The sequence below is a fragment of the Engystomops pustulosus genome, chromosome 6 (assembly GCF_040894005.1).
Source record: "Engystomops pustulosus chromosome 6, aEngPut4.maternal, whole genome shotgun sequence".
In the NCBI taxonomy this organism is placed as follows: domain Eukaryota; kingdom Metazoa; phylum Chordata; class Amphibia; order Anura; family Leptodactylidae; genus Engystomops; species Engystomops pustulosus.
The window spans coordinates 78369869-78514047 of record NC_092416.1 but is presented as its reverse complement, the minus strand read 5'-3'; the positions used below and the strand labels follow the sequence as shown (position 1 = coordinate 78514047).

Sequence of the window (144179 nt, the reverse complement as noted above, 5' to 3'; positions counted from 1 at the left end):
TCAGTATAAACTTTTTGTAATATACAAAATCCGGGGAACAGTCAAGGTAATCCCAACAGATGGCATCTCCTTATTCATTTGAGAAAACAGTCTACATATAACACGATTAGGACTGAGTGTAGTGCAAAGAAGCTGAATAAGCTGTAAAATGCTAGATTGCCGCCGCAGTTAACATGCAAAAAAATACAAAATCAGAATCTCACGTTTGTTACCATAACCGCTTGTAGAATTTTTGTTCTTTACTGCTCCTAGAGCAATAGTAAACAAAAACCTTTAAAGCTTTAAAATGTTAACTGCAAAGAAGAAGAGCATGTGCTCACCTGTGCCCACCAAACACAATAAAACACAATAAAAAGTCAATGCTCGACTTCTTTTTCAGAAATGGAAGACTTCCGGAGTCGCCTCGTGCATTAGTCCCAATATACAGTATGATCCTTAAAGTCAGGCATCAAACCACCGTCTTGTCCGAAACCTGTCATGTATCCTATCAAATCAAAAGATCAAATATATTGTGCAGATCGCCCAAGTATAAAGATAAAAATGTTTATTCTTGTTTGGCATTTAAATACAGACCACTTTACTATTCCATTTGTAACATACTACTAATATACACTCAATGTCTTGCATCTTCATAGTTATAAAGCCGCATTCCAATTATATAACTTTATTTTACTTCAAAATGCCAATCTCTATATCAAGGTAATATAGTAATCCTTCTTAGTCAGACCGAACCTACACTTGATGTTCCTTACATAGAATAAAGAAACAAGTCATTAAATCGTTCTTTGTAGAATATTGTTACTAGAGATGAGCGAACATACTCGTCCGAGCTTGATGCTCGTTCGAGCATTAGCGTACTCGAAACTGCTCGTTGCTCGGACGAATACTTCGCCCGCTCGAGAAAATGGCATCTCCCGCCGTTTTGCTTTTTGGCGGCCAGAAACAGAGCCAATCACAAGCCAGGAGACTCTGCACTCCACCCAGCATGACGTGGTACCCTTACACGTCGATAGCAGTGGTTGGCTGGCCAGATCAGGTGACCCTGGGATAGACTAGCCCCTGCCTGCGCTGCTCGGATCATTCTGTGTCTGGATGCCGCTAGGGAGAGAGCTGCTGCTGGTCAGGGAAAGCGTTAGGCTGTTCTATTAGAATAGTGTTAGGCAGGAGTGATTCTACAAGAACCCAACAGCCCTTCTTAGGGCTACAATAAAGTTATACATTTTTTTTTTTTTATTTGCAGCTAGTACCATATTGTGAGGAATTTGCAGGGGGACTTGCTATTGTTGTGTTTAGCTCTTAGTGACACACATATCCACCTCAAACACCAAAGTGGGAAAATTTATTAGGGGTTTGATTTCAATTAGGCACAGTCTGCCATTTACTTTTTATTTTACGTTTATTTTTTCATAACTCAGCGTCATCTCATCTGGCATAGCAGTGTGCTTTCATACTTGGCTAGAAAATAGCCATAGGAGAATCCAAACGGCTTACTTAGGCCTACAATAGCGTTATATATTTTATTTCTGGTTGATCTGCTGGTGGCTGTCCTTGCTGTAGTGCATCTACTACCATATTGTGAGGAATTTGTAGTGAGACTTGCGACCGTTGTGTTTAGCGCTTACTGACGCACATATCCATCGCAAAGACCGAAGTGGGAAAATTTATTAGGGGTTTGATTTCAATTAGGCACAGTCTGCCATTTACTTTTTATTTTATGTTTATTTTTTCATAACTCAGCGTCATCTCATCTGGCATAGCAGTGTGCTTTCCACCCGCACGCCCAAGCCACCCGCACGCCCAAGCCACCCGCACGCCCAAGCCCTTAATGTCCACATCTCCAGATTGCTTAGCCTGGAGATGCTGCCCTATAGGCTAGTAGAGACTGAGGCCTTTCGCAACCTCATGGCGGTGGCCGCCCCTCGGTATTCGGTCCCCAGCCGCCACTATTTTTCCCGATGTGCCGTCCCAGCCCTGCACCAGCACGTCAGACAACATCATCCGTGCCCTGACCAACGCCGTTTCTGACAAGGTCCACCTGACCACGGACACGTGGACGAGTGCTGCCAGGCAGGGCCACTATATATCGCTGACGGCACATAGGGTTAACTTGGTGGAGGCTGGGACCGAGTCTGACCCTGCGGCTGGTCATATACTGCCGACGCCGAGGATTGCGGGGCCTACCTCGGTCCAGGTCTTTCAGGCCTACTATGCCGCCTCCTCCTCCCACCCCTCCTCCACCTCCTCCTCCGAACTACCATCCGTGGGCATGGCGCCATCAGTCGCTAGCTCTAGGCACAGCAGCAGTGCCATCGCTAAGCGACAGCAGGCGGTGCTCAAACTGCTGAGCCTAGGCGATAAAAGGCACACCGCCCAAGAACTATTACAGGGCATCACGGCGCAGACTGATCTGTGGCTGGCACCGCTGAACCTGAAGCCAGGCATGGTTGTGTGTGACAACGGCCGTAACCTGGTGGCGGCTCTGCAACTCGGCAGACTGACACATGTGCCGTGCCTGGCCCATGTGTTAAATCTGATAGATCAGCGTTTCCTCAAGACATACCCCAATCTGTCCGATTTGCTCACGAAGGTGCGCCGCATCTGTGCACTTTTCAGGAAGTCCAGCACAGATGCTGCCACTCTCAGGGCAGCGCAGCGCCGCCTCCAACTGCCCGCTCACCGACTGTTGTGCGACGTGCTCACGAGGTGGAATTCAACATTAACTATGTTATCCAGAGTTTACCAGCAGCGCAGAGCGATTGTAGACTGCCAGATGTCAACTTCCACCAGAACTGGTAGTCAGGTCAGTCAGCTTCCTCAAGTCTACAATGAGGAGTGGACGTGGATGTCTGATATCTGTCAGGTGCTGAGTAACTTCGAGGAGTCAACACAGATGGTCAGTGGCGATGCCGCCATCATCAGCCTCACCATCCCGCTGCTTGGCCTGTTGAAAAACTCTCTGATCAGCATGAAGTCGGAAGCTTTGCGCTCGTCACAAGAGACGGGGGAAGAAGATTCCCTTGTTGATAGCCAAAGCACCCTCAGGTCTGTTTCTCAGCGCATATCGGAGGAGGTGGAGGTGGAGGAGGAAGAGGAGGAGAATGTTGGCGAGACACAAGAGGGGACCATTGTTCAGTCCTTCACTGTTCAGCATGTATGGGCAGAAGAAGAGGAGTTGGAGGAGTTGGAGGAGGAGGAAATGGACAGTCAGGCCAGTGAGGGGAGTGAATTCTTGCGCGTTGGGACTCTGGCGCATATGGCAGATTTCATGCTAGGCTGCCTATCCCGTGACCCTCGCGTTCAAAGAATTTATTCCAGCACCGATTACTGGGTATTCACTCTCCTGGACCCACGGTACAAGCAAAATCTTTCCACTCTCATCCCTGGAGAGGAAAGGAGTGTGAGAATGCATGAATACCAGCAGGCCCTGGTGCACAAGCTGAAACAGTATTTCCCTTCTGACAGCGCTAGCGGCAGAGTGCGTAGTTCTGCGGGACAAGTAGCGAGGGAGAGTAGGCGAGCAGGCAGCTTGTCCAGCACTGGCAAGGGTACGCTTTACAAGGCTTTTGCCAGCTTTATGTCACCCCAGCAAGACACTGTCACCTGTCCCCAGTCTCGGCAGAGTAGGGCTGATCTTTACAGAAAGATGGTGAGGGAGTACGTAGCTGACCATACCATCGTCCTAAATGATCACACAGCTCCCTACAACTACTGGGTTTCAAAGCTGGACATGTGGCACGAACTGGCGCTGTACGCCTTGGAGGTTCTTGCCTGCCCTGCCGCTAGCGTGTTGTCCGAGCGGGTTTTCAGTGCAGCTGGTGGCATCATCACCGATAAGCGTAAACGCCTGTCGACTGACAGCGCTGACAGGCTGACGCTTATTAAGATAAATAAAGCCTGGATTTCTCATAATTTCCAATCTCCACCAGGTGAAGGAAGCTCAACCTGAATAATTTATGCACTCCTCCTCCTCATTTTCCTCCTTCTCCTCCTCTTTGTACACTAAAGCAGAGGAAACTGGCTATTTTTTGACAGGGCCCACTGGCTCTAGCTATAGTACTTTATGCATTTAATTTTTCTGGAGGGCCACCTACCCGGTCCTCTGTTTTAAACAATTTTTGGGAGTGCCACATACAGGCACTCAATCTATTAAATTTTTCTGGAGGGCCACCTACCTGCTCCTCTGGTTTGAAAACTTTTTTGGACTGCCACATACAGGCACTCAATCTATTTCATTTTTCTGGAGGGCCACCTACCTGCTCCTCTGGTTTGAAAACTTTTTTGGACTGCCACATACAGGCACTCAATCAATTTCATTTTTCTGGAGGGCCACCTACCTGCTCCTCTGGTTTGAAAACTTTTTTGGACTGCCACATACAGACACTCAATCTATTTCATTTTTCTGGAGGGCCACCTACCTGCTCCTCTGGTTTGAAAACTTTTTTGGACTGCCACATACAGGCACTATCCAAATTAAATTGTCTCCATAGCAGCCTCCACACGTTGTCTCCATTGCTACCTCCAAAAGTCGTCCATATAGCTGCCTCCACACATCGTCCCCTTATCAAACGAGGTGTGTCAGGCGGAAATTTGGGTTGTTTTCATGGATTCCACATCAAAGTTGTTAACTTGTCGCCACCCTGCTGTGTAATCCACAAAATATACTGGCAAACTTTTACCATTTACGGATATTATTTCAGCGCTTCTTGCGCATCTGTTTACATTCCCCTCACCCACCATATCCCAAACTTATAAGAACGCTACTACACTTAACTTGGTGGAGGCTGGGACCGAGTCTGACCCTGCGGCTGGTCATATACTGCCGACGCCGAGGATTGCGGGGCCTACCTCGGTCCAGGTCTTTCAGGCCTACTATACCTCCTCCTCCTCCCACCCCTCCTCCACCTCCTCCTCCTCCGAATTACCATCCATGGGCATGGCGCCATCAGTCGGTAGCTCTAGGCACAGCAGCAGTGCCGTCGCTAAGCGACAGCAGGCGGTGCTCAAACTGCTGAGCCTAGGCGATAAAAGGCACACCGCCCAAGAGCTATTACAGGGCATTCCACATCAAACTTGTTAACTTTGTCGCCACCCTGCTGTGTAATCCACAAAATATACTGGCAAACTTTTATCATTTACCGATATTATTTCAGCGCTTCTTGCGCATCTGTTTACATTCCCCTCACCCGCCATATCCTAAACTTATAAGAACGCTACTACACTTGATCTTATACAAACGGTTCTTAGAAGTGCTGTTTGGGGAGTAGCCTAGAGACAGGGGCTTGGATTGGCGAAAGCTCGCCTGGCAGCGGAGCGCCAGCTCCATCCCAAGATCCAACTAACATAGTTTTTACTGCAGCACCTTTAATCTACTACTAGTTCACTGCCTCCATACATGGTCCCTTTATCAAATGAGCTGTGTCAGGCAGAATTTTGGGTTGTTTTCATGGCTTCCACATCAAACTTGTTAACTTTGTCGCCACCCTGCTGTGTAATCCACAAAATATACTGGCAAACTTTTATCATTTACCGATATTATTTGAGCGCTTCTTGCTCACCTCCTTTGGTTCTTCTCTGCCATCCATTGGTTTAAAGCCTGAGTCCATTTGGGGTATGTTGCCAAGACACTCTCTAGCCTGCCGCTGCTGCCGCTGCCTCTGCATGCCGTCCCCTATAGTGTCAGGGTCAATTATTGGATGTTTTAGATGCTATCTAGCTTCATTCTGTCACTCTGTCATGGCCATGCTGTTGCCCATAATTTTGGCATAATGGTGCGTTTAAGCAGCCTCAGAGGCATCCATGCATGCTGCCCCTGCTGTTTCCTGTCCATTTCCGTGGTGTTTCCATCCTTTTCTGAGGTTCCCAGGTGTTTGGCCAAGCTTCCCTGTGCAGAGCCTTGGTCCCCTTGAAAAATGCTCGAGTCTCCCATTGATTTCAATGGGACTCGTTATTCGAGACGAGCACTCGAGCATCGGGAAAAGTTCGTCTCGAATAACGAGTACCCGAGCATTTTAGTGCTCGCTCATCTCTAATTGTTACACATAATGAATGGCTTATTCTGTTGTTAAAACTTAATGGGAAGTATTCATGCCAATCAGGATTATAAAGTCATTCTACTAAATAATACCTGTCTACAATATACAGGCCAATCCTAGTCAATGAATAAAACCCACCCACATTTTAGCCAATCAGCTTTCAGAACAAGGTAACGCACCAAATCGCAATAGTTTTCTTACCATTTCCCTTTCTGATCTGTTTACCTCACAAAAGCCACTATGGCTTATGAACCAATTGTAGGCATCAAAGGAAAACGCAAAACCACATATCAACCCCTAAACTTTGTTACTGTCTACATAGTTCCCTTTTTGGTTCCCTCTATATTTAATGATCTAATCAGAGGCAGAGAAGGTCTGCACTTTAGTTAATACAGTTCTCTTTCAGGTCCTCTTTCTTAGTCCATCAATAAAAATCCTTCTCACCAATTCAATGTACATTAGAACGTAGAGCGTACATTTGACTTAATACTAATAATACTAATAATTTCTTTTATTCCCTATAGGGAACATCAAGTGCAGGTTCAAGGTGCAAAATTCTGGCACACAGCTTAAACCACCTAAAAGTAGGAAATGACAGTCTTATGCTGCAGCAGAATTCATCATGACAGTGACAATGTCTGCTAACGTCTGATGTAGTTTGTGCACCACAGATCGCATAGAAATGTATATGCCGATGCTGCTGGGGACCTGAAGACTTGCTGCAGGGAGAAGTGGATGAGGGTGATTGGCATGGGGTGAGTACTATGTTTATTTTTTTTTAAGGGGGCTCTGCTCTGGAAATTTTATTAATGGGGGCTCTGCCACGGATATTTTATTGATGGGCTTTGCCATTAGCATTTTATTTATTGGGGCTCTGCTATGGGAATTTTATTAATGGAGGGCTCTGCTATGGACATTTTATTTAGAGAGTACCAGCTGCATTTCCCACCCTAGGCTTAGACTTGAGTCAATAAGTTTTCCCAGTTTTTTTGTGGTAAAATAAAGGTACCTCGGCTTATACTCGAGAATATATGGAATACTTTTTTTGCAGTTTATTTAATATTAATGATAATTAAAAGGAAACCTACCATCAGAAATCAACCTATAAAGGTATATCTGATGGTAGGTTCCTACTAACCAACTAAACCCGAATTTATCTTTACCTATTCCTATAATGCTATCTAAACTAAGCTAAACTTTTTAAACCAAAAACTTTACCTAGCATTTCTGGAGAGGCTACTGGAGTGTGAAGTAGCCTCACAGGGCAGTGGGAGCAAAGGCTTCCTCACACCTCACACATCTGTGATTTTTTCCTACTTGTGCATTAAAGGCACCCTCTTCACAGTGATACTGCTCTGCACTGCTCCTTCAGAGCTCTGCGCACCAGAGCTACTGTGCATGCAGTGCAGAGCAGGCAGGGAACACGCAGGTAGTAAGGATTTCAGAGGCCACTGGGGCGTAGATAAAGTTTAGCTTGGTTTAGAAAGCATTATAGGATTAGGTAAAGATAGATTAGGGTTTATTGAGTTAATAGGAACATACAATCAGATCTACCTTAACCCCATTTTAGTTTTTTCACTTCCATTTTTAACTCCCCACCTTCAGAAAATCGATAACTTTTTTATTTTTCCATGTACAGAGCTGTGTTATGGCTTTTTTTTTGCGTAACAATTTGCACTTCAAAGTGACGGTATTTAATATTCCATGCCATGTACTGGGAAGCAGGAAAAAAATTCCAAATGTAGTGAAAATGGTGAAAAAATGCATTTGCAACGTTTTCTTGTGGGTTTGAATTTTATAGCTTTCACTGTGTGCCCCAAATGACAGGTCTTCTTTATTCTTTGGGTCAGTACGATCATGGGGATAACAAATTTGTATTGGTTTTATAATGTTTAAAAAAATTTTTTAAAGCCGTCGGCACCATTGCCAGTCACGATCGTTGGGAAAACACTTGCGAGTCCTCTCCATGCACTGGAACCCGGCTTGCGCCATGCTAGTATGGTGCAAGTCAGGAAGGGGTTAATAGTTAGATTTCTGATGGTAGGTTTCCTTTAAATACCAGCTCATTCACCGAAAGTAAACAGAGATCTTAAAAATGGCAAGGCATGGCAACATGTACCACAATGGAGGTGTAGGGCTACTACAGGCTCTGGTCTGCAGTATCTCTGAACCACCACTACACAATAGGCAGTGTTCTCTGCTTCCCTCTCTGTCCTGTGTGGAGTAAAGCAGTTGCCATTCCGGTTCTCAGCTGATCAGTAGTGGTGCCAGGTGTAACCTTCCCACCCATTTCTTAATTATATTCTATACTGCAGAAAGACTAGCAAAGAAAGTTGATATTTTGGGGCTATAAAACTTTACTCGATTTTAAAGTTTTGCAGGAACTTGTCAGGTATAGGGGGTAAGAAGACTAGCAACTCAGCAGGTACACATTTAACAAATATAGCTATGCTTAAAAAAGGGTATTCCCACAAAACAAGTTTCTTAAATGTACTCAGGATAACAAAATAACGTAATTTTCTAATTCACTGTTATTAATAAAAAAAATACAGCATTTCACAGATACGAGTCCAACCTGTCTATCAGTCCTGGTGTTCACAATTTAAATTGACCCTGGTTTCCAACCCCATATCTTCTGACTTTAGTGTCGGCAGCCATCTTGGTTTTCTGTCTGATGGCTATGGAGCAGAGATATTCTCTATGCCTCTAACCCCTTCCATTCCAGGACAAAGCTCACACTGATACACAGACACTGACGTCCTGTCAGCATGTACTCAGCGTGAGGAGAACTAGAAGCCTCAGGCAGATACGTTCTTTATTCAGGGAGGAGGCGGCAGGCACATCAGATCTGGTAGTGTCTGTGTGGAGCTCTTGGAACTCTCCAGTTCTTGCTACATGTCCGCTACACAGAGTGGTGACCAGAGCCGGATCATCATTGGCACTATTGGAGTGCTAGCGCCGGGCCCCCGGATCCGAATTTATTGGTTGGGGGCCCCCGGGTTGGCGCTCCAATAGCGCCAATGCTCAGTCTCCTGCTGGGCCCACCGACGGGCCCCGACCCTCTCTTCGGCCGTTGGGCAGGGGCCTCCGTCCGTCCAGACCGAAAGCTCCTGCCCGTCCCTGTATAGTGCTCGATGCGGCCGTTTCCGGCCGGTCGAGCACTATTACTGGAGCGATGTGGCCGGAAGACAACCCCGGCGGACATCGCTCCATGAACTGGGATGCGCGGCCGTGTGATGACGTCATCACGCTGCCACGCACCCCTTCCTGCCCAGACGCGGCAAGAAGATAGAAGCTGCGGAGCCAGAGGTTAGTATGAGTTTTTTTTTTTTTTTTAAATCAAACAGCAGTAAAAACATGGTGGGGGCTTATTATATAAAATCACTCATTGGTGGGGAGGGGTAGTCAGCGGACAGAACATTAAATAATTTATTGTGGTGGGCAGCATATAATGTAATATATAATTCATTCTGAGGGGCAGCATATCAAATATTCATTGTGGTGGTGGTGGGGCAGAATATAAAATAATTTACCGGGGGGGGGGGGGCGAGCATATCCTATAATTCATTGTGGGGGGGGGGCAGCATATCATATAATTCATTGTGGGGGGGGGGGCAGCATATCCTATAATTCATTGTGGGGGGCAGCATATCCTATAATTCATTGTGTGGGGGCAGCATAACATATAGTTCATTGTGGGGGGGCAGCATATCCTATAATTCATTGTGGGGGGGGGGGCAGCATATCCTATAATTAATTGTGGGGGGGGGCAGCATATCATATAATTCATTGTAGGGGGGGCAGCATATCATATAATTCATTGTAGGGGGGGCAGCATATCCTATAATTCATTGTAGGGGGGGCAGCATAACATATAGTTCATTGTGGGGGGGCAGCATATCATATAAATCATTGTGGGGGGGCAGCATATCATATAATTAATTGTGTGGGGGGGCAGCATATCATATAATTCATTGTAGGGGGGGCAGCATATCATATAATTCATTGTGGGGAGTAGCATCTCATATAATTCATTGTGGGAGGGGGGCAGCATATTATATATTTCATTGTGGGGGAGGGAGCATATCATGTAATTCATTGTGGGGGGCAGCATATCATATAATTCATTGTGGGGGGGAACATATCATATAATTCATTGTGGGGGGCAGCATATCATATAATTCATTGTGGTGGTGGTGGGGCAGAATATAAAATAATTTACCTGGGGGGGGGGGGCAGCATATCATATAATTCATTGTGGGGGGGGCAGCATATCCTATAATTCATTGTGGGGGGGGGAGCAGCATATCATATAATTCATTGGGGGGGGGGGCAGCATTTCATATAATTCATTGTGGGGGGGCAGCATATCATATAATTCATTGTGTGTGGGGGGCAGCATATCATATAATTCATTGTGGGGGGGCAGCATATAATATAATTCATTGTGGGGGGGCAGCGTATCATATAATTCATTGTGGGGAGTAGCATATCATATAATTCATTGTGGGAGGGGGGCAGCATATGATATAATTCATTGTGGGGGGGAGCATATCATATAATTCATTGTGGGGGGCAGCATATCATATAATTCATTGTGGGGGGGAACACATCATATAATTCAGTGTGGGGGGGCAGCATATCATATAATTCATTGTGGGGGGAAGCATATCATATAATTCATTGTGGGGGGAAGCATATCATATAATTCATTGTGGGGGGGGGGAGCATATCATATAATTCATTGTGGGGGGGGGCAGCATATCATATAATTCATTGTGGGGGGGCAGCATATCATATACCTTATATACTCGAGTATAAGCCTAGTTTTTCAACACAAAATTTGTGCTCAAAAACCCTAATTCGGCTTATACTCGAGTCAACTAAAAAATAGTCAAAACTCACCTTTCTGACATCAACTGTAGGTCCTCTTCTGTCTGAGACAGTCTGAGACAGAAGAGGACCTATGGAGGACGTCGGAAAGATGAGTACAGTATTATTTTTTTTCCTACTACAGGGGCTGGGCAGGCTGTATGCTACAGGGGCTGGGCAGGCTGTATACTACAGGGGCTGGCAGACTATATACTGGGAGGCTGTAACCAATGCATTTCCCACCCTCGGCTTATACTCGAGTCAAAAGTTTTCCCCAGTTTTTTGTGTTGAAATTAGGGGTTTCGGCTTATACTCGGGTCGGCTTATACTCGAGTATATACGGTAATTCATTGTGGGGGGCAGCATATCATATAATTCATTGTGGGTGGCAGCATATCATATAATTCATTGTGGGGGGGGCAGCATATCATATAATTCATTGTAGGGGGGCAGCATATCATATAATTCATTGTAGGGGGGCAGCATAACATATAATTCATTGTGGGGGGGGGGGGAAATATCAAATAATTTAGTATTAGTATTCCAGTATTCATTCTAGTATATTAAATTCTTAACGCCCCGCGCTGTACCATTATGGCATGGAGTTGTTAAGCATTTATGAAGAGGGATCACAAATAGTTCACAAGGTGAGGGGGCGGCAGTATATTAGATAATTAATTGATTAGGGCAGTACATTACGTAAATGGGTGGCCATATTTTAATTAATTACTTGAGGTGACCAGCATCTAAAATTCATGGGACACCACCATATATTAGAGAGGGCTATAAATAGGTAAATTAATTAATTAAAGGGGGCAATAAAAATTAAGTCATTAATTGGGGGGGGCAACATATATACCGCATATACTCATGTATAAGCCGAGTTTTTCCAGCACAAATAATGTGCTGAAAAACCTCACCTCGGCTTATACACAAGTCAATGAAAAAAAAAAAAAAAACTTAATACTCACCTTACAGTACCCAGATCCTTGGCGCGGCTCCTGATCCTCATCGCAGCTCCTCTTCTTCTCTATTTCTTCTCTAGACATCAGAGTCACGTCCATGTGACCTGCCGGCCCGCGCACACTATGATACGGCAGTGTTGTCGCTGATGACATCATCAGTGGTGACACTGCCACATCATAGTGTGCGCCGGCCAGCAGATCACATGGACCCGACTCTGCTGGCTGTTACAGCAAATAGAAGAAAGAAGAGGAGCCGCCCTGAGGATTGGGAGTGAGTATCACCGGACGGTGAGCATTACGTTTTTTTTTTTTTTAATGTGCTTGGCATACAGGGGGCTGGCTGTATACTATATGGGGCTGGCTGTATACTACAGGGGGCTGGCTGGATGTATACTACATGGGGACTGGCTGCATACTACATGGGGGCTGGCTGTATACTACATGGGGGCAGGCTGGCTGTATACTACATGGGGGCAGGCTGGCTTTATACTACATGGGGGCAGGCTGGCTTTATACTACATGGGGGAAGGCTGGCTTTATACTACATGGGGGAAGGCTGGCTTTATAGTACATGGGGGCAGGATGGCTGTATACTACATGGGGGAAGGCTGGCTTTATACTACATGGGGGAAGGCTGGCTTTATAGTACATGGGGGAAGGCTGGCTGTATACTACATGGGGGAAGGCTGGCTGTATACTACAGGGGGAAGGCTGGCTGTATACTACATGGGGCAGGCTGGCTTTATACTACATGGGGGCTGGCTGGCTGTATACTACACCCTCGACTTATACTCAGGTCAATAGGTTTTCCCATTTTTTGGTGGTAAAATTAGGAGTCTCGGCTTATACTCGGGTTGAGTTATACTTGCGTATATACAGTAATTAGGGGCACAGTATTATTTATTCAAGGGCTGTAGTATAGTAATATATTGGGGGTTGCAATGTGTTCTTTGATATATGCAGGAGCCACAGATTGGTTTTATTATGGGGTATATTTGGGGGGCATATTTCTGTTATCCATGTGACATTATACTGTGAGTAACTGTGGTATTTTTAGGTGCACAGTGTGGGGCATGTGCTGCCGGGAGCTGGAGACATCTGGTGGAAGATTCTTCAGCCAAAGGTTACGTTGATTCTGGCCCTGAAGGAGAAGACATGTCACCTGTGAGGTACTAGATGCCACTTCTGCAGTATTGTACTCACAGATTAATCTTCTAGTGTTAGACAGCTCCCAGACAGTACTGTACATGTCCTGTTATATTCATAGTGTCCATAGTGAACCAGCAATGGGATGTGGGGTTATTGTCATGAGTTATTGTTATGCATTCTCTTATTGATAACCTTGGTGCTGTGAACACACTTTGTGTATTTGCCACCTGTTCTGTGACATCACTGTGTGTTAACCCCCTGTGCTGTGACATCACTGTGTGTGTTAACCCCCTGTGCTGCGACATCACTGTGTGTGTTAACCCCCTGTGCTGCGACATCACTGTGTGTGTTAACCCCCTGTGCTGCGACATCACTGTGTGTGTTAACCCCCTGTGCTGTGACATCACTGTGTTAGTGTATCACCCCCCTGTGCTGTGACATCACTGTGTGTGTATTAACCCCCGTGCTGTGATATCACTGTGTGTGTATTAACCCCCTGTGCTGTGACATAACTGTGTTAGTGTATCAACCCCCTGTGCTATCACTGTGTGTGTATCAGCCCCCTGTGCTGGGACATCACTATTTGTGTATATTAAGCCCCTGTTCTATCACTGTGTGTGTATGTGTGTATTAACTCCCTGTGCTATGACATCACTGTGCTGTGTGTGTAGTAACCATGTGCCTAATAAATTCCTAAGGGGGGCTTACCTAATGATTTTTTAAAGGAGAGCCCTGCCTAATAAATTACTAAGGGAGAGACCTATCTAATGAAGTACTATGATGGACACTTCGTATAGCATTACAGGTGCACCGTGTGGTCAGTTGTGTTGTGAGCAGTATATATGTGGGAACACAGTGTGGACAGTTGTGATGTGAGGATTATATAGGTGAGAGCACATTGTGGTCAGTTGTGGTGTGAGGGGTATATATGATATATGTGGGGAGCACAGTGTGGTCAGTTGTGGTGTGAGGGGTATATATGATATATGTGGGGAGCACAGTGTGGTCAGTTGTGGTGTGAGGGGTATATATGATATATGTGGGGAGCACAGTGTGGTCAGTTGTGGTGTGAGGGGTATATATGATATATGTGGGGAGCACAGTGTGGTCAGTTGTGGTGTGAGGGGTATATATGATATATGAGGGGGGCACAGTGTGGTCAGTTGTGGTGTGAGGGGTATATATGATCTATGTGGAGGTACAGTGTGGTCAGTTGTGGTGTGAGGGGTATATATGATATATGAGGGGGGCACAGTGTGGTCAGTTGTGGTGTGAGGGGTATATATGATATATGTGGGGGCACAGTGTGGTCAGTTGTGGTGTGAGGGGTATATATGATATATGTGGTGGCACAATGTGGTCAGTTGTGGTGTGAGGGGTATATATGATATATGAGGGGGGCACAGTGTGGTCAGTTGTGGTGTGAGGGGTATATATGATATAGGTGGGAGCACAGTGTGGTCAGTTGTGGTGTGAGGGGTATATATGATATATGTGGGAGCACAGTGTGGTCAGTTGTGGTGTGAGGGGTATATATGATATGTGTGGGGGCACAGTGTGGTCAGTTGTGGTGTGAGGGGTATATATTATATATGTGGGGGCACAGTGTGGTCAGTTGTGGTGTGAGGGGTATATATGATATATGTGGGGGCACAGTGTGGTCAGTTTTGCATGTGAGGGTCAGGTGTGAGGATTATATAGGGTTATGTCAACCATGTCCGTTTTATAAACCTGCAGAGATGAGTCATGACGGGAAGAAATCTCCTGGAAGATCAGACAGAAGGGAAGAGACAACATGAGGGACGTCACCTGTAAGTGATTGGATGACACTGCAGCCTCTGTGCAGGACTGGTATCTACTACTACACTCACCGGCCACTTTATTAGGTACACCATGCTAGTAACGGGTTGGACCCCCCTTTGCCTTCAGAACTGCCTCAATTCTTCGTGGCATAGATTCAACAAGGTGCTGGAAGCATTCCTCAGAGATTTTGGTCCATATTGACATGATGGCATCACACAGTTGCCGCAGATTTGTCGGCTGCACATCCATGATGCGAATCTCCCGTTCCACCACATCCCAAAGATGCTCTATTGGATTGAGATCTGGTGACTGTGGAGGCCATTTGAGTACAGTGAACTCATTGTCATGTTCAAGAAACTAGTCTGAGATGATTCCAGCTTTATGACATGGCGCATTATCCTGCTGAAAGTAGCCATCAGATGTTGGGTACATTGTGGTCATAAAGGGATGGACATGGTCAGCAACAATACTCAGGTAGGCTGTGGCGTTGCAACAATGCTCAATTGGTACCAAGGGGCCCAAAGAGTGCCAAGAAAATATTCCCCACACCATAACACTACCACCACCAGCCTGAACCGTTGATACAAGGCAGGATGGATCCATGCTTTCATGTTGTTGACACCAAATTCTGACCCTACCATCCAAATGTCGCAGCAGAAATCGAGACTCATCAGACCAGGCAACGTTTTTCCAATCTTCTACTGTCCAATTTCGATTGGCTTGTGCAAATTGTAGCCTCAGTTTCCTGTTCTTTGCCGAAAGGAGTGGCACCCGGTGTGGTCTTCTGCTGCTGTAGCCCATCTGCCTCAAAGTTCGACGTACTGTGCCTTCAGAGATGCTCTTCTGCCTACCTTGGTTGTAACGGGTGGCAATTTGAGTCGCTGTTGCCTTTCTATCAGCTCAAACCAGTATACCCATTCTCCTCTGACCTCTGGCATCAACAAGGCATTTCCGCCCACAGAACTGCCGCTCACTGGATGTTTTTTCTTTTTCGGACCATTCTCTGTAAACCCTAGAGATGGTTGTGCGTGAAAATCCCAGTAGATCAGCAGTTTCTGAAATACTCAGACCAGCCCTTCTGGCACCAACAACCATGCCACATTCAAAGGCACTCAAATCACCTTTCTTCCCCATACTGATGCTCGGTTTGAACTGCAAGAGATTGTCTTGACCATATCTACATGCCTAAATGCACTGAGTAGCTGCCATGTGATTGGCTGATTAAAAATTAAGTGTTAACGAGCAGTTGGACAGGTGTACCTAATAAAGTGGCCGGTGAGTGTATATGGTCACTATAGGGTGGTAAATACTGGTCTGTGTGAGGTTTTCATAGTATTGCAGTATTATTCAGTTATTATGTAGTGGTAATAATCCTGATGTAATTATATTATTTGGGCTTGTACAGAGGTGTCATTAGTGATATTGTCCCTTGCAGGGTGGTGTTTATATAATAACAATATGGCGGTAAAGATCATCAGTAAATGGAGTTTATATGTGGTAAATTATTGATAATACTGGTCTGTGTATAGAGTCTTGTTCTCATTATCAGGATGTTAGTATTTTCTTTATGTTGTGGTGATGCTGTGTGCTGCATTTTGGAGGGATCATTTATAAATAGTTGCGCTATGGTAGTTTTAATTGGTTACAGTATTGTGGTATCATTATTTTATAATAGTATGGCGGGAGTATTTTTTGGTTTCTAATATCTCTAGAGCTTTGAAACAGTATAACTATGTGGTATCTTTTTACGTATATTGTTGTGGGAGGGGGCCCCATCCTAAATGAGGTGCTCCATACCGCTGGGACCCTTAATCTGGCCCTGGTGGTGACCTTCGTGTGACTCGTCTACTGCTCTGCCACATTAATGAATATGGATATTGTGGGAGATTTGGCCCAGTAGAGACCTTGGTAGCGGGGTGCTGTGATGCAGTTCAAGACAGTGACACCAAAGTACAGTCCAAAACAGGTCTCGCCTGCGTTTATTGCAGCAGCAAAATAAAACAGCCTTTACATTCAGGCATTAAATAAACAAAAAATCCTACCCGTCAGGGTGCTAACTATACAGGTGTTCACTAACTCACCACTATACAAAATCACTTGGCTGCTCCAGGCACAGAGGTCAGGGCTGTGTGCTCTCCAGCCTCCTTCCAGAGAGAGACAACACTTCCAGCTCTGCTGAGCGGTTTAAAAAAAAAGACTGATTGGGCTGCTCCCATCACCTGTGTCCAAGGTGCTGGACACCCAACCTCAGCACTAAGGCCTTGCATAATAGCAAAACCTAGGGGAAACATACCGCCCATCCAGAGTTAACCCCTTCAGTGTCTCACATACCCTCCCCCACTGTTTGACCCTGTGGGGGCGAACACTTTTGGCCATCAGACAGTGGGTACGAGACAGGGCATCGGCATTCCCATGCAGCTTTCCTGCTCGATGTTCTACCGTGAATTTGAAATTCTGCAACATTAGGAACCACCTTGTGACCCTGGCGTTCCTCTCTTTGGCCTGACTCATCCAGGTGAGGGGAGAGTGATCGGTCACTAGTGTAAACTGCCGCCCTATCAAGTAATACCTCAGGGATTCCAGAGCCCATTTTATCGCCAAGCACTCCCTCTCAACTATACTGTAGTTCTTCTCAGGAGGTGTGAGCTTGCGGCTCAGGAATGTCACGGGATGTTCCTCACCCTCCACTACTTGGGACAGGACAGCCCCTAAGCCCATGTCAGAAGCGTCAGTCTGCACAATAAAGGTCTTGGTGAAGTCAGGGGTGATCAGTACCAGTCCCTCGCACAAAACCGTCTTAAGTCGCTGAAACGCCCCCTCAGCCTCTTCACTCCACTTTACCATCACCGCCCTGCTACCCTTGGTCAGGTCAGTCAGGGGTGCCGCTATGGTAGCAAAATCGGGGATAAATCGGCGATAATAGCCCACTATGCCTAGGAAAGCCCTCACTTGCTTCTTGCTCATAGGTCGTGGCCACTGCTGGATCGCCTCCACTTTATTTACTTGGGGTTTGATGACACCTCGCCCAATACGGTACCCCAGGTAACGGGCCTCTTCCAGACCCACAGCACATTTTTGGGGGTTCGCTGTCAACCCTGCTGCCCTCAGGGAGTCTACCACTGCTTGCACCTTGGCCAGGCAACTCTCCCAATCGTTACTATAAACTATGATGTCATCCAGATAGGCCGAGGCATATCTCCGGTGAGGTTTTAGCACGAGATCCATTAACCTCTGGAATGTGGCGGGAGCCCCATGTAGCCCAAAGGGGAGTACCACGTACTGAAAAAGCCCATCAGGAGTAACAAAAGCGGTCTTCTCTTTGGCCCTGTCAGTAAGGGGTACCTGCCAATACCCTTTCGTCAGGTCAAGGGTGGAGAAGAATCTAGCCTGTCCAAGTCGTTCTATCAACTCGTCAACCCTGGGCATGGGATAAGAGTCAAATTTGGACACCTCGTTCAATTTCCTAAAGTCATTGCAGAACCGTAGGGAACCAACAGGTTTGGGAATCAACACAATAGGACTCGACCAGTCACTTTTAGACTCCTCGATAACCCCCAGGTCTAACATCTGCCTGACTTCTTCGGATATGGCAAGCCGGCGCGCTTCAGGGACCCGTTAGGGTTTTTGGTGTACCCGGATGTGGGGTTCGGTTATGATATCATGCTTGATGACTGAAGTACGTCCCGGTAACTTAGAAAACACATCCACATTTCGGAGCACAAACTCCTTCGCTTCCTGAATCTGGGCCCTGGAGAGGGACTCCGAGATCCGTACTTCAGGCACCTTGGCATCGGGTACACCTACCTCCGGTGTCCCCTTCTTGGGGACAGACGCTTTTTCTACTCCCACGGCCATCAGGGACTCCCTTTCCCTCCATGGCTTTAGGAGGTTCACGTGGTATATCTGTTCGGGTTTCCTCCTCCCCGGCTGAGATACCTTGTAGGTTACCTCCCCTACTTTCTCCATGACCTCATATGGTCCTTGCCATTTTGCCAAGAACTTGCTCTCAACGGTGGGCACCAGAACTAGCACTCTGTCGCCTGGGTTAAAGGTCCCGAGTCTGGCTGACCTATTGTAGACCCTAGACTGGGCCTCTTGTGCCCTTGTCATGTGCTCCTTTACAAGGGGCATTACCGCCGCTATGCGGTCCTGCATAAGGGAGACGTGTTCTATCACACTACGGTGGGGGGTCCTCTCCTGTTCCCAGGTCTCCTTGGCTATATCCAAAAGCCCACGTGGGGAACGGCCATATAACAGCTCAAAGGGTGAGAAACCCGTGGAGGACTGGGGAACTTCACGTATGGCAAACATCAAATAGGGCAACAAACAATCCCAGTCCTTCCCATCCTTGCTGACCACCCTCTTTAGCATCCCCTTCAAGGTCTTGTTAAACCTCTCGACTAGGCCATCTGTCTGAGGATGATACACAGAGGTGCGGAGCTGTTTAACCTTCAGTAACTTACACATCTCCTTCATTACCCTAGACATGAATGGGGTACCCTGGTCAGTCAAGATTTCCTTGGGGAGGCCTGTGCGTGAGAATACCTGGAACAGCTCCCTAGCAATATTTTTGGAGGAGGTGTTCCTTAATGGAATCGCCTCGGGATACCGCGTAGCATAGTCCAGGATAACCAGGATGTATTGGTGCCCCCTTGAGGATTTGACTATGGGGCCAACCAGATCCATTGCAATCCGTTCAAATGGCACCTCTATGATTGGTAGCGGGACCAAAGGACTCCTGAAGTGGGACACCGGGGCAGTAAGTTGACACTCAGGGCAGGATATTCTCTATGCCTCTAACCCCTTCCATTCCAGGACAAAGCTCACACTGATACACAGACACTGACGTCCTGTCAGCATGTACTCAGCGTGAGGAGAACTAGAAGCCTCAGGCAGATACGTTCTTTATTCAGGGAGGAGGCGGCAGGCACATCAGATCTGGTAGTGTCTGTGTGGAGCTCTTGGAACTCTCCAGTTCTTGCTACATGTCCGCTACACAGAGTGGTGACCAGAGCCGGATCATCATTGGCACTATTGGAGTGCTAGCGCCGGGCCCCCGGATCCGAATTTATTGGTTGGGGGCCCCCGGGTTGGCGCTCCAATAGCGCCAATGCTCAGTCTCCTGCTGGGCCCACCGACGGGCCCCGACCCTCTCTTCGGCCGTTGGGCAGGGGCCTCCGTCCATCCAGACCGGAAGCTCCTGCCCGTCCCTGTATAGTGCTCGATGCGGCCGTTTCCGGCCGGTCGAGCACTATTACTGGAGCGATGTGGCCGGAAGACAACCCCGGCGGACATCGCTCCATGAACTGGGATGCGCGGCCGTGTGATGACGTCATCACGCTGCCACGCACCCCTTCCTGCCCAGACGCGGCAAGAAGATAGAAGCTGCGGAGCCAGAGGTTAGTATGAGTTTTTTTTTTTTTTTTAAATCAAACAGCAGTAAAAACATGGTGGGGGCTTATTATATAAAATCACTCATTGGTGGGGAGGGGTAGTCAGCGGACAGAACATTAAATAATTTATTGTGGTGGGCAGCATATAATGTAATATATAATTCATTCTGAGGGGCAGCATATCAAATATTCATTGTGGTGGTGGTGGGGCAGAATATAAAATAATTTACCGGGGGGGGGGGGGCAGCATATCCTATAATTCATTGTGGGGGGGGGCAGCATATCATATAATTCATTGTGGGGGGGGGGGCAGCATATCCTATAATTCATTGTGGGGGGCAGCATATCCTATAATTCATTGTGTGGGGGCAGCATAACATATAGTTCATTGTGGGGGGGCAGCATATCCTATAATTCATTGTGGGGGGGGCAGCATATCCTATAATTAATTGTGGGGGGGGCAGCATATCATATAATTCATTGTAGGGGGGGCAGCATATCATATAATTCATTGTAGGGGGGGCAGCATATCCTATAATTCATTGTAGGGGGGGCAGCATATCCTATAATTCATTGTGGGGGGGGGCAGCATATCATATAATTCATTGTAGGGGGGGCAGCATATCATATAATTCATTGTAGGGGGGGCAGCATATCATATAATTCATTGTAGGGGGGGCAGCATATCCTATAATTCATTGTAGGGGGGGCAGCATAACATATAGTTCATTGTGGGGGGGCAGCATATCATATAATTCATTGTGGGGGGGCAGCATATCATATAATTAATTGTGTGGGGGGGCAGCATATCATATAATTCATTGTAGGGGGGGCAGCATATCATATAATTCATTGTGGGGAGTAGCATCTCATATAATTCATTGTGGGAGGGGGGCAGCATATTATATATTTCATTGTGGGGGAGGGAGCATATCATGTAATTCATTGTGGGGGGCAGCATATCATATAATTCATTGTGGGGGGGAACATATCATATAATTCATTGTGGGGGGCAGCATATCATATAATTCATTGTGGGGGGGAACATATCATATAATTCATTGTGGGGGGCAGCATATCATATAATTCATTGTGGTGGTGGTGGGGCAGAATATAAAATAATTGACCTGGGGGGGGGGGGCAGCATATCATATAAATCATTGTGGGGGGGGGGCAGCATATCCTATAATTCATTGTGGGGGGGGGAGCAGCATATCATATAATTCATTGTGGGGGGGGCAGCATATCCTATAATTCATTGTGGGGGGGCAGCATATCATATAATTCATTGTGTGTGGGGGGCAGCATATCATATAATTCATTGTGTGTGGGGGGCAGCATATCATATAATTCATTGTGGGGGGGCAGCATATAATATAATTCATTGTGGGGGGGGCAGCGTATCATATAATTCATTGTGGGGAGTAGCATATGATATAATTCATTGTGGGAGGGGGGCAGCATATGATATAATTCATTGTGGGGGGGAGCATATCATATAATTCATTGTGGGGGGAAGCATATCATATAATTCATTGTGGGGGGAAGCATATCATATAATTCATTGTGGGGGGGGGCAGCATATCATATAATTCATTGTGGGGGGGCAGCATATCATATACCTTATATACTCGAGTATAAGCCTAGTTTTTCAACACAAAATTTGTGCTCAAAAACCCTAATTCGGCTTATACTCGAGTCAACTAAAAAAAATAGTCAAAACTCACCTTTCTGACATCAACTGTAGGTCCTCTTCTGTCTGAGACAGTCTGAGACAGAAGAGGACCTATGGAGGACGTCGGAAAGATGAGTACAGTATTATTTTTTTTCCTACTACAGGGGCTGGGCAGGCTGTATGCTACAGGGGCTGGGCAGGCTGTATACTACAGGGGCTGGCAGACTATATACTGGGAGGCTGTAACCAATGCATTTCCCACCCTCGGCTTATACTCGAGTCAAAAGTTTTCCCCAGTTTTTTGTGTTGAAATTAGGGGTTTCGGCTTATACTCGGGTCGGCTTATACTCGAGTATATACGGTAATTCATTGTGGGGGGGCAGCATATCATATAATTCATTGTGGGTGGCAGCATATCATATAATTCATTGTGGGGGGGGGCAGCATATCATATAATTCATTGTAGGGGGGCAGCATATCATATAATTCATTGTAGGGGGGCAGCATAACATATAATTCATTGTGGGGGGGGGGGGGGAAATATCAAATAATTTAGTATTAGTATTCCAGTATTCATTCTAGTATATTAAATTCTTAACGCCCCGCGCTGTACCATTATGGCATGGAGTTGTTAAGCATTTATGAAGAGGGATCACAAATAGTTCACAAGATGAGGGGGCGGCAGTATATTAGATAATTAATTGATTAGGGCAGTACATTACGTAAATGGGTGGCCATATTTTAATTAATTACTTGAGGTGACCAGCATCTAAAATTCATGGGACACCACCATATATTAGAGAGGGCTATAAATAGGTAAATTAATTAATTAAAGGGGGCAATAAAAATTAAGTCATTAATTGGGGGGGGCAACATATATACCGCATATACTCATGTATAAGCCGAGTTTTTCCAGCACAAATAATGTGCTGAAAAACCTCACCTCGGCTTATACACAAGTCAATGAAAAAAAAAAAAAAAACTTAATACTCACCTTACAGTACCCAGATCCTTGGCGCGGCTCCTGATCCTCATCGCAGCTCCTCTTCTTCTCTATTTCTTCTCTAGACATCAGAGTCACGTCCATGTGACCTGCCGGCCCGCGCACACTATGATACGGCAGTGTTGTCGCTGATGACATCATCAGTGGTGACACTGCCACATCATAGTGTGCGCCGGCCAGCAGATCACATGGACCCGACTCTGCTGGCTGTTACAGCAAATAGAAGAAAGAGGAGCCGCCCTGAGGATTGGGAGTGAGTATCACCGGACGGTGAGCATTACGTTTTTTTTTTTTTTAATGTGCTTGGCATACAGGGGGCTGGCTGTATACTATATGGGGCTGGCTGTATACTACAGGGGGCTGGCTGGATGTATACTACATGGGGGCTGGCTGTATACTACATGGGGGCAGGCTGGCTGTATACTACATGGGGCAGGCTGGCTGTATACTACATGGGGGCAGGCTGGCTTTATACTACATGGGGGCAGGCTGGCTTTATACTACATGGGGGAAGGCTGGCTTTATACTACATGGGGGAAGGCTGGCTTTATAGTACATGGGGGCAGGCTGGCTGTATACTACATGGGGGAAGGCTGGCTTTATAGTACATGGGGGAAGGCTGGCTTTATAGTACATGGGGGAAGGCTGGCTGTATACTACATGGGGGAAGGCTGGCTGTATACTACAGGGGGAAGGCTGGCTGTATACTACATGGGGCAGGCTGGCTTTATACTACATGGGGGCTGGCTGGCTGTATACTACACCCTCGACTTATACTCGGGTCAATAGGTTTTCCCATTTTTTGGTGGTAAAATTAGGAGTCTCGGCTTATACTCGGGTTGAGTTATACTTGCGTATATACAGTAATTAGGGGCACAGTATTATTTATTCAAGGGCTGTAGTATAGTAATATATTGGGGGTTGCAATGTGTTCTTTGATATATGCAGGAGCCACAGATTGGTTTTATTATGGGGTATATTTGGGGGGCATATTTCTGTTATCCATGTGACATTATACTGTGAGTAACTGTGGTATTTTTAGGTGCACAGTGTGGGGCATGTGCTGCCGGGAGCTGGAGACATCTGGTGGAAGATTCTTCAGCCAAAGGTTACGTTGATTCTGGCCCTGAAGGAGAAGACATGTCACCTGTGAGGTACTAGATGCCACTTCTGCAGTATTGTACTCACAGATTAATCTTCTAGTGTTAGACAGCTCCCAGACAGTACTGTACATGTCCTGTTATATTCATAGTGTCCATAGTGAACCAGCAATGGGATGTGGGGTTATTGTCATGAGTTATTGTTATGCATTCTCTTATTGATAACCTTGGTGCTGTGAACACACTTTGTGTATTTGCCACCTGTTCTGTGACATCACTGTGTGTTAACCCCCTGTGCTGTGACATCACTGTGTGTGTTAACCCCCTGTGCTGCGACATCACTGTGTGTGTTAACCCCCTGTGCTGCGACATCACTGTGTGTGTTAACCCCCTGTGCTGTGACATCACTGTGTTAGTGTATCACCCCCCTGTGCTGTGACATCACTGTGTGTGTATTAACCCCCGTGCTGTGATATCACTGTGTGTGTATTAACCCCCTGTGCTGTGACATAACTGTGTTAGTGTATCAACCCCCTGTGCTATCACTGTGTGTGTATCAGCCCCCTGTGCTGGGACATCACTATTTGTGTATATTAAGCCCCTGTTCTATCACTGTGTGTGTATGTGTGTATTAACTCCCTGTGCTATGACATCACTGTGCTGTGTGTGTAGTAACCATGTGCCTAATAAATTCCTAAGGGGGGCTTACCTAATGATTTTTTAAAGGAGAGCCCTGCCTAATAAATTACTAAGGGAGAGACCTATCTAATGAAGTACTATGATGGACACTTCGTATAGCATTACAGGTGCACCGTGTGGTCAGTTGTGTTGTGAGCAGTATATATGTGGGAACACAGTGTGGACAGTTGTGATGTGAGGATTATATAGGTGAGAGCACATTGTGGTCAGTTGTGGTGTGAGGGGTATATATGATATATGTGGGGAGCACAGTGTGGTCAGTTGTGGTGTGAGGGGTATATATGATATATGTGGGGAGCACAGTGTGGTCAGTTGTGGTGTGAGGGGTATATATGATATATGTGGGGAGCACAGTGTGGTCAGTTGTGGTGTGAGGGGTATATATGATATATGTGGGGAGCACAGTGTGGTCAGTTGTGGTGTGAGGGGTATATATGATATATGAGGGGGGCACAGTGTGGTCAGTTGTGGTGTGAGGGGTATATATGATCTATGTGGAGGTACAGTGTGGTCAGTTGTGGTGTGAGGGGTATATATGATATATGTGGGGGCACAGTGTGGTCAGTTGTGGTGTGAGGGGTATATATGATATATGTGGTGGCACAATGTGGTCAGTTGTGGTGTGAGGGGTATATATGATATATGAGGGGGGCACAGTGTGGTCAGTTGTGGTGTGAGGGGTATATATGATATAGGTGGGAGCACAGTGTGGTCAGTTGTGGTGTGAGGGGTATATATGATATATGTGGGAGCACAGTGTGGTCAGTTGTGGTGTGAGGGGTATATATGATATGTGTGGGGGCACAGTGTGGTCAGTTGTGGTGTGAGGGGTATATATTATATATGTGGGGGCACAGTGTGGTCAGTTGTGGTGTGAGGGGTATATATGATATATGTGGGGGCACAGTGTGGTCAGTTTTGCATGTGAGGGTCAGGTGTGAGGATTATATAGGGTGATGTCAACCATGTCCGTTTTATAAACCTGCAGAGATGAGTCATGACGGGAAGAAATCTCCTGGAAGATCAGACAGAAGGGAAGAGACAACATGAGGGACGTCACCTGTAAGTGATTGGATGACACTGCAGCCTCTGTGCAGGACTGGTATCTACTACTACACTCACCGGCCACTTTATTAGGTACACCATGCTAGTAACGGGTTGGACCCCCCTTTGCCTTCAGAACTGCCTCAATTCTTCGTGGCATAGATTCAACAAGGTGCTGGAAGCATTCCTCAGAGATTTTGGTCCATATTGACATGATGGCATCTCACAGTTGCCGCAGATTTGTCGGCTGCACATCCATGATGCGAATCTCCCGTTCCACCACATCCCAAAGATGCTCTATTGGATTGAGATCTGGTGACTGTGGAGGCCATTTGAGTACAGTGAACTCATTGTCATGTTCAAGAAACTAGTCTGAGATGATTCCAGCTTTATGACATGGCGCATTATCCTGCTGAAAGTAGCCATCAGATGTTGGGTACATTGTGGTCATAAAGGGATGGACATGGTCAGCAACAATACTCAGGTAGGCTGTGGCGTTGCAACAATGCTCAATTGGTACCAAGGGGCCCAAAGAGTGCCAAGAAAATATTCCCCACACCATAACACTACCACCACCAGCCTGAACCGTTGATACAAGGCAGGATGGATCCATGCTTTCATGTTGTTGACACCAAATTCTGACCCTACCATCCAAATGTCGCAGCAGAAATCGAGACTCATCAGACCAGGCAACGTTTTTCCAATCTTCTACTGTCCAATTTCGATTGGCTTGTGCAAATTGTAGCCTCAGTTTCCTGTTCTTTGCCGAAAGGAGTGGCACCCGGTGTGGTCTTCTGCTGCTGTAGCCCATCTGCCTCAAAGTTCGACGTACTGTGCCTTCAGAGATGCTCTTCTGCCTACCTTGGTTGTAACGGGTGGCAATTTGAGTCGCTGTTGCCTTTCTATCAGCTCAAACCAGTATACCCATTCTCCTCTGACCTCTGGCATCAACAAGGCATTTCCGCCCACAGAACTGCCGCTCACTGGATGTTTTTTCTTTTTCGGACCATTCTCTGTAAACCCTAGAGATGGTTGTGCGTGAAAATCCCAGTAGATCAGCAGTTTCTGAAATACTCAGACCAGCCCTTCTGGCACCAACAACCATGCCACATTCAAAGGCACTCAAATCACCTTTCTTCCCCATACTGATGCTCGGTTTGAACTGCAAGAGATTGTCTTGACCATATCTACATGCCTAAATGCACTGAGTAGCTGCCATGTGATTGGCTGATTAAAAATTAAGTGTTAACGAGCAGTTGGACAGGTGTACCTAATAAAGTGGCCGGTGAGTGTATATGGTCACTATAGGGTGGTAAATACTGGTCTGTGTGAGGTTTTCATAGTATTGCAGTATTATTCAGTTATTATGTAGTGGTAATAATCCTGATGTAATTATATTATTTGGGCTTGTACAGAGGTGTCATTAGTGATATTGTCCCTTGCAGGGTGGTGTTTATATAATAACAATATGGCGGTAAAGATCATCAGTAAATGGAGTTTATATGTGGTAAATTATTGATAATACTGGTCTGTGTATAGAGTCTTGTTCTCATTATCAGGATGTTAGTATTTTCTTTATGTTGTGGTGATGCTGTGTGCTGCATTTTGGAGGGATCATTTATAAATAGTTGCGCTATGGTAGTTTTAATTGGTTACAGTATTGTGGTATCATTATTTTATAATAGTATGGCGGGAGTATTTTTTGGTTTCTAATATCTCTAGAGCTTTGAAACAGTATAACTATGTGGTATCTTTTTACGTATATTGTTGTGGGAGGGGGCCCCATCCTAAATGAGGTGCTCCATACCGCTGGGACCCTTAATCTGGCCCTGGTGGTGACCTTCGTGTGACTCGTCTACTGCTCTGCCACATTAATGAATATGGATATTGTGGGAGATTTGGCCCAGTAGAGACCTTGGTAGCGGGGTGCTGTGATGCAGTTCAAGACAGTGACACCAAAGTACAGTCCAAAACAGGTCTCGCCTGCGTTTATTGCAGCAGCAAAATAAAACAGCCTTTACATTCAGGCATTAAATAAACAAAAAATCCTACCCGTCAGGGTGCTAACTATACAGGTGTTCACTAACTCACCACTATACAAAATCACTTGGCTGCTCCAGGCACAGAGGTCAGGGCTGTGTGCTCTCCAGCCTCCTTCCAGAGAGAGACAACACTTCCAGCTCTGCTGAGCGGTTTAAAAAAAAAGACTGATTGGGCTGCTCCCATCACCTGTGTCCAAGGTGCTGGACACCCAACCTCAGCACTAAGGCCTTGCATAATAGCAAAACCTAGGGGAAACATACCGCCCATCCAGAGTTAACCCCTTCAGTGTCTCACATACCCTCCCCCACTGTTTGACCCTGTGGGGGCGAACACTTTTGGCCATCAGACAGTGGGTACGAGACAGGGCATCGGCATTCCCATGCAGCTTTCCTGCTCGATGTTCTACCGTGAATTTGAAATTCTGCAACATTAGGAACCACCTTGTGACCCTGGCGTTCCTCTCTTTGGCCTGACTCATCCAGGTGAGGGGAGAGTGATCGGTCACTAGTGTAAACTGCCGCCCTATCAAGTAATACCTCAGGGATTCCAGAGCCCATTTTATCGCCAAGCACTCCCTCTCAACTATACTGTAGTTCTTCTCAGGAGGTGTGAGCTTGCGGCTCAGGAATGTCACGGGATGTTCCTCACCCTCCACTACTTGGGACAGGACAGCCCCTAAGCCCATGTCAGAAGCGTCAGTCTGCACAATAAAGGTCTTGGTGAAGTCAGGGGTGATCAGTACCAGTCCCTCGCACAAAACCGTCTTAAGTCGCTGAAACGCCCCCTCAGCCTCTTCACTCCACTTTACCATCACCGCCCTGCTACCCTTGGTCAGGTCAGTCAGGGGTGCCGCTATGGTAGCAAAATCGGGGATAAATCGGCGATAATAGCCCACTATGCCTAGGAAAGCCCTCACTTGCTTCTTGCTCATAGGTCGTGGCCACTGCTGGATCGCCTCCACTTTATTTACTTGGGGTTTGATGACACCTCGCCCAATACGGTACCCCAGGTAACGGGCCTCTTCCAGACCCACAGCACATTTTTGGGGGTTCGCTGTCAACCCTGCTGCCCTCAGGGAGTCTACCACTGCTTGCACCTTGGCCAGGCAACTCTCCCAATCGTTACTATAAACTATGATGTCATCCAGATAGGCCGAGGCATATCTCCGGTGAGGTTTTAGCACGAGATCCATTAACCTCTGGAATGTGGCGGGAGCCCCATGTAGCCCAAAGGGGAGTACCACGTACTGAAAAAGCCCATCAGGAGTAACAAAAGCGGTCTTCTCTTTGGCCCTGTCAGTAAGGGGTACCTGCCAATACCCTTTCGTCAGGTCAAGGGTGGAGAAGAATCTAGCCTGTCCAAGTCGTTCTATCAACTCGTCAACCCTGGGCATGGGATAAGAGTCAAATTTGGACACCTCGTTCAATTTCCTAAAGTCATTGCAGAACCGTAGGGAACCATCAGGTTTGGGAATCAACACAATAGGACTCGACCAGTCACTTTTAGACTCCTCGATAACCCCCAGGTCTAACATCTGCCTGACTTCTTCGGATATGGCAAGCCGGCGCGCTTCAGGGACCCGTTAGGGTTTTTGGTGTACCCGGATGTGGGGTTCGGTTATGATATCATGCTTGATGACTGAAGTACGTCCCGGTAACTTAGAAAACACATCCACATTTCGGAGCACAAACTCCTTCGCTTCCTGTATCTGGGCCCTGGAGAGGGACTCCGAGATCCGTACTTCAGGCACCTTGGCATCGGGTACACCTACCTCCGGTGTCCCCTTCTTGGGGACAGACGCTTTTTTCTACTCCCACGGCCATCAGGGACTCCCTTTCCCTCCATGGCTTTAGGAGGTTCACGTGGTATATCTGTTCGGGTTTCCTCCTCCCCGGCTGAGATACCTTGTAGGTTACCTCCCCTACTTTCTCCATGACCTCATATGGTCCTTGCCATTTTGCCAAGAACTTGCTCTCAACGGTGGGCACCAGAACTAGCACTCTGTCGCCTGGGTTAAAGGTCCCGAGTCTGGCTGACCTATTGTAGACCCTAGACTGGGCCTCTTGTGCCCTTGTCATGTGCTCCTTTACAAGGGGCATTACCGCCGCTATGCGGTCCTGCATAAGGGAGACGTGTTCTATCACACTACGGTGGGGGGTCCTCTCCTGTTCCCAGGTCTCCTTGGCTATATCCAAAAGCCCACGTGGGGAACGGCCATATAACAGCTCAAAGGGTGAGAAACCCGTGGAGGACTGGGGAACTTCACGTATGGCAAACATCAAATAGGGCAACAAACAATCCCAGTCCTTCCCATCCTTGCTGACCACCCTCTTTAGCATCCCCTTCAAGGTCTTGTTAAACCTCTCGACTAGGCCATCTGTCTGAGGATGATACACAGAGGTGCGGAGCTGTTTAACCTTCAGTAACTTACACATCTCCTTCATTACCCTAGACATGAATGGGGTACCCTGGTCAGTCAAGATTTCCTTGGGGAGGCCTGTGCGTGAGAATACCTGGAACAGCTCCCTAGCAATATTTTTGGAGGAGGTGTTCCTTAATGGAATCGCCTCGGGATACCGCGTAGCATTATCCAGGATAACCAGGATGTATTGGTGCCCCCTTGAGGATTTGACTATGGGGCCAACCAGATCCATTGCAATCCGTTCAAATGGCACCTCTATGATTGGTAGCGGGACCAAAGGACTCCTGAAGTGGGACACCGGGGCAGTAAGTTGACACTCAGGGCAGGAGCTACAATACCGGTTTACCTCCTCCCACACCCCGGGCCAGAAAAATCTCTGCAGGATCCTCTCCCGGGTCTTCTCAGCACCTAAGTGCCCTCCCAGCACATGTTTGTGTGCCAACTCTAGCACCAGCCTACGGTGAGATTGGGGTACTACAAGTTGCTCAACCTCCTCACCCCGTATCTGGTCGGCCCTGTACAACAGCTCCCCAACAATCACCATTCATGGGGTATATTTTGTCAGCCCCTGGTATTTGGAGTACCCCATTTATCACCTTAACATTCTCCCGTGCTTTAAACAAGGTAGGGTCCTGTAGCTGTGCAGCCCCAAAATTCTCACGGGAAAACTCAAGGTCCGGCATGTCGGCCACCTCCTCGTGGCCCTCGACCTCACCAGCTAGGACCTCTAGGGGAGAGAATTCATCACATGGGGTCACCCCTACTGCTGGTGTGGGCACATCGGCCTCAAAGGGTTCAGGGGCCAAGGCCGGACATACCTGACGTCCATTATCTGCAACAGCACCTGAGGTGGGTCTTCGTCTCCAGAGGTCCCAAAACACCGGTAAGTCTCTGCCGATAATAGCCTCATGAAACAGGGTCCCCACCACCCCCACTTCATGGGTAATAGTACCACAAGGTGTATGTAGGTTCATGACAGCAGTGGGATATTCGCGAGTGTCCCCATGTATACACAACACTCCCACTTTACGCCCACTGTACAGTCCAGGATCAACCAAAGTTCCCCGCACCAGGGTAACCAGACTCCCTGAGTCTAGCAAGGCTTCCACCGTGTGACCACCGATTGTGACCATACACACTTGGGGTTCTGCACACGTGACTGACTCGGCAGCCAGAACCGGCCGGGCAAACAGTGACATTCGCCGGGTCTGGTTGCAGTCAATTGGCTCCACTGACAGGGGACAGTTGGCAGCAATATGGCCCATTTCATGGCATCGCCAGCACTGGATACGGCTATGACCTCTGTCACGAGCCTCACTGGGTTTCTGTGTATCCAAGCCCCCCAGTGTACCCCCTCCCAACCTGACCTGTTTCCCTTTTTCTGCAGTAGCAGTCTTACCAGATGGTTTGGTGACCTTGTCACTGGCACTGCTTCGTGTGGGAGGGATAAGTAGAAGATCCTCTGTAGCCCGATCTCTCTCTACTAGGGACACGAGTTCCTCAGCATTTGTGGGACCGGCCTGTCCAACCCACCGCTGGAGCCGAGAGGGCAGAGAACGGGTGAACTTGTCAAGAACCACTCTCTCGACCATCTGTGCTGGGGTGCAGTCATCGGGTTGTAGCCACTTCCGGACAAGATGGATCAGGTCATGCATTTGGGAGCGCGGGGGTAGTTTTTCAGAGTATGCCCACTGGTGGACCCGGCTGGAACGAACTTGAACGGTGACCCCAAGACGAGCCAGAATCTCCGCCTTTAGCTGGGGGTACTCACGGGCCTCCGTTTCACTCAGGTCGTAGTAGGCCTTCTGCGATTCGCCTGTCAGGAACGGCGCCAGGACATCTGCCCACTGCTCAGCTGGTAACTCCTCTCGCTCAGCTACTCGCTCGAACACAGTGAGATAAGCCTCCACGTCGTCGGTCGCCGTCATCTTTTGTAAAGCCTTCTGCATTGCAGCCCGTGCGGAATGCTGGACAACCGGGTACCCTTGCAAACCAGTATGGGACCCCTCAGTAGTCGTCGCTTGCGGTGCTGCCATAACGCCAGAAAACTTTTCCATCATCAGCTGGAACATGGCTCGGGACTCTTCCTACTGCTGGCGGGACCTCTCCTCCTGCAGCTGGAACATGGCTCGGGACTCTGCCTGCTGTTGCTGGAGCATGGCTTGCTGCTGTCGGGACCTCTCCTCCTGCTGCTGGAGCATGGCTTGCTGCAGCTGTCGATTAGCCTGGGACTCTTCCTGCTGCTGCTGCCGATTAGCTCTGGCCTCCTCCTGCTGCTGGCGGGACCTCTCCTCCTGCTGCTGGAACATGGCTTGCTGCTGGCGGGACCTCTCCTCCTGCTGCTGGAGCATGGCCTGCTGCTGCTGCCGATTAGCTCTGGCCTCCTCTTGCAGGTATTTAATAAAGTCCTCCATCTTGGCTTTATCCTGCAATTTGCCTGCTGCTTTCACCCAGGCCATGCAATGTTGCAGGATGTAGTGAGCCTTTCAGGTGTGTGTCTTTTGAACTGCCCGCAATCCGAAGCACCATATGTGGGAGATTTGGCCCAGTAGAGACCGTGGTAGCGGGGTGCTGTGATGCAGTTCAAGACAGTGACACCAAAGTACAGTCCAAAACAGGTCTCGCCTGCATTTATTGCAGCAGCAAAATAAAACAGCCTTTACATTCAGGCATTAAATAAACAAAAATCCTACCCGTCAGGGCACTAACTATACAGGTGTTCACTAACTCACCACTATACAAAATCACTTGGCTGCTCCAGGCACAGAGGTCAGGGCTGTGTGCTCTCCAGCCTCCTTCCAGAGAGAGACAACACTTCCAGCTCTGCTGAGCGGTTTAAAAAAAAAGACTGATTGGGCTGCTCCCATCACCTGTGTCCAAGGTGCTGGACACCCAACCTCAGCACTAAGGCCTTGCATAATAGCAAAACCTAGGGGAAACATACCGCCCATCCACAGTTAACCCCTTCAGTGTCTCACAATATTGATAAATCTGCATCCTGTATTTTGGTTAATTGATTAACTTCTAAACTAAATTTATTACAAGTGATAATGGAGAGATGAGATGATGAGGATTTCTTATTGACACATTTAGCTATGTTGTGCTCAAAGCATCTCGACCTTCCAGTCAAGTGTGTATAGTAGGGTTCTATAGAAAAGGTTGTATGCAGTCATAGAAGCGCTGTTATTTCTGCACCTCACATTGACCCAGGATCACCACAGAACACAATGCTCCCTCCACAGTGACGAGGAGGCCTTCATAATTCCTCACTTAGAGCTTCCATTAACACAATAGGTATTATAGAGAGATTGAATTGGTAGTTTTGAGAGTTGAACACTCAGGTGGGCGAGACAAACAATAAAAGATATTGAGCGCTTTGGGTCGATAAATTGCACAAAAAGGTGTCGACATCTGTCAGTATATAGGAAATATCCTAGCTTAGAAATAGGATTGTATTCAGCAGAACATTTCCTCTTGTACAGTACATGATGTAGTTCTCTGAATGTAAAGTGGGAGCAGTGCAGTGACCAGCCGTGACTGCTGAAAAGCTCTGCTCATCCTCAGCTGGCAGAAAGTATAAATCCACGAGACTACGGCAAACAGTAACACCATCTAGTATAACACCAATGATCCTGTATACAAGAAACACTCAGCACATTCTACAATTTGCTTGATTTAGATTCAAAAACACTTTGTGAAGGAAACTTTATTACCAAAATGTATTTTTTTACCAAACAACCCTGTAGAGGAGCTGCAGAGGAGCACATGGTGTTCGTGTCCCCAGAAGCAGGTGGTCAGAAACCATTATTGCGCATCTTATTCTTTACAGACGGTCCCCTACTTAGGGACACCCCAACTTACAGACGACCTCTAGTTACAGATGGTGCTCTCTGCCCAGTGTGACCTCTGGTGTAGATCTCTGGATGCTTTATTTTAATCCCAGGCTGCAATGATAAGCTGTAAGGGGTCTGTAATTACATTTATTTGATAATCCTTGTTCCCATTACAGCAAAAAATTTTGAAAATCCTATTGTCACTGGGACAAAAAAAAAAAAAAAAAATTGCCTGGAGCTACAATTCTAAACTATACAGTTCCGACTTGCATACAAATTCAACTTAAGAACCAACCTAAAGAACCTATCTACCTGTATTGCTTTCCCTGTAAATATAAAGTTTTTAAAACTATGGGGCTCATTTACTTACCCGGTCCTGTCGCAATCCAGTGGCGCATTCAACGACTAGGATTTGGGTCTTCCGGCGATTCACTAAGGTCGTGCGCCCGATGTCCACCAGGTGTCGCTGACGGAGTTCCCCATCCTATTCCTGGTGCAAGTGAGTGATTGATTTTGCGACACAATTCGTTTTTTAAATTCCACAGTTTTTCCGAATCCGTTGGGTTTTCCAACGGCCACTCCCCCAATTTCTGTCGCGTGAAAGCCGGCGCCGAAATCCGATCGTGTGCGCCAAAATCCCATCTCAAAATTAGCCTCAAAACGGAAAAAGTCGGGAAACCTGATGAAAATGCGGCCGCGGAGCCCTTAGTAAATGAGCCCCTGTATCTTTTTAGTTTGCCCCTTTTCACCCCTTTACGAATCCAAATCCAACAGTATTACATATTGTTTGATTACTATATGAATTCAGGATGGAATATTACAGATCCAATATTCATCAGTCCTGGGTAGTCTTTTTGGCCATCTTTTCTTCTCACACATCTAGTTTTGCTTTAGCAGCAGTATATTGTTTGTAATAAAAAGTGAAATAAAGAATATGTTTTAGAGGCTATAGTTCAGTGATTAGAATTATATTGCTTAGGGGTGGCCTAGGATAGGTACCTACGCAAGCCATAAACAAGGTGTATTAGAGAACTGGCTTGCCTAGTAATTGTTGTCCATCCAGATCACTGCCATCATTTTCCTACACACTAGCCCAAAGTAGAGATTGTGCTATATACACTGGAGATCAAAATGAGAGGACAATGTATGATCACTTGATTTTTTTCAGTAATAATGTATTCTCCATTGATCAACATATGATGCATTTTTTTAAGGGGTGCACCATGCCACTAGAACAGTGTTTTACAAAATTACCAAAGTGTATCAAAGTACAACTTTTTTGCAAAAATGTGATGATCAGCAATGTCTGTACCACAGAGAAAGATTATAAAACATTTTCTGAAGGTTACACCAGTCACCAATCTGTAGGAAGTGTCTACAGCCACAGGGCATCACTAGTCTCTCACACTGCTCTGGTGTGATTTGCTGTGTGATCTGGTGTGTTTTGTTTTGATGTGATTTGTTGTGTGATTTCTGGTTTCTTCTATAGTTTTTTGACTGGTTTGGGCTTTTTGGTCATAACTTTATCACCAAGGATTTTCCAGAAGTTTTCTATTGGGTTTAGATCAAAACTCTGGGCTGACAGTTTCATTGTTTCAATGTTTTCTGTTTTAAGGAACTGCTTTACCCAATTTTCTGTGTGACAGGGGGCATTGTCCCGCATGAAAATTGCTGGCTGATTGAATGAACACCATAAAGGAAGGAACCATAACATATTTCACTTGATATAGTGATGGTATTTATAATACAAAATTTATATAGGTTTTATAATGTTTCCATACGTTTATAAAAATTAAAACCTCTTCATTTTGCCATCTTCTGGTGCGAATAACTTTTTCATACTTCAGTGTACGGAGCGGTGTGTGGTGTAATTTTTTGCGACATGAGATGACATTTTCAATGCTACCATTTTTATACACTTATATGTTGCAAAATGGCAAAAAAGTTGCTTTTACAACTTTGGGAGCTATACACAACACATTTAGGATTTTCACTGTTTATTTTCATATCAGTTCATGGGAAAGGAGGGAGAGGGGGGGGGGTTTGAATTTTTTAAATTCAAAGACCAAAGGCTGTCATGGAGACAGATCATTGCTCTCCGATGACACCACGTGGAGTGACGATCTAAGCGAATTTAGCGGCGCCCATCTGCTTATTTTTTGCTGGCTGCATAAAAAGGGTTACAGCCACCGCAATCAGTGCCAGCACCAATGGCAGGTGTTACTGGTGGGTGTTTGCTGCAATATGCACCCACCTTGTATGGCGAGGGCTTAGCCGTGAGCCCCCTCCATACACATGCAGCCGACATATGACGCACCAATACGTCACACATTGGCAAGGGGTTAAAGTTAAGTATGATGAGACAGATCCTTACCCTGTCCAGTGCTGAACTGGTGAGTAATTTCAGCTGCAGTGGTTAAAATCATTACCCTAGAGATTATCCGCATTATCCTGTCCAGGGGCTTAACAAGTAGAGGCAAGGCCCCGTAGCAGACTTGTGAATGGGGCCCCCTACAGCTTTAGAAAATATAAATATTTGTATACTCACACATTTATAAGCTCATGCGCAGACATGCGTACATTTATACCCTTCTACACATCTGTCCCAGTAGCTGCTGACCACATGGGGGAAGTACACAGCAGGATTACAGTTGAGAGATCCCTATTCCTGTCGTTCTGCTGTCCCCTCCCTTTTTCCCCAACATTTGTTATTTCAGCTGCCCATTTATGCTGGGTACTGTGGAACATGTGAACCGTTATTTAAATATTATGCTGAACAATGTACAGCATAATATGTATATAATGGCGCACATCCTGCATTCTTTAGTGTGTCAGGTTGAATGCTCGGGCCCCTGACAGCCGCTATGGCTGCTACCACTGTAGTTACGCCCCTGATCCTGTCCTCTCTTGCACTTGTCTTTTTAGGGTGACCCGTCTTCTTGGGAGTCTTCTTGATGTGGTTAAGATGCAATGTTCTAGAAATCACAGACTGGTAACAACCAACTTCTCTTCCTACAGCTGATAGGGTCACCCATTTGGCTTTCAACATGACAACCTACTGCTGTAGGCAAAGGTAGTGCAAACTGGAATGTTAGGCTGCCAGTTAAATAGGATTTTTTTTGCTAATTAATGAAATTATTAACAATAACTTGCAGGTATCATGACAGTGTTCCCTAATTTTGACCAGTGTTCTTTTACATTTTTATTCTGTGCTTTAGAATATATACAATTTATGAAATAAGCTTAAATACTGCTAAGTTATCCATGCTTATTAGAACATTTTAAAAAACCTGTAACTTTTTTAATACCTCGGCACATGTAGATGGTTAAGGTGTCATTTTATTCTTGGGACAAGCCGACATTTTCAATAATATACCGTAATTTTGAGTATTGTGCTGCATTGTAATACACTGAATACAAAACGTTAAAAAGATATTGGTCCGGTTTTGGTATCACACGGAAGTCCAATATACAGTGCAAAAACAGTGCAAAATAAGAGAAATGAAAAGCATGTGCTAGGCAATGCTCGCCGTTTACTGCCTCGTCTCCTGGATATAGAAATAACACAATGAACATTCTGCCTTTACAGAGCACAGGAAACACCTAACAATAGAAATATGTTTTTATTTTTAATGTTTTGATAACAGAAGTGAAAGTTACCCCATACACACATCCCACTATTCCTGCACAATGAAAAATATCTGGACTCAAATACTGGATGTCTGAGTTGCAAAATGAATATTCCTTTTGCTGCAAAGAAATGAGCAGCAGTCAAAGGTCAGCACAAAATACACGGTGGCTACTTAACAAGTGTTCTTATCCATATTGTGGATCTGATACAAGAGTCCTGCTGGATGTAACCTACTTGCCGTGACTTAGAGGAGCCAAAACTCATCAGTCTTCTACAGAGATACCTTACCATTGAAACTGCAAGTCTTCTTCAGAATCTCTGCCAGGATCTAAGCCTAAAAATCCAAATCTGTCACATCTCTTCTAACTGGAGACATGTAGATTCATGCAGAACAAGTCTTCCCTCTTCTCTCAGCTTAATCTGGTTGTGCTCCAATGTTCTCTGACCTGGGGGCTCCATTCTGCGTTCCTTCGTTCCTCTGTGGTGTGTGGAGTTGATGGAAGAGCCGATCCCCTCTATGTAATTCCACCAGCTCTTTGGCACTAATAGAGGGAGTGGTGGTCTCGTAGGTATCATGAAAGGTTGTATAATCCACTTCATAAAAACCCTTCTCCAGAGTAAGGACAGGGGTAAATCGGTGACCCCATAAAACTTCTGTAGCCACATAAGAACAGCGTGCTTGGCAAGTCATCCCTGCAAGAATCATATAAAAAGGGAAAAAAAAACAACTAAGACAGTGACATTGAAGAAAAATCTCTATATGGATCACCTATGGCTGCGGAGAAACATTATTAGTTACCAGGTTTACTTTTCTGCCTGTAAACATAGAGTTAAGTATTCAGGCTACTGCTCCTTTGCTACCAAGCAGCTTGTGTTATTTATTGCCCTGCTTAATGTCCCTTGAAACAGGGAACAAAGTTAGTTTTAGAGCTAACCTAAGAGTCACAGGGGTCAAATAATGATTTATAGGTTCTTGTGCCCAAACAACATTATATGAAAATTACCGTAGACTTGCTCTCTGGTTCACATTAGTGTCTATGTGACAAACATCACAGAAACAATAATGGAAAAGTACAAACTGAGAATAGTACAGACAACCGGTCCACAATGACATCAGACAGCGAGAACTGGCCTGGATGATAACGGTTTAATTAGCACTAAGTGGACCCCTCCAATAGACAGATCCAAGGGATATTGTTTTCTTATCGTTCCTTTTTATATATTAGTTTGGCCCATTTTGATCAGAAAAAAATTTGTTTTTAGTATGATTTCACATATTAAAAGGTCTCTTGGCACCATGGGGAACATGCATCTTTTTTTCTATTGAGACTTTTGGCATTTTTTTTTGTGCCTTATGTATGATCATGTCTTTTACTTGTGATACACGTTTAGTTTCTCCTGTCCTGGTAGGTGTAACGTTTGGCTTTTTTTAAAAAGATTTTTTGTTTCAAATGTCTCAAATCCACATGGACACAAGCCATGTGAGGGGGTTATATACAGGAGTGGGCACAGCCACATGAGGGGGTTATATACAGGAGAGGACACAAGCCACGTGAGGGGGTTATATACAGGAGAGGACACAAGCCACGTGAGGGGGTTATATACAGGAGAGGATACAAGCCATGTGAGGGGGTTATATACAGGAGTGGGCACAGCCACATGAGGGGGTTATATACAGGAGAGGACACAAGCCACGTGAGGGGGTTATATACAGGAGAGGACACAAGCCACGTGAGGGGGTTATATACAGGAGAGGATACAAGCCACGTGAGGGGGTTATATACAGGAGTGGGCACAGCCACATGAGGGGGTTATATACAGGAGAGGACACAAGCCACGTGAGGGGGTTATATACAGGAGAGGACACAAGCCACGTGAGGGGGTTATATACAGGAGAGGATACAAGCCATGTGAGGGGGTTATATACAGGAGTGGGCACAGCCACATGAGGGGGTTATATACAGGAGAGGACACAAGCCACGTGAGGGGGTTATATACAGGAGAGGACACAAGCCACGTGAGGGGGTTATATACAGGAGAGGATACAAGCCATGTGAGGGGGTTATATACAGGAGTGGGCACTGCCACATGAGGGGGTTATATACAGGAGAGGACACAAGCCACGTGAGGGGGTTATATACAGGAGTGGACACAAGCCACGTGAGGGGGTTATATACAGGAGTGGACACAAGCCACGTAAGGGGGTTATATACAGGAGTGGACACAAGCCACGTGAGGGGGTTATATACAGGAGTGGACACAAGCCACATGAGGGGGTTATATACAGGAGTGGACACAAGCCACATGAGGGGGTTATATACAGGAGTGGACACAAGCCACGTGAGAGGGTTATATACAGGAGTGGACACAAGCCACGTGAGGGGGTTATATACAGGAGTGGCCATGGCCTGCATTTTTAAGCACTGTAGTCACTGTAGGAGATGACGACATATGAGGCTGGGGTCACACGTGGCTTTGTGATCCTTTTTTAAAAGCATCACAGAAACGCATGTGTTTTAAATTTTACCATGAGTTTAGTTGGTTTAAAAGTGTTTCTCTTCATTGTTGGAAGTGTAACCAGCAAAAGAAAAAACTGTTTTAAAAGCAGCCAAAGCATGGTAAAACTTATGTGTTTCTGCATTGCGTTTAAAAACCAAAGGCAAATGCCACATGTGACCCTGAAATTTATTATATCTGGAAATTAAAACTTACATAAACACATGTAATTGGGCAACAAAACAAATAATCGAAAGCAAGCTTCGTTAGAAGTAACTAATACATTTCAATAAGCTGTGAATGCAAAAATCTATGGAAATTTGGGCTTTTTGTAAATTTAATGTCCTACAGGTCCTACATGTGCAAATTTTAATAATTGAAAGTATCTGAACTAATTACAATTTACAACATGGCAAGTAGCTGTACTTCAATAGTGGACACAATACTTCCTCTGAAGTTGCAGATTTGTAACCCAAAAGTCTCAAAAAAATAGAGAAAAAATAATTATACATAAAGCAAACGTCGCAGAGAAAAACAAAAGATAGACAGCAAAAAGCTCATTGAAAAGCCACAAAACAATGAAAAATCTTAAAAATAAAAGAAATAAAAATGCAGAAATAAAAATACATGTTCCCCCATTTCTATTTTTAGCAATGATAGAGGTTTGCTCTTAAAGTCAGGTTTTGTCACTACGGCCGATCTGTGAAACACTGACTGTGTGCCAGATTCCTAGGACCATCCACAGTGCAGAGGACAGGACTCAGATCATCATAACGACATCATGATTACATGATATCGTATCACCAGAACCACATTCTTTGTGCTGTGGTTGGTCCTAGGAGTTAGGGATTCACATAGCAGCCATGGCTGTGTGCGGCCGGCCTCACTCTGTCCAATCAGTATTGACAGTTCTAGACAATGTAATCCGGTTGCTGTTATTTTAAGGTTTTGTTGGATTAAAAGAACACGGTTACAATGTAGATCTATAGTAAAAAAAGATCCGGGATTGTTATAAGAAAAGTAATTATCTACTAAAACAAGACATTTCACAGGAGATGGCAGTTCTTTTAATGTCAAATTTGGTTGCACACTAAAGATGGAGGAACTGTTACTCATTCATGCGAAGAAGAGTGAAGAAATCAGGCGATACCTTTTTGAGGCTAACTGAGTATATTACTCAGTTAGCCTCAAAAAGGTATCGCCTGATTTCTTCACTCTTCTTCTGCTCTCCATGGCTAACACGGTACAAATCTACACTACTAGCCACTCATTCATGCAGCAGTTAATGAGAAAACAGCAGAACTAAAAGCATGAACTTAAGTGACTATTTCACAGATGATTAATTAGTATTAACATAATCATCTTAGGAAATGCTAATGATGACTAATAAAGTGATTTACACCATTGCACAGGCATCGCTAACAAAATATTGAGAGGGGCAAAGTGATTACAGAAAATACAGTGCATCAATGAAATACTAGATACGAATAAATAATATAAACTCATTATAGAATTGGAAAGCAACTGCATGCGACACATGCATCTCTCCTATTGCTTTTTCTTTTTTTGTGTGACTTTATGTGAGACTTTTCACAGTTTGAGACTTTTTAGGTGCAGAATCTAGCAGTGTACCAAAGTTATCTGCCTCAAGGACTTAGTGCAGTGTACCAGATTTATCTTTGTAGCCCAGATGTTTGTTTAACTTGTGTGACTTTTGGGCTTGGAATGGTCTCATTCTTATACCTAATTAGTCCCAAAACAGAGCATGCTAGATCCAGTCTTACTCTTGGTAAACTACTGTCTGGGACTAGAAAGTCGCACACCACAAAAAATTGCAAAAGTAAGATTAAAGAAGCAACTCATCAAATGTATCACAAAGGGAAAAAACTTGAGACACATTGCAATGATTAAGTAGGCCAACTTCAGGAAACTAGAAAAAGTGGCAGCCAAAAACTATGATACATGTGCCCCCATGAAAGGCGTAAACATAAAAAATTACAGAGGGCTACACATTTATATCCTTGCTCGTGTCCTGCTCTATCCAGAGAACCTCTAATATTTATTATTGTTCCAAAAAAAGTTAAAATCATTTAATTGCCCACAAGGTCTTGGCAAGCATTAAGATTCTGGCAAGGGTCTACCCTGGTTAAAAAAAAAACCCTGTAAAGACTTGTACTATAGGGTAACACAATGCTGTCAGGTTGGTATTATGCAATCCCAGACTCCTCCATGAGATTCCCAGATACAGATGTGTGGTTCATGACTCTAGAGAACACAGTGACCCCATTGTGCTCTACACCACTCCAATGCTTGACATTGTGTGTGTTGAAGTAAGGTTTGGCTGTGTAAAGCCAAGCTATGAAGCCACCGTGCACAGTTTTTGTGCCAAGAAGAGGTTTGAGACTAAATGAACGTATATAATCATTGAGAACTATTATGCAACAGCACTTGGGGACCTTTCTGTTGGATTAGTGATTATGCTACTTAATGGCCTTCTCCTTTCAACACTACCACACAAAGTTGATTACAGAATACCTACAGAAGAAATTAAATAAACTGCAATTGCAATTGTGGCATATTCTTACAAGGATGCTGTCACGGTAGGCTGTGACGTATACTTGATGTGCTGTGACGTATGCTTGAGATGTGTCACTATATGGGGTTTGTATTGTGTTACATGTGTATTTGTATATAATCATGTGTGTAACATGGACCTCTGGAAGTTTGTAGTCCTGGAATGTTCTACCCTCCTCCAGAGGTCTCAGTGACCCCACAGCTCCAGTGGGGGATGCTGTACTAGGGTAATAAATTCCCACCATCCCTAGTAGGTGATAACCAGATAGCAGAGGAGGTGGGGGTGGATTTGGGTGTGGGGATATTGTTTTGTAACTGTTTTTGAGAGGCAGTTGTTGATGAACCTTTGTCTGGAGAGCAAGCTGCGGCGCTCTACCTGAGGACATAGCTGATATGTAACTTGTGATTATACTGGAATAAAACCTGAAGAAATACCGCTCAGTGCTTGTCTTCTCTGATCACGAGGGCCTTTCGTAACAGATGGATTAACCCTTACAGAACTCCGCCCTTTTTCATTTTTTGCGTTTCAGTTCTTTACCTTCCTAATTCCAAAACCGATACATATTTTTACATTTACAAAAAGATGTTAGGGGGCTTGTTATTTGCGGGACAAATTATTCTTTTTAGTGGCACCATTTATTAACCGATGCAATGTACTGGAAAGCTGGAAAAAAATTCCAAAAGTGTTGAAATTGACAAAAAAAATACATTTGCTGCGTGTTCTTGTGGGCTCTGTTCTTACAGCTTTTATTCTGCACCCCATATCACAATTCCTCTATTCTTTGGGTTGATACAATCACAGAGATATCAAGTTTATATGGGTTTTATTAGGTTTTAGTAGAATTAAAAATTAAAATCTTCTGTACAAAAAAAAAAAAAATAAAATATTCGCCATTTTTGCCAAATTCAATGCAAGGTATAATTTTTTTTGCGGTACGTGGTGGCATTTTAATTTATATAAATTTGGGACCTAAATGACCGCTTGATCATTTTTTATTCAAATATTCATGGATGGAAAAATGGCAAAAAAGTGGCGATTCTGACATTTGGGAATTATTTTCCTTTATGGTGTTCAGGGCCAGGAATAATCTTTTTATATTTTAATAGAGAGGGCATTTTGGGGTGCGGGGATAGTTCACATGTATATGATTTTTTACAGTTTATTTATTTTTATGTGTGTTCTAGGCTTTAAACATTTTTTCCTTTTAACATTTTTTAAATAAGTTTTTTATAATTTCAGACTCCCTAGGGCACTTTATCCTGGAGGCAGGTGTTACTGGGGGCGAGGCGGCTGTAAGTAGCCGTGTTACTGGGGGCGAGGCGGCTGTAAGTAGCCGTGTTACTGGGGGCGAGGCGGCTGTAAGTAGCCGTGTTACTGGGGGCGAGGCGGCTGTAAGTAGCCGTGTTACTGGGGGCGAGGCGGCTGTAAGTAGCCGTGTTACTGGGGGCGAGGCGGCTGTAAGTAGCCGTGTTACTGGGGGCGAGGCGGCTGTAAGTAGCCGTGTTACTGGGGGCGAGGCGGCTGTAAGTAGCCGTGTTACTGGGGGCGAGGCGGCTGTAAGTAGCCGTGTTACTGGGGGCGAGGCGGCTGTAAGTAGCCGTGTTACTGGGGGCGAGGCGGCTGTAAGTAGCCGTGTTACTGGGGGCGAGGCGGCTGTAAGTAGCCGTGTTACTGGGGGCGAGGCGGCTGTAAGTAGCCGTGTTACTGGGGGCGAGGCGGCTGTAAGTAGCCGTGTTACTGGGGGCGAGGCGGCTGTAAGTAGCCGTGTTACTGGGGGCGAGGCGGCTGTAAGTAGCCGTGTTACTGGGGGCGAGGCGGCTGTAAGTAGCCGTGTTACTGGGGGCGAGGCGGCTGTAAGTAGCCGTGTTACTGGGGGCGAGGCGGCTGTAAGTAGCCGTGTTACTGGGGGCGAGGCGGCTGTAAGTAGCCGTGTTACTGGGGGCGAGGCGGCTGTAAGTAGCCGTGTTACTGGGGGCGAGGCGGCTGTAAGTAGCCGTGTTACTGGGGGCGAGGCGGCTGTAAGTAGCCGTGTTACTGGGGGCGAGGCGGCTGTAAGTAGCCGTGTTACTGGGGGCGAGGCGGCTGTAAGTAGCCGTGTTACTGGGGGCGAGGCGGCTGTAAGTAGCCGTGTTACTGGGGGCGAGGCGGCTGTAAGTAGCCGTGTTACTGGGGGCGAGGCGGCTGTAAGTAGCCGTGTTACTGGGGGCGAGGCGGCTGTAAGTAGCCGTGTTACTGGGGGCGAGGCGGCTGTAAGTAGCCGTGTTACTGGGGGCGAGGCGGCTGTATGTAGCCGTGTTACTGGGGGCGAGGCGGCTGTATGTAGCCGTGTTACTGGGGGCGTGGCGGCTGTATGTAGCCGTGTTACTGGGGGCGTGGCGGCTGTAAGTAGCCGTGTTACTGGGGGCGAGGCGGCTGTAAGTAGCCGTGTTACTGGGGGCGAGGCGGCTGTATGTAGCCGTGTTACTGGGGGCGAGGCGGCTGTATGTAGCCATGTTACTGGGGGTGAGGCGGCTGTATGTAGCCATGTTACTGGGGCCGAGGCGGCTGTATGTAGTGATGTTACTGGAGGCAATGCAGGTATATGTAGATATATTACTGGGGATGAGCTGGCTGTATGTAGCTGTGCTACCAGGGGTGAGGCGGCTGTATGCAGCTGTGTTACTGCTGGGATAGTGGATAGTAAGCAGGAGGACGTGTATGCATGCTACACTCAGTGGGGGCCTCCACCAACCTTGATCAGGCCCCTTTTCCAAGTGGCTGGACGTTTAAACAGTTATTTATTAAAATGACAAAATAATAAAATTCAAAAATAAATTAATCCGATGCACCCAACACAAATATAGTGGGAATCAAAGTGCCCTACACCATGTTATTTCTACTTTTGGAGTCAAAATGGAGCTAGTAGAACCAGGCAGCACATTATAAAACCTTTCCCTACCACCTCAACTTAGTTGCAGCCTATTATATTTTCTCAATTTTTTACCTATTTGCCAATTATATGTATTTTCAACATTATATAATATTCCACACTAATGTACAGGAACATACAGTATACTCTAAAATTAGCCTTTAAATCTAATACATACAGGTATAGCCAAAGAAAATGCTATAAAAAGGTTCTCATCCATTCCACCAGGAAAAGACCTGAACCCTGTTGCTTTTGTCCCACAAGTTCACATCTAGATACTCATAGCAATTTGTTGACTTTTTGTTTTTAGCTGTGACTGACGACTACTATAGTATATGTGACTCAATAACAAAGTAGCAACTTCGACCTAGAAGCTGATAAATCCTACTACAGTGGGGGTATAATACAGCTATAATATTCAGACAGAATTGAGTAAAAATTAGCACACTAAAGGAAATCAATTAACAAAATAAAATAATGTTATGATTATTTTAAGTTAAGGTATATACATATACAGTGAATTAGTGAATTAAAGGACTCACCTGTAGCTTCCACCATGCCCTCTAAAATGACAACAATCTCAAAGTCTTCAGTTTCTAGCTGAACACGAGACATTTCCCAAAATGGACTCTTCTCATTGATTTCATGTGAAATGATCAGAGGAGAGACCAGGAAAAGACGGTCATCCCCAGTGTCAAAACCAACATTGATGTCCGTTTGATTTAGAGGAATAAACTCGCCTTCCTTTGTCTGCTTTGATTTGATAAGTTTGGCTCTGATTGAGGCTTCCACAATATGGGAACTTCGAAGATCTCCCACACGAAACATTAGACACAGTTTCCCATCCCTAAGGGAAATGACTGCGTTATTAGAGAACATAAGGGTCTCTGCTCGTTTCTTGGGTTGGCTAATCTTTACGAACATGCAACCAACCATCAAAGCATTGACAATTGAGCCCAGAATTGCTTGTATTAAAAGCAGGACAATTCCTTCTGGACACTTCTCAGTTATCACCCGATATCCATAGCCAATGGTGGTTTCTGTTTCAATTGAAAAGAGAAATGCAGATACAAATCCATTGAGATTTTCTACACAAGGGACCCAACTTTTGTCCCCTATATGCTCAAGATCTCCTCTAATGTATGCAATAAACCACCAAATAAGTCCAAAAAATAGCCATGTGATGGTGTATGCAAGTGTAAAAATTAACAGACTGAAGTGCCACTTGAGATCCACTAGTGTGGTGAAGAGGTCACTGAAGTATCGGTAGGTCTCTTTGACATTGCCATGGTGAACATTGCACTTTCCATCTTTTTCCATGTACCTCTGACGTGGCTTCTTGCTTTCTGAGAACATATTGGAGCGGTCAACCATCAAGGATGGATCTTCTCGAGCCTGTTTGGGTAACTTCTTGGGCTCCCTGGGAATTATGTCAACTGTAAGGTTTTGATCCATGGAAACTCTTAAGTCTCTAGCCATGAGGGGTGAGTAGCTGCTGGATTAGAAAAGAAAAACACTCATTAAAATCAGTGTGTGAAGATGCATTCTGTCATCTATTCTGGAGTATTTTGCCTATAGCAGAGACAAATCTGGAATTGAATCAGAAGTGAATCAATGTTCATAAAATATTACATCTATGAGAAATGTAATTACTGTGCAGCAGCTGTAGAATAATAGAGGCAAATATTACATTCCTACATGTATAATGCATATAAGATTTTTTTTTTAATGTAGCTTTCTTGGGTGGACATATACCATGTACTATGTACATTGAAGATTAATTTGGCAGGCCCAAAAAAGGGAGTTTATGCAAATTATTAGTTTCAGACAAGTAAGTACAGATAAAACATATGATCTCAATGGAAAAAAGAACAAAAAGGATTGAGCACCTGAATTACGACTTGTACTATCTGCATCTTTTTTGACATCTGTGTTGAAAGATAGTCAAGAAGACAAACATTGATGGCAAGCATATTATCATTCATCTAATGTGTATGGAGGACTTAACAAAGCTACCTGACGCTTTAGTGACCAGCAATATATTTTTTCACGCCACTCTTAACATCCTGATACATGGCACGGTTTTACAAGTTCTATGCACATGACTCATGATGGATAAACTCGTTTGCATAGCAATGGAGATCACCACTGGCATGAAAATTAGTTAATGTGACAAATTAATCATCAACACTTTAAACACTCTACCTAAATAAGAGATCACATGTTCAAGTCCCCTACTAGAATAAAATATCAAGGAAATAAAATAGAGTAGACTTCTTGGATATATATGTTATATTCTATTACATTATATAAGCACAATCAATACTTTTTGAAAATTAAAAAACACACACCATTTGTATTGCTCCATCTGTAACAGTGCCAAGTATAAAAGTATTTTATGTTCCAAAACTACAGCTTGTCTCACAAAAAAGGAAATCTCCCACTGCTCTTCTAACATATTTTTGATTAAGGGTTTTGATTAAGATGATGCAGAAACCTTGCGTCCTTGTTGTGCAAAAGTAATAATGCAGACAAAAATTTGTTATCATTTTGAATCCCTGTTATGATGATTCAAAGAATAAAATTGATCATGTCATCTATTCCTCTCTGAAAATTACTTCCCCTCCCCCGTTTTGTTACTGTCTATTTACTCCCCTCACAAAACTAGCTAATATGGACATTGAAATGCAAGGTCGGAAAAACATGAAACAAATATTTCTTATTCATCCATTGACAGCAGCAAACATTTGAGAAGACTCAAAGACGACTGGCTTTGTGAAGAGAGTGTAGAAATTGCTCCCATCTAGGTCCTTATATCACAACAAGTACTAGCGTTAAATTCACAGAAAGCCAATAAACTTCTCAATATCTTCTGGTAGAGGAGGTTAAAACAGAAGACCTTCTCATTCGCTCAATGAAAACGCAGATCTCTAATATGTCAAACACAAAAGTAGACTATAAAGCTGTACAAATGTTAGAATTAAACATTTTTAGTTACATAACAGTGAAGCCCTATGAACCATTAGTAAAGTAATCATACAAGCACATGTGTAGGCTCTCAAGTAGGCATCAACAAAAGGTCATACTAAATATATTGGACAAGCCCATAAAAAGCAGCTTGAACACTTGGACATACATAAGTCTTCCTGGTGATGTGATTGTTCAGTGTAATTGATGTAAGGGCAAAGCAACACATTATGGAGTAGAAATTACAGATTCCCTGCTTTTCCATCAATTAGTGCGGTTGAAATTCTGAAATCCTGCCATATACAGCCAATCCATGTATAACATGTGGACAGAATTTTATAATATTAGGATTTAGGATGGAGTAAAAGCTAATGTAGATTGCACAATTGATGGATGGTTACAGGACTGCAGAGAACAGCCTCTCAATCACTGAGCAATAGATTCATCTTTGTTATTACTTTTTAACCTCCTCTTTCCATTTATATTCTGGCTGAAGATGAAAAAAACCTGGAAATGTTGGAAATTGGAAAATATCATTCTGTACTAAGTATTAAGAAATAAGTCATGCTTGGTTAATGTGCCAAAACCTTACAGTCAGCAGAGGTCCACTGTGTTACAAATGTATCTCATAAAATGATGGCACATACAAAATACATACAAAAATACTGTATATTCAGTACAATAACCAGCAGTTAAATCAGTAATGCAATGTAGAATATGGAGCTTATTTAATTGATAATGGAAAATAAGTTATGAAACTGACAGTCAATAAAATGGGAACTGTCATTTTATCTGATTATAAAAGGAGCATTTTGTCCCAACTAGCCAAGTCTACCAGGGAAAGGCCATACGAGCCCCTAATTCTCAAGGAAAGCAAACAGCTTGAACTCTGGGAAATATTAGATAGGTGCTTCTATTTAATTTTTAATGTCAGCTGATTCAAGAAATTCTGTTTTTGCATGTTGCTTTTTTTTGGTCTAATATGCAGATCAGGGGCAAATCTTTATAAATTAACCTTAGCTTTGTGAGCTAACATTAACTTTGATACAGCAGTTCTTTGTATAATCCTCATTTACACTGGTTTATTTCTCTTGTACATTCACATGAATCAGTTGATCAGGGTGTCTTATAGATCTAATTGAAAACATTTCCTTATAGCAAAAATCCCTATAACATTCACAACTGTAAAAATAGACAACTGTACATGAGACCATAAAAATATAATTCTATATAAACCCATGTGTCACAATTTTCCTAGAACAATCAGGAAATGCGCTGGTGTCACAGACACTGCCTTGGGATACAATCAGGATTCCCCCAGCTATTATGCAATAGTATTAGAAGGAATGAGAGTAGTTTTAATTAGTCAACGGACTATTGAATTAATAAAAACTATTTTTGCAATTCAAAGAAGTCACCAGCATAACCTCTAGGACACCAACTTCGCTCTGTTGACAGGTAAAACAACTCTTCCCCTGTATCCAACTGGACCTCAGAGGCCACTGTTACTTGGGCAGAATGGCAATAGCTACTTTCACGGATCTATAAGGCTCTGACGGGGTGGGTCATGCAATGGTCCTTAGGGCTCTTGCACACTTGCGTGAGTCATGTCCGTATGCCATCCTTGCTTATAACAGCTAGCATACTGACAATGTTTCCAAAGGGTTTATTTTCTTTGGCTTTATTTTTCCGATTTATGGTCTTTGCTTTAAATAATCACAGCATGCACTAAATTTTTTTTCAAATGCACACAACAAACTTCTATAGAAATCAATAGGACTGTAAAAAAAACTGATTTCGACAATTATTCTTTTTTGGTGGTCATGAAAACAACGGAAGACACATGGATGAGAAAAAAGTTATGCGCATACAATATGGACAACACACCGATAACACGCAAACTGCCAACAGATGAGATTTTGTGGACTTGTGAGAGTCCTTACTCTACTGCTAGTAGCAGGGAAACAATGAAAATGTGAACAGAGCTTAATGCAAATAATCAACTATCCTATTGTTTTTCAACATATCCCTCATTTACCTCCACAGAAATATTTACTGAGGTAAGCACAGGGTCCACACATCCATCACAACCTCTCATGTAAATGGATGAGCATCTTTCAATTCTCTGGCATTGCCACAGCAGCAGTAACATAATCAGAGTTTATCAGTAAAGATGTGTGAATCCAGAATAAAAAGTTTTTACCTTCAATTACAAAAGTGATTTACAGACATAAGGCAATTTAATTAACACTAGTAATTTACACTAAAACTGAATCAAATTCTTGAAGTAAACAACAGTGACAATTGTACCTAGATATGAAGATGAAAGAACAAAAAGAATTCTAACTCTGAGGTTTACAAGTCAAATATTTAGTGACAAATGGAATAAAATTATTTGATATGTACATAATGTAATCTATTAATATTACTGATGCCATAAGCATCAGGTAACAAGCAACCCAATCAACATTACATTCAGACTGTGAATAAGACATCAAGGTTGTGTTTCCAAATTACATCACATACTGGCTTATGCTTACGGTCATTGAGTAGAGCTGCTAAAGCAGTGGCCTCACATTATCAGGCGCATGTCAATAATGATAATAACACAAGAAAAAGAAGTTACTGGAAACAATAACATACATGCAAGATGCAGATGTGTCACAGGTGTAAGGGTGACAGCGAGCCTCTTCCTCCCGCTGATTCCAGTCTCTACTGCTCTGACAGTCCTCATCCTCTGCCTCTAGCAGTGTGATTAACCCATTCACTCACTACTCCCCCCCAGTAGTCTCCATAGAATGCAGGGAGGAGAACAATAAAAAAAATAGGAGCAACGAATTAGGATTTTTCTAAAAAATAAATTAGAGATTCAATGGCCCCCAGTGTTGGACTTTTATATATAAAGATTTCACAGTATATTTCCTCAGTACACAGATTTATATTAAATAAAGGTTTTACATGCAATTAAATCAGGATGGGATGGGGGGCAAATGTTATCACCCAAGTAACAGAAGTTGATCATTTGATAAATCTACAAAACAGATCATATAGCAGTGTACATTAATCCCACAATGTCTACAAAACATCCATTTTTTATGTCAATTGGTGGAAGATTTAGTTCTTAATATGATTTACTACAAGAAAACTGCTAAGAGCAAGACACTGCCAACTAATGATACCTACAGGATAAAAGACCAGAAGTTACGGCAAGATCCCTGAGGTGAAAGGGTTAGCCTGAGGCCGCTTCTCCCTGCTACCAGGACAGTGTCACCGCAGAACATTCCTGACCAGGCTCCACAGATAAACGTCACCCTGATAGTATGAACATGAGCGCAGTGCGCGTCTCATCACTTCCTTCCTTATAACATGGCCTATCACTATCCAACAAAACACTAAATGTCGTCAAGAAAGATTTCTAAGCATGTACTTGCCTGTAACATGCAATTCTCCATGCTCCAGATATTTAGATTTCATTTACAAAATGTCACAAGACTCACTTCTTCTATTTTACACTTAACAAAAATGCTGTACGAGAGCAACACTCTTGGTTTTGTTTCCAATTTTCAGGAGATGAACTCAATGATCTAAGACTTTTCCTATGTGCACAAAAGGCCATTTTCTCCAATATTGTTGACAAATTTGCCCAAGTCTTTGCTAGTGAGCACTACTCAATTTCTGAGATAATCCATTGACCTCCCATATGTAGCATATAGAGATGTTGATTAGACACATGATTATTGCACAGGTGTGCTTAGGCTGGCCACAATAAAAAGCCACTTCAAAATGTGCTCAATGCCACAGATGTTGCAAGTTTGAGGGACTGGGAAATTGGCATGCTGACTGCAGGAACCCCCACCAGAACTGCCTGTGAATTGACGTTTATTTCTCCATCATAAGACATTAACAAAAAGTGATTCAGACTGCATATCCAATGGCCTCACAACTGTAGTTCACATGTTACCACTCCAACATCTTTGCCTCCAAGATTGTCTGAGGCAAGACACCCAGACAGCTTCTGACACAACATCATCTATGGGAAGCTCATCTGCGTGCTTGCCGTCCTCACAAAACTCCACCTGACCCACAGTTTGTCCTCAGAATCAACTTGAGTGGATAAACGTTGACATTTAATTTAGTGATAATTCCAAAATTAGCATGTTGGAATGGTATTCTCTACATGGTTGAATCTTCATTTTCAATGTACAGGGCAGTTGCACATGTCAACATTGTTAATCAAATGGCCCATGATGGCAGTGAGATTATGGTATGGACAAATGTATATTATGGACAGCAAATTGAAAAAAAGATTGGTCCCAGCTGTACGATTAAAAATAGTAACTTCCTTTATTATGATATATGAAAATACAGCTAAAGGACTATTCAAACAAAGCAGGTAACGCATTTCGGGCAAAAGAGAAATCACATTCCCAGAGTTATAGCTAGTCTGTTAATGAATTTTTGTATACACACACGGGTAATGCTAACCAGAAACTTCAGCCTGGGCGTTTCCCCAAAACAAAGGGAGCTTATGCTCCTCCCTTTGTTTGGAGAGCGATTGAAGAGCAGACCACCATTCAATAGGCCACAAATCAACAACATGACGAGTTTGAAGGAGATGTATTAAACAGTGTCAAGCAAATGGAGCTTGCATCTGATACTGATCCTTAGGCACCCGCATGCAATAATTATACTATCTAATCATCATCTTGGTATGCTACACCTGGAAGGTGGATGGATTATCTCAAAGAAAGTGAAGTGCTTACTAATATACATTTATACAAATTTGTGAACAATATTTGAATTATAAAGGTCTTTTAGATAGAAACAGTCTTAAGTTCTTGTTCCTAGGGATAGGTCATCAATTTTAGAACAAAGAGTCTCAAAAACGCTTCTGCATCACTGACCATGGACATCATACTTACTTCCCACATGGCCTGTTTGTAGCTCAGTCCCATTCAAGTGAACAGGGCTGAACTGTAATACCAAGCACAACAACTGGTGTACCATGCATGATGGTGCTCTAGGTAGTAAGTGCAGAGAGCACAGTGCTCAAATTATTATATATATTTGTTATATATAATATATATAATATATATTTGTTGTGTTCCCTTTTTCCCCTCCTAGAAAAAAGTTCATCAAAAATAATCAATAAGCATGAATTAACCCAAAAATGGTGCATTTAAACACTAACTTATTCTACAAAGAAACAAGTCCTCTTATAGCAACATTTATGAAAAATAGAAAAAAAACAGAAATTTAAAAAAAATGGCTGTCACAAAAGGGTTAAAGTGTATATAGTCTTTCAAATAACTTTGCAGAAAACGGTTGTCCAATGTGTGTGCATAAGGAGTACATGACAGAATTGCTCTGTTCTGTCTGAATTTGCAGTGCTCTCTTAGCTGGTTGGATGGAGACCTGGATGTTGTGACTCACTCCATCTGTAAACTTATAACTATACTGTATATAGCAAACCTGTTACTAGCTTATAGAATATACTTCAGTGACTTTGCATTGTATAATAGATACCAATCTCATCTGAGGAGACTATTATTCCGATCCAAACCTCATATGACTCCCACCAATATTATGTTATATAAAGAAGCCGATTCTCTTTGGAATAGGTTAATTCAGGATTACTCAATTTAAGAACATATCAGACATGAATCACAGACAGTGTGCATGAAGACTTTACAGACAAAATCATACGATAAGGAGCAATAAAGACATGAAATAAATCCCTATATGACATCACAACCATCCATTTTATTATTTTATACTGTAAGACATGTGAGACAGGAGATACTTTATCATCAGTAAAAAAGTAGCTATAACATTTATGAGACCTTTGCTCGGGTGTAAATTCACACACAGTATAATCCTAAAGTTTGGATTTTGTAGTTTACATGTGTGATAAAATCAAAAGAAAAAGAGAAAAAAAAAAGAAATAGGTCACTTGATGTTCATTTGTAGGATTAATTTACAGTTAAGAGTCTGTGAGTTGAGAGTTCACTTTGGAAGACACTTGCTGGTTTGGTCATAATCCTACCTCATGTCAATAGGCTTCTTGAAAGTCAGATATTGATGTAGAGGGAGCCGTCTTCATTTAAACATAGCACAGAGCCATTGTTTTTTATTACACATTCATTAAAATTTTTATTTCCCAGAATCCTCAGTGCATGCTTGGCTTTCAAGATGCCATACACCAACAAAAGGCAAAAATTTCCATACATTTATTTTATAGAAAAAAGGAAGGAGAAAACAAAACAAAAAACTAAAACAAAACACATTAATTACATATTATACCATTAGTCTAATTGCAGGAATCTATTCGCCCAATTTTGCCAACATTGACTAAAGCAGGCTTTATTCTTTTTTGCATTACATTTCTGCATCACTGCTCTTACAACAGGAAAGTAGCTGCTACATAAATTTTAGCTGTAAGATAAAAATGGCAGCATTATCTCTATGGGGAGAAAATGAGCATGGATAGGAATTCTGCACCTTGCATTTTACAAATGTATTAATTGGTTGGTCCACAGTGGTAATCCATCTTTTTACACAAGCATCCCCCGCTACTAACATCTATGATACACCTCAGTGTTTTGAATTCTGCCATGTTCTCACTGTAGATTTAACCCTTGCACACAAACCCCTTTACAAAAGTACCATATAGATTAATAGACTGGAAAACTGGTCACCGTGCCTGCAGCCTGTTAATCCTGGTGATGTATCTGATGGCACTGCGTGATCGTGCCTACAAAACATAATCCTGCCAATAGAGTGTGCAGAGGGGCACAGTGTGTGAGTGCTACTTGGTGATGCATGTGATGGCAGAGAGCCAAAAATTCATTTGTGTTAAATAATAATCAGTCCCTTATTGCAGAAGAGATGCTTCCAGAGCTGTCCAAATGCTAGGGGATCCAGTGGAGTCAGAATTACTTGTGCCATGTCACATCACTAGTAACAGTGACCTATTAGTCAAAGGCACAGGTGCAAATCCTTGTATTAAGCCTCATCTCTGTATTGTCTTCATTCCTCATCTTAGCTGACAATAAGGCTACCTGTACATTCTAAATCTTGGCTGTGGAAAGGATCTTTTCAATTTTTACAAATACTCACAAGCTATAGTAAAAAAACATCCATTCAAAAAATCTGTTGAAAATGGACACACTCTACTTTTTAACGGTGCGGTCACACGTTCTGTGACTTGCTAACAAGGGTCAGAAAGTAAGCGCTCTCCTTATGGAGAGTTTGCCAATTAAGACTGCATTATAGACGTGTGGAGACTTAAAGGGGTTATCCGGGTATAAAAAGTGGCTTATGGTTGGGCTGAGCTATGGTCGGGCTATTTAAAAATAATAAATGTTTACTTACCTCCTCCGGCGCCGCTGATGTCCCGCGCCACAGCAAGTTTGATCCGTGCCCCTGTTTACAGGGGCACAGAAACCACGCACAGGGAACTTCCGGTCCGCGATATGGCCGGCTCCTCCCATCCGTCCCACAGTTTTAAACCACATTTATCACACGTTTTAGACAGTTTTACAACTAGTACAACATGTATGGTGGTCTAGGGGCTTGACCCTTTTTCTTTGAAGAAGGACGTGTGCCAACAATACAAGCTATTGATGTAAACCATAGAAGAACTTTCATGCTGAAATAAACTGTAGCAGAATGTTGATATTTGTAAAATCATATACACTTTTCTACTACTGTATTCCCCTGTTTATTCAAGCTACACTTCTCTACACAGGTGACTTCTGCAGCAATTCCATCCTGTGTGCATTTAACCTTACTTTGCACAGTGTGCATTTCACATAACTTGTTCCATGGGAAGTGGATTTCATGTAAATACAATTTAATCAACCAATATGTTGCTTAATAACACATTTTGTTTTGTTTAACTTTAATACACATAAGCTTATATAAGACAATAATTTTTTACATATGCACATTTACATCATTTAAACACAATGTTGGATTTATAGCATTTTCTGATGTCAAGACCTTCTATATGTTACGTTTTACAAGTGTGTTTGCTGGTTTCTTGTTAACCATTGTTCCTTTAAAATGAAAGAAAAAAACCCTCAAAACATCTGTTGACAGTTCAAATCTCTTCATAATGCGCTTACAAAAAGGACAGTGTGTGTGTGGGGTTTAACGGCAGGATAAATTGTGAAATTAGGGTTTGAAACCAAGGAGGTTATTCATCATTAGTCCGGTTCCTTGGGACAGTTTTGTCTATTTTTTCGGAGCTCCGCTGCCCATCAGATTAATTAAAGGCTTTTGCCTTTTAATAAATGTTTTTATGGTCTACTTTCTGTCTGGGATTTTTTTTCCAAAAATTCCACCCCAAAAAATCTCAGCATAAAACATCCCAGCACATACACCAGCAGTCGACTGGAGTAACTATGGAGACTTAATGCAAAAGTCCCAAGTAATGAATCTGGCTTTTTATGGTGTTGCCCTAGCAGTAGTTCTACTTTTACACCAGATTAATGAAGTGATGGAAATGTGAAACTTTTTAACAGTAAAAAGTCCCTAAAAAAACCTCAATCCCACTTTGAGACATTTTTATGCCAAAATCTTTATATGTCCAGCCAATTTATGACCTAATACGCTCCAAATGTATGTACCTCTATCTGCCCTGTAATTCATTTTAAAGTATGATTTTAGCTTTTAGCAATATATGACCTATATCAAAAGCAATATCTATATAGGTCCTACATCGAAAACACATTTTTTGCTCAGATGCTGGGTATATAGAAAATAAGCCAGTGTGTTTCCCAGAAATGATTAGCTTCCTTATACAGCACTGGAAAAGGCCATCAGCCATGGTGGAATCTTTCCTAGTGAAGGTTGACAACCATATATCAGTGACAAGTCTGCCTACACAAAATCACATACAGCAGAACTCAGGACCTTTGGCCTTGGAACATATCAGGTGTAAAAGGTAAAAAGGAAAAGGATGTAGCCATCTGGTAAGCCCCATGTGCAGGAATAATGGGTTATAACTATGGACACAACTATGAAAATAAATGGTGTATTAGAGGGAAAATATACATTGGATGATTATATAAATACTTAGATTTCATTGCAAAGCATTTCAATATTTAAATGTTCCGTAACTGCTCAACAAACTTTGAACAATTTAAGTACAAGGCAATAGAAGAAATTTTTATTATGTCTTCGTGCCTTCTTCTTTATCTCTTCTTTATCTGTTAAACCACAGAAACGTACTGATAGATACAGACACTGTGACTGTGCTAATCTATGTGCTACAGAACATAGGGGCTTATTTACCAAGGGTGCGGATCGCACTTTTGTCGGACTGTTCACGGTTTTTCGGGATTTGCGCAGCTTTGACAGGTATTTAACAGGGGTTTGCGCTGGGATCATGTTGCACACAATCGGATAGTGACGCAGCTGCGCTGGGTTTTACGTGACAGAAATTGGTGGTGCGTGCGATTTAACTTTCACATTGTATCTCAAGACAATGCACTTACATGCAATACGAATAACAAGGTGAACTCCAGCGGACCTGAGTGGGGAAGCGACACATACAGGATATCGGGCGCACAATCTTAGTGAATCGCAGCGAAAGTTTGCGGCCATACATATGTCCCCCATAGTGCGGCACCGTACTGCTCGATGCATGGGAAAAAGATAGAACATGTCCCACGTTGTGCATTTCAATAGCGAGGGGTCACCCCTCCTCCTCTCCATCACGGCGGACATGTGTCCACCTGGCATAACACTGAGCTAACAGAGTTCAAGTACAAATCAGTACAGTTATTTTGCAGTTAAAAGCCCCTTGAAAAAAAACTGGTTCAATGCTGCAGAAACAGACCAAAACAGGGACAAACTTCAAAATTCTGCAAAGCTGGCATCTCATGTAGGCAATAAAAGATTAAGTCATTCCCAATTTTACAATCATGTCTTGTTACAACATCTTCCAGAAAAAGCAAGATCAATGTTTTATAACAGTCATAAGATCCATTTTTGAGTAAAAAGTCACTGCACACACTGCAATAATTGTCTTTGTGTTACAAGGTTGTATATTTCTTCCAGTAAAATTTCTATCATATGGCTGAAGTTATTGAGTAGATGATTGCATTTTTTACAAAGTGTATACGTGGCTAGATACAATCTGCCATTAAACAGCAGCAAGTAGACATTAAAATGCTGTGTTCCACCATCAGGTGACTCTACATTACCTGCTTATACCCACCATTCTACAACTTACGAAATACATTCCGTTCTCAGTACTAGATTGTTGTCTGTGGGGAGGAGGAGAGGGGGGGGGAGGTGTTTGCAGTACTTTGCTTATTGGTCTATCCCAGGGAATAAATCACAGAAAGCTCTACCAAAAGGACACACAGGAAAGAATAAACAGAAAGACATACAAGAAGTGCAGAGGTAATGCAAGGAATAAATCACAAGAGAAGAACGCTACTATGCGAACAAACGTTTTAGAACGTGTGCCATCCGTTTTTAATAACTGACAGGACACTGACAGATTCATTGTAATGTAGCCAAGAGCATGATAGTGTTTTTGACAGATCCGTGAGGAGTCTGTAGAAAACGAAGAGTAGTTGGATAATATAGATGCCACATAGATGTCATGGGCTTTGATATTTTATTTAGTAGATTGCTAAAACAGAAGCCATACAGATAAACTACAGACCATTTTGGGGGACATATGGCTTTGGAATGTATTACATTGACACATGGGCCAAAAAACAGACCACAGATCCATTGTTTGGACCATCAAAAGTTCCTGTGCATCCAGTACTTTTTTTAAGAGTCAAAGATGAGTATGTTCCATTAGTAACGATTGGGAGTATCTATTAAGACTGAAGTTTTGAAAGACAGTCTTAATAATCTACCCACTGGTGCTCTGCAGATGGATCTACTTTGAGGCTCCAAGCTCTTAGTAGATCGAGAAGCAACCTCTGCCAGGTCAGACCTGTTTAAACCAGCTCTGACCTAGCAGAGATCTCAGCTATAGTTTGCAACGGTTTTCTGGTGGATACTATAGCAAATATGGTTGGGCCAGGGATTTCACTCCCTCCCCACTCCACTCCCCACCCCAAAGTGCTGTGTGGGACAGAATTTCCACCAAACTGTCGGAAATGGGGTTCATTACATGCCACCAGAAAACAAAACTGACAGTACTTAGACTCCATTTAAGCCCAGTCCATTTTTCATGTTTTCAATAAACATTTTTCAATAAACATTTCGCATTTCCACATATTTTTTTCATTCCAGATGGCAAGTAAAGTGAAGGGATGTGGTATGCAAACTGAGGTGATGGCAAGTCTGAAAAGATGGATACAGGTAAGGCAATATTTTTATTGGGTCAAAAAAAGGTGCAGTTTCAGATATAGTAATGTAGAGTACTCCACCAAATGTATTTCTCTTTCTGTCCTCAAAGGACATCCATCACCAGACCACGGATTACAAACAAAGCACACTGACATGGGGCTCCAAGCTCCATTAACTCCTATAGAGCCTGTGGCCCCTCAGACTCATTTGCATAATCTTAAAAGTCCTTTTTTTTCTAAAAAAAAAAAATGGCATAAGATGCTAAAATGTCAGTGTGCTTGGTGTACAATCCTTGATCTGGTGATAGATGTCCTTTATCAAGTTAGGAGGTATGAAATTCCTTAATTCTCCCATGTAACATGTGGATATGGATGAGCTCAACTGAATTAGTTGAAAGTACTTGTACTCTTAATATCTTCTCAGCATTTCAGTAGTTAGAGCATGTGAATACATGACACTGTGTTTTGGGTTTTAGCATTTTAAGTGCATAGTGATCATGGTTAAAGACACATTAAAAAAGAAAAAAGCATAAACATCTTTAGAATAAAATCAAAGTAATATTTTTTATAGAAAATTTGTCAAAGTCAAAACTCCTATAATACCTGGGCTATTTCTTAGAATACTTCTCCAACTAAGCCATCATCATTCCTCAATCCTCAGGTCTTCAGCTGCCAGAAAATTCAATGATCAACAGTAGAGGGCCATGAAAGGGTTAATGTCATGGCCATAACATTTATTACTGCCCTTCACCTCCACCCTCTCTTGTAGAGCCAGTCACACTAAGCATGGGCCAGCATATAAAGCAGCCAGACTTCACCAACACCTCTATATAAAAGGACAGACATAGGAATGTAAAAAAAGTTTTCATCGGGTAAAGGATCAAAAAAAAAAGAAACCATCACATCTGTAAAGACTAAGCATCCAGGTGAGTATAGACATGTCATTCATTGTCATCATAATAGAACATATAACAAATGTATATAAGTTTTGAACTGGAAGAGTTTCCGACCTGATTTTTCTTCTGGACAAATTTAAAAACTAAAAAAGTATGGAAAACCAAGATTAGTCAAAGAATATTATACGTAGTATTGGTATACATAGTAACTAGTAATGCTGATATAAATGCATTAGTAAAATTATTGTAAAATATTCTCTGTAAAAAGCTGATAATAATCTGTCCAAACTTTTTCAGCTAAAAATGTCACAGCAATATGTAAATTAGTACTAAAATGGAGACCTGAATTCTCTTATTTTTAGGGATTGTTCCATATTTTGGGAAGATTGTCAATGCTGCTTGTGTCTGCAGACTTAGACCTTGTAAATTAATTTCACTTCAATATTTGTAAACCAAAATCAAGTCTGGAGATATATGGATATACAGTGATTTATACTCCTTCTTACCATGCACTCTGCATTTTGGCTTTAAAATAAGTGTCCTGCTCGCCGTGCTTGTCACCAGCTGTTGAATCAATGATATGACCGGAAGACATTCCCAGAGTACTGACCTGTCCTCATGTAAATGTTTTATTGGATGGGGAAGTACGATTACAAGGTTATAAGCAAATGAATTATATTATACTTGATGATTATGATTGTGTAGAAGGTCAATTGATAATAGCACATTTCGTTACAACAGACGACATTGGAGCACATTGATCATTGTTTCATCTCAATTGTCCTGTACGAAGACTATAGGATCTATTATTATTACCTTTATACACAGACACCTACAATAGGATGCATCCCATCAGCATCTATTACTGATGTTTAGGTGTGTATAGATTAATTTATGTACTACATCAGTGGTGGGGAACCTATGGCACTGGTGCCAGAGGCGGCACTCGGAGCCCTCTCTGTGGGCACTCAGGCCATTGCATCAGCATGAAGTTCACCAGACAGGACTCAAAGAATCTTCCTAAAGAATCTTCCTAAAGAATCTTCCTACAATGATGGGGGAATTTGTCCTCCTCCTTTCAACTACGTTGGTGTCTTTAGGAGGCTGAACGACTAAAAGTTGTCAAAGAACAAGGAGAAATAAATTACTGCTTAAATTGCTGCCCTGGCACTTTGCTATAAATAAGTGGCTTTTGGTTGAAGTTTGGGCACTCAGGCTCTAAAAGGTTCGCCATCACTGTACTACATCATCTGAATAGACAATAGGCTTTCTTGTCTTACATTTTTAACATTATTATAATACAGCAGATTTATGAAATGTCAATTGGTTGCTGTTGAAACTAACAATTTGTTTTCGTAAAGCCATAGAAATATACATTAAAGTAGTTATTTAAATCCTTGACTCATGATTTTAAAATGAAATCTGTGAGCGGCTGAGCGGCATATTCATTTTATATTCTTATTTTAAATGTGTTAGCAACTTTACTTCATTTCTTTTGTAATACATGAGTAGCATCATCTCTACGCTTTGACAGAATAGCAATTTTTTGTAATAGCAGTTTTTGGGGCTCCCTCTATGTTCACTGCACGAGATTAGGGCTGGGTTAGTATTAGTATAATACATTAATGATGCAGTTTCTTTACATTTTTAAAAATTTTGAGGCTAAAAACACAGCCAAATTAAGGACATCTATTTTTTCCCACAAAAATGGGACTTTTTCTCATATATTCTGAAAAAGTCCTGTGAGAAAAACATACCTTATGGGAAAAAGCATAAGAGGAACAAGAAAAAGCCTATGTGGCTAACTAGTCTTTTAAGGAAAGCAATAAGCGAGAAAGATAAGGCGTTTAAGGTGCTAAAACGTGAAGGTAGCGATGAGGCATTACAGGATTATAGAGAAAAATAAATCCTGTAAAAAGCAGATAAAGGCTGCAAAAATAGAGACTGAGAGAAATATTGCCAGGGAGAGCAAAAATAATCCCAAATTATTTTTCAAGTATATGAATGATAAGAAACTAAAAACAGAGTGTGGGTCCCCTTAGAAATAACATGGGGGTCATGGTGGAAGGAGATGAGGAAAGGGCCAATCTACTGAATGTCGCCTTCTCAACTGTCTTTACCCAGGAAAATCCCCTGGTGGAAGACACAATGAGGAATAATGTAAATTCTTTTTGGAATGTCAACAGCGCAGCCTCCTAACCACTAAGATAGATAAATCACGGGGGCCAGATGGCATACACCCCCGGGTTCTGCATGAACTATGTACGGTGATAGACAGACCGTTATTTTTAATATTTGAAGATTCACTGAGGACTAGTTATGTTCCACAGGACTGGCGCATAGCAAATGTGGTACCAATATACAAAAAAGGATCAAAAAGCGATCCTGGAAACTACAGACCCGTGAGTCTAACTGCTGTGGTGGGGAAAATATTTGAGGGGTTTGTTAGAGATGCTATCCTGGAGTATCTCACTGTGCACAACCTTATAACCCAGCGTCAGCATGGGTTTATGAGAGATCGGTCCGGTCAGACTAATCCGATTGGTTTCTACGAGGAGGTAAGTTCAAGACTGGATCTGGGGGACGCTGTGGATGTTGTATATTTGTATTTTTCAAAGACATTTGACACCGTGCCACATAAAAGGTTGGTTTATAAAATGAGACTGCTGGGAATAGGAGAAAATCTGTATTTGGGTAAGTAATTGGCTTACTGATAGAAAACAGAGGGTGGTCATTAATGGCACATTCTCAGATTGGGTTGACGTTACCAGTGGAGTGCCACAGGGGTCAGTATTGGGGCCACTTTTTAATATTTGTATTAATGACCTTGTAGTGGGTTTACACAGTCAAGTTTCAATATTTGCAGATGATACTAAGCTGTGTAAAGTAATAAATACTGAGGTTGATAGTTTAGCATTACAGAGGGATTTGTGGAAGCTTGAGGAGTGGGCAGAGAAATGGTTGATGAGGTTCAATGTAGATAAATGTAAAAGTTATGCACTTGGGCCATGGAAACAAAAAGTATAATTATGTTCTAAACGGTCAATTACTTAGTAAAACTGGAGCTGAAAAGGACTTGGGGTATTGGTGGATGGTAAACTTAATTTTAGTGACCAGAGCCAGGCGGCTGCTGCTAAAGCAAATAAAATTATGGGATGTATCAAGAGAGGAATAGATTCTCATGATAAAGACATAGTTTTGCCCTTATACAAATCCCTGGTCAGACCACACATGGAATATTGTGTACAGTTTTGGGCACCAGTGTATAAAAAGAATATAGTAGAGCTGGAACGGGTGCAGAGGAGAGCAACCAGGATTATTAGGGGAAAGGGGGGATTAGAATACAATGACAGATTACAAAATTTGGGATTATTCAGTTTAGAAAAAAAGACGACTGAGGGGAGACCTCATTACAATGTACAAATACCTGAAAGGACAGTACAAGGATCTCTCCAAAGATCTTTTATACCTAGGCCTGTGACCAGGACAAGGGGGCATCCTCTACGCCTAGAGGAGAGGCGATTTTACCATCAACATAGACAAAGGTTCTTTACTGTACGAGCAGTGAGACTTTGGAACTCTCTGCCGCAGGAGGTTGTTATGGCGGACTCTACATGTTCAAGAGAGGCCTGGATGCCTTTCTGGAGAGGAAAAAATATCACGGGTTATGGGGATAAAACATTTATTTAATTATTAAAGGTTGGACTTGATGGACTTGCGTCTTTTTCCAGCCTTATATATTATGATACTATGATATGGGTTATGCATTGTAGGTATGTAGCTTCTTTGTGGAAATATATGAACTTCTCAATAGGACATATTTGGCAATCTGTATAGAGCAAGCTGTCTAAAACAACTTGTGCCACAGTAACCCAGGGCTTTAGATGCTTCAGTCATATGTATGAGCAAAGAGACATGACTAGACAATCTTAAACCATGCCAGAATTATCAGCCACTGCTAGACACCTTCATAAATCTGGCAAATTTAGCATGTATAACTGTGGCAATTTCTAGCACATTCTTAACACATTAAACGAAAATGCTGGAAAATGGTACATATCTGAATATATATTTCCCATTATAATTTGCAATGGCACATTGCTCAGATATCTTACCACTGGTCAGGATACAACTTCCAGGATACCAACAATTCACAAAACACAACGGTGCATGAATATTACTGGGGGTCTCAAATTTAAGCTAGAGGCTACTCTAATTAGCATGGGAAGGGTCCCCACAAATATTTTCCTACACCTACCTATTTTACAGCACTAGAGGTCAGGTTAATAGACATGAAGTGGTAAGGGAACAATTGGGAACAGTTTGTAAATTTGGGAGTGATAATGATAGCTTAAATACTGAAATCGGGTTCTCTGGCTACAAAATAAGATCATTACCCCTACAACATGATGGCTGTTAAGGAAACCTACCAAATGCAATCTACCTGTTAAGGTAGATCCATTTGTAGGTCCCTCCTATCATCCCAAGCCACAAACTTTCTTTCTGTCCGCTTCTTCAAACTACTGTGGCGTGAAGAAGCCTCTCCAGGCTGTGGCAACAAAGGCTACTCCACACCTAAGTATCCTATTCTGTCTCACCTCCTTCCACTTTCATTGCTTGCCCCACTGCCAGTACTGAGCTGGAGCTACTATGCATCCCTCAAAGAAGCCGGAACCGGGAAGGTGATGGGGAGCCTTTGCTCACACAGGTAGGAGAGGCTACTCTAGGCCCCAGTAGCTGATGAAAATTGGTATATTAGCAAGATAAAGTTTAGATAAGGTTAGGGCTTAAAAATGGCTTAGGACCTACCATTGTATCTACCTTAGTAGGTTGATTCCTAATAATAGGTTTCCGCCTATTAGGAATGGTTGCACTGCTTCAGAATTTGGCCAACTGTAATTTCTGTTAATGACACTTTGTAATTTGTCATATGTTAAATCTGTGGTTATATTTACATTTTTTTAGGCCTTCTAAATAAACAATGTACTTTGGTTTTGTCATAATTGTATGTGCATCATGACAAACAGTAGAGGGTGCCAAAATATAATAAGAGTTTTATTTTTATTTGCATGAGGATTAATAATTAGAGATGAGCGAGCACTAAAATGCTCGGGTACTCGTTATTCGAGACGAACTTTTCCCGATGCTCGAGTGCTTGTCTCGAATAACGAGCCCCATTGAAGTCAATGGGAGACTCGAGCATTTTTCAAGGGGACCAAGGCTCTGCACAGGGAAGCTTGGCCAAACACCTGGAAACCTCAGAAAAGGATGGAAACACCACGGAAATGGACAGGAAACAGCAGGGGCAGCATGCATGGATGCCTCTGAGGCTGCTTAATCGCACCATTATGCCAAAATTATGGGCAACAGCATGGCCATGACAGAGTGACCGAATGAGGCTAGATAGCATCTAAAACATCCAATAATTGACCCTGACACTATAGGGGAGTATGCAGAGGCAGCGGCAGCAGCGGCAGGCTAGAGAGTGGCATGGCGACATACCCTAAATGGACTCAGGCTTCAAACCAATGGGTGGCAGAGAGGAACCAAAGGAGGTGAGCAAGAAGCGCTGAAATTATTTCCTCTGTGAACAAAAGGTTGACGGTATATTTAGTCGATAACACAGCATGGTGGCGACATAGTGACCAAGTTCCATAACGTATCTGGTGAAACACCCGAAAAATGAGCCTGACACAGCTCGTTTGATAAGGGGACGACATTTGGAGGCAGCCATGGAGAGGACTTCCATGATTAAGAGCGACAGTATGGGGCATCCATATTGCGCTTCTATGATTGCAACTGCAGGTCTCCAGCATGGCGGCGACAGACGCGCCGAGTTCCAATATGTATGTGGTGAAACACCTGAAAATTCTGCCTGACACAGCTCGTTTGATAAGGGGACCATGTATGGAGGCAGTGAACTAGTAGTAGATTAAAGGTGCTGCAGTTAAAACTACGTTAGTTGGATCTTGGGATGGAGCTGGCGCTCCGCTGCCAGGCGAGCTTTCGCCAATCCAAGCCCCTGTCTCTAGGCTACTCCCCAAACAGCACTTCTAAGAACCTTTTGTATAAGATCAAGTGTAGTAGCGTTCTTATAAGTTTGGGATATGGCGGGTGAGGGGAATGTAAACAGATGCGCAAGAAGCGCTGAAATAATATCGGTAAATGATAAAAGTTTGCCAGTATATTTTGTGGATTACACAGCAGGGTGGCGACAAAGTTAACAAGTTTGATGTGGAATGCCCTGTAATAGCTCTTGGGCGGTGTGCCTTTTATCGCCTAGGCTCAGCAGTTTGAGCACCGCCTGCTGTCGCTTAGCGACGGCACTGCTGCTGTGCCTAGAGCTGCCGACTGATGGCGCCATGCCCACGGATGGTAATTCGGAGGAGGAGGAGGTGGAGGAGGGGTGGGAGGAGGAGGAGGAGGTATAGTAGGCCTTTGAGACCTGGACCGAGGTAGGCCCCGCAATCCTCGGCGTCGGCAGTATATGACCAGCCCCAGGGTCAGACTCGGGCCCAGCCTCCACCAAGTTAACCCAATGTGCCGTCAGCGATATATAGTGGCCCTGCCCGGCAGCACTCGTCCATGTGTCCGTGGCAAGGTGGACCTCGTCAGAAACTGCGTTGGTCAGGGCACGGATGATGTTGTCTGACACGTGCTGGTGCAGGGCTGGGACCGCACATCGGGAAAAAGTAGTGGCGGCTGGGGACCGAATACCGAGGAGCGGCCGCCGCCATGAGGTTGCGAAAGGCCTCGGTCTCTACTAGCCTATAGGGCAGCATCTCCAGGCTAAGCAATCTGGAGATGTGGACATTAAGGGCTTGGGCGTGCGGGTTGCACTATATTTCCTTTTCCGCTCCAGCGTCTGGGGTATGGAGAGCTGAACACTAGTGGATGCTGTGGAGGATCGTGGAGGCGATGATGGGGTTTTTGTGCCAGGGTCCTGGGCAGGGGGCTGACTATCCGCTGACACAGGGGAAGGAGCAGTGGTGTGCACGGCCGGAGGTGAACGGGCTTGGTGCCACTGAGTGGGGTGTTTAGCATTCATATGCCTGCGCATACTGGTGGTAGTTAAGCTAGTAGTGGTGGAACCCCTGCTGATCCTGGTTTGGCAAAGGTTGCACACCAGTCATCCGGTGTTTCCTTAAAGAACCTCCAGACTTCGGAAAATCTAGCCCTCGCCGCGGGAGCCCTCGCCACGGGAGCTTCACTACGTGACACATTTGGCGCTGATGCACCAGCTCTGGCCCTGCCTCTCCGTCTGGCCCCACCACTGCCTCTTCCAACCTGTTCTGGTCGAGGACTCTTCTCCGTCTCAGAAGCACTGTGTTCACCCGGCCTCTCAACCCAGCTTGGGTCTGTCACCTCATCATCCTTCGATCCCTCAGTTGCTCCCCCCTCGGACTTCCTGCCCTGACAACAACTTCACCACTGTCTGACAACCGTGTCTCCTCATCGTCGGACACCTCTTTACACACTTCTTCCACTACGTCAACAAGGTCATCATCACCCACAGACTGCGACTGGTGGAAAACCTGGGCATCGGAAAATTGCTCAGCAGCAACCGGACAAGTGGTTTATGACTGTGGGTAGTGTCCAGAAAAAAGTTCCTCAGAGTATGCCGGTTCAAATGCCAAATTTTCCTGGGAGGGGGCAGACTGGGGGGGAGGAGGCTGAGGTGCAGGAGCTGGAGGAGTGCAGATTTCGGTGACATGGGTGGACTGCGTGGAAGACTGACTGGTGGACAAATTGCTCGAAGCATTGTCGGCAATCCACGACATCACCTGTTCGCACTGTTCTGGCCTCAACAGTGCTCTACCACGAGTCCCAGTAACTTCAGACATGAACCTAGGGAGTGTAGCTCTGCGGCGTTCCCCTGCTCCCTCATCAGCAGGTGGTGTCTCACCCCGCCCAGGACCACGGCCTCTGACCCCTGCAGTAGTTGGACGCCCACGTCCCCGCCCTCGTCCTCTACCCCTAGCCCTCGGGTTAAACATTTTGAAAATGAAAGTTATAACTTTAATTTTTTTTAAACTTTTTTTTGTGTTTTTTAGTTTTTAATACCAAACGATGCTATCCTATTGCTATGGCTATTTTCTAGCCAACTATGAAAGCACACTGCTATGCCAGATGAGATGACGCTGAGTTATGAAAAAATAAACGTAAAATAAAAAGTAAATGGCAGACTGTGCCTAATTGAAATCCAACCCCTAATAAATTGTCCCACTTCGGTCTTTGCGATGGATATGTGCGTCACTAAGAGCTAAACACAACGGTAGCAAGTCCCCCTGCAAATTCCTCACAATATGGTACTAGCTGCAAATAAAAAAAATGTATAACGTTATTGTAGCCCTAAGAAGGGCTGTTGGGTTCTTGTTGAATCACTCCTGCCTAACACTATTCTAATAGAACAGCCTAACGCTTTCCCTGACTAGCAGCAGCTCTCTCCCTAGCGGCATCGAGACACAGAATGATCCGAGCAGCGCAGGCAGGGGCTAGTCTATTCCAATGTCACCTGATCTGGCCAGCCAACCACTGTTATTGACGTGTAAGGGTACCACGTCATGCTGGGTGGAGTGCAGAGTCTCCTGGCTTGTGATTGGCTCTGTTTCTGGCCGCCAAAAAGCAAAACGGCGGGAGATGCCATTTTCTCGCGCGGGCGAAGTATTCGTCCGAGCAACGAGCAGTTTCGAGTACGCTAATGCTCGAACGAGCATCAAGCTCGGACGAGTATGTTCGCTCATCTCTATTAATAATGCAGCATTAAAGAGGACCTGTCACCCTTAAAAACGGCACTAGGAGCTGCTTACTAAAGTAAGCAGCTCCTAGTGCTACAACAGTTCCAGCATGAATACGTCCCCTCATGAATACGCTTTGAGAGTAGTCCGGCGTTTCTAGTGCATTGTCTGTTAGAATTATCGGAGCTTTCCGATAACGCTAGCAGTAGAACACTGCTGGGACTGTTGTAGCATTAGGAGCTGCTTACCTTAGTAAGCAGCTCCTAGTGCTGTTTTTAAGGGTGACAGGTCCTCTTTAAAGATTTGCAGTACCACCATTCCAATATGCAAATTCTTATCCAATAAGCATGAGAAGTTGAAATATGCTCCTCAGTATCGATTTTAAAATGAGCACAAGGTTCTAAATATACATTTAATCAAACTGTCCAGCAGCCACTTTATGGCTCCATGTATACCCAGTGTGCCATAAAATGGCTGCTGGACAGTTAGGGTCTCTATTTTATGCCACTGTACAGTGCACACAGAGTAAGGGATCCAGCAGCTCAACAGAATCCCGCTTTCCAGGCTAGTGTAATTCTGGGTCTCGCCACTCTTTATTTATAGGAAGGTTAACTTTTGAGATAAGCTTTAGAATCTGACAGATGTTGGTCCTTGCCAAATTTAAAATATGATCAGCATCTACTTGGTCCACATATACAAACATCTGAAACTAGAGTCCTAAGGTCCCTTTCACACAAGTGTTTCAGAGTTTAAAATCAGTGAAAAACTGACATTTTCCATCAGACATTAATTCATGGTTTCTGCTTTTCACAAGTATTTGAGGACTTGCATGAAAAAAAGTATGTTGGATAAAAACCCATTTAACACAATGGTTCAGAGTCCAATGCAAGTACCACACGTCAGAAACGCATGCAGAACAAACCCCTTTAAAGCTCTTACCTTTACAGGCATAGAAATTATAATCTCCGCATAAGGCCCCATGCACGTGGATATCAGGCTGCAAAATTTGTGGCCAGATTTCGGTCCCCATAGATGCCCCATAGATCCCACCTGCCCATGGTATGGTGAGCACACACATGGTTTCTGTACTGTATTGTTGACAGGGAAAAAGATAAAAGCATGCTCTTTCTTTTCCCATGTGTCTGGCCGGGCATCATGCATCCCTATGGAGAGGCTCCTGGCCGGGGTGTAGCATACATTGTGTGCATGAGGTATTATAGCCATAAAGCATATGCAAGCATCCAGAGAAAACACTATCCACTTTGTTAACCATAGCCATTAGGCTCCCCACATATGTATTACAGTCTGCTTCTTTTCCCGGTTTTTGACTACATAATATTTCCATCCAGAATTCACATTCCTTCACAAATGTAATAATACCAAGTGAATTTTAGATATTATCGTCTGATATGACAAATTAAATATTTCAAAAATTTACAAACTTTACAATCTTATTTCTGGCGTGCAACTCGTGAAACATTGAAATTGTTCATCATAAAATCCCCAAACATTTGTCAGAAACCACACACAAAGCTTTGCAGGTTTAAACTTGTTGGTGTTGTTCTCATTTGACTCATTTAAATCGAGTGGCGTTTTAAAACCTAGATAAAATCATTGGATAAGAAGATCAAAGATAAAAATAACTGAATTTTAAAGTTTGTCCTTCAACTACTCTATTTATTCTATAAATGCCTGCAGAAGTCCAGCAAACAGAATGCAGACCAGACAAAACTACAGAAATTTTCCATACAAGAGTGGAACTTGGAAAAAAAAAAAAAGATCACCTATACAATTAACTGGGTTAATAAGTATCTTGCTAAAGTAATTTTCATGAAGGGGTTAAAAGTTAAAATATTTCCATTTGACTTTTACAATTTAAAGGCTTTGGCAATAACGCAATGATTAAATATCCAAGGAAGGGACATCAAAAAAGTGGAAAGGAATCCTTGATAAAGTTTTTATTTATTGAAATTATGCAGAGAGAATTAAAGAGGTTTTTCCCACGAACTAAAGTGAGGCCCTATCCACAGCATAGGGCCTAACTCGCTGATCAGTGGGGGTCTCAGTGCTGAGACCTCCACAGAACGCGAAAACGCGGGGTCTGATGAACCCCTCGCTGCTATTCAGACTAATGGAGCAGACGGTCACGCATGACTGTTCTGCTCCATTAATCTTTATGCAGCTGACGGAGATTGCCGAGTGCCGCGCTTTAGCACGGAGACCCCCACTGATCAACAAGTTAGGCCCTATCCACCTTGCTTCGTGGAAAAACCCCTTTAAGGATCTTATACATTAAAATTATGCACACATTTCACATACACATTTATATATTCCGCTACTCCCTAAAATGTTAATCCTTGGAGTAGTTTTTCCACATTCCTATCTTTTCTCTTAAACCTTTAATGATTCAAGGTAAACATTGGAGATTTGCAGAGACATCAATTCATTAGCGATTCTAATTATCAAAATAGCTGCCAGAATGAAAAAGGTCATAGGGCAAGGAGTAAATACAGCAAACGTAGCTTGCCAGTCTGTGGAGCCCAGAGAGGACTTGGTGTTATGGTACAAGGGCTTGCTGAAGCTTATAGTACACAATCACAGTCCCTCACAACCTCTTGATATGATGCAAGTCCTTAATGACCAACTCAGACACAGGTTATAACTGGAATAAACTGGAATCTTTACTGTAGGATAAAAGACTATAATTCACCAGCTTTTATATTGACTTTGGGGACATAATTTGTTGGGGTTTGTTTTCAGTAGGTTGCTACTGGAAACGGGTTCAGTCCAATCCTACATTACACTGGCATGGATGGGCCTAAACAGTTTGGCTGACAGTGGGAAATCATTTTAGGACATTCCTACTCATTGAGATTACTGGCACTTCATGCAGGGCTTACAGTGATAGATGTAGGTTTCCTTAGGCGTATGGTATGCACGCCGGCTGGACCATTAAAGGCATTATGTGGAGCAGAAGAGACTTGTACAACGTTCTCTCTTCTGGCTATATGATATTATAGATGAGGACACCTTCCTGGCATGGGCAGCTTGGCACGTTCTCAGGTAAATCTCTCACCGTGCCCTGACCACCGTGGCGCTCCAATTCTGGGAATGGATGTTGGTTGTTTAATACAGCTCTACGACTTGATTAGGGAATAGGAAGATGGGACCTAGGCTGAATGTGAAGAGACATGTTTTCTGTAGAATAAAAAAGTTTGAAATTTTCGGGTAAATCTGACTATTTGGCACTAAGGTGGCAAAAGTTTATTTTCATTTTTTATGCCCTTCCCAGTACAGTTTAATAACCTAATATCCTCTTAGTCAATGTTGTTACCTACTTGGCAATACACGTTTTTTGCTTTATTTTTTTCAGTATTCAGCATGTTTCTTAACCATTATATTATTACTTATGGGGAAAAGGACAACTGCTCCATAAATTGCCTGCTAAGTTTCCTGGTTCACCTAGGATTAGTATTTAAACCTCTTTATGCTGTTTATATTTTGACTATAGCAAGAAGATACGTAATAATTAATCAACAGTAACTCTTCAATGTGAGAATGCAGTATGTTAACAAATGAAAGTGGCCACTAAGCTAAGAACTGCAGGGGCATAATTAGAACTGACTAGGTCCCGGCGCAAACTTTTGTCCCCCGGTAAGTCGAGCGACTAACACCAGCAGGTAGTGAAGCTCCTGATGTTCAGAGTGTCTACTTGTGCTAATATATGGACAGGCACATGACTTTGGTGTACCCATAGTGTATGTTCAGTGATCCCTGACAACTATCCTTTATAAGTGCAACACCTCTGCCAATGTGTAGGCAGGTGGGAAGTTGCGAATAGCCCCCTCTCTCTTGGTTAGGATCGGTTATGGAGATTCATCACCTTTTTTTGGTAGGTTCTGGAATCCAGACATTGTATAAATGCAGCTGTGGGTTCTGCCTGGAAAAGCAACAGTAATACTTATTTGTATCGTCTAATGGTGTGGTTGTAAAGCAAGCTGGAAGCTGGTTGGAAGAGTGCTACCATCTGACCAGGGGAGTATAAAAACCTCTGCTGGGTGGAAGCACATGGTCTTGGAATTCAGTCAGTAGAAAGAGAAGCAGGTCCAGTGTGCAGCTCCCTATAGAGCTGCCCGCCAGACCCACTACCAGGAAGAAGAGGTATCTAAGGCCACTGCCTGATACCGGAGGGGGAGTAAGGAGTCTCAACCAGAACTGCTGTTTCCACTATTGGACACAGTTCCCCCTACATCAACCCAGCCTACCTCTTCTACCAGGCTGAGAGTAACATTCCTGAGGACCAGCTACCTTCCACCAGCTCATCAGATTGCGGAATCTACTGCTGTTACATTTGGTCGTTGTCTGCTGTTCAATAAAGGACTGTAAGTTGATTTGCACAACGTTGCCTCTGTCTGATCCAACCACGGGCTTCCACATACATTACCCAGGGACTCATCCTACAGACACTCAGGGGTTGCCCCAGGGAGAAACCACTAAATTACACCTCTCCCTCCTTATTTCTTGCACACACCACCGGCGGGAGACCTGCCAGGCTGTAGGCGAGTCCATCGGCTCCCATACCAAGCACCGTGGCATCAGCGCGCCCTACGCCGCAATCACCAGCCACTTTAGTATTCTGGGCCCCAGCTGCCTCCAGGCCCACAAGAAAGGGCTAGGTCCCGGTGGGGGATGTTGCATAAGCTATTATGTCCTAAGTTAAACATATAATTTTTTCCCCAAGCAGCATGAAATAGTGCAGTCCTCTTCACTGTTCCACTCTGTTTCCTGCTGGATGCAATGGGCCACATTTATGAAGTGCTTCATGAAGACTGGATCTTGGTCTTCATGAATGAGATACACGCTGCACACAGCCAAAGTGCATGAACTGTGTGCACCACATTTCTGTTGGACTTGTTGCACCAGTATGCCCCTTTCTGTGCACAGTATGTACACCGTGACACAATACTAGCCAAACACTTCAAAAATAAATGTGCAACCCGTTATGAGCAGCTTACGCCTGAATTATGGCACAGACTGCATAGTAAATCTTGGCCTATTGGTTTGAGAAAGTGCTCCTTAATGGACTGTTACCTGTGCCTTGTCTGGCATCCCCTCCAAACTTCACTGCGATGAAGTAACATTTTTGGAAAATCTTAGAGCAAGGGCTGTTACTTTTTCTTCATTCATGCATGGAACATGGAGCACCGAGCAGCTCCGTTTGCCCCTCAGACCCGCTGTCTCATATGTTGGACTATAGTTTCGGCTTGCTCGAGCACAACTTAATCCAGCACAACTACAATAATATACATCCAGTTCCATTCAGGTTCCATTCACATGTTTGGTTGAACTGTGCCTTGAAATGCACTTGCATTTTAACCCCTTAATGCCGAGCCCCTTTTTATTGAATTTTTCAAAATGGAAAAAAAGTGCAAAAAAAAGTGGGTGCTATATTCTGTTACAGGGTTAAACACCAGGAAAAACTATTATATTTTGATAGATCAGGCATTTTATTTATATGACTTCTAGGGAATATATATTTATATGATTTATGACTTCTAGGGAAAGATTTGAATCTTTAGTTTTTTTTTTTTTAATACAATTTTTTTTAAACGTTTATTTATTAATTTTTTTACTATTTTTCAGACCCCTAGGGTACTTTAACCCTAGGTTGTCGGATTGATCCTACCTTTTACTGCCATACTACAATATGGCAGTATATGGGGATTTTCCTCCTCATTCATTACAATGTGTGAATGGCACATTGAAATGAATAGGTTAAAACCAGACGGCCTCGGGTCTCCGTAAAACCCGAGGCTGTCATGTGGACTGATCGCCGCCCCCCGACGACATCACAGGGAACAGGGATCTTCACCAAGCTCTGCCGGCGACTACAGATGGGTTAACACCTGCGATCAGTGCTAGCAAGTGTTACTGGTAAGTGTTTGTTGCAATATGCAGCAAGGACTTACATCACGCGTCGGCTGCGGGTGAGGGCTGAGCCCTCTCCATAGCCAGTATTACTATGTCATGTGTTGGTAAGGGGTTACGCACATTGGGAGAAACTGCGTTTAGCCCTACATGCTTGCATTGAGGAAGCAATACGTTTTTGGCCATTTTAAAAAGGCAAAGTCCATGTTGCTGCTTCCTGAAGGCAAGCAGAGGTGCACAACCTGTTTGGACTTCAAAACAGTACAGACAATAATAATGATTATAATAATTGTCTGAACCCACGCAGCAGTTAATAATTGTGAACAACCGGCTGCACACAGAGGCTTTGATAGACCTCAGTACTGTGCCCTGCCTGCATCCAGCTATTCTTATCTTCTAGACAGGGCCGATGCTTGCCTTTTTATTGCTTGAGGTAACAATTGAAATGCAGCCCCCTTACTATTATACTGCCGATATGTACAGAATATAACTACTATAATACCGCCCATAAGTACAAGAGTAGATCTACAATAATACTGCCCCCTATGAACAAGAATATAACTACTATAATACTGCTCCCTATGTACAAGAATATATTATTATAATACTGCCCCATATGTGCATGAATATAGCTACTACAATACTGCTCCTAGGTACAAGAATGTGTCTATAATACTGCAAACTCCTTCAGGTCTCACAAAGCAAGATCTAGTCCTTGATCAGAATCCCCCCCCCCACCCTCCGCAAAAAGAATCCCACCCCAGGTCTGCCCCCCCTCATCCTAATGCAGAATCAATCTCCCCCAGGTTTGTGTCTCAGGACATGCCCAGCAGTATATAGGTAACCCCTACACATGCCCCAGCAGTATATAGGCCACCCCTACACATGCCCAACAGTATATAGGTAGTCCTTAACATCCTTTGGCCATATCACTTCATTGTGAACTTTTTTGTGAACAATCGTCAAACCGGATGATGAATGCCACACTGGAACATTTAAGGGAGGCGAGAAGAGTGTTCTACATGCTAGACAATCTGCAAAGGTACCTGACCACACCGCTATGATCTTGCAAAGGCCAATGAGCATCTTTGTAGGACAACGGGCTGGTAGGCCTCAGGACTGCTCACTAATAAAAGTTGATTCCCTCAGAGCAGAAATAAAGGTCACCAACAACGTTGGGAATGCAAAGGAGAGCACCATGTATCAAGCATTGTTGTCACCAGATGTGGTGGTGGTGTATGGGCAGGTGTGCCTAGTCAATTTGGAGCTGCCCTGCTCTCTGTGAATGTTACAGTATTAAGACCATACTACTTGAATAAGATTATTCAAAGGTACAATGGCTGGATGAATTAACAACACAGGCTTAATTTCATCTTCATGGACAACAAGGCACCAGCTCATTGAGTTTGCATCATTAGGGAATTGCTGCCGGAGTTTGTGGTTTGGCCTGCCCATTCTCCAGACCTCAATCACATTGGAAACTTAAAGGGGTATTCCAGGAATAAGCATAATTCATATACAAATGGGCACTCAAAATATAAGCTAATGTGTAATTAGTTGTTATTTAAAATTTTGCTCACCTTAGCAGAAAATGCTGGTGACATAGACTGTAAAGAAGAATTAAAATGCTACTGGCCCTTTAATCAGTCCGTTAATTTCCTCCGCGCGGTCCGCTGCAAGACAGAAGATGGCTGCTGGTCACATGTCCCCATCACATGTCCTGTACCTGCCTGGGCAGGTTCTGTGATCACCACTACGTTTGGCTGTAGTGGGTTGGTTGCAGTGCATCCAGTATGGTCAGTGTTGAGGTGATGGCAGTTACACATCATTACTATGGTAACAGAGCAAGAAAGTCTGTTATATCATCACCGGGAGCAGAGCATAAGTGGTAGGAGGAGTTACTGAGAACTAAAGGATCATGGAACTTGTAGTTTCCAGTGGTGGCCATCTTAGTGATAACTCCACCTACTTTAGGGAGGCCATAAACTTTGTAAATCATAAAAATCAAATTATTTAAGCTTAGTTTTGTGACTAATGACATTGAGTATTGTTGTATTCATTTAGTTATATCATCCAGGGGTTTTGTGTCAGACGTTCATATTCCCGGAATACCCCTTTAAGTTATCATCCTAGTACTGTATAGAGGTATTTACCACTGTATGCTATAACCTCAAAGGCCTGCCATGTCTTACAAGGCATTTAGTCGATTTGCCAAAAGCATAAGACATTGGGGCTCATTTACTAAGGGTAAATGGGTAAAAAGGGGAAATCCGATGATTTCTGATGTGCACCTAAATTTTAGATGATACATACAATTGAAGGAATTGTGGTGGATCGAAACTTGGCACACCCTGACCTTTTTTTTTCATTTTACAATAATTTCAAATAATATTTGGACAAGGAGCTGATCATTTAAGTTCCCTGCTCCTCAGAGTTGATTTGACAATATGCCCACCATGGCCATTTAATTGCACATTGTTATGCAGTGTACTCTGCTGATAAAATAACTTAGAATTACTCCCTGGCTTCATGGGGAAAAGTTAATTAGGGCATAGATCTAGTAATGGGATCTTAAAATTAATTGATTTATGTTCCTGCTTCAACCAGTTTACAAGTCTAATTGATGGTCCTACTTGGTAATTGAAAGCTAGCTATTCATGATCAGACTAAGAAAAGAAATAAGTATGAAGTGGATCGTCAATTGTCTTGCTCCTCCTCCTTTATAGCACAGAGCCCAAATATAGCAGTGCATGTAATGTAATACACTTTCTTTACACTTGAAAATCAAAGCTCAAAATCTGATAAAATTTTCAACACTCAATACAGTTATGCAACCTGCAACATTTTTTATTAGATCACCCCAAGCTAATTCTAATATTGATACTCTACCTTAAGGATAGGTCATTAACATCAATAAAAAGATTTTACATCAATCTAGAAAATCTAAATAAAATTAGTCGTCTTGTATGCTTTTTCCCTCTACACAATTTTAGTCTGGACAGTTTCATATTAGATACAGTATAACTGTGGCATAATAAAGACATTGGGTATGTTGAGACACCAGTCCACAGACATGCACTCATTTTCAGAAATAAGGATTAACATACAGTAAATGTTCATCGAAAAGGGGTTACCAGATCCTCCCCTGTCTCCAGTTCACATGGAGAAGTAAAAATATAACTTTGGGAATGATCTTAGAACTCAGTGAGTCATTAAATTCAAAACTGCCTATTTTACAAGAAACCTGCTACTCAACAACACACTGTAAGAAAAGAAAATTAATAAAGACCTAACTGTTAAGAAACTACTAAGATTGAGTGAGGTCAGATAATGTCCTAACAAGGAGATATTACTGGGGTTTATTAAGTTCTCTGGATAAACAGGAAGAGCAGCAATACCAAACATCTTTTTTTACCTCTGGCACCTATCCCAGAGGTTTATATATTGCATATAATCACTGATCCATCATCAGACACTTGACTCAGATACTGTCCTTTTCATTGCAGGTGGTTTAACTCCACACTAAGATGCTGTCTTACCTAAGAAAGAAACTGAACATTCACCTCAAAGAAAGTAAACGTCGCCGAGCACGACTGGTGTCCAAAGATGGAAGATGCAATATTGAATTTGGAAACGTGGAAGAACAATCTAGGGTTGCTTTCTTGGCCGACATCTGGACCACTATTCTGGATTTGAAATGGAGGTACAAGATGACCATTTTTATTTCGGCCTTTCTGGGGAGTTGGTTTTTGTTTGGTTTGCTGTGGTATGCAGTTGCCTACTTACATAAAGACCTCCCAGAGTTTGACCCCCCTTTTAATCATACCCCATGTGTTGAAAACATCAATGGACTGACTTCTTCATTTCTCTTCTCTTTGGAAACCCAAGTAACCATCGGCTATGGCTTTCGTTGTGTGACTGAGCAGTGCGGTACAGCTATATTCCTATTGGTTGCCCAGTCAATTTTGGGAGTCATTATTAACTCTTTTATGTGTGGTGCCATTCTTGCCAAAATCTCAAGACCCAAAAAAAGAGGGAAGACTATCACTTTCAGCAAGAATGCAGTAATTAGTAAGAGAGGAGGAAAACTGTGTCTGCTTATTCGAGTGGCAAATCTAAGGAAAAGTTTGCTCATAGGGAGCCATATTTATGGAAAACTGCTAAAAACGACCCTCACACCAGAAGGGGAGACAATCATTCTGGATCAAGTAAATATTGAGTTTATTGTAGATGCTGGAAATGAAAACCTCTTTTTTGTGTCTCCACTCACAATCTACCACGTTATTGATAAATCCAGCCCTTTCTTTGAGATGTCAGCAGAGACTTTACTACAACATGATTTTGAGCTTGTGGTATTTTTAGATGGCACAGTTGAGGCAACAAGTGCTACCTGTCAGGTCCGCACTTCTTACATCCCGGAGGAAGTACTCTGGGGATTTCGATTTGCCCCAATTGTGTCAAAAACCAAAGAGGGAAAGTATCGGGTAGACTTCAGCAACTTTAGCAAAACTGTAGAGGTGGAAACTCCACATTGTGCATTTTGTCTCTACAATGAGAAAGACACCAAAGCCAAGCTTAAGAAGGGCTTTGACAACCCTGCCTTTACTGTCACAGAGATTCCAGAGTTGGCTGAACCCAATGTAACTAAAATGTAGTTATTTGGAATTTGTTTCAGTTTTTTAGGGGGGAGGGGGTAAAAGAAATCAGAGTCCACAAGGACTGATTATTTATATAACTTCTCTGTGAGAAAGCAAAAATATTATGGTCTAAAACCCCTTTTTTAATCTCTGCCCCTTACATAAACAAGCATATGGAGTAACCTGCCTTTTCAATATATATTTATATTCAGTGTAAAAAGCTGTTACATGTAATTTTATAGTAGTACAGTACAATTTTCATTTCTATCCCATAGTGCAGTGATGGTGAACCTTAAGACCTAGTGCCCCAGCTACTCAACTAAAACTCAATTATTTATCAAAAAGGGGCAATTTAAGCAGTTAACTTATTCCTCACTGCTCTGTCACAGAATTCAATTATGTTGATGGCCTGCGGACACCAACACAGTAGAAATCTGTATTATTGTAGCTTCCCTCCAGGGTCCCCTGAACGGGAAGAATTGGGCCAAATGAAGGAGCTCCAATGTAAATCCTGCTCTGTCCACACCAACTTGCTCCTTCAGCAGACCTAGGCAGTCAAGAATCTGTCGCTTTAAAATAGCACTGATAATGCCATGTTCTAGCTGGCCTGCGACTCCAGGAGGATACCTTGAGTCCTGTCTGGTGAACTCTGTACTGGGGCAACTGTCGGAGTGCCCACAGAGGAGGACTCTCAGTGCTGCCTCTGGCACCCATGCCATAGGTTTGCCATTTTTTAGTCTTTTACTAACAGAACTCACTCGATAAAATGTGGTGCAAGAATTATTTTGATGCACATTTCAAAGTCTTTTAGACATTTTTTAAACTAGTACAACAAAAGGAATGGCTTTTTCACGGCGAGATACATCAAGAGGCTGAAGCCTCTTGATGTATATGGCAGGGTACTGTGCAGCAATTATTTCTATGCCAGGTCCTGCCTTACCACATGTGAAAAGTCGCCGGCTGGAGTGAGTCCACAGGCACGGGGACAGTAACGCTGGCCCACTCCCAGAACAGTCACCTATGGATCATCTTTTTTATGAAGTAGTAGTACAAAATCAAAAATAATTATTCCTATGCTGGATCTACTCTGTTCAATGTTACACAAATCTACACTTAAAATACATTTATTGCATACAGCAGATAGTCTTCTTATGTTGGAATTTAAAGGATTTTGCTATATGTTTTACACTTACATTGGACTAATACAGAATTGCAGCACTAGAAAATAATTTGCATATAAATAAAAAAGATTGTATAAACACATATCCTGTATATGGTTAATAGCCCACACGAGGAAGAAACTACAGGGAAGGGTTAAAACATGTTACAGAGCATGATGGCTTCTGGTAACAAATCATTTTTTAAAGTTAAAGGCAATTAATAAAACCAAATACTTTCCTGTCTAAGGGTAGTAGTAGCGTATAGGTATCGTTAGCAACATGAATCATCAGGAATGTCATTAATGCATAAAGATGAATACCAAAGATATAAAAATGAAATAAAACTTCCTAAATATATATGATGCTGATTGCACACATAATTTAGGACACAGCAACATTTTTTTAATTAAAAGTTTTCTTACCCTCTTGTACAAACTTTGACATGTATTGTTTATGCCTTTGTATTACTAATGTTAACTGGTTTTAAAGTTGTATTAAAAGGTTATGTTTCAAAATAATCTAAATTTCTATGTAATACCATGTTTTAATTTAAGTCTCCAAAACATTTATTGCTTTTATTCGAACAGTGCCATTCTAAATCTGGTATAAATCTAGTAAATTATGGAAACAATTAATTGCATTACTTTTGAGGCCACTTTAAGTGTTAAAGATGCTTGCGTCTTATCCTTGCAAGTTTAGTGGGGTATTGAGACCTCAAAACATGATAGAAAATCCCATGGAACAGTTTTTCACTGCTAATACTTCACATGTCCACATTTGTCTGACAAAAGACATCTTTGGCGCATTTACATGATCCCATAGGTAGCACCCATATCTATTATATATAAAGAAGTCCTGGATGGTAAAACCCTTTCAAAGGGAGTCGACTAGTTACAAAATCGCTCTGTAGGTAAAAACATACGTTGTTTATGGTACTTTACTGTATAAGTACGCCCCCTGCATGCATCTCCTGCTCAGCTGCAGCACAGAAAGGGTTATGAATTATAGGTTTACAGAGGAGGAAGGGGGTGCTGAAGCTTAACTCACGAGAGCTAAGGAAAACCCAACTGACTCAATTCACAGGATTACAATCACAGGATTACAATGCGGAGTGGGGGGGGGGGGTCATTTTATAACTCACAGGAACCAGGGACTCATTTCAATATTATGCCCAGCAACCGAGTACAGGAATCCTCTTCCACTTCTCCATGAGAAGATCAGGGAGCTGCATGATCCTGCACTCCTCCATCTTCTGTTGAGGATGCCCCATAGGTGCTCAATAGGTTGTAGGTCTAGTGAAGGGTTGAGCTGACCTGAACCGCAATGAGTTAAGTTTCAGCATGGGTTTATGAGGGATTGGCCCTGTCGAACGGATCTGATCAGCTTCTATGAGGAGGTAAGTTCTAGACTGGACCTGGTAGAGGTGGTGGATGTTGTGTATCTCGACTTTTGTGGAAACTGGAGGCCTGGGCTGACGGATGGCAGATGAGGTTTAATGTAGATAAATGTAAGGTTAAGCACTTGGATTGAGGAAATGACAATTATAATTATGTGTTAAATCATACATTTCTGATGGTCTGCTGCTAACGCATATAAAATTATGGGATGCATCAAGAGAGAGGGATGCATCATAGATTCCCTTTATAAGGACATAGGTTTGCCCTTATACAACTCACTGGTTAGACCGTACATGGAATATTGTGTACAGTTTTGGGCATCAGTGTTTAAAATGGACATAGTAGAACTGGAAAAGGTGCAGAGGAGAGCAACCAAGATTATTAGGGGAATGGGGACTAGAATACAATGACAGATTACTAAACTTGGGGTTATTCACCTTAGAAAAAAAAAAGCACCCAAGGTGAGACCTCAGAATGTACAAATATCCTAATAGTCAATACCGAGATCTTCCCAAAGATCTTTTTATACCTAGGCATGTGGCAAAGACAAGAGGCGGTTCTACTGTGCTAGAGAATTCTTTACTCTGTGAGCAGTGAGACTATGGAACTCTCTGACACAGGATGTTGTAATGGCTGATAATTTGAGCATGTTCAAGAGAGGCCTGAATGCCTTTCAGGAGAGCAATAATATTACATTGTATGGAAATAAAAATTTTGTAAGTATTTTCTTTTGATCCAGGGAGTTATTCAAAATGCGATTTTTCCTGACTTTCAGCAAATTGCCATCAGTCTTGCAGGGTTTGTGCCTTCTTCTGGATCAACACGTTAGAATTTAAAAGTTGGACTTGATGGACTGATGTCTTTTCCCCATGATAAAGGGGAGAGAAATTCTGTTGCTAATCGGTTTTCCCATTAATGGCTGTGTGTTTATCTATTGAGGACACACCAAGTTAATACAATGTTATACAAGCCGTACATTGACTCGCTTTTGTGAGATAGTTAACACTGTAGTTGTGCAGTGCTGGGGTTCTCTGTTTAAATTTGACAAAGTTAAACATCAGGAAAGACTGTTGGTCCCTCACATACTGGTATGGGGAAAGTAAGTGTCGACTGTGTCCACTGGCAATATAAAAGAGAAATGCATATACAAGCGGTACTCGACCTAAGGACACCCTGGATGGTGTCTGACAAGAGAAAAAATATGCATCTAAAGGGGCATGTTACTGCTTAGTCGGCATTTGTGCCCAATTCTGCAGAATGAACAAAATGCACCAAAAAATATCTATGCAGAAAGTAATCCAAGCACTCCAGCATGCTGAAAAGGGTTTGATTTTATTAGGCCAAAAAAATTTTTCGGGAATGTTTTCAGCTGATGCAACAGCCTTTATCAAACACGTAGGCCAGTGAGATAGCGGGAGACAAAGCAACTGAGTGGCGCTTGGGAATAGTATTGCTGCACCAAATAAATAAATAAAAAATGGTGGACACCTCCAGAGTAGTGCATGGTGCACATGTACTGGAGTTTAAGCCTAGTTTTTCAGCACAAAAAAAAAATGTGCTGAGAACCCAAACTCGGCTTATACTCGAGTAAAAAAAAATAGGTTTTACCAGGATTTTGTGGTAAAATTAGGGGCCTCGACTAATACTTGGGTCGGCTTATACTCGATTATAAACGGCAATTCTGCAGACTGCAGTTTGCACTTATTTTGATAAAACATGGCCCATAGTATGTAAAATGCATGGTTAACAGATAATAGCTTTTAGCAACACATTTCTGTTCATCATAAATACTTGTAAGATTAGTTAATTAGAATAAGCTTCATTATATTATGGGCAACGGCTAAGAGTCAGCACGTGTCTGTCATTAAAAATGGTGTGTGCAGGAGAAGCAAAAATCTAATATATTGCTCACACACTGGAGCATCCAATGATGGGCCTCTAGGCTAGCAATGGTCAAGGTGTAGATACATTTCAGCATACCACATGAAATTCGACAGGTACCACCTACTGACATGTCTAGCGGACCTTCAGTGATTAAAATAAAGAGAGAGATTCTAGAGTAACTTCTTACCATGTAGAGTCACTATTTAACCCCTTAACGCTCTGCGCCGTAGCTCTACGGCGCAGAGGTATAGGGAGTGTATGAAGAAGGCTCACGGGCTGAGTCCTCTTCATACAGAGGTGGGGGTTGTTGCATATTGCAGCAAACCCCCACCGCTAATAACCACAGTCTGTGCTTGCGCCGATCGTGGCTATTAACCCTTTCGTTGCCGGCCGCAATTAATAAAGACGGCGGCTATCCGATCGCCGCGCCCCCGAACGTCATTGGGGGCGGCTATCGGTTGCCATGGTAGCCTCGGGTCTTCGTTTGACCCGAGGCCATCTGGCATCTGCAGATTCGTTACAATGAGCCAGTGGCAAATATGCCACATATTGCAATACAGAATTATTGCAGTATACGGTAGGAGCGATCTGACCATCTAGGGTTAATGTACCCTAGATGGTCTAAGAAATAGTGGAAAAAAAAAATTAATAAAATATTAAAACTTCAAATCACCCCCCTTTCCCTAGAACTGATATAAAACATAATAAACAGTAAAAATCACAGACACATTAGGTATCGCCGCATCCCAAAATGCCCGATCTATCAATATAAAAACGGTTACGGCCGGCGGTAACCCCCGAGACGGGGAAATGGCGCCCAAATGTCCGAAATGCGACTTTTACATCACATAAAAAAATGGAATAAAAAATGATCAAAATGTTGCACAGACCTAAGAATGGTAGCAATGTAAAGGTCGGATCATTTCGCAAAAAAATGACACCTCACACAGCTCCGTGCGCCAAAGTATGAAAAAGTTATTAGCTTCAGAAGATGGCAATTTTTTTTTTCCTTTTTTGTACACATTCGTTTAATATTTGAAAATGTATTAAAACACAATAAAACCTATATAAATTTGGTTTCACCGCGATCGCACCGAGCCAAAGAATAAAGCTGAGGTGTTATTTTGAGTGCACAGTCAAAGTCGTAAAAACTGAGTCCACAAGAATTTTCCACATTTGGCATTTTTTTTCAGCTTCGCAGTACATGGTCTGTACACGTAAAAATGAAAAAGTTATAGAATTTTGAAGGTGGAGAGCGAGAAATGAGCGAAAAAACCCTGCGTCCTTAAGGGGTTAAAGTATAAATATCTGTAGATATTTTCAAGTACTGCATTGGCATCAGAGGATACATAATAAATGGTTCAAAAATGTATAAAACTACAATATGAAAAAAACCACGTACAGCTTTAATTTTATAAGTGCTGCCTTGTGTCAGTAAACTTAGTCCGCTACTCAGTGGATTGGATGTAGCAGCAGTCTCATACAGCCTTGCATCATGACTGTTGTGTTTTAATATACGTGATTTTATGCAAGATGACGCCACTAGGAATGTCCAGCACGCTCAGCATGGCCACCAATAAAAAGGGCTTTCTGTATAGAGATCGTCTACAGCACATAAGACACCTTTCCGGATTCCAATGTTATTAGACAGCAGGACAATTAAGAACTCAACATCATTAACTGACACTGCATGAAAGTAAAACAAGACACAACTGGATCCTACCAGAATATATAGTCCACTCTGTACACAGTAATTACATTTATGAGATGGGAAGTTACCTTTTTATGACTTACAGATAAAGAGCAATGAGCAAACAGCACGGCAGATTCTGACAAAATAATGATATCATCATAGAATATAATTCCTTTTATTTATATAGTGCACACTGCACAGCGCTTGCCAAATCAGTTCATCTTCAAAAACATACTGGTAGGTAGATTAGATTGTGAAGTGTGGGAGGAAACCCACGCAAATACAGAGAGAACATACAAACTCTTTGCATATGTTGACCTGGATGGGACTGATCAATTGGTTAAAATGATAACATTGTGGAGAACAAAAAAAAATATACTGAATAGCAATATTGTGTTAAAAGGTGTCCTGGTGGTTTAGGCAGCCACTGCAACCTTTATATTACCAGCCACACTGCTGTCCATTCTGTTATACCTACTATGCCCAATTCACTTAAATGTGAAAGTATTGATTCCTTCTAACATCTAATGTAGAGAGTTGATGAGAGTCAACTTCCACTCTGATACAGGGTTCCTTAAAAAATACAAAAGAAATAGCTCCATAGAAGAGTAAATTTAATGGGAAAAAAACTCACCTAATAAAATGTCCATTAGGTCCAGGAATTTTAAGATTTACATGTGACTCATCATAAACCTGTAGCATATCAAATTATTACAACCTTTGTAATGTAAAGGATTTAACCTGTGGCAAGAGGGGAGGAATGTGCAACATCCCCCACCGGGGCCTAGCCTTTTCTTGGGGCCTAGAGACAGCCAGGGCCCAGAATACCGGAGTGGCTGGATGTTGCGTCCTAGGCACGCTAGTGTCACGGTGCTTGGTATGGGGACCGGAGGGCTGTCTTACAGCCTGGCAGGTCTCCGGCAGGTGGAGTTGGCAAGAAATGATATAGAGGGAGAAGCTGATGGGACTATTTTTGCTTTATTGGTGTCCTCAGGGTGCTGGTATCAATGAAAACTAACAGAGAAGGGAGTATAAATCACAAATTAAATTTCTGTCTTGGCACTTTGCGATAAATAAGCGGGTCTTTGTTGTAGTTTGGGCACTGTAGTTTTGGGCAATAAAAGGTTTGCCATCACTGCCTTAGAGTCTGTAGTATGTATCCCTGGTAGATGGATGGGGCCAGACGGAGGCGATGTTGTGCATAAAAGTAACTTAAAGTTCTTTATTCAAACCAACGGTAACAACATGGCAAACGATTCTGTACAAGTGCAGTACTGGAGTGATCTTGTATAGGAACCTCAGGAGTTGTCTCACCAGCCTGGATGCAGGGGCAGGGTGAGATGTAGCTGTGTCCAATGCTGGAAGCTGCAGCTTTGTCCTGTTTGTCTTGTGTCACTCTGTGTGTAGTTGCTGAGGCCGAAATGCTACTTTTACACCTTTCTACATCACATAAAAAATGGAATAAAAAAACGATCAAAATGTTGCACAGACCTGAGAATGGTAGCAATGTAAAGGTCGGATCATTTCGCAAAAAAATGACACCTCACACATTTCCGTGCACCAAAGTATGAAAAAGTTATTAGCTTCAGAAGATGGCAAAAAATTTTTTTTCTTTTTTGTACACATTCGTTTAATATTTGAAAATGTATTAAAACACAATAAGAACCTATATAAATTTGGTATCACCGCGATCGCACCGAGCCAAAGAATAAAGCTGAGGTGTTATTTTGAGTGCACAGTCACAGAAGGCCTGTAATCAGAGCTTGTACTCTGAGAGGAAGTCTCTGGTAGGAGAGCTGGATTCCAAGAGATCTAACTCCTCCCCTGACTAAGGGTTTAGCTAATCCCTCCTCAGGCGATCTCCTCCACCAATCACACTCCAGTTACAATAGTGGAACATCATTGGATGATAACATTAACATTCCTTTAACCCTTGCCTATCCAGGCAGAATCTACCGCTGCTCAATTACCTCTATATGTATTGGGTAGTAAAAGGGCTTATTCGCAACTACTCCTCTGCCATGCGCATTGGCAGGGACATTGCAAATGCTACAAGCTAGCTCTGTGTGTCCTTAGCCTTAGGCAGTACATCTGTCATTTTGTTATATTCAGTAATGAAACAAATCTATCCAATTCCTTTTCGATGCTTGAGTTTCTGTATTTTACATAATTTTAAGGCCATTTTTTAATTTTTAGACTCAAACTACTTACCAAAGGGTATGGATATTTGTCTTTTGGGTGAAAGCTTTGAAAATCATAGAGAGTTAACTCATGAAAGCAAAGGCATTTAAAGAGAATCTACAACAGGATCAAGGATTGTAAAGCATGCATACTTACATAGTGGTGTGCGAACCATCAGGCAGGATCAACTCTTATCTATCCATCTGCTTTTGTCGCTCCGTTCTATGCAGCGACAAAGGCGGCATCACTGAGCGGAGCCGCGGCTCACAGAAGTATTGTGAGAAGACCAGAGCTGCGCGCCGTCGAAGCACCCTGCCTCTAGGAGAGTACACGTTTTAGTATTTTGAATGTACAATTATTTATTAAATTTGGCTAATAAGGGGTAAATACTGATATAACGGGGTAGGGGGTTTCTGTATATATTTATTTGCGATTCGTTTTATACTGGGGAGGGGGGGCTGTATATATTATATGGGTCCGGAATCATTTTAAACGGGGGGGGGGGGGGGGGCTGTATAAATAATATGGGTCCAGAATCATTTTAAACTGGGGGGGGGGGGCTGTACATATTATATGGGGCCAGGATCATTTTATAGTGGGGGGGGGGGCTGTATATATTATATGGGGCCAGATTTCAGCTGGGAGGTCTGTATATGGGATACAGTATATTACTAAGCTGGGGGGCTGTATATGGGATACAGTATATTACTAAGCTGGGAGGGCTGAATATGTCGGGCCAGATTTTATTTAAGCTGGAGGGGATCTGTATATGGGAGCTTTGTATAATTTAATTGGCGCTTGAATAATGAGGCCTCTAAATATATGAGAGCAGGGCTTTTAAAAATAATAATATATATACACATACACACACAGTATATATTCATTAGGGGGTGCTATATATTAAACTGGTCAGGGGAGCACTGTATATAAAATCATATGCAACATATCGTTAGTTACACAATACAATAGATTACTTTGCATCATGTAAACCAAATGTTGTGGGGTCTGTATTAATAAACTGCGGGTGTTGTATATTGATTGGTGTGCTGTGCATGCTATTATTCCAGTAGAATACATATATTTAATAAAGGGATATTTTATAGGTGTAGAGAGTGTGGTCAGTTGTGTTGTGAGGGGTATATATTATTTAGGAGCACAGTGTTGTTATCCAGATGATTTTATACTGTAAGCGACTGTGGTATTTTTAGGGACGCCGGGTGGAGATGTGCTGCATGGAGCTGAAGACATCTGGCCGTGAAGTCAGCAGTGATAAATCATGGATTGAAGAACCTGGAATAAAGTCCTCCTGATGGAAGAGATTGTCATCTATAAAAAGGTACTAGATACCACCAATGACTCTCATAACCTGTAGTCACTCACACAGTGTCAGTGAGCTGCCTGTGGGGATGTTAATTGTTAGTAAAGTTTTCAGCATTTACTGAACAGGGTGTGGGCTATGGAACGAGATTGGAGGGGTGGGCAGCAATTTAATATTCGCCTTAGGCAGCAATTATGCTAGAATTGGGCCTACTCTGAGGCATATCATCCCACTCTTCTTGAAAGGTGGCACTGAGGCCAGTAAAGCATACAGAGTTACGAGCCACCATACAGCTGACCCTATAGGTTTTCAATGGAATTCAGGTGCGTAGAAAGGGCAAGCCAATTTATTTGTGATACCTCAATCTCCAGCAGCCATTGACATGATCTCGAGCATGTATAAGGTCATCCATGAAGATGAATTTGGCCTTTGTTCTTTCAGAGGCACAATGAGTACAAGCAGGGCCGCACCTGCCATGAGGCGAGATGAAAATCTCGCCTCCGGCGGCAGATTTCCGGGCCCTGATGACAGCGGCATCTTGGGTGAATAAAATGAGGGTGATTCGGGCGGCAATGGGCCATCATTAAATTAATCGCGTCTGTTTCTTTAAGAACACAGACGCGATTAATAGACAGAGCCGCGCGGGCCTGTTTGGCTGCGCCACTCTGTTGTGATGTCACGCCGCCTGCGTCCCCGCACAGATCGTTCGGGGGAAGCAGAGAAAATGGCAGCGGCTGCGTGCAGTTTCGGGTCTCCACACTGCCCGGCAGCATCAGATAACGATCCCCTCCAGACTCACAGGGAGCACCGGAGGAGGCTCAGATCATGCACCGGGTAGCACAGCAGCTGCCCGGGGCTGTAGATGTTGATGGCGGTCTGTGTCAGCCCCGAACTCTCACAGCTGCAGCTCCTCCTGCTCAGGGTACCGGCACCATTGGATCCCCATGATGCTCACACAGAAGCAGCCCGCATCGGGTCCTCCGCACAATCTGGAACAGCAGCAGCCCGAGCCACACAGTTATCTAGGGGACATAAGAGGAGGAACTGATGTATGTATATAATGAGTCTATATATATGTGTGTGTGTTTATGTGTGTGTGTATGTGTATATGCTGTATGTGGGTGTATATGCTGTGCGAGTGTGTGTGTGTGTATGCTGTATATAAACTGTGTGTATATGATGCATGGTATGTATATACTGTATGTATGATGTCTATATACTGCGTGGGAACGTAAATGGAGGTTATTTCGGGGGGGGGGGGCAGCATTTTCAAGTTTCGCCTCAGGCAGCAAAGAGGCTAGAATCGGCCCTGAGTACAAGTATTATGGGATTGTCACTGTACTGTTCAAAAAGTGTAGGGCATTTCTGTATTGAACAGACACAATTGTCCACAATGTAACCACTTTAAGAGGCTCCCCTAGTGACAATATTGGCTGATGTATAGCCACTCCTTTCAAATTCATTGGCTGTCATCATTTCTGCACAGCACAAATTAACTTTCTTCAGCTAAAAGCACTAAGGCCCACTGATCCTTCATTCAGTGCAGATGCTCCCTGATCAACATTTTTATATTTCGGAAGATTTGGGTATACATTACATAAGATTGTATATATGCGTTCTAGTGAATGGTGGGCAATTAAAATTTTATTATATTTTTTAAGATTTTAAAATGTCTTCTTTACCATCTTTGTTTGGTCCCTTTTATGGCTAATGCAAATACAGTGGGCGTGGAAAGTATTCAAACCCATTAAAATTTTTCACTCTTTGTTCCATTGCAGCCAATTGGTAAGATAAAAAAAAAAAAAAAAAAAAAAAAAGGAAATCAAACTCTTTAAATGGAATCAACCACTGCTCACTTACATACTTCTGCATTGCTGCTGGTGAAGAATCTGTAAAGCTGAAGCCAGGAAAAGGAGTTTTAATATCCTCGTACATGGCAGTCCTGGCATGCCTGAGGGAAGCGGAGAACAGCTTGGGCACTCCCTAAATGCATAAGTATGCACGCCTTTTTGCAGCTGGAGCTGGCTCTTCTGGCTTTAGCTTTACAGATTCCTGACCGGCAGCACCACAGCAATATGTAAGTGATTGGTGCTCAGAACCACTGTATAGCAATGGTTGGTTTCCTTTAATGTACACTCTGCATCCCATCTTGACAAAAAACTGAAATGTAGATATTTTTGCTAATTTATTATACTGAAAAATCACAAGGATTTTCACACCTAGATTTGGGGATCCTCTGCCATTGTTCCTTGCAGATCCTCTCCATTTCCCTCAGGTTGTATGGTGAACGTTGGTAGACAGAAATTTTCAAGTCTCTCCAGAGATGCTCATTAGGGTTTAGGTCAGGGCTCTGGCTGAGTCAGTCAAGAATGGTCACAGAGTTCTTCTGATGCCACTGCTTTGTCATTGTAGCTGTGTGCTTAGTGTCGTTGTCTTGTTGGAAGGTGAACCTTCATCCAGGACACAAATATACTGCATGACCAACGCATAAACATGGTTTCTTAATTTCTTTGTAAGGATGACGAAATGTTGCCGTTACAAAGCATTTTTCCACTCAAATCCTTCAAATTCATATTAGAACATAACTATATTACTTTTCAAGACTACATGTACCTACAACAAAGGGGTACAGCAATGGGGAACATCATATCTACAAATAGGACCTATAAAAGAATTGTATCTTTTACAAATGATACACAGATGATATCTTCATTATCTGGGAAGGTACCAGAGAAGAGGCAAATAAATTTGTCACAGATCTGAATATTAATTCGTTGGGTTTAGATTTCACCAGTTGTGTCACGACTAACAATATGGAGTTTCCTTATGTGGAAGTCTTCCATACTAATGAAGACACTATCAAAACAAGAACATAATTTTTTTTAAAAAGTAGACAGTAAAAGCCACTTGGATTTCACAAACAGTCATTTCAAAAAGTGGCTCCTTTACATACCTTTTGGTCAATATAAGAGGGTCAGCGGGAATAGTACCTACATCTCTGAATACAACAAAGCAAGATTCTTACAAGTAGGTTTAAAGCCATAGGGTACCACAAGTTCCTGGTCACCAATGCCTTCATGAAAGCAGGAGAATTCGATCAGGCCACCTGCCTAAACCCCTCTATTAAACCGTCCTAAGACACATACAGAACCAAACAACCTCTATCAAATATGGAACACAGTCTCAATTTTATCTTGGCATTCACTAGTGATAGCGTGGCCATCAGAAAAATAAATGTGGACATAGCCTGCGCAAGTGCTGCAAGTCAGCCACAGAAGTACCTCCTTTTATTCCACCTTTGACATTAAAACCTTTATAAACTGCATCTCTAATTACATTGTATATGTGATTGAATGTACATGCAAGCTACAATATTTGGGCCGAACCAATTGTCCCCCTAAAGGCTTAAAGGGAACCTACCACCACGAATCTACCTATAAAGGTAGATCGGGTGGTAGGTGGATGTAAGGGACGTGAGGATAGCTCTTTTTAGAGCTAATCCTCACGTCCCTGCTAACTTTAGGTACACTTTATTCCCCTGATATGTAAATTTCGTTATGCGGCTACTGGGGCGTGGAGTAGCCGGCACGAGGCTACACAGCGCGGCTACTCCACGCCCCAGTAGCCACATTACTCCTCCTACCCGGTTGCGTGCGGCGCGCAGCTCCTCGTAGCTGCGCGCCCTCGTCCGTCATGATGGCGTTCTGCGCATGCGCAGAACGCCGGCCGACGGCTGAGCAGTCCCATCTCCGAGGCCGGAGCTACTGCGCATGCGCAGTAGCCGGCTTGTCGGACGAGGGCGCGCAGCTACGAGGAGCTGCGCGCCGCAAGCAACCGGGTAGGAGGAGTAATGTGGCTACTGGGGCGTGGAGTAGCCGCGCTGTGTAGCCTCGTGCCAGCTACTCCACGCCCCAGTAGCCGCATAACGAAATTTACATATTAGGGGAATAAAGTGTACCTAAAGTTAGCGGGGATGTGAGGATTAGCTCTAAAAAGAGCTATCCTCACGTCCCTTACATCCACATACCACCCGATCTACCTTTATAGGTAGATTCGTGGTGGTAGGTTCTCTTTAACAAACATAGAAATGCAACATCCTCCACTGGGACCTAGCTTTTTCTTTACTCTGGAGGCAGCCGGGGCCCAGAATACCGGAGTGGCTGGTGGTTGCGGCCTAGACACGCTGATGTCACGGTGCTTGGTATGTGGACCAGAGGGCTGTCCTACAAGCCTGGCAGGTCTCCAGCAGGTGGTGTGTGCAAGAAATATGGAGGGAGAGGCTGATGTACTGGATCTCCCTGGGGCAACACCTTAATGTCTGTGATATATATCCCTGGGTGATGGATGGGGAGCCCATGGGGGTACAGCCTTATCCAGGGAACAGACAGAGGCAATGCAGTGCAAAATAACTCACTGTTCTTTATTAGAACAACTGCAGGCAAATGGACAAAACAATCTTGGTACAGATTCCGGATTACTGGAGAGGTCATGGAGAGTGGTCCTCAGGAATTGGTTCACTTGCCTGGTAGTAGATGCAGGCTGGGATGGAGCCGGTCTGTGACAGAATGTGCTGTCTAGTGAGAGCTGGGGCATAAGAGGCCTAAGAGCTTGTGCAGGCTCCTGAGAAGGAGCAGGGGGTCCAAGAGGCCTGTGCTCTCACTGCACAGGGGATTTATCACTCCCCCTGGTCAGGTGGTAGCACCTCTCCAATCACACTCCAGGTTACAATACAGCCAAACTCATTGGTTAATAACTTACACATTGTTAACTGTTGCCTTTCCAGGCAGCATTTCCAGGCTGTAATGACTAAATCTCTCCTGTCAGAGCTTCTGACATGGAGAGGGACACTTTCGCAACACCTACTTAACCCTTTGCATTAACAGTGGTATTGCAGACGGAATATCGAAAAAGGCTTCTCTAGGCATGCCTAGTGTGTCTAGGCATGCGGCCATATGCCATGACTGCAATTATAGGCATTTTACCGTCACTCCTATTGAGTATATTAGTCATTCCAATCCACAACATTATAGGATCCCACAAAAAAGGGAAATGTTTTGATTTTCAAATTACAGACTGGTTCCATCCAGGCTTAATGAGAGCCGTAAAATTGTTTCAATACGTTGTTTATGCACATCATATACCATTTATGTTCATACCAGTAATTTAGGTGGTACTGAAGAGTTTTAAATCCTTTTAATCCATTTATGTTATTACTTCCCTTCTTCTCACCAGTTACTATTTATATTCATATATTCTACAATTATGTATTCATAATTCATATACTCTTCAATTATGTAAATATATATTTACTCCAATTGGTTTTTCCATGATATGTGTATCCAGAGTTTATACATAATTAATCCACAAGTATCCTAATCCGATACTCCCACCCAGTTCCATATCAGTTCCAAGAACGGATGCTTGTCCGCTGGTTTACTGGGTCGACCTTGGGCATGCGCTAGCTTCCTCCTGCACTTCCCTTAGTTTGAATAAATTTGGTGCACATACTCACGCGCCCAGCAGTCCATACCTTCACTCCTTCTCTGGAATTGAGGATTGAGAATAAAACCTCAGCTTTTTAGACCCATACTGCCCTAGCATACGAATTGTAACATACTTTATGTAATCAGCTGAACTATGTATTTATGAATTGTCTATATTAAGTTGTCCTATATACACTACCAGTTTATCCTATTAACTATATTTGTTTTTATGCTTATGCTTATATGATCTAGTATTTAATTATCTATTTATTATTCTGCCAATGTAGGCAGGGTGTTCCTAATGCTTATGAATGTGTATACAGGTCATTATTTTAGTTATTTACTATGGCTATTTTTCATTGTTGTACAGAGTTCTCCTTATTGTTTGTCCTATATTTGAGAATGGGTCCCAGAGATCCAAAACACATTATAAGGACTGTTAAATTTAATTTTACTTCTTCACCTAGTAAATATCAAATTTATTTTTTCTGAGTAGGAGTGGAGTGTCATTTCATTTGATGTTGATACCTACCAGTACTCATTGAGTATAGTGCCCCATATGCTTTTTTCCTCCACATCTCTCTGTACATTTCTCCACATTCATCTTTTCTTTAATTACAACCCGTTGTCCTATCCCTATAGCTGAAAAACAAAGCCATAGCATGATACTGCCAGCACCATGTGTCACTGTAGGGATTGTATTTGACAAGCGATGAGCAACGCCTGGTTTTCTCCACACATACCATTTACAAATAACACCGAAAAGTTCAATCTTCATCTCATCAGACCAGAGAATCTTATTTCTCATAGTCTGGGAGGCCTCCATATTGATTTTTGCAAAGTGTTTGCAGGCTTTTACGTGTTTTGCACTGAGATGCACAATCTGCCATAAAGCCCTGGCTGCATCACTGGAGCTCAGCTACAGTGATCTTGAGGGTTCTTCTATACCTCTCTCACCAGGGCTTTTCTCCCACGATTGCTTGGTATAGCTGGACAGCCAGGTCAAGGAAGAGTTGTGCACAATGAAACGAAGGTATTCCAGCACTCAGAATCTTCTTTAAAAAAATATTTAAATTTTTATTTTGTCAATATTAAAATTGCAAGGTCACATCCTGGCATATCATCCAAAAAAAAAGAGAAAAGATCTACGCGTTTCGGACTAGTGTGCTTGCGTCCTTATTCATGATCTAGAAGGAAGAGTTGTGGTTGTCCCAAACTTGAGAGTTTGAAACTTTAGAGGTTGGATTTTAGTCTGATAACCAGCTGAATGGCATTCCTGAGAATTGGGGCAGCTCGGGAGAAGTCCAGGACGAGACGTGCCTGAGAGGTTCCAATTAAGATAGAGGGCACGGTTTGGGTGATAGACTGAGATGAAAGAAGAGAAGTAGGCAGGTGCAGCATTATGCAGAGCATTGTTTATGAGGGTTTTTATTTTAAACTGGTTTGAATGGAGATGGAAAACCAGTGCAATGCCTGGCACACACTGGAGGCATCTGCAACATCCCCCACCGGGGCCTAGCCTTAAAGGGGAGGCCTGGAGACAGCCGGGGCCCGCGGTACCGGAGTGGCTGGCGGTTGCGGCCTAAGCACGCTATTGTCACGGTGCTTGGTACGGGGGAACCGGAGGGCTGTCCTACAGCCTGGCAGGTCTCCAGCAGGGTGGTGTTGGCAAGAAATGATGAGGGAGAGGCTGCTATAGCGGATCTCCCTGGGGCAACCCCTTAATGTCCCGAGTGTGGGTCTCTGGGTGATGGACAGGGTGCCGGTGATGAAGGCAGCCGTATTAGCAGGGACCAGACGGAGACAGAAGTTGAAGAAAACAACTTACAGTTCTTTATTTGAACCGCAGGAACCGCAGCAAACGTGCCTTTAACAGGTAGGTAGGGTGCCGAGATGTGAGTTGGAGGGAGCCTCAGGAGATAGTTCACCAGCCTGGATGTAGAGGGCAGGCTGGGAGGCAGCTGTGTCCTGGTAGGAAGCTTCAGCTTGTCCTGTAGGGCTTCAGGTATCACCTTCAAAGGTAAGATGATACCCCTTTTCCTCACTACACTAACTCTAGTCTAATGCTCCACTCTTCAGAGGCAGGGGCTAAGCTCTTCCTGCTCTGGTGTGGGCTAGACAGAGATTTCTCACTCACTCACTGATTCTCCTAGGATTCCACACTAGAATAATCATCTAAAGTTCTGATCTGAGCTGAGCTCAGACTAAACTGTTCTCCAGAACATTCCTGGCCAGAGGTTTAATTACCTCCCCTTGGTCAGGTGGTGGCTGCTCCTCCAATCACATCTCAGCTTACAGAGCACAGGATGTAACACATATCATTGGATGACAGCATCCTGCATTATACAAAATACTTAACCTCTGCCTTGCCAGGCAGGATTCACCACTGCAATATCCCTATGTCCTATCAGAACCATGTTGTGTAATGGGATTACATGCAGGTGGGACGTATTCGCAAACCCTACCTCGCCATTGCATCGGCGAGGGTGTTGCATACCCCGGGGCAATTGAAAGAGCCGCCCTCGGCTCGACTACAGATGGTTTGGGGCACAGAGGGGGCTAAGGGCACTTCTAGGAAGTGCAGGCTATGTGAGGTGTAGGGACAAACCGCCCATGGTCCTGGAGACAGGCACCTGGGTTGGTGTCGGACTAAGACAAACATGTAGCTGTATGACAGTTGGTCGCTGACGCCATTAGACCGAACTGTACAGTAGGAAAGGTGTGGTGTCATGTCCTGTAATCCACTCCTTGCACCAAGGCCTGTATATTTGTTTTATCAACACTTCTTCCCTGGCGGCAATTATATAGTGTATATATGCATACATTGGCATATGTGACACAATAAAACATTGTACTACATAGAGACGGTCCGACACAGCCACTCTACAACCTGAAAAGCCTATGAAAGGGTTAATGCAGACTACTGGCATATATGACAGTGTGCAACAGGTAAATTCACATTGGCTTAGGAGCCCAATGGGTACACATCTTGAACGTTACAAACGTTACAGAGGTGGATAGGCTACTCAGGGTAGCATGATAGTAAATGTCTCTTTCCTGCAAAGAAAAGGCATAAAAAGTGCAAACAGAATGTCCATACCTAAAAAGGAAGGCATTAAGTGCAAAATAATAGTCAATAGCAACTTTTCCCTGGAGTATCTGGCAAAAGTCTCTCAGAAGGTCTATTCTGACAAAGTCCATCTTCTGGGTACAGCCCTTGATGTGGGGGGAAAAGTGCAGTAGAAGCAAAGGGTCTCCTCTATGTGTAGAGGGACAGAGTCCTTTGAAGAAATCTCTGCTGTGGCAGAGGAAGGGTGCTATCATAGCACATGACAATAATCAGTTCAAGGTATGTCTCTTGACTGAGATAAATAGGGATAAGAGTCTCAGGAAAGTCTCTGGCTCTTTTGGGGTAAGGAGAGAAGGGAATATACAATATGTACACAGTACCTGAAGTGGGCTACAGCCCTTCAGGGGTTACTCTGCATCTTCTTCGGTGGTAAGTACTTCGGTGTCAGAAAAGCGTACCTGCCTCCTGCTTCTGCGTGTCACCAGCTGGTACTCCTGCAGGTACGCAGGAGCTTTACCTTTTGTCTCCCTTTGAGACCTTCGAAGTTCCGGCCTGGAGAAGATAACAATCTCCTCATCGTCGTCCTCTGATTCAGGCGCTGGAGTCGAAGTCTCAGCTGCCTCTGATGCTTCAGGGGTTGCAGACACTGGAGCCGGATCATCCTCCACAGGCAGCAGTATTGGAGACTGCGGTGGGGATGATGGTCTCTCTGGGGTACCTCTTACTGGAGTGGAAACAAAACAGAATTGAGGCACAGTCACAAGTTCCAAGAAACTGGGGGTAGGTGAACACAAGGAGGTCTGTAAGTTGGGGGTCGAGGTGAGAGGTGTGGACATAGGGGCAAAAGGACGAAGACATCTCTTCAGCCGGTTCCTATGTACCCGGAGTGGTGGACGGTCTCCTCTTGAAATCTCGTAGACTTCAGGGGAGAGACTGTCCCTAACTAGGTATGGCTCACGCTCCCAACGCCCATCTAGCTTACTGGTAGGATGGTTGTTGCGCAGCCACACTCGATCTCCTGGGGCAAAAGGCTCAGCACAGGCATTACGATCGAAGTCCCTTTTTTGTTTCTCTCGGGCCTCTTCCAACCGCAGATCCACAACTTCTCTGGCATCCGCCAGGCGCCTCTGGTGTTCGTGAACCCAGTCAGTCTGGGGGAGTAAAGACTGGGAATCAGGGGACTCCATGTCCCAGGTCATATCCGCAGGGAGATGGCCGTGTCTCCCGAACATCAGATAATACGGGGTGTATCCTGTGGAGCAATGAGTGGTATTGTTGTACAGGTACACTAATTCGGGCAATAGTTTTGGCCAGTCAGCCCTTTTTGCAGGGGTCAGAGTCCTCAGCATATTGATTAGAGTCTGGTTCATCTTTTCACAAAGCCCGTTGCCTTGGGGATGATAGGCTGTGGTCCTCAGCTTCTTGCAGCCATAAAGAGTGCACAGCTCCTGGAAGACTTGGGACTCAAATGCTGTTCCTTGGTCTGTAAGGATCTGGTCCGGACAGCCATAGGGGAGGATGAAGCTCTTCCACAGGGCCGCTGCGGTGGTCCTTGCAGACAGATCTCTGACGGGTACTGCAACCACAAATTTGGTATAGTGGTCGATGATCGTAAGAGCATAACTGTGACCGGATCTGCTGGGCTCCAACTTCACGTGGTCCAATGCCAGGATCTCCAAGGGCCGTTGGCTCACAATGGGACGTAGAGGGGCCCTTTGATTGTGTCGCTCTCCTCGAGCGATGGCGCAGGCTGGGCATTCTCGACACCAGGCTTCAATGTCGGACTTCATGTTGACCCAGAAGAATCGCCTTCGGAGGGTGGCTTCAGTCTTCTGAGCGCCAAAGTGTCCGGACTGGTCATGGTACATTTCCAGTACTATCTTGGCGTCCCTCCTGGGAATCACAATCTGGTATAGCCGGTCATAAGTGATAGGGTCCAGAGTTCTTCTCTTTAGCAGACCCTGGTGCATGCTCAGAGTCTTTCTCTGGCGCCACAATTGAGACAGTTCTCCATCAGCTCTTCTGCGCCGGATTCTTTCAGGCACTCGCCCACTAGAGAGATAGTCCATTACTTCTCCTATGGCACGGCTATCAGCCTGAAGACTCATCCAGAGGTCCTTTTCCGCAGGGGGCTCTGACTCTTCTTGAGGAGTAGCTGGCGCTGCCTCTGTCGGTAGGGAGTAAACTCTCTGGGCATCTTGACGCACAAACCGGGCATAGAACGCTGGCATCTCCACATCTTCCCACTGAGCATCCGTGGAGGGTCCCTCCCACTGGTCAGGGAGACGGGACAGAGCGTCGGCGTTGTCATTGGTCTTACCAGCCCGGTACTTGATGGTAAAGCTGAAATTGGCAAGTCTGGAGGCCCACCGTTGTTCCAGTGCTCCAAGACGTGCGGTGTTCAGATGCCCAAAGGATTATTGTCTGTGAAGACAGTGAAAGATGATGCAGCTAGGTAGTCCTTGAACTTTTCGGTCACAGCCCAGACTAACGCCAGAAACTCCAACTTGAAGGAACTATAGTTCTGGTCGTTTTGCTCCGGTTCTCGGAGGGAACGGCTGGCGTAGGCTATGACCCTTTCAGTTCCGTTTTGGAGCTGGGATAATACCGCCCCTAGACCTTGCTTGCTGGCATCAGTGTATAGGGTGAAAGGCAGACTATAGTCTGGATATCCCAACACCGGAGGTTCAGTCAGCCGTTGCTTGAGCATCTGGAAGGCAGCTTCTCGTTCGGCCGTCCACTCAATGGATACTCGGGAACGTTGGCTCTCTTTTGGCAGGCCCCTTAGGAGCTCTTGCAGGGGAGCCGCCAGCTGGGCAAACTTCGGGATGAAACGCCTGTAATAACTGGCAAATCCCAGGAAGCTTTTGATGTCCCGTACGGTTGATGGGGTAGGCCAGTCGTAGACAGCTGCAATCTTCTCTGGATCTGGCTCAATTCCATGAGCGCTCACCACATGTCCCAGGTACTTGACGCTAGGCTGTAGCAGGTGGCACTTGGATGGCTTGACCTTCAACCCATGTTGGGTCAGGATTTGGAAGACTTCAGCCAGATGGTGGAGGTGGTCTTCATAAGTCTTGGAGTAGATGATGATGTCGTCCAAATATAGCAGGACGGTCTCGAAGTTGCGATGACCCAAACATCTCTCCATCAGCCGCTGAAATGTGCCCGGGGCGTTGCATAGCCCAAACGGCATGTTGTTGAACTCGAACAAGCCCATTGGGGTGGTGAAAGCCGTCTTCTCTCTGTCTTCCGGCGCCAAGGCCACTTGCCAGTAGCCACTGGTCAGGTCCAGGGTAGAGAAGTAGGCAGCTGACCCTAGGGCTGCGAGGGATTCCTCGATTCGAGGCAGAGGATAGGCGTCCTTGTGGGTGATATTGTTGATCTTCCTATAGTCAACACAGAATCGAAGGGTTCCATCCTTCTTCTTCACAAGGACCAGCGGGGCAGCCCATGGGCTGTGACTCTCCCGGATAACGTTGGCTGTCTTCATCTCTTGTACCAGCTTTTTCACCTCTTGGTAGCGGGCTGGAGGTATGGGCCGGTATCGTTCCTTGATAGGAGGATGAGAGCCAGTAGGGATGGTATGTTGGATCAGAGTAGTCTGCCCAAAATCCAGTGGGTGTTTGCTGAAGGCCTGGTGGTGCTTCATAACGACATCCAGGACACCTTGTACTTGGTCTGCAGGAGTAAAATCGTCGTCTCCAATATTGAGCTCAAGCCACCAGGATTGCTCGGCAGGCTCACCTTCAGCACTTGGCTTCACTTCCAACTGTTGGGAGGCAGACAGAGCGGTTTCCACCAAGTCTTCAGGATGGACACTGAAGAGAGTGGCTACGGCTTGGTACTTTCTCAGATCCACTGGGGAGTCTCCCACATTTAGTAATCGAATGGGTACTTGTCCTCGGGATACGGTGACTAGGCTCCTGGCGGCTAGAATGGGCAGGTCTTCATCAGCTGGTAGAGGTTCTACTATCGCCTGGTAGTCTTGACCTTGGACGCCCATGCAGGCTCGACACCATACTAACGTCTCAGTCCCAGGTTGAAGGCGGACAGGTTGGGGATCCTTGATCCGGGCTCTGCAGATTTCCCCATTAGGGCCAGCAAACTTCTGTTGCGCCGCTAGAACCTGCATAGTCTCTTGAATTACCTTCCGGGAACCGTTGGGCACTGTTGGCAGGGAGTCGTGGAGAGCCTTCAGCACTTCAGGGTAGCAATTGCCGTTTTCGGGCACACGTGTCACCACTACGCCCTGTCTGGTTAACTCAGTGTCTCCAATGGTTAGCGTGGGCTCCCAGTAGCCGCGGATGGGTACGGATTTTCCGTTCGTAGCAATAATGTTCAAGTAAGCCTTTGGAGGCTGGACTAGGGATGCTTTTCCTCGGCATTTCTCGAAGGCAGCACTCCGCAGGGTGGTCACTTGAGAGCCGGTATCAATTAAGGCCGGTAGGGTAACTCCATTGATGGTTACATGAACCATGGGGCGAGTCCCCACGAACCTGGGCATCCAGTTAGCATCTCGGGGACTTACAAGTTCTTCCCTTGGAGGTCGTCCCTTAGCTCCAAGGGTTTGTCGTTTAACTGACGACAATCATTCTCTTCATGCCCATATTTATGGCAGTAGCTGCACCGCTGGCGGGGTTTCTTCTGACTCCAGGTGCTTAACGACTTCGCCTCTTTTGGGCGCTGATTAGTCGGAGATTCACGAGGAGTAGCTGACCGTACCGGGTTCTCTGGAGGTTTCCTCCCCATAGCGGAGATAGTCACTTCCACCTGGGTCAACCGATCGAGGATTTTATGCAGGGTGTCCGCCAGATTAGAGACCTGTCCTGCTAAGTCAGCAACTTCCGTAGCCGCAGGAGTAGGTGGTGTCGACTGCGTTGGATAGCAAGCTAGAGCAGATTCCTCCATTTCCACGGACTCAGGCTCTTTCTGCGGTCCAGTAGGCGGTCGGTCCCCTAATATGTCAATGGCAGTTTCCTTAAACTCAAGGAAGGAGGCCTGGGCATGTTGAGAAGAGATGATCTTTAGTTGACACCTTTGATTTCTATCAACAAGTCCATTAATAAATTGTTCCCTTAAGGTTTGATCAGAGGTTTCAGCGTCTTTGGGCTCCAGGCAGGTGATGGCCTTCCATGTCTCCTGTAGGGAGAGGGCAAAGTCTCGGAGGGACTCTTGGGGCTTCTGTCTTTTCCCGAAGAATTTCTGCTTCAACTCGGAGACAGTACACTTGTCAAAGGTAGCCTATCAAGAATCTGGACCACATTCTGACACTGTTCTCGGGGCCAAGACTTGACTTCCCGGAGAGCGGGTCCTTTCAACTGCCCGATGAGGATGCCCACTTTCTGTTCCTCTGTGAATGGGAGCAAGGCGAAGGTGGCTAACAACTTGTCCCTGAATTCAGGGAGAGTATGTGATTCTCCCTCGTAGTAGGGTAACCAGGGGGCCCCCAGATAGTAGGGCATAGTCAGAGGCATCATGGTGGGAGTCCCAAGGACACTAGTTGTAGCAGGGCTGAAAGGACTCTCTGGAGGGCTTAACATGCTCCGGTACCCTGAGGAGGGACCAGGGGACGGGACTGGCTCCAGTCCCGTATCTTCGTCCTGGTTGGACATGACTGGCCTAGCTGAGGGAAGCCTGTAGGGTTACACAATGTCCGTTGCTATGGGCGATGGCTAGAATGGGACGTGGGCACTTTAAGACACAGTCACTATTCCCTGGGAGGTGAGCCAATAACCTAGCGTCGGAAACAATCTCTACCCCCCTTTAACTTCCCCAGCGGTACTCACTCAGGATCAGCCGCGGTGACAGGACAGCTCCGGTACACGAAGGTCTCCGTTCCCGATGTCCGGCAGGCAGCAGGGCTCAGTGATGCTCCGCGGTGTTCTCCAGTCGCAGGACACGTGCGCCGGAACTCCGGATGAGGCGCACACTGCTGGCAGGCTTCAGGCGCGGCCTGCGCCGAAATCCAAGATGGCCGATTAACCCTCTTCGTTGCCGGCCGCACACGCTCCAGCTCCTCCTCCACGGTGCTTCGCGCCACTCGCGCAGGGGGCGGAGCCTAGTGACGCCTCTGGAGTTCCCGCCAGTGAGGATTTGGCGGGCTGGAAATACTTGCTGCGCCACACGCCTCTGAGGTAAATGCTTCAGGCGCAGCAGCGCCGGATGTAGCAGAGCTGACACAGTCCTTGCAGGAATTAACCTCTTGAGTGCTGGAGCGGCGCTGTTCAATGTAGAAACACACAAATACTTGGGCCTAAACCCGGATGGCAGCAGGGTTAGGCAGCACAGTCTTTTTCTTAATAAAGTACAGTCTTTAGTGCCAGGATAAGGCACAGAAGTATATATCCTGTGATTCGTGACGCCACTTGCAACATCCCCCACCGGGGCCTAGCCTTAAAGGGGAGGCCTGGAGACAGCCGGGGCCCGCGGTACCGGAGTGGCTGGCGGTTGCGGCCTAAGCACGCTATTGTCACGGTGCTTGGTACGGGGGAACCGGAGGGCTGTCCTACAGCCTGGCAGGTCTCCAGCAGGGTGGTGTTGGCAAGAAATGATGAGGGAGAGGCTGCTATAGCGGATCTCCCTGGGGCAACCCCTTAATGTCCCGAGTGTGGGTCTCTGGGTGATGGACAGGGTGCCGGTGATGAAGGCAGCCGTATTAGCAGGGACCAGACGGAGACAGAAGTTGAAGAAAACAACTTACAGTTCTTTATTTGAACCGCAGGAACCGCAGCAAACGTGCCTTTAACAGGTAGGTAGGGTGCCGAGATGTGAGTTGGAGGGAGCCTCAGGAGATAGTTCACCAGCCTGGATGTAGAGGGCAGGCTGGGAGGCAGCTGTGTCCTGGTAGGAAGCTTCAGCTTGTCCTGTAGGGCTTCAGGTATCACCTTCAAAAGTAAGATGATACCCCTTTTCCTCACTACACTAACTCTAGTCTAATGCTCCACTCTTCAGAGGCAGGGGCTAAGCTCTTCCTGCTCTGGTGTGGGCTAGACAGAGATTTCTCACTCACTCACTGATTCTCCTAGGATTCCACACTAGAATAATCATCTAAAGTTCTGATCTGAGCTGAGCTCAGACTAAACTGTTCTCCAGAACATTCCTGGCCAGAGGTTTAATTACCTCCCCTTGGTCAGGTGGTGGCTGCTCCTCCAATCACATCTCAGCTTACAGAGCACAGGATGTAACACATATCATTGGATGACAGCATCCTGCATTATACAAAATACTTAACCTCTGCCTTGCCAGGCAGGATTCACCACTGCAATATCCCTATGTCCTATCAGAACCATGTTGTGTAATGGGATTACATGCAGGTGGGACGTATTCGCAAACCCTACCTCGCCATTGCATCGGCGAGGGTGTTGCACATCCATGTAGAGTTTGGTCTGAAAGGCAACCTTGGCTGCTGCATTAAAAATAGATTGGAGAGGAGAGAGTTTAGTCAGTGGAAGACCAATTAGTAGGGAGTAGTCTATTCATGAGTGAATCAAAGCAACAATTGGAATTTTAGAGGGTTTAATAGTTTAAGAAATGGGTGGATTGTGGAGAGGTTTCTGAGAAGCACGCGGCAAGAGGAAGCAAGTGATTGAATATGCAGAGAGGTGCAAAGGAGAGGTCAGAGTCCAGTACAACCCCAAGACAGCAGACTTGCTGCCTTGGGTTTCTAGTGATCCCACAGACTGAGATGGATAGTGTTGGATTAGTCAGAAGATGGTGGAAAGACAAGAAGTTCAGTTCAGATTAAGTTTTGAGGTGAGAGTGGACATGATGTTAGAAACAGCAGAGACAATCGCTGGTATTCTGAAGAAAGGCAGGGATGATGTTACATGTAGAAGTATATAGCTTGGTATCATCAACATAAAGATAATCGAAACCAAATGTGTTGATGTTTTTTCTGATGGGTGCGGTATAGAGGAAAAAGAGAGAAGAGGACCTAGGATTAAGCCCTGAGGAACCCCGAAGAAGATGAAAGTGCAGTCAGGAAGAAAACCAAGAGATTAAAGTGTCTTTTAGGAAGATACAGCAAAGCATATTGAGGAGTTGGTGGTCCACAGTATCAAATGTTGCTATGAGATCCAGAAGAATGAGGGGAGAATAGCCACCTTTGGAATTAGTGGTGAGGAGATCATTGGAGACTTTAGAAAAAGCAGTTTCAGTAGAGTGCATTGTACGAGAACCAGATCATAGGGGATCGAGGAAGGAGTTAGCAGGTTAGTCGAGAATAGACCAGGCGTTCCAGGAGTTTAGAGATGAAAGGAACATTAGAGACTAGTTGGTATTTAGCAGCACTGGATGGGTCTATGGAGGGTTTCTTTAGTAACGGGTAAGTAAATATCTACGTTTCTGTTTTTTTCTGTAAAAATGGTGTGCAGAGTGTACATTAATGAGCAAAAAAAAAAAATTACTCTTTTGATCTTGCCAATTGGCTGTAAACGGAAAAATGTAAAGGGGTCTAAAGAATTTTCATACCTACTATACTGCAATACAACTATATTGCAGTATATTATATTTATATTGCTCTTCTATTACATCTTGGGGCTAAAGGGTTACACTATAATGGATAAAAAAAACCTGGCTTTAGTTTTCAAGTCAGAAATATACAGAAGTAAAATAAGAACAATAAGACACAGATGTGACAGTTCAATACAGGAGTTTTACAAGTTTTACATGGCTGCAATACATTCATAAAAGGTGTATAGGACCCCAATATACCTTTATAAGCATCCAATTTCCAAAGGAGAATATCGGATTTCATCAGGTTTGTATGTGAACAAAGATTAAAGGGTTTCTAAATTGGACAAACAATACAGGGGTATACACTAAAAGTATTGCTTCGATGGGAGTGTATGTATGTAACGTGTCAATGTACACAATCCTTACAAAATGTATCTATTTATAATGCAATAATCTTTCTCCTAAAAAAAAAAAAATAGATTTTCTTTATTGTAAATATTAAATTAAACATGCTTTAATAGCACAGTTGAAAATCCCTCTATGCTAATGCATAAAGCTTCAGAGAGATTAAATGAACACATATCATGAATGTTACATGAATACAGGAAGTTAGCGCCAATCAAATGTACCAGCTGTCAAACTAATATTAGTCATCACCAACGTGCACCATTGATTAGGGAGCAAGAGACCATGGATTGTGTTCACTTTGTTTAACTCAGTCCAGCTAATACAAGCCGACCAGTAAGATAATATGGCCTGAGCCAAAATAACTTGTTATCATGAAACACCAGAACAGCAAAGAAGGTTTTGACATCTATTTTAGTCTCAGTATCAACACCACAGAGCATGCAAGATCAGCCGACTGCTAGGGCTTATTGGTTATCCATTAATGCTAAGTGCATGAGAAATGGATGTTAAATTGCCCGGCTAAGGCTGGTTGTGGCGGTTAAGAGACAATGTTTTCGCCATCTAAATAGAGAAGAACACGGAATGCCTTAATGGTAAAAGGAATGCACATACGGTAAAAGAATGTGACTTTCCCCTAGGCAGAGATCAGCAGAACTGCAATGATTTATTGAAATCAGTCAGGAACTTGATGTTCTCAGGGACTCAATACCCAAGACTGTACTTCACCTTTCAATCAGGAAAAACCATCATGGGATCAATTACTATTTATGATCAGGTCTTTTCCACAGCCATATAGGTGGAAAAATCCTTGGATAGCATTCATACATTCTGAAACTTAAAATAGTTAAGGGGTTTCTTCAAAGTCTGATTGCTCGTAACCCACCCAACCCCCCCCCCCCCACACACACACACACTTCAAATACATCAGATCATCAGAGCCTCCCAAGTTACTTGGCAGCACCAGAAGGGTGGGAACTTCATCATATGCTGGCGCATGAGTGGCGGCATATGAAAAAATGTCCCCCCAGTGACCCATCACCTTATTCCATTAGTAAGTACAGGACCTTTGTTTTCATAATAGGTGGGATATGCTCTAAAGAGCCTCAGAATCAGTTTGTTATCTCCTATCCTGTTAGGTAAAGGATTCCAATTTAGGTAAATTAAATTATAATGATGCATAAATAATAATAAATAATGTCATAGCTGTAAGTAAGAGATGCCAGAAACTTATTATTGGGGCTGAAATAAACAATGGGGCACCATTACTATTGGTGGTTGAATTATAATAAACAATGGGGCTTATTTACGAAGGGTCCACGGATCGCATTTCCGTGGGACTTCCCAACATTTTCAGGATTTGCGCCGCTAGAACAGGTATTTAGCAGGGGATTGCATAACACACGATCGGATTTAGATGTGCGGGACGTCGGACGATCTGACTGAGCGCGGGATTTACCATTCAAATTGTGTTGCAAGACGATGCACTTACATACACCATAAAGAAGGTGAACTCTGGCACAGAAGTGACACATACAGGATTTCGCACAGGATCTTAGTGAATAGCGACAGAGTGCATTCCAGTCGGACAAAGTACTTTGGGTGAACTCAGTTGGTTGGGTAAATAGATGTGCCCCAAAGGTGTTTACTGTTATACAAGAAACACATTGTAATATACTATAGAAACACGGTTACTAATTGGGGGCAAATTAAACTTTTTGGGCCCTATTATTATTTTAGTATTTTACTAAACTACTAGGGGTACAGTTACTGTGGTGACCCAAATTATTATTAAACTACAGATTCACTGTTACTGGGTTGGATTTGGGGGAACTGTGGTTTTTTGAGGGCCAAATTATTACTAGCTATGGGGGCACTCTTTTTTTAGGGGTGGGGCAAAATTACTAATAACTATGGAGGGGCTGTTAGCTTTGGGGCAGGTATAAAGATTGCTGTTACAGTTTATCTGTATGGCACTTCTATTTTAACTGTACTGTCCTTGTGGCCACTCAGGAGGACAGTATTAGGGGTAGCAGTAAGCCGTGTCAATGGGATGTGTCTAAGATGTGCTTGTAGTAATTTCAGCAAGTCGTGGATGGAAAAAGATGCTGTTAGGTTGTTTAGATTGTGAGCCCTATGGGGACAGGGACCAATTTGACATGCTTTGTGCAGCGCTGCGTAATCTGTGTGAGCTATATAAATAAAAGAATTATTAATTAAGAATTATTAACTATTTGTCCTACACCATCTATTATTAAAGATGGTGTAGGACAAATAGAGAATAAAATAAAAGAAAATCCCTTCCATAAACATGTGAGAGACACGGATTTACAATGGTAAAAAAATCATACTACCAGGGCCGCATCTGCCATGAGGCGAGATGAAAATCTCGCCTCAGGCGGCAGATTGCGGGTCCCTGTACAGGGCGGCGAAATTCGCCGCTCTAAAGTGGGCGATTCGGGCGTCCATTAACGCCCGAATCGCCCACCAGCTAAATAAATCGCGCCTGTCTCTAAGACACAGGCGCGATTTATATGCGGAGCGACGCAGCGCCTTTCCGGCTGCTGCGTCGCTCCGTTCTAATCAGTGACACAGGCGTCATGACGTCACGACGCCTGTGTCACTGTGCGGAGCCGCGTGAAGAACGGAGCCGCGTGAAGAACGGAGCCGCGCGCCGAGGGAGCAGCTGCCTGCAGGTGAGTAGGAATTTATTATTTTTCATGCACTTTCATTAGTTCTAATCTGACTGATAAGGGGGAGTGGGGGGCCATAATTGTGTGTGGGGGGGTGTATACGTCATACGTGGCCATACTGTAGGTGGGGGGGGGGGGTGCTGTTTACATTATATGTGGCCATAATTGTTTATACTGGGGGGGGGGGGGGTTGATATATTATATGGGGCCATAATTGTTTTATACTGTGGGGGGGTGGGGGGGGAGAAGGTTTGATATATTATATGGGGCCATAATTGTTTTATACTGTGGGGGGGGGGGGGGAAGGTTTGATATATTATATGGGGCCATAATTGTTTTATACTGTGGGGGGGGGGGGAGAAGGTTTTATATATTATATGGGGCCATAATTGTTTTATACTGTGGGGGGGGGGGGGAGAAGGTTTGATATATTATATGGGGCCATAATTGTTTTATACTGTGGGGGGGGGGAAGGTTTGATATATTATATGGGGCCATAATTGTTTTATACTGTGGGGGGGGGGGGAGGTTTGATATATTATATGGGGCCATAATTGTTTTATACTGTGGGGCGGGGGGGGGGTTTGGGTGATATATTATATGGGGCCAGAATTGTTTTATACTGTGTGTGTGTGTGTGTGTGGGGGGGGGGTTGATATATTATATGGGGCCAGAAATGTTTTATACTAGGGGGGATGCAGTATATACTATATGGGGTCAGAGTCATTTATACTGGGGTGGGGGGTGCTATATATATTATATGGGCCAGAATAATTTTATACTGGGGGGGGCTGTATATATTATACGAGGCCAGATTCTTCTTTTCCTGGGGGTGTTATATATTTATATGGGGCCAGATTTCAGCTGGGGGGTAAACAGTATATTACTAAGCTGGGGGGGGCTGTATATGGGGTACAGTATATTATAAGCTGGGGGGCTGTATATGGGGTACAGTATATTACTAAGCTGGGGGGCTGTATATGGGGTACAGTATATTACTAAGCTGGGGGGCTGTATATGGGATACAGTATATTACTAGGCTGGGGGGCTGTATATGGGGTACAGTATATTACTAAGCTGGGGGGCTGTATATGGGATACAGTATATTACTAAGCTGGGGCTGTATATGGGATACAGTATATTACTAAGCTGGGGTATGTATATGGGATACAGTATATCACTAAGCTGGGGTATGTATATGGGATACAGTATATCACTAAGCTGGGGGGCTGTATAAGGGGTACAGTATATTACTAAGCCGGGGGGCTGTATATGGGATACAGTATATTACTAAGCTGGGGCTGTATATGGGATACAGTATATTACTGAGCGGGGGAACTGTATATGCGATACTGTATATTACTAAGCTAGGGGGGCTGTATATTAGGGGGTGCTATATATTTACATTAATCAGGGTAGCACTGAATATAAAATCATATGTAACATAACAGGGTGGGATATATTAGTGATAGGATACAATAGATTACTTTGCATCATTTAAACTAAATGTTAGGGGGTCTGTATTAATAAATTAGGGGGTGTTGTATATTGATTGGTGCTGTGTATGCTATAATTCCAGTAGAATATATATAATGAAGGGATGTTTTATATGTGGGGAGAGTGCGGTCAGTTGTGTTGTGAGGGGTATATACTTTTGTACTGTAAGTGACTGTGGTATTTTTAGGGACGCCGGGTGGAGATGCTGCACGGAGCTGAAGATATCCAGCTGTGAATTCACCTGTGATACGTCATGGATTGGAGAACCCGGAATAAAGTCCTCCTGATGGAAGAGATTGTCATCTATAAGGTACTAGATGCCACTAATGCCTCTCAGATCCTGTAGTCAGTCACACAGTGTCAGGGAGCTGTCTGTAGGGTTGTTAATTGTTAGTAAAGTTTAAGGATTTACTTAACAGGGAGCGGGGGGCAGCATTTTAATATTCGCCTCAGGCAGCAAATATGCTAGAATCGGCCCTGCATACTACTCATCAGCTAACAATTTTTGGATCATTTATATTCTTCTGTTTTTCTGCTCTGTTATTCCTCCTGTAAATTTGTTTTAGCTAAAGAACTACAGCTACAATACACAACTTGTAGAGGGGTTCCTAACAATCTTGTGGACTCTCACTACCACGCCATAATTTAAATTCAATCCCTCATGCTTACAGATGTAGTTTTTTGTCTGTACACTCTTCGTTGATTCAGTTGATGGAAAGTAATCTCTCCGTGTTCTAAGAGTTCATGCACATGGCTGTGGTTTCCACCGTCCCATGTGCAAGCCAAATGTCTGTGCTGCAAAACTCAAGTGTCCAATTCCTGCATGCGTTTGCGTTTCAAGTACTCTTTCTGCTGTCATGTGTGTGAACAGACCTCCCACATAACGGATCCATTGTTTGCGTCACGTAAAATGCAGAGGCCTCATTGACAACTTTCACACTTGTAAAAGGATTGGTCTCTGGCGGTGACTGTCATGGTCAGTATGTGAATGGGACACAAATCTCTGACAGGCGGAACAATAACACTCAGTTGTCAATGTGTTTTTATATTTCCACAAGGAATTAAGACAGAAGGACACAAGCCAGAAATTAGAAAATGTAAGATCATTTCATGCACTTTGTGATTAGGTTTTTTAACCCCTTAATGCCGCAGTCCTTTTTCGTTTTTATTTTTCACTCCCCACCTTCAAAAATCTATAACTTTTTTATTTTTCCATGTACAGAGCTGTGTGATGGCTTATTTTCTGCGTAACAAATTACACTTCAAAATGGTGGCATTTAATATTCCATGCCGCGTACTGCGAAGCAGGAAAAAAAAATTCCAAATGCAGTGAAATTGGTAAAAAAAAACATTTGTGCCATATTCTTGTGGACTTGGATTTTATGGATTTCGCTGTGCGCCCCAAATGACATGTCTGCTTTATTCTTTGGGTTGGTACCATTATGGGGATACCAAATTTGTATAGGTTTTATGATGTTTTCATACATTTACAAAAATTAAAACCTCCTGTACAAAGTTTTTTTGCATTTTGCCGTCTTCTGTCACTAATAACTTTTTTATACTTTGGTGTACTGAGCTGTGGGTGATATAATTTTTTGGGGCTTTTGATGATGTTTACAATATTTTACAATGTTATAATTTTTAGTACTGTACAACCTTTTGATCTCTTTTTTTTTTTTTTTTTTTTTAATACTTTTATTTTTTTTTTCATATAATAATACAAGACATCTTTTTCTTTTTGCGAAACAAGCTCCTTAGTACATTAAGACATTACATGACATGATGTAGGTATCAGCCTATACATAAACTCCTTCTACAAACAGTTACCATCTGTTACCTACATAAACTCCTTCTACAAACAGTTACCATCTTATCGCAGATAAGAGAAAGAAATGTCCAGATATCAATACGGATAATCCCCCCCCACACCCCCTTCCCCCCCACCCTCTACCGATGCTGGTGACGCTGCCCGGACACAACAGAGACCCAGTGGATTACAGAGAACCTCTATAAACTCCACTGATTCCAAATATCCCTATGTCTGTTGCCCTTCCTGTAACGTTTCTCAAACGCACATTCGTAAGATTTTATACGTTTAACTAAATTGCTCCATTCATTCACGGAAGGGGGCTTCTCATTTAACCAATGTTTCACTAGTACTAATCTAGCGAGGAAAATGGTCTTCAGGGCCAAGTCACTTTTTAATCTGTCACCTAAAGAAATCGGGAGCAAGCCCAAAACCCCAAAAGTAGCAACTCGAGGGAAAGAGCATTGGAGCTGATCCTCTAATTTCCTAAATATCTCTTCCCAATAGGTGTTAATCTTCGGACAGTCCCATAGCACATGTAGAATATCGGCTTGAGTACAGTTACACCTCCTACAGTTCGAATTATCCCTTAAACCTATTTTAAACATTAAATCTGGTGAAAAATAAATTCTATATAATATATATAGTTGTGTGCATCTGTGATTTAAATTGATCGTTGATCTTACCACATTCTTATAAATATCACGCCATTGTGCCAAAGTGATAAAACCGACCTGGTTTGCCCATCTCAATTGGGTTACGTGACTAAACTTCTGGTCTATAGTATACCTAAGCAAACAGTAGATATTTGATAAATTAATTCGTGATACATCTAAATCCAATAAATCCATAAATTTACCCCCTAAGTGTATCTTAAACCTATCGTGCTGAAATTCTTTCCTATATGCGTGCTCAATTTGACAATACCTAAAAAAATCCCTTTCTTCCAACTTATCCCTACGACACCAATCCTGAAAGGAGGGCAATGATCCATCTTCTTCCAACTGCTCCAAGCAAATAATTCCCTTTCTTTCCCAAAACCTGACGTCTTCCATTTTAGCTAATTCTGAAAAATTAAGGTTACCCCACAACGGGGTGAATTTAAAGCCTCCCTTAATACCGAATAAGCTCCTAAGATCCCTCCAGGTATACTCCAATAACCGAGCCAGAGGGAATCTCTTAGCGTTTAGACGCTTCAGTTGGCCAGACTCTAATAGAGCCAAAATTGACTCAAATCTACACTCCACCAGCGAAGAGAGCGCAAAAAAAATATTAGTCTGTCTATTTTCCAAGATATACTGGGTCTGAGCTGCCAAAAAATAATGATAAAAGGATGGGAGCGACAAGCCGCCCCTTTCCTTATTAAGCATTAGAGTTTCTTGTTTAATGCGGACCCTTTTTCTCCCCCAGAGTAATTTATTTATGATCGCGCGAATCAACCCAAACCATCTCTTCCCTATCCAGCAGGGCGCATTAGATACTACGTATAAGATTTGAGGAAGCAGGACACTCTTTATAAGTATAACTCTCTCTGCGCGATTTAGTGGTAGCGTATTCCATGTATTCACCTTATTTTTGATTTTTGTTAATAAGGGAGCGAGGTTCAAAGTAATATAATCATCAACCTTGGCCGTAATCTTTAAACCGAGATATTCACATGTGGAGGAGACTTTAAGGTCAAACTGTAGATAATTAGGATGAGAGTCATCATCCAAGGGGACCAAAATCGACTTATAGGTGTTTATCTCAAATCCTGAAAACCTACCATACTCCTGAATAACCTTTAGGGCTTTTGGAGCCGATATTTCGGAGTCTTTAAGAAATAGGAGAACATCATCAGCATATAGCATTATCTTATCCTCGGGCCCAGCTAATCCTCCCCCCCCTATCTCCCTGTCTGCCCTAAGTTTTATTGCCAGAGGTTCTATAAAAAACGCAAATAACAGCGGGGAGAGGGGACATCCCTGCCTAGTGCCTCTGGTCAATGTAAAGAAGGGGGAGAAGTCGCTATTAACCCTAATACAGACCCTCGGGGACTTATAGAAAAGTCTAACCCAATCCACAAACTGAGCACCCAACCCAAATCTATACAGGACCTCCCAGAGGAAGTCCCACTCCACCCTATCAAAGGCCTTAGAGGCGTCCAATGACAGGATGGAGCGAGACCCCCCCCGACCCATCTGCAGTCCCGCAAAAAGACGTCTTATATTACTCTTACTCTGACGACCAGTCAAAAAGCCAGTTTGGTCTTCATGTATAAGTAGTGGAGCAAACTCCTTCAATCTATTTGAGAGTAACTTGGCCATCAGTTTAGCATCTGCATTAATAAGTGAAATCGGTCTATAGGATTCCGCTTCCCGTGGATCTTTATTTTTTTTACGAATCAGGGCTATACTTGCTTCGTACCACGAGTCAGGCAGTCTTCCCTCCCTTTGCGCAGATTCCCAGATCTCCACCATAACGGGGAGAAGAATAGAGCCAAATCTACTGTAAATTTCTATAGGGAGCCCATCCAGACCCGGGGCGGAATTACGTCTGGAGGAGGCAAGGGCCTCCTCAAGCTCTGCACTCGTAATCGGGCGCGATAACGTCTCTACTCTTTCCCTCGAAAGAGAAGGGATTTGGATATTATCTAAAAAAGATCTAATATCGTCTATTGATACCTCCAGATCTGAAGTATAGATACCTTGAAAAAATTTTAAAAAGGTATCTCTAATCTCATCGGCATTAGTGGTTATGTCCCCAAAATAGTTTTTAATAGCTGTTATTCTATTTTCCTCTTGTTGTTTTTTAACTTTCTGCAAAAGCCCTTTTGAGGGAACCCCGCTCTCACAATGTGCCCTCTGATCCAAAAAAAATAGTTTCTGTGTCGCCTTCTCTGCCATATATCTGTTATATTCCTCTTGTACCCTAATAAAGCTATTGCGCCGCTCTCTTGAGCCACTCTCCAGACAGGCCCTTTCTTTTTCTTTTAGCTCTTTATTTAAAAGCCTCTCCTTTCTAGCCCATTGCTTACGCAAATAAATAATTTCTGAGTTTAATATCCCTCTAAGAAAGGATTTCAGAGCGTCCCACATTAGCCCCAGATTATCCCCGGATCTATTCGACACAATAAATCTATGTAGCTCTTCCTTGATTTTATCCTCATCTGTCAATAGCACTAACCAATGCGCATTGAGCTTCCAAAACTTAACGGGCGCATTCCTCGATCCGGACAACTCAAGCACCATCGGGGAATGATCGGAGATGGAACGGTTATCATACCGCATTTTCCCCACCCAATCGATGGCCAGATCATTAGCCAACGCTAGGTCAATACGGGAAAAGGAGTTATGAGAACGGCTGTGGCATGAGAACCTTTTGATCTCTTTTATAGAATTTTTTTAATTGGCAAAAAAGTGCCATTTTTGACTTTGGGCATGATTTTCCGTTACGGGGTTAAAACACAGTGAAAAACCGTTATCATATTTTGATATATCGGACATTTTCGGATGTGGCGATACCTAATGTGTTTATGCTTTTTACTGTTTATTTATATTTATATCAGTTCTAGGGAAAGGGGGGTGATTTAAGCTTTTAGGTTTTTTTATTATAATTTTTAAAACTTTATTTTTACTATTTTTCAGACTCCCTAGGGTACTTTAACCCTAAGTTGTCTGTACCATCCTATCATATACTGCCATACTACAGGGGATTTTACTCCTTATTCATTACAATGTGCTGCACATTGTAATGAATAAGTTAACCCAAAGATGCTCGCGGGTCTTCGGAAGACCCGAGGCTGCCATGGCGACAGATCACCGTTCCCCGATGAAGTCACGGGGAGTGACGATCCTCAGAAAGCAGCCATGGTATACACAATAGGAATCCAGGCCATCCCACTCGTTTTGCACAGTTCTAGAACATAAAGATTAAAAAGGAACCCTTTGGGTCGGTTGTAGTAGGTGTGGATATGATACAGTTATGGCTACTATATGAACGAAAACCCCAAAAACCTGAAAATGTCAAGGAAAGTACAACACATCTATACTTACAACTGTGAGATCACTTGTAATCTTGGCGCATGCTGATTTGGTTTCATGCTCTAAAATGGAGATGAAAAAAAAAAAAAATCTTTGATTATAGCATAATAATTGAAATTGAATTAAAAAAAATATGTATTTATTCAATGCAGGATTCAGCCCATCAAAGCAGCATGATATCCATTTCTATTTAGTGAACAAAAATATTCATTCATATTCATCAAAGTGAACCTGTCACCAGGAATGTCATTTTTAGCTGGTGACCGGTTCCAATAGCCTTGCTACTAAAGCATTCTGAATACTGCCACAGCTATGTAAAACTTGAATTCACATTACCCAGCTTCCTGCCAGCAGTGTGTGGTGAGTACTGGCTAAGGGGAGGGCCTGGTCAATTTGCATGATGAGTAGAGGAAGCCGGAGGCAGTGAGCTGTAGAGGAGGTGAGTAAGGGGGGTGGAGTTTGAGTGATGAGGAGAGGATGAATGCATATAGGAGAGTGGGAATGGAGCTGGCTCCTCACCCAAATCACTGGATGCTCCTGGCATGGAGCCAGTTAATGAGAAATAAAGTTTTAGAAAGCAATGGCAGTATTCTGAATGCCAACAAAGGCAATTTATAAAAGACTTTGCTGGTTACAGGTTCACTCTAAGGGGAATTTTATTAAGGGGAGTTCAGAAAAAAAAGCATGTTGTTTAAGAACCATATTTATTTCCTCCTCTTGTCTGACAAATATAAAGTTAAGGATGTAAGAGGGCATCTTGGATCAGCTTCTGAGCCTGGCAATCTCCAGGAGGTATCGGTATGCTCTGGTGCTCTAACTACAAGAACAACAGTTTGGTACCAGTACTTCCTTATGGCTTAAAAGGAACATGTCTTAAGAAATTGGCCTGATAAACCACTAGCAGTATGTTGTCATGCAGCTGAGTAGCTTCTAGATGAGGTTTCTTTCATGGTCCAGTGTGGTAGCATCATCCAGAAAATCAACTTTGAAGTGAGATGTAAATTAGTGTTAAACTCTCCACCTCCTTGACTTCATAAAACCAAAGTCAAGCTTCCCCTGCCTTAAAATTCCCCCTTTAGAACCATACTAGGACGATGCACATTAGGGTTCGATTGAGCCCCCCCACCCCACCCCCGCGCCGTCCTCGGGGCACAGATCGTTGCTATGGCAGTCCTGGGGTCTGATAAGAATGTCATCTTAAAGGCACAGTGTCAGCCTATGTATGTGCATAGGCTGACACTGCTAATGCCCTGCAATACATCAGTATTATCATGAACGAACAATCAAATGCTTGTTCATGTCTCATGGTGGCACTAATAAGTAAAAAATGACGGAGGTGCAAAAATAATAGGTTTTTCCCCACATTACGGTTTTATTTGGCAAATTTTGTAAAACGTAAGAAAAAAATATTCATGTATGGTAATCATATCGACCCATAGATTAAAGATATCTTGATTATTAGGCCATACGGTGAACACGAAAAAAAAAAGAAAAAAGGAAAAAATCCAGTACAGAATTGATGCTTTTCTACTCCTCACCTCAAAAAAGCATCTCATTCCACAAAAAACAAAAAACAAACCGTCACATGGCCCCAATAACGAAAAAGCAAAAACTTTATAGCCTACAAAAGGGGCCAATGAGAAAACTAAAATCCTGGCAGCTGTAGGGTGCCACTTCCATTCTTCGCCTCGCTGTGCCGACATAAAATAAGTAATGGCCACATGTGAGGGGTCTCTGCACTCGGGAGAAATTGTAGAGCAAATTTTGTGTAAATTTTAGGGCTAAATGAACGTATAACCGACAAAATCGGAGCATTCTTAATTTCACCTTTTGAGTCAATTACTATGAAGATCTCAAGGGGTTAACAATCTTCCCAAAAGCTGTTTCTGAAAGTTTGAGGGGTGCAGATTTGAAAATGGGTTGATACATAGGGGCTTTTAATACTAAATATTTTAAAATTTCATTCAAAGTAGTATTTATCCCCAAAATGGTAAATTCTGAAAATATGGAAAACCGATATTTGAATTTGTAAGCCGTGTGACATCAAAATAAATTATCCAGACATTTCAAAAAGGATGAAAATGTAAAGTAGACATATGGGAAATGTTATTCAGCAACTTATTTAGGTGGTAAATCTATCTGCCTGAAAACACGATGATTTCGAAAATGGCAAATTTTTAAAAAAAATTCTTTAAAAAAAAAAAAAAAAAAAACGCAAAATTTATCAGCCAAAATTTACCACTAAAATGAAGTACAACATGTGGGGATAAAACAATCTCAGAATCCCCTTAATAAGTAACCGTGTTCAAAAGTTATTACCATATAAAGCGACGCATGTCAGAATACAAAAAAATGGGGCTGAGGTTTAAGCTGCAAAATGGCTGCGTCCTAAAGGGGTTAAGGAGTTAATTAGCAAGCGGTCCATTTATCCCATTTAATTATTTAAGTAAATCTTATTTATTCCATTCATTTTGTAACCTCAAAGTATTTTACTGTCATTTCAGTTTGCTGCCTTTTTCTACATTCCCATATCTTTGGGAATGAAAAATCCAGGTTACCCTGTGAGTGTCAGTGTGCTGACAGTGGGAAAGGATGGGGAAAGGGAGATAAAGTATGTAAGCCCCCTGACATCACCAGCCGGCTCCTTGCTCCGGCAAGGCCAAGAGGCGCTTGGCTGACGTCAGCCTGCGTGCCTCTGGTTCACTTACATATTTTTTAAGTTGTTTTAGAAGCAAATATGCAATTTCTTTTTGCACTAAAAACTGATCTGATTAGTGAATAAATAAACTAGCATGTTATGATGGACACATACCATCACACTTTTGTAAGAAATTATTTGATTATGTTATATTGATTTTATGCTATTTTATATCACATGATGTTTAAGCAAAATATGTGTTTTTGGTTTTCTTTTTTGCTTTTGTGTTTGATCACACCTGAACTTTTTGTCTGTGGTACCTGATTTACAGTGGGGTGGATACTTTAGGCAGAGAATTTGCACATGGTAGTTTGCTATGACTAAGGACCTTGACCGCCAGAAATGCTTCAGTTGTCTTTACTGCATCGTTTGTAATGTTGTCATTGTGACGGATAAAGCTGGATGACGATTTTACAAAAATGTTGGAGTGCTGCAAAAACTTGTCCAGCCAGATTCAAAGGGAAGCTGCCACAAACAATTGACCTAATAAACCGGTAACAGAATATTGTCAAGCTACGTAACACCTTCTAGTTTTTGTTTCTTCGTGGTTCAGGGGGGCAGGCTTTATACTGGGGGCTGGCTGTCAATATATAGCAGTTATATTCCTGTACATAGGGGGCAGTATTATAGCAGTTATATTCCTGTACATAGGGGGCAGTATTATAGCAGTTGTATTCCTGTACATAGGGGGCAGTATTATAGTAGTTATATTCTTGTATATAAAATGCAGTATTATAGTAGTTATATTCTTGCTTATCGGAGAAGGTATTGTATTAGTTTTTTTTGTGTATATATATATATATATATATATATATATATATATATATATACACACACACAGTATGTAAGGCAGTATTAAGTTGTGTTCCTTTTAAAAAAAAGCTTTATTCCTGTATAAGGGAGGCAGTATGAGTCTCTTTCTCTGCGCTGTATATGTTGATTTAGCACATCTATAAACAATTAGTGTGGAGTTTAGCAACTCCACCCACGTCACAGTCACGCCTACTTGACCCCGCCCACAGAATGGGGCCACTTTCACATTCCTTTTCCAGGGCCACTTTAAATTCCCAGTCCGCCTCTTTTGTCTTGTATTGTTTAAATACAAGACAAACATGTGAACGCAGCCTTACAGTATTTTAGGGAAAGTGTTAGGGGTAGCAGCAGGATAACCAAGATGTTGGGACAATGAAGAACATATGATTTCTGTGTGCTGAATTCCACATGATGGAAACGTGGCTGAAGAGGAAACATGGTGGCACTGGGCCCAATGGAGAACATAAAGGACACCTCACCTACAGTCACTAGATGTAACAAGCAGGGATTTCTCCTGTGGTTTCTGCAGCTGTATACATCCTCAGTAAAGTTGTTATTGGCGCAAACAAATGTGAGGGCGTTGTGTACAGGAGTGGGCATTACTGAAACTGCGATACATATGCAACCATGCCCCGGATCTTTTGCCAACCAATGCCCCTAGATGACAACTTTGCAGTGAGCTGTAAATTGGTTGTTTAAAGTCGAGGAAGAGGAAAGTTTGGCACTGAAGTCAACGTGGGGAGCTCTGAATGCCTTCTCTGACTTCAGGAGATCTGGTTAATTTTGTCTCTGGGTGCAGGATCAATTACAGTGCATCAGGCCCTCCGAGGAAGAGAGCTTAACTTTAGTGATAAACCTAGCTTCTCACCGCAAGCATGGGGCTGCTGGGCAACATGATTATATGCCATAGACCTGCTGCTGCTTAGCCTCATGGGGTCAGATTCCCTGGTGACATCAGCAAGTTGTGAGTGTAGCTCAGTGCAGCAGGACACAGTGGAGTATTCTAGTGAAGTTCATTAACCCCATTGTGAATCTCAGAGGCAGCAACAGCAGTTCCTCTTTTTGCCTACAGATTGATCAGCTCAGGACTTGCTTCCCTTTAGCATTCCTGATACACTGCACGTTCTGCGCTGATCTCAGCAGGCAAATGTACACTTAGCCTAGTGCCTCTACTGCACATGCCAGTTTTGCCAGTAGCTGACTGTGGTGCACTGCACCTCACCTGGGACAGTGGCTGTGCCGCCCCCTTCTCCTTGCAGCCCGTGACACCTAGGCAGTCATGGTGCCCCGATCAGAGTTATTATGAAGTTCAAGTGACTGGCTGCCTCAATTACTTGCCGCAAGATGCCACTCCCATGTGTCCACCAGAGGGCACCGCTTTAGGCAATTGTCTCAAATCGCCTCATGGTAGGTGCTCTCCTGGTTGTCAAGTAACTGAACAGCTTGTAGATGATGCTTCTTTCATGGCCAAGTGTGGTGGCATCATCCAAAAAAATCAACTTGGAAGTGAGATCTAAATTGGTTGTATACAGTCAAGGAGGCGGAGACTTTAAACATTAATATTAACAGGCTGAGCTGAAAGGGCTGAGTTAATGCTATCGATCGTGGGTGTTATCCCAGCGATTGCTGCCGGCGACTTCAAAAAGATGGAGGCTGTCTCGTTTTAACACTTTCAGTACAATGTGCTATCAGCACATTGTAATGAATGAGGAGGAAAATCCACATTTACTACCATACAGTAGTTTAGCAGTATATGATAGGATTGATCAGAAAACTAAGGGTTAAAGTACCCTAGTCTGAAAAATACAAATCACCCCCTTTCCCTAGAACTGATATAAATATAAATTAACAGTAAAAAACAAACGCATTAGTTATTGTCGCGTCCAAAAATACCCGATCCAAATACAGGCAGTCCCCGGGTTACGTACAAGATAGGGTCCGGAGGTTTGTTCTTAAGTTGAATTTGTATGTAAGTCGAAACTGTATATTTTATCATTGTAGATCCAGACAAAAAAAATTTGGCCCCAGTGACATTTGGAGTTTAAACATTTTTTGATGTAATGGGACCAAGGATTAACCATAAAGCTTCATTACAGACACCTTACAGCTGATCAGTGCAGTCTGGGACTATAGTAACAACTAGAGAGCTTCACCAGAGGAGTCTGTCTGTAACTATGGGTTGTCTGTAAGTCGGGTGTCCTTAAGTAGGGGACCGCCTGTATAATAATAATGGTTCACTGCATTTTATGGAAAATGGCACTTTTTTGCCATTTTGAAAAATATTTAAAAAAAAATCTATAAAAAAAGTGATCAAAAAGGTCATACAGTCCAAAAATGATATACCGTATATACTCGTGTATAAGCCGAGTTTTTCAGCACAAAAAATGTGCTGAAAAATGTCCCCTCGGCTTATACACGAGTCAATACAGCAGTCAGTCAGTAAAAATCACATATACATATATATATATATATACATATATATATATACATACATATATACATACATACATACATACATACATATATACATATATATATACATATATACATACATATATACATATATACATATATACATATACATATATATATATATATATACATATATATATATATATACATATATATACATATATATATATATATATATATATATATATATATATATATATATATATATATATATATATATATATATATATATATATATATATATATATATACTCACCCTCCGGTGGCCCCGAAATGCAGCGCTGCTCCCCCGATGTCAGCGCGGCTCGTCTTCAGGATTCCGCGCCCGTCTTCTTTCTTCTGTAACATCATGCAGGGCGCCTCCATGTTTTTCTCCCGGGCGGCGCATAGTATGACGTCAGCAGGGGCTCGTCATACTATGCGGCTGCCGGCCGGGAGAGAGCAAGAGAGAGGACAGGCGCAGATGCCAGAAGACGAGCCGCGCAACACACGCGGCGGTGGAGACGCCAAACTGTACTCAGCCCACACTGCCTTTCATTATTCTCCATTGCGAAGAAACTTTGTCTAATATGAAAGCAACATAGAACCGTCTAACCGTGAGTGTATGACTACAGTCATTTAAGATTACCTGTCATTTTTTACTGGTCCGATCCGATTTTTAGCCTTACAATGCAGATATAGGGCCCTATATCTTGCCAGCCACTTAAAATACCTCCCGGATACCTACCTTTTATACGGCATCCGAACTTTGAACCCTTCAAAAGAGAGATCACCTTTTCCTCTCCATTTTTTAACTTAAAATACATTTTTGACATCTCTAAAGCGCTATATTTTTATTTTTTATTTTTTCAAGCTAGTTGTCTTTTTGTTACAAAGACCAACTTTTAACACAGACGTCTGTAGGTCTCATTTTTATATCTGTATGTTTTTGGATGTACAAATAAATATTAATTCATATAAGAAATCCGGAACCTTCCTTATTAGTGCCCACCTACACTTATACTTTATGCAATAGCTTTGACCTTTTCCCATTGGGTGTTTTAGGGATAAGGTGGTAGCACATAAGGACGGCTAGATAAATTTGATAAGTGCCACTAAATCTCTCATTCTAATAAAGTAGACATGTCATTTGGGGCACATATTGCAAAGCAAAAAATCCAAGCCCACAAGAAAACGGTGCAAATGCATTTTTTCACCATTTTCACTGCAGTTGGAATTTTTTCCCCTTCCCAGTGCATGCTATGGAATATTCAATACTAGCACTATGAAGTGCAATTTGTTATGCCGAAAAAAAAAGCCCTGACAGAGCTCTTTACATGTAAAAATAAAAAAGTTAGATTTTGAAGGTGGGGAGTGAAAAATGGAAATGAAAAATCAAGAAAGGGCCAGGTCCTTAAGCGGCTAAGATTTCCCCACCTTCCCTGCAATTGCCATCATTTGTCAGATTTCAGGAGATCTGGTTAGTGATGTTACAATGAAGGGGCTGTTCTGAGGCGAGGAGAGCTTGACATCAAAACCTTTTACCTTTTACAACTAATTTACATTCACTACAGTCACTTCAAAGTTGATTTTCTGGATGATGCCACCACCCTGAGCCATGAAAGAAACATAATCCGGAAGGTGGTTAGCTGCTTCACAACATACTGGTAGTGGTTTATTATACCAATTTCTGATGACAAGTTCCCTTTAAGGAGGGTGGGTTTTTTTTGTTCATTTCTCTCTAACTTCAAAAATCCATAACTTTTTCATTTTTCAATGTACAGAGCTGAGTAAAGGCTTATTTTTTGCATAACAAATTTTACTTCTTAGTGACGTTATTTATTATTCCATGCCATGTACTGGGAAGCTATTAAAAAAATAAAATAAAATTACAAATGTGGTGAAATTGAAAAGAAATTGTGGCCTCAGCTTTTCCGTCTTTCACTGTGCGCTCCAAATAACATCTCCGTTTTATTCTTTGGTTCGGTATGACCACAGTGATACCAAAATTATATTTAATTGCGTTTTAATAAAGTTTCAAAAATTAGATTAAAGTGTAGAAAAGAAAAAATTGCCAGTAACTTTTTCATACTACTGCGTATGCTTATACTACTATTCCTACCATTTTTGGACTGTGTGACATTTTGATCACTTTTTATTATATTTTTATGTGATGTAAAATGGTGCAAGAGTTACATTCCAGCCATTTGGGCACTAGTTTCTGTTATAGGATTCACCGCCGCCAATTTTACTGTTGATTACATTTTATGTGAGTTCTAGGAAAAAGGGGGCGATTTGAACTTTTAGGATTTTTAATATTTTTTTTTAACCTTTCTTTGCTATTTCTTAGACCCGTGGGCAGGGGTGCACCTACCATGAGACAGGACACAGGGGCAGCGTCGGGCTCCCGCCGGATGATCCTTGTGACCGCCAGCTATGCACATCCCCTTGCCCGCCACAATCGCTGACTGGCCGGCCGTCATGTCCAGCATGTCACATGACCGATGGCCAGCACATGCAACAGCCCAAAGTCTGCTCCGCTCCTTGCTCCTCCCGTCTCAGATTCCCCATGGCTCCGGTCTCCCCTCAGCAAACAACTCCCCCCCCCCTCCCCGCACGCTGGAGGACAAGGCGGAACCGGCAAGGAGGAGAAAAGAAGAAATAAGTAAGGCAACTTGTATATGTAAGTATATATGCTGTATTTTTATGCAGTATTGGTGATATTTATCAGGGCTTCTGCGCCATGTCAATTTTAATTTTACACTACATGGCGGCGCGCTGTATGCATTTTACGCTACGCTGTATGCATTTTACACTACATGGTGGTACACTATGTATTTTACACTACATGCCTGCACGCTATATACATTTTATACTACATGGTGGCATGCTGTATACATTTTATACTACATGGCAGCACACTATTTTATACTACATGGTGGCGCGCTGTATTTATTTTCTATGCTGTATCTGATCTATTACAAATATGGGGGGGGGGCGTCTCTCTATGGCACACCTCAGGCATCAGAAAGGCTTGGTTCACCCCTGCCCATGGGTATTTACGGTGGGTGCTTGCTGATGTTTTAAATGCTACAATTTTGAGGACTAGATCGTACATTTTGGGATGTGGGGATACCTAACATGTCTATGATTTTTACTGTTTATTTATATTAGGGAAAGGGGGCGATTTGAATTTATGTATTTTATTTTTTATGTTTAAAGATATATATTTTATATTTAATTTTTTTCTTACTATTTTTCAGATCCCCCTAGGGTAGACCTCAGTTTACCAAAGTGACAGTCGTATGCCGTATATATGCCGTATATACTCAAGTATAAGCCGACCCGAGTATCAGCCAAGACCCCTAATTTTGACACAAAAAACTGGAAAAAACAGAGGGTGGGAAATGCATTGGTCACAGCACCCCCAGTGTATAGCCGGCTAGCCCCCTGACATCACGACTGACGTCAAGAAGACTGCGACAGACCAGTAGCCGATGTCAGAGCCACAATGGATGCCGGGGTCGTCGGAAGGAGAGTACATTTTGCTTTTTATCTGGACTCAAGTATAATCTGAGTTAGGGTTTTTCAGCACATTTTTGAACCATAACTAATTTAATGAGCCATTTGCAGTTTCACCTTAAAGAATACGGTAATCATTTTTCTTTTATTTCACTGGCTGTCACTGTAAATGATTCCAACAACTTTGGTCAATGGACCAATAAATGAACTTGAAATGAATATTTCTTTAAACACATATTTACATATAGTCAGAAATGTTGGTGCATCAGTCCTTTACCTCAGTCACACATCTGTATCTCTCTTAGCACCTGCATCTCTCAGTAAAAGGAAGGAAGGCTCAAGGATTTTCTCCTTGATTTCTATAGCAATATTGGCTGAAACCTTTGTCTCTTAATATACAGTAAAAATAAATCGATTTTACTTTAGTCTTGTCTAACTTTTACCTCAGGATCATCATCTTTCCCTCATCTTCCTCAGATTCCCCTCTGTTTCTCAATCCTTTACTATTTTCTCAGTTATTGCAGTGGGCAGAGTAATGAGCATGACCAAACAAGAACCTAGCTAAGCTTGTTTGTGCTGTGCTCCAATACAATCCACTAAACAGTATACAAAGATGAACAAACTATTCACACAGGTACACATAGGAGGTTTACACATATGAGGGTAACATGCCAGGTATAAACATATCAGTTGAGAGTGGAAAAAGCAATACTTTGTTAAAAGAATGCACCCCCTTACACTAGGGTACTAGGTTGTCCAATTGGCAGTATATGGTGGGATCATACTACTGTATGGCAGTATATGGAGATTTTCCACATCATCTATTACAATGTGCAAATCACAAATTGTAATAAGTGTGTTATAATTATATATCCGCAGGTCTTTGTGTGACCCAAGGCTTTCTCAGAAACTGATTGCAGCTCCCCGATGACGTCACGTGGAGAGACTATCCAAGCGACGCCAACGCCCATCAAAGGCGCCCACACTAGCACTAATCGCAGGTGTTAACCGTGGGGGTTTGCTGTAATATGCCTGCTAACCTGCTATGGATAGGGCTCCACCCGTAAAATCTTGACTTTATACAATGACTTTACATCCCACTTCAATGTAGATTTTCTGGATAATGACTGGGTCATAAAAGAAACATGATCTGGCAGGTGTACAGCTGCTTGACAACATACTGATAGCGGATTATTAGGTAACTTTCTGCTGATAGAAAATGTAAGGCAGGAATCTTGTGGAGCTGTCACATTACAGGGAACCTAACAGTTGCACCAGCAGTTGTTGCCTTCTCACTAAGCTACTTGCCTTTTTTCTGTAGCCCCTTATAGCCTTATGGAGGTCTACAATTTAGTCCCTGGTGTCCTTAACCCCTGTGTGATGACTTATTTTTTATGTAACAAATTGCACTTCATAGTGATGGTAGTTAATATTCCATGCCGTGTACTTGGAAGCAGGAAAAAAAATTACAAATGCACTGAAAATGGTGAAAAACGCATTTGTGACGTTTTCTTGTAGGCTTGAATTTTACAGCTTTCACTGTGTGTCACAAATGACAGGTAGACTTATTCTTTGGGTCGGTACGAACATGTGGATAACAAATTTGTATAGGTTTTATAATGTTTTCATACATTTACAAGAATGAAAACCTCCTGTACAAATTTTTTTTTCTTTTTTTCCCATTTTGCCATCTTTTGGCGCCAATAACTTTTTCATACTTTGGTGTACGGAGCTGAGGGTGGTTTCAATTTTTTTAACTTTTGATGGCGTTTTCATTGCTATAATTTTTAAGACTGTGCAATCTTTTGATCATTTTTTATAGATTTTTTTATATTTTTTTAAAATGGCAAAAAAGTGCCATTTTCAACTTTGGGCACTATTTTCCGCTACGAGGTAAACTGCTGTGGAAAACCGTTATTATATTTTGAAAGATCAGACATTTTTGGACGCGGCAATATCCAATGTGTTTAATGGTTTTTACTGTTTATTAATATTTATATCAGTTCTAGGGAAAGGGGGGGTGATTTGAAATTTTTAGGTTTTTTTTTTAAATTATTATTATTATTTTTCCCTGGGGTACTTTAACCCTAGGTTGTCTGATTGATCCGATCATATACTGCCATATTACAGTATGGCAGTATATGGGGATTTTACAGTAGCACATTGTAATGAATTGGTTAAAACGAAGTAGTTATGGCGATGGATCGTCGCTCCCCGATGAAGTCACGGGGAGCAACGATCTGCGGCAAGATGTCGGCGCCCATGTGCCAACATCTTTTTGAAGCCGCTGGCAGCATTGACTTGCCGGCTATGGAGAGGGCTCGCGGGCCAAGCCATGCAACGGGACCAGACTTGCGCCTTACTAGTACGGCGCAAGTAGGGAAGGGGGGGTTAAACAGCTCTTTGGTCTTGGCCATAATTTACAGACATCTCCATTCTCCATTCTTTTTCCCATCTGCCTACTGCATCTCTGGAGCTCAGTCACAGTGACCTTGGGGTTCTTCTGCACCTCTCTCAACAAGATTCTTCTCTCACTATTGTGGACTGCCGGGTCGAGGAAGAGTTGTGGTTGCCTTAAACTTCTTCCATTTAAGGATTATGGGGCCACTGTGATGCAGAAATTATTTTTATAATGTTGGCTAGCTCTGTGCCTTGCCAAAATTATGTCTGTCTAGGAGCTCCTTGGGCAGTTCCTTAGCCCTCATTCTCATGTGACTGGTGTGTGACTTTCCTAACCAAGTTCAATCAGTTTTAATAATCACAGCTGGAATCCAATGAAGAAGTAAAACCATTTCATAAATTATAATAATCATAAATAAATTGACAGCATGCGAGTTAAATATGAGTGTGTCAGCATACGGTCTGAATACTTGTGACATTTGGGATTTCAATTTTATTTTTCACAAATTAGCAAAAACATCTACCTTTATGGGGGTTTTTTCTGTCAAGATGGGTTGCAGAGTGTACTGAACCTTTTTGATCCTAGCAATTGGCTGCAATGAAACAAAGAGTGAAAAATTTAAAAGGGCAAATACATCAAACTTGGATTGCCAAGATTTGTAATTCTGATATAAATTTTGTGTATTATTTTATTAGAGTGTATTAGTTAATTCAGGTTTACATGTCAACACTATAAAGCTCCTCTTAGACTGCCATTTGGGGGGACGTTTGCAAGTTTGCGGCTGGATATATGTTCCTATAGATGGTTATGGCGCCCAGCGGCACACATGTGTGGCACCCTAGGGTGCAAGGGGAAAAGAGCATGCTTTTTCTTTACCAGTCCGTATGGCCAGGCAGCGCTCACCTCTCCCCCTCTTCAGCGCTCTGCAGTGTGCTTAGCCAAGTGAGTGTGAAAGTAGCCTTATGTATTGAAGTAATGCTTGTTCATGGAATTTGATGTGATTCAAAGTATTTAGATATTTGTATTTAAATATAGTCTATAGAAACTATCCAAATAGAATGAAGCTGGCTTATTAGTGATGGAGAATTGAGGCCAATGCAAACACTCCACCCTGAAATTCTTTACATGTTTATCGGATGATTATACTGCTGCAGAATATATTCATATATTAAAGTGGAGAGCTGACAAAACACGCAATATGTTTTTAGGGCAAAGGCATACAGTAAACGTATACAGTACATACAAATACGTATACAAATTGATTTAATTATACAATAAAGGCTTTGTGTAATGTAATAAATGCCTTATAATAATTATAGTGATACTGCTATAATATATTCCGCTAATAACTGCTTATTAACATAATAAAATTTTTCTCTTGCAGTAACCAAATATATACAGCAGAGGGCATATGACAGCTCCGAATCCAGGAAAACTAACGTGTCAGCCTTATTTTCCGATTTTAGCGAGGACATACCAATGTATGTCTACCCTTAAATTTTCTATTTCAGCAAAACCACTCACTTCAGGGATTAAACAAGATATGTTTCTGCATCAGTGTCGCTCCAGCATTCTCAAGGTATGTTTGGTTCACAATGTATGAAATCAAATGGTAGATTTCCTTTAAGGGCTAGAGATTAATGACTTGATCACCTTGAATGAACACAGATGAGGTGCAGAGATTTACTATTGGTTGAGATCAGGACTCTGCCAGGACTTGCATTCACTCTGCCATGTAGCTGTATTAGAGGTCCAACTCCTGGTGCAGGAAAAATTCCCAAAACTATGATATTTAATCCAACAACTTTGACTAACTTCTTTATAAACTTTCAGTTCAGTCTTATCCCCAGTTTGTCAAACATATGGTATACCTTTACATCCAAATAAATTGAACTGAATTTTCTTTATTTTTATTTCTGATCCAGGAAAAAGTGGCAATTTTTACATGATTTTTTACTATTCATTAGGTCCCCTAGGGCACTTGAACATCAATCACCAATCAGCAATCTAAGTTAGTGGAACCCCTGTGCAGCATTCAGGGCCGGATTAAGGTTGGTGGGGGCCCCTGGGCGCAAAACATGGTGGAGGCCCCCATTGAATGTAGTCCAGACAGGGAACAGCAATCGCTATATACCGAACCCCAGCAATAACTATATACAGCCTCCCCAGTAATCACTGTATACAGCTCCCCCAGCAACCACTGTATACATGTTCCCCAGCAATCACTATATACAGCTCCCCCCAGCAATCACTATATACAGCTCCCCCCAGCAATCACTATATACAGCTCCCCCCAGCAATCACTATATACAGCTCCCCCCAGCAATCACTATATACAGCTCCCCCCAGCAATCACTATATACAGCTCCCCCCAGCAATCACTATATACAGCCCCCCAGCAATCACTATATACAGCTCCCCCAGCAATCACTATATACAGCTCTCTCAGCAATCACTATATACAGCTCCCCCAGCAATCACTATATACAGCTCCCCCAGCAATCACTATATACAGCTCCCCCAGCAATCACTATATACAGCTCCCCCAGCAATCACTATATACAGCTCCTCCAGCAATCACTATATACAGCTCCTCCAGCAATCACTGTATACAGCTCCCCCAGCAATCACTGTATACATGTTCCCCAGCAATCACTATATACAGCTCCCCAGTAATCACTGTATACAGCTCCCCCAGCAATCACTATATACAGCTCCCCCAGCAATCACTATATACAGCTCCCCCAGCAATCACTATATACAGCTCCCCCAGCAATCACTGTATACAGCTCCCCCAGCAATCACTGTATACATGTTCCCCAGCAATCACTATATACAGCTCCCCCAGCAATCACTGTATACAGCTCCCCCAGTAATCACTATATACAGCTCCCCCAGCAATCACTATATACAGCTCCCCCAGCAATCACTATATACAGCTCCCCCAGCAATCACTATATACAGCTCCCCCCAGCAATCACTATATACAGCTCCCCCCAGCAATCACTATATACAGCTCCCCCCAGCAATCACTATATACAGCTCCCCCCAGCAATCACTATATACAGCTCCCCCAGCAATCACTATATACAGCTCCCCAGTAATCACTGTATACAGCTCCCCCAGCAATCACTATATACAGCTCCCCCAGCAATCACTATATACAGCTCCCCCAGCAGTCACTGTATACAGCTCCCAGTAATCACTATATACAGCTCCCCCAGCAATCACTGTATACAGCTCCCCCAGCAATCACTATATACAGCTCCCCCAGCAATCACTATATACAGCTCCTCCAGCAATCACTATATACAGCTCCTCCAGCAATCACTGTATACAGCTCCCCCAGCAATCACTATATACAGCTCCCCCAGTAATCAGTGTATACAGCACCCCCAGTAATCAGTGTATACAGCACCCCCAGCAATCACTATATACAGCTCCTCCAGCAATCACTATATACAGCTCCCCCAGCCACCACTGTATACAGCTCCCCAGCAATCACTGTATACAGCTCCCCCAGCAATCACTATATACAGCTCCCCCCAGCAATCACTATATACAGCTCCCCCCAGCAATCACTATATACAGCTCCCCCAGCAATCACTATATACAGCTCCCCCAGCAATCACTATATACAGCTCCCCCAGCAATCACTATATACAGTTCCCAGTAATCACTATATACATTCCCCCTATAATAACTATATACACCCCCTATAACAACTATATACAGTGCCCCTATGATAACTATATACACCCCTATAATAACTGTATAACAATTACAATATACAGTCCTGCTATAATAACTATATACAGTCCCCTATAACTATATACACCCCCCTATAATAACTATATACAGTTCCCCTATAATAACTATATACAGTTCCCTGTAATAACTATATACAGACCCCTATGATAACTATGTACACCCTATAATAACTATATACACCCCCCTATAATAACTATATACACCCCCCTATAATAACTATATACAGTTCCCTGTAATAACTATATACACCCCCCTATAATAACTATATACAGTTCCCCTATAATAACTATATACAGTTCCCTGTAATAACTATATACAGACCCCTATGATAACTATGTACACCCTATAATAACTATATACACCCCCCTATAACAACTATATACACCCCCCTATAACAACTATATACACCCCCCTATAATAACTATACACCCCCCTATAACTATATACACCCCCTATAATAACTATATACAGTTCCCCTATAATAACTATATACACCCCCCTATAATAACTATATACAGTTCCCCTATAATAACTATATACAGTTCCCCTATAATAACTATATACAGTTCCCCTATAATAACTATATACAGTTCCCTGTAATAACTATATACAGTTCCCTGTAATAACTATATAAACCCCCCTATAATAACTATATACACCCCCCTATAATAACTATATACAGTTCCCTGTAATAACTATATACAGACCCCTATAACTATATACACCCCCCTATAATAACTATATACAGTTCCCCTATAATAACTATATACAGTTCCCTGTAATAACTATATACAGACCCCTATGATAACTATGTACACCCTATAATAACTATATACACCCCCCTATAATAACTATATACACCCCCCTATAACTATATACACCCCCTATAACAGCTATATACAGTGCCCCTATAATAACTATATACACCCCCATAATAAATATATACAATCCCCCTATAACAACTTTATACAGATTCCTATTATTGCTATACACCCCCCCCCCCACATAATAAATATATACAACCCCCCCCCCAATAATAACCATATACAGTTCTAGATATAATACCCCCCCCCAATAATAACCATATACAGTTCTAGATATAATACCCCCCCCCCATAACAACTATATACAGTTCTAGATATAATACTAAAATTGTACTCACCCTCCATCGTTCCCACGATGCGCGCTGTCTTCATCCTCCCTCGCGTTGTTAGGGTGGAGATCGGATGTAAACAAAGATGGCGGCGCCCTGCTACAGCCCGCGCCGTGAGTCGCGCCGCGGTGACGTCACATGCTGTGACGTCACACTCAGCGCCGTGACCCAGCGGCAGGGCGCCGCCATCTTCATTTACATTGGATCGTCTATGGCAGAGCAGGGAACTTATTGTTCCCTCGCTCTGCCATAGACTAAAGGCAGAAACATCGGCGGGATTCGGCCCGCGGCCCGGGTAGCCCGGCGCCGAATATATTGCTGGCGATTCGGGCGGTCATGCGACCGCCCGAATCGCCCCAATTTGGTGGGGGCCCCTCTTAAAGGCGAAGTGGTGGGGGCCCCGGGGCTCGCGCACCGCGAGCCCCCCCTATGATCCGGCTCTGGCAGCATTGTTAGGCGGCAGGTGTATAATACAGTTGACATCTGTCATGTATGGAGAGGGCTCACTCTGTGAACCAACTCCATATATCACTTCACCACCGACTGATGGATTTTTAAGTTGGGCAGTCATGAAACGGTTAAGTGTCTATCAAATTTAAAAGGGATATCATCTAAAAGGAACATTTAACCCTTTGGCTGTATTCACACGCAGCATTTGAATTGTGTTTTGAAATGCAATTGAAAGGCTGCCAGTAGAAGCTTGGCCCGATTACAAAAGAGTTTCCACTGAAACTGTTGCTATTAGCAAAAGCAATGTAAAACACATGGTGCCTGTAACTAATCGCAACGCTTCCGTGGAACCGCGTCTGGGAGTTGGCCCCAGCACTTTTCCGCATGCATATATACATATGCATGTATATACACATTATAAAAACACCTAAAACTTCAAAACTCCCCCTTCACTAGAACTGACCTAAAAATAAACCGTAAAAATCATACATATTGTGCCAAGTCACAATATATTAATCCCTTCCCGATGCGCACTGTACTAGTACAGCGCGCGCTGGGTCCCGGTGCGTGGCGAGAGCTCCCGGGCCGAGCCCTCTCCATAGCCGGTAAGTCTTTGCTGCATATTTCAGCAAAGGCTTACTGGTAACACCCGCGATCGGTGCTAGCACGTCGATTGCTGCCGGCGGCTTTAAAAAAAATGGCGGCTTCAAAAAGATGCTGTGGATCGTCGCTCCCCGATTACGTCAAGGGGAGCGGCGATCCGTTGCCATGACAGCTTCGGCAGTATATGGTAGGATCGATCAGACAACCTAGGGTTAAAGTATCCTAGGGAGTCTTAAAAATAGTAAAAATAAAAAAGTTAAAAAAAAAAAAAATGATAATAAAAAACCTAAAAATTAAAATCACCCCCCTTTCCCTAGAACTGATATAAATATTAATAAACAGTAAAAATCATAAACACATTAGATATCCCCGCGTCCAAAAATGCCCGATCTATCAAAATATAATAACTGTTCACTGCGTTTAACCCCGTAACGGAAAATAGCATCCAAATTTGAAAATGGCATTTTTTTTGCCATTTTGAAAAATATGAAAAAATTAATAAAAAGTAATCAAAAGGTCGCACTGTCCTAAAAATTATAGCAAAACGCCATTAAAAGTTGCAAAAATTGACACCACCCACAGCTCAGTACACCAAAGTATGAAAAATGTATTGCCGCCAGAAGATGGCAAAATCCCAAAAAAAATTTTGTACAGGAGGTTTTAATTTTTTTTTAAAAATATGAAACCATTATAAAACCTATACAAATTTGGTATCCACGTAATCGTACTGACCCAAAGAATAAAGCAGACATGTCATTTGGTGTGCACAGTGAAAGCTGTAAAATCCAAGCAAATGCATTTTTTTCACCATTTTCACTGAATTTGGAATTTTTTTCCTGCTTCCCAGTACACGGCATGGAATATTAAATACTGTCAATATGAAGTGCAATTTGTTACGCAGAAAATAAGCCATCACAGAGCTCTTTATGTGGAAAAATAAAAAAGTTATAGATTTTTGAAGGTGGTGAGTGAAAAATGGAAGTGAAAAAACTAAAAAAAGGCCAAGTCGTTAAGGGTTAATACATAAAATCGGGCAGTGAATCCCGTACCGGTAATTATAGAGCCCAAATCGCCACCTTTTTATCATTTTGCAATACAAATTGAAATAAAATTATCATAGGGTTGCACAGTCCCACAAATGATATCAATGTAAACATCATCACATCCTGCAAAAAGTGATAACTTACACAGCCCCCTGTGCCAAAGTATGAAAAAGTTAGCATCAGAGCTCAACAAAATTAAGAATATTTTCCATACAAAAAGGTTTTCATTTCTTAAATTCTATTAAAACCCAACAAAACCTATATAAATTGGGTATTCCGTAATCTGTGTGAGAGTATAGCTGGGTGTACTAGCAAGTTCAGTGTATATGAAGGGAAGGACTCCACTATAGTGCCCCCAGAACACCCTTCCTGGGTATTACTGCAAAGGTAGTGTGGCAATTGGCACACCCACTTGGCACCACCTCTATCTAGACAATTTTTTACCAGTGTTACACTATTTAAGTGCCTCGCTTCCAGAAATACTGCAACATATGGCAGTGTAAGAAATATCAAAGAGGTCTCCCTAAGTTGCTGCCTGGGAAAAAAACTCAGAAGGCAGGAGAGCCAGGCACCATGCAGGGACTCAGTATTGTGTGTTAAGAACAAGAATGAGAGAGAGGTCCTTGTATTAATAACAATACATGGGTACAACAGCACCCCTGTCCCAGTACGAGGTACCAGTACAGAAGCCCCCAAGCCTGACTGAGGTGCAGGCTAGAAGGGAACTTTCCTGGAGTTTTAAGAGGTGGTAATAAAACATTTATTTTTGATGAGCAGGAAGCGGGGAGTGACAGCACTTCTGTAAGCGAGGCCACAACACGTATTGTACCAGGGCAACACTTTCCAGAAGTTCCCCACTTTCCAGAAATTCACATTCACTGTATATGTAATTTTTTTATTAACTGGATTTTTATTTAACTGGATGATTTACAACTTATATATAGTGCCGCACTGTCCCTTCTGAGCTCTGCCACGTGCCAGCCTGTACATTATTGACACATATGGGGTATTGCCATACCCGGGAGAACCCGAATGATTTTTGGGGCGTTTGTCTCCAGTGGGATGAGTTGGGCAAAATACATTTAGCACTAAAATGGCACTTGAGAAAAAAAATGCAATTTTTACCTTGCACCACATACTTTGTATTAGATTTTGGACAGCATCTTGGAGGTTAAAATGAAGGTGTCACTTCTCGGGGGTTTCTATTGTACTGGTACCTCAGGGGCTTTTCTAACAAGACATGGCACCTCAAAAGCAATCTAGGGAAAATGAAAGCTACATTTTGTTCCTTCCTTTCTGAGCCCTGCTGTGTGCCCATAATGTAAAACTTTCCAATCCATTTTTGTTTGATTCCTGAGAAAAAAAATTTAAGGGTTAACATGCTTCCAAAATATTGATTTCAATAGTTTTAAGTTCTTAAAATGGTGTTACTTGTGCAGGTTAATAGGACTTCCAAACTAAAATATAGATTTTTTTCTTATCTCTTGGAAATCTGAAAATCTGCTACTAAAACTATAAACTTTAACATTTTCTACAAAATTGTGTGGTATGACTTTTAGTCTAAAAAGTATAAAATACATTTTAAAACTAAAAAAAAAAAAACTTTGAAAAACCAAAACGATCAGCAAAATTACACTACTAACATAAACTACAATGTGTAATGAAAAAACTATCTCAAAATCACTTAGATAAATTAAAGTGTTAAGGTTGTTACCACATTCGTCAAAATGTATTTTTTTTAAAAAGGGGCAGAGCCGCAATGTACAAGCTGACAGTATTAAAAATGTTTGTTGTTCACCCCTGGCAATTCATTATATACGTATTAACCCCTTAACGCTCTATGGCGCAGAGGTATAAGGAGTGTATGAAGAGGGCTCACGGGCTGAGTCCTCTTCATACAAATGTGGGGGGGTTTTGCATTTTGCAGAAAACCCCCACCGCTAATAACCACGGTCGAGCGGGCGCCGACATCTTTATTGCGATCGCCGCGCCCCCGAACGTCATCGGGGGGCGGCGATCGGTTGCCATGGTAGCCTCGGGTCTTCTCTTGGCTCAGTGGCCCATTGTAATGAATGTGGCTCATTGTAATGAATGTGCTGCAAAAATGCCATATATTGCAATTCAGTTGTATTGCAGTATATGGTAGGAGCGATCTGACCATCTAGGGTTAATGTACCCTAGATGGTCTAAAAAATAGTGAAAAAGAAAAAAAATTAATAAAATATTAAAAGTTCAAATCACCCCCATTTCCCTAGAACGGATATAAAACATAATAAACAGTAAAAATCACAAACATATTAGGTATCGCCACGTCCCAAAATGCCCGATCTATCAAAATATAAAAACGGTTACAGGCGGCGGTGACCTCCGAGGCGGGAAATGGCTCCCAAATGTCCGAAATGCGACTTTTACACCTTTTTACATAACATAAAAAATGATCAAAATGTCGCACAGACCTCAAAAGCAATGAAAACGTCGCATCATTTCGCAAAAAATGACACCTCACACATCTCCGTGCGCCAAAGTATGATAAAGTTATTAGCGTCAGAAGATGGCAAAATTTTTTTTTTCTTTTTTGTACACATTCGTTTAATTTTTGAAAATGTATTAAAACACAATAAAACCTATATAAATTTGGTATCACCGCGATCGCACCGAACCAAAGAATAAAGCTGATGTGTTATTTTGAGTGCACAGTCAAAGTCGAAAAAACTGAGCCCACGTGCATTTTTTTTTCAGTTTTTCCACAGTTGGGATTTTTTTCAGCTTTGCAGTACACGGCATGTTAAAATAAATAACATTACGGGAAAGTAAAATTTGTTACGCACAAAATAAGCCCTCACACAGGTCTGTACACGTAAAAATGAAAAAGTTATGGATTTTTGAAGTTGGAGAGCGAGAAATGAGCGGATAAACCCTGCGTCCTTAAGGGGTTAATATAGTGTGTGTCAATGAAATGTTAACACAATGCAATAAGGAAAATAACAGCCCGTACATTAGATCTCAAAACACAATGGGGCTTATTTACTAAGGGTCCTGCGGTCGCCGATGTTTTCAGGGATCGCACCGCAGGGACAGGGATTTGGAAGGAGATAGGGTCACATGTGATCGGATTTTGGCGCATTGGCGCCTGCTTTCAAGCGACAAAAATGGGGGGGGAGGGGGGCGGTCCGTCAGACGATCCGACTGATTCAGACAGAACGCGGGATTTAACTTTAAAATTGTGTCATAAGCCATGCACTTCCATGCAATGGGAAGAAGAAGGTGAACTCTGGGAGCAGGAAGCGACACATGCAGGATATCGGGCGCACGGCAGAGTTCATTCTCGTTAGACAATCTGCCCCAATGTAAACACCATACGTGCACACCCCCTAAGGGTGCCATCACATGCTGCGCTTGCGCAGCAGGCAGTGCCTAGGCCTGATCCTATAAGTGTTTCCTGTGAAACGCAAGCAATTGTTTACCAATCACACACGTTTCGCTGTGAGCTTGTAAATGCTGCACTAGCACAGCATGTGATAGCACCCTTAGGGCGCGTTCACACGTTGCGTTTTGACCTGCGTTTACATTGCGTTTGAAACGCATATACAACAGCTGAGGAGGGGTGATTTGCCTAATTACATCACTGTTAACATTTCCGTTTACAAAACTCATCATAAACGCATATGTTAACATTGCGTTTACAAACGTAAACGGTAATGTAATTAGGCAAATCACCACTCATCAGCTGTTGTATATGCGTTTCAAACGCAATGAAAACGCGACCAAAACGCAACGTGTGAACGCGCCCTCTGGGCACGGTCACACATTGCATTTGGAAACATATTCCTACAGCTGAGGAGAGGTGATTTGACTAATTACGCATGCACCGAGAAATGTTAACACATACGTTGACATCTCGTTTGCTATGCATTTTGTAAATGCAAATGTTATCAGTAATTTAATTAGGCAAACCACCTCTCCTGTAGGAATACGTTTCAAATTGCAATGAAAACACAACTTGTGACCGCACCCCAAAGGCCGGTCACAGCTGAAAAACTAAATATGTGGAAGCACCGTGAGGAAATGTTCACACATTGCGCTTTGGTTGCCTTTTCATTGCGTTTCAATGCATTTACTTTGTTTAGTTAACATGTGTGTTAACATCACATTTACACTGTGTTTTGTAAATGTTAACAGTAAAGTAATAAGGCAAATCATGTCTCCTTAGCTGTTGTAATACATTTCAAACCACAGCGTGTGATAGCACTCTGAGGGCGCGTTCACACACTCGCGCACAGGGGGGGCAGGGCTCGGCCCGATCGCATGCGATTCTCTGGAAACGTATATGTGATCGCCCCCAGCCCCGCCGCCTGTGCGCTAGCAGCGCATTATGAACGTGACGCTGGTCCGTTTTAAGCATGGGTTTTTTGAAAATGCATCCATTTTTGACAGTTTTTACCAATTATCTTAATTAAAACTGGTCAAAACCGGATGCGTTATCAAAAAATGCATACGTTTTTGGACAGACTGCTTAAAAACAGACCAAAAACGAGTTCAAAATGCCCTAAGGGTGACGCCACATGTGGTATTTTTGTTCCGTTTATAAGCATGCGTTTTCAGTCCATTTTTAAAACGCATCTTTTTTTACTGTTTACCATGCATTTGGCTGCTTTAAACCTTTTTATCCATTAGGCCGGCGGCACACGTGGTGTTTGGAACCTGTTTAGGGCGCTGTCCCACGTTGCGTTTGCAGACGCAAACGCAGACCAAACCACGCCCACTGGGGCGGTCCGCGGTCCGATCGCATCGGCGATTTCCATAGAAACATAGAGAAACGCCGATGCGATTGGACCGCGGACCGCCCCGGTGGGCGCGGTTTGGTCTGCGTCTGCGTTTGCAAACGCAACGTGTGACAGCGCCCTTATGGGCCGTTTTTAAGCAGTTCGTTTGAAAAACGCATCCATTTTTGACAGCAATTATCTTAATTAAAACTGGTCAAAAACTGATGTGTTTTTAAGCACATGCATTTTGTAATGGACTGCTTAAAAACATCCCAAAAACGGGTGCAAAACGCCATGTATGCCGCTGGCCTTGAGATAAATAAGCAACCAAACGCATGTTAAACGGTCAAAAACAGACTGAAAAACGTATACTTAAAAATGGACCAAAAATGCCACGCGTGTCATCACCTTTTCCTGTACTGTAGCGTTTTCGTAAGGGTAGCACAGGGCCACATTCACTATGGTGGCCAATACGGTTATCCATTTAAATGGCTGTATTGCCCACTGTACCGTACCATGTCATACCGTGAGCAAGACATTAAAAAATATAGAGCATAACTATTTTTCCACACATTTCCATTCCATCCCCATTGAAGTCTATCAGAACGTATTAAAAAAAAAAAAAGTGCTCCAAACATGCTGCATACAGATGTGCTGTCATGTGCAGTATCCAGGGATGGTGGGGTGGAGGAAGGTGGTAACATCATTTGCTAAACCACTGTATTTTATACAGATAAAACATATATGGATTCATATGGCACAGAAATACAGGAGTGGAAAGTCATATGTTTGTGTGAAACGTGACCAAGGCCTTTTGCACACCAAGATGTTTTCTGTGTTTGCAAACTAGGGCTTGAATTTCAGTTTTTACATTTTGTTTTTCCCCATTTTGCCATTTTTCTGTTAAAGGAGTTGTCCGAGTTCTTGAAAAAAAGCTAAAAGTGGCCGGGACAGGGCTGCTTAAAAAAAATAAAGATGTACTTACCTCCCGGTGCCCTCCCGTATCCAGCGCTGCTGTCACTCCGGTCCGGGCGCCATGTAAACAAACATGGCCGCCGGAGCAGCGCTGGATTCAGCTTCCGGCCGGCCGTGGCCGGGCACGCCTATCCGCCCCTATACACAGCATTGTGTATGGGGGCCGGAAGGTTGTCGGGTCCGGCCGGAACTGAGCCCAGCGCTGCTCCGGCGGCCATGTTTGTTTACATGGCGCCCGGACCGGAGTGACAGCAGCGCTGGATACGGGAGGGCACCGGGAGGTAAGTACATCTTTATTTTTTTTAAGCAGCCCTGTCCCGGCCACTTTTAGCTTTTTTTCAAGAACTTGGACAACCCCTTTAAAACAGTACTTGCATTTTGAAAATCTACCTCAAAAAATGATGCATGATTGTATTGCCTGGCAACAGATCCGTAAATATGGACGACACAAGGATGATACCTGTATTCCTGTGTGCCCTAAGGTTGCATTCATACATGGCGTTTGCATTGCAAAACGCAACGTACAGACTCCTTCTGCGGTGACATATTTACATTATGTGTACTAAACACGTCAGACGTAATCTAAATGACACGTTCTTGGACAGAACGCACTGTGTGACAGCACCCAAAGGCTGCATTAACATCTGCTCTTTACATGCCATCTAAGGTACCAGCCAAAAAATTATATTTTCTCCTGTGAAATGGACACATGACTGAAAAATCTCACGATAATGTGGAAAGTGAATATACTCATTGCAGAATGGCGAGTATGTAAGGCTGCAGTTATGGGAAGAATATCTTCCATGTGACTGATGTAACAGGCCGGAATAACTGTCCCAGATAACACTCAGGTAGAGTTTGGCCTACCAGCGCTTCCCACTATCCACACCAGATATCAAGACATTCTTATTACCACAGAGGATGGAGACATAATGGTTGTGTGAACAGTCCCAAGTGCCATATGAGGTAGTAAAAGTTCTCGTTTTCCTTCCCTTCAAGGGCAACCATGAGCTTACCTGTGATTTCAGCTTCTCAGGCACAGCTCTGTCTGCACTGACCTCCTCAGCTGCTGTTTATAGTTATTAGTAGCAGCTGAGGGGAAGCTACACAGGAGTCTGTGCAGGCAGAGCGGCTGAGGAGCGGTCACACTCTGCGTTTGTGACATGTTTTACAATGCATGCGTTCCTGAATGTTTAACATGATTTGAATCCATTTATCTTTTTTTGTGTAAACAGCTGTGAAAATGTTAATGTGTTTTAAAATGCAAGAAATGCGGACCGTGTGACTGCAACCTCAGGGCACGTTCACACGTTCCGCTAGCGCGGCGTTATGAACTCACAGGGGGCGGGGCTGGGGGCGATCACATATGTGTTTCCAGAGAAATGCATGCGATCGGGTTATCAATCACATAAGTTCCGCCCCCTGTGCGCTAGCGGAACGTGTGAGTGCTCCCTCAGGGCCCTTTTGCATGATGCGTTGCGTGGCATTTTTGGATGCGCTTTTGATGCATTCCAAAGGCTTCAGCCTTGATAACATGCTATGGTTAGGCCGCGGTCACACGATCCGCTAGGCGTCCGTTCATAACGCGACGCTAGCGCACAGGGGGCGGTCCTCGGCCCGAACGGACATGCGTTAACAGGGAAACGCATGCGATCGGCTTATCAATCACATGCGTTTCCCTGTTAACGCATGTGCGGTTGGGCCGAGGACCGCCCCCTGTGCGCTAGCGTCGCGTTATGAACGGACGCCTAGCGGATCGTGTGACCGCGGCCTTACACTGCATCTGCTAAAACTGCAATGTAACCTCAGCATGTGATCAAGGCTGAAGCCTTCAGAATGCTTCAAAAACGTGATGCAATGCATCGTGTGACTGCACCCTCAGGGCGCGTTCACACGTTCCGCTAGCGCTGCGTTCATAACGCGACGTTAGCGCACAGGGAGCGAAGTTTGGGGCGATCGCATATGCGTTTCCAGAGAAACGCATGCGATCGGGTTATTAATCGCATGCGTTTCCCGGGAAACGCATATGCGATCGGCCTGAGCCCCAGCCACTGTGCGCTAGCGTCACGTTATGAATGCGATGATAGCGGAGCGTGTGAACGCGCCCTCAGGGCGCGTTCACACGTTGTGTTTTGACCTGCGTTTTCATTGCGTTTGAAACGCATACACAACAGCTAAGGAGAGGTGATTTGCCTAATGACATCGCTGTTAACATTTCCGTTTACAAAACGCATCGTAAACTTGATGTTAACATATGTGTTAACAATGCGTTAATGCATGCATTTTGTTAACGCATGCATTAACATTGCGTTAACAAACGTAAACGGTAATGTAAT

At 43.2% G+C, this 144179-nt stretch overlaps 2 protein-coding genes across 9 annotated transcripts; one reads left to right on the top strand and one right to left on the bottom strand.

Moving 5' to 3' along the window:
• Positions 1-37637: 37637 nt before the first annotated feature.
• KCNJ5 (potassium inwardly rectifying channel subfamily J member 5) lies at positions 37638-142941 on the bottom strand. 8 transcript variants are annotated; one of them, XM_072156692.1, is made up of 5 exons: positions 142860-142881; positions 129609-129677; positions 117213-117262; positions 46186-47138; positions 37638-38357 (listed from the first exon to the last, which is right to left on the bottom strand). In XM_072156692.1, exons 3-5 carry the CDS (start codon positions 117257-117259, stop codon positions 38080-38082), a joined length of 1278 nt encoding a protein of 425 aa, XP_072012793.1. In that variant the 5' UTR covers positions 117260-117262; positions 129609-129677; positions 142860-142881; the 3' UTR covers positions 37638-38079. The 8 variants fall into 8 exon arrangements, with proteins under 8 accessions (XP_072012793.1, XP_072012787.1, XP_072012788.1 ...); XM_072156686.1 differs by lacking the exon at positions 142860-142881 and adding an exon at positions 142757-142789; XM_072156687.1 differs by lacking the exon at positions 142860-142881 and adding an exon at positions 142757-142789 and having other exon boundaries at positions 46186-47135.
• On the top strand, positions 60774-81705 carry KCNJ1 (potassium inwardly rectifying channel subfamily J member 1). The gene is made up of 2 exons (XM_072113362.1): positions 60774-60860; positions 79003-81705. The coding sequence occupies exon 2, from the start codon at positions 79024-79026 to the stop codon at positions 80149-80151; it is 1128 nt and encodes a 375-aa protein (XP_071969463.1). The 5' UTR covers positions 60774-60860; positions 79003-79023; the 3' UTR covers positions 80152-81705.
• Positions 142942-144179: the final 1238 nt, after the last annotated feature.

Coding starts and splice junctions, on each gene's coding strand:
- KCNJ5 (XM_072156686.1), bottom strand. Junction 47,139..117,212: donor TTACAAGTGATCTCACAGTT/GTAAGTATAGAT, acceptor TTTCTAATCCAG/CAGCTACTCACCCCTCATGG. Junction 38,358..46,185: donor GGGCATGGTGGAAGCTACAG/GTGAGTCCTTTA, acceptor TGATTCTTGCAG/GGATGACTTGCCAAGCACGC.
- KCNJ1 (XM_072113362.1), top strand. CDS start 79,024: ATGCTGTCTTACCTAAGAAAGAAACTGAACATTCACCTCAAAGAAAGT.